Source organism: Anabrus simplex, chromosome 2 (genome assembly GCF_040414725.1).
Source record: "Anabrus simplex isolate iqAnaSimp1 chromosome 2, ASM4041472v1, whole genome shotgun sequence".
Classification (NCBI taxonomy): domain Eukaryota; kingdom Metazoa; phylum Arthropoda; class Insecta; order Orthoptera; family Tettigoniidae; genus Anabrus; species Anabrus simplex.
The window spans coordinates 821,389,652-821,533,830 of NC_090266.1; positions in this window are offsets into that span (position 1 = coordinate 821,389,652).

Sequence of the window (144,179 nt, forward strand, 5' to 3'; positions counted from 1 at the left end):
TATGTAGACGTAGTCCTTGCTTGAATATTTAAAGTCATTTCTAATAGTCTTTGTAGTTAGGTTTTTCACTCTTCTTTCACTGGTGTTGGTAGATTTGATGTGTGTGAGAGTGTATTTGGGACCTATAATTTGTTCTATGTGAGTGAATGCTTCGTGACATATTCTCACTGTCCCATGTTAAGTCTAGGGAAGTGTTAAAAATATTTGACCCACGCGATAATAAATTTCAATTTATAAATTAATGATGGAATAATTTTTGAATTATTTGGGACAGAATATCGACGTGTTCTCTGAATTTAGGATTTTTCCTTGATGTTTTGTGGTTTACCATAGATCCGAAATAGAATAGAGTCATCTATGATTTCCTTAAACCATAGCCTGCGATGACGCGACCGCGCGCGTATAATAATAATAATAATAATAATAATAATAATTGACATTATTACGGTCTAATAGAATATTTAAAGGTCATGAGTATAATTATTGCTGTGCTTATAAGTGATTAATGTGTGCTATTTTGAAGTAGATGTGACCTGGAATATTGGTCGTGGCTTGAATGTCCACAGATTTTGCATTTACTGTTATTGGTAATTTTTGAGACTTGTAAATGGATCTTAAGATAGGATTTTATTTGTGTGTCCATTACATGAGTCAATTAAGGAAGAGAGTGTGTTTTTAAACATAATTTCTTCTTGTGCAGCACATGTTGGTCAATAATTTGTGATAATGAGGGATTAAAAATAACGTAATCGTGACTCATAGACCGTATGCGCGAATGTTTATTTATCTGTGACTGTAGGCAGTTCTATGGAATTTTTAGTGACGATTTCTACTACAAAATTATTCTGGAACATCGTTGTGGAATTTATTTCATTGGAAAAGTGGTAATCCTGTCACAATCACACGTCAGACGTTTGTAATGGTAACCTTTGTCTGATATGGTCATCGAGAGAAGTTCTCATGTTTCAGATAAAATTTAAAAATAAAATTCAAAAGATAGGATTCGATAAATTTATTTAATAATATTAACGTGGACCAAAGCTTGAATGTGAGATGGATGAATGATTGATTTTATTTATAATTGTGATTTCCATGGTTATATTTCGTCATGTTGTGTGTACGCTGAGCGTGTAAAGTTTCGTTTATTTTGTTGTTTTGTGGCGAGCATATTTGGCTCAATTATGAATCTTTAAGTGATTTTATGACGAAATAAGATAGATTAGGATCTTTGCTTTGAGAAAAAATACTTAAGCAAGGATCGCGTCAATGAAATAAGCTCACAGAATGTAAAATGTTTAACGCTATAATGCGAGAATTTTAAGCCTTTATTGTGAGTTGTGCACAACACTAGGACAATTGACGTAAGAATAAGAATCAAATGAGTTAGATACTTGATTTCAAAATAATTTTGTTATATAATTTGAAGCTTAAATAATTAATTGAAATAATATTCAATTAATAGAAGGGAGTTATTGGATTTTTCGTGTGACGTAGAAATTTGACTCACAATTTAAATGAACCGCTAAGTATTGTCAATTTAAATTATAATTCAAGAAAAGGAGAAATAATTCATATTTTGAGATTTTGAGATAGGTTTTTCTCAAATAATAATTTGTTTAATTTCTTAGGACGATTTATTAAGGCTAAATTTCGTCTGTTTACAGAATTCAAATTAATGGAGAATTGCGGAAGAATTCCGGCAGGGAAGAATTATTTAATTTTACTTCAAGATTTTGAAAATATTTCTAGAACTTGGAAAGTGCTAATATTTTATTTAATAAATGTTAAAACCCATTTCTTTCTAGTGTTTTCATTTGTCGTCAGTCCTTAGATTGTCCCTGACCCCTATAATTTAGCGTCGCCTGTAAGCGAACGTTCCGCCTCTGGGAACTTTTGCTTACCGGCTGAGCTGCCCGGCAAAACGGGGGCAGTATGTATGTATGTATGTATCAGGGGCGTATTCTCCTTGAATGCAAGGCATTCATTGCATGCGTTATGATAACACAAGGAACTGTCTGATTTACGATTTTAGGTTGTTTCAGGTCAAATATTAACGATTTCATCTCTCAGAAGTTCAAAAGGTCCGCGCAACTGTACTAGTTCCGTTGCTTGATTACGTGTGGTGCTGGTGTAGTCTCGCCGTCTACTCCACTCTCGGAAGAAAGAGACAGCAAATGGAGGAGTTAACGACGTAAGGCATTCAATCTTAAAATTGCATTCAGTGGCAGACGTAGTTCTGAAACCCTCCGAACGATGTCGCTGCAATTGAAACTTGGTCAGAATTTGTCACCCCATACCCGTGCTACCCTCTGCCATCTGTTAGCAACTTGGAGAAAGTCGACATGTTTACAGCGAACGGGACACACAGATTACCCCCTAGCGAGAACCCAACGTGAGGAAACTGACCAATGCCACTGGGGTGACTTATCTCCAGTGCTTGAGTTGTGGCTAATTAGTGAGTTAATTCATTGTGTGTTTTGCTGATTAGTGAGTGTGCTGTTCCTGTGCTATTCGTCGTTTTCGGAGTTTTATTATATTTTGCGCAATGTGGTATTAACGATGGATGAGTCTAAAACGGATATAATTGTAAATCAGTTTGAAAAGCCATTTACTGGCCGTTCGTTTGATGAAAAGATGCAAATAGGTAAAGCCGCGAGACCTCTACCTTCCCTCGTAAATTTCTTCTTCTTCTTCTTCTTAATCTGCTTACCCTCCAGGGTTGGCTTTTCCCTCGGACTCAGCGAGGGATCCCTCCTCTACCGCCTCAAGGGCAGTGTCCTGGAGCTTCAGACTCTGGGTCGGGGGATACAACTGGGGAGGATGACCAGTACCTCGCCCAGGCTGCCTCACCTGCTATGCTGAACAGGGGCCTTGCGGGGGATGGGAAGATTGGAAGGGATAGACAAGGAAGAGGGAAGGAAGCGGCCGTGGCCTGAAGTTAGGTACCATCCCGGCATTTGCCTGGAGGAGAAGTGGGAAACCACGGAAAACCACTTCGAGGATGGCTGAGGTGGGAATCGAACCCACCTCTACTCAGTTGACCTCCTGAGGCTGAGTGGACCCCGTTCCAGCCCTCGTACCACTTTTCAAATTTCGTGGCAGAGCCGGGAAGCGAACCCGGGCCTCCGGGGGTGGCAGCTAATTACATTAACTACTACACCACAGAGGCGGACCCTCGTAAATTTAAAAAGAGAAAACAAGAATTGTGTACGCACGTTCAATCCAGAAACTTACAGTAAAACTGTTTGGCTCGAGTTCACCTACATGTAATTAGGGTGAGTAGAATTGAAATTTACTTAATACATTGTGTTAACTGCATGGTTACTAGTTGCATGCCTCAGTGGAGATTCCAGGATACGCCACTGGTATGTATGTATGTATGTATGTATGTATGTATGTATGTATGTATGTATGTATGTATGTATGTATGTATGTATAAGCCGTAACTAAAGCGGACTGTCTGATGGCCGTGGTCGTTACAGCAACAAGGTATTTTCTCAGACCGTGCTTCGACGCTTCGTGCCTCATTCGTCGAGAATAGTTTTACCATCAGACTGTTGGCTGGCAGGGTAGGGAAGGTAATGTTATACAATTACTAATCAATGTAATGCGTACCAAAAGCCTGAATTAAATTGCAAATCTGCACGCAGTGCTTATTTGTAGAGAGGGCATATGACGCTGTTGAGGGTGATTCGTCCAATGGATGGAGGCATAGGCCTAACTCCCTCATAAGACCCCTTGGTGCTGCGGACTTCGTGCCAGCACTGGGATTCACCCTCTCCATTCCTATTATCGTATATCACGTCATTCATTTCAATTTTCGATCGTGAAATGCTGTATGAATTTCGTATGTGAAATCACTTATTTTTAAAGTGCAACGCTCTAAAAATCCACGAGGGGACAAAGAGATTAAACAAAGGCGAAAGTGGCAAAGATAAAATATCCAGTTAGAGAGACAAACAATTGAAGCTAAAACGATGTGTTTGGAGAAAGATGAATTGTGTAAATTTAAGTTACTGGAAATGGCTAAATGGTTAGCGTTCTGGCCTTTGGACACAGGGGTCCCGGGTTCGATTCCCGGTATGGTCGGGAATTTTAACCATCATTGGTTCATTTCTCTGGCACGAGGGCTGGGTGTAAGTGTCGTTTTCATCATCATTTCATCTTCATCACGGCGCGCAGGTCGCCTGAATTAAATTGCAAACCTGGCACTTGCACCTGGCGAGCCGAACATGTCCTCGGACATTCCCAGCACTAAAAGCGATACGCCATTTCATTTCACTTGAAAGATGAAGAAATGACTCTAAATTCAACAGGCTCTACGTCTAACAGAAGAATGCCAGAAGATGCGAAGTAAAGAAGACAGGCTGAATTAATCCTCTGGGACGAGGGAAGTATGGCTCCCCTTCATGTTCTTTCAACATTAGGGCAGCTACTATCAATGAACAATAAATCACTTTTCGCTAAAAATGTGATATTGCTCGGTGCGGACTTCTGAACTCCCTGGTAGTTATTCCTCACTTTTACAGAACACGTGTTATCCAGTCAAGTTTTAAATATTCTACTTCATTGACTAAAATGGAGAATTAACTTCACTGAATGGCTTCTAAAACTCAAAAATGTAGAACTCGGCAAAATGGCACTATTGATATTCTTCAAAACTACTTCAAAAATATTTTAACGAGATCCACTTGGTTTTTCTTTTCGTCCAAGTCAGAGTACAATTTTTCCAAAGTGGCACCTTTTTTCCCAAGAAACGAACAAGCATCATCAACCGGTAGGTTCTGATTAGTTTGATAGTTGACCAAATAACGTACATAAATATTAACTCCATAACGTTAATAAAGCTGGTTTGTGCAATGGGATGAGCTCGAATTTACGGAAGCTAGACAAAATTATCATTCATGTAGATATTGAGACGTACTCAGAATTGATTTAGCACCTGTGTATACAATTCGTTCTTAAATGGACGCTATCTCCTCTAAATTTAGCCTTCTCTGTCACATTGAATAAGTCACCAACATAAACATTAAAGTTGGGATAAAACTCCCTACTCCAGTGTTTTGGGCAGTGCCGTATTCTGAGGGTTGCCGAGGCTATCGGTGAACCTCAAACGTCAAATGAGAACGATGGACATCTAAAGCACATTATAATGTAAGCAACTGGCACATTTTTCCATTTACTGGTACTAAACTTAAAAGCAATGAGAAAAACCTCGCACGTATTTCTGAGTGCAAGGCATCGGAGACTGATATTGCAGTCCAAGCGCTGCATCCTTCTCCCCACGCCGCACCTCGCGCGACATGCTGCTGAATGTCAGTTTGGTGCGGTGACCGGGAGGATAGGTGTGCTAGGCTTCGCTCCGTCAGATCGCCACTGCTAATGAACAACCATGCGTTAATCATCGTATATACTTCCTCACCTCATACTTCCTACTTAATTATATAGATAATGGAGGGCTGGTATTTCACTCTAGTTTACTTCTACATTCTTGTAGGAAGACACCACAGGGCTGCTCTTATAGGAGTAATGTAGTTTCCTTTTTATAGGCAGATCTGCTAAAATGAAATGCAGTCTTTCAGGTTTAGTGTTCTCTTTTGTTGGTTGAAATGGAACCCGTGATCATGGGTAGGACATCACCACTGATCTCTCGAGGAGGATAATGAACCAGTGAACGATGAGTACGACCGCTGGTAATGTTGAAAAATTCAAAATTTTGTTTGAATAATAATAATAATAATAATAATAGTGTATGGCACCTGTATAGGGTTGGTGGTGGTCCCATGAGGATGAAATGATGGTGAAGAAGTCATAAACACCCATCCCCAAGCCAGGGAAATTACGAGTACGAGGGCGTTGATTCTCAGAATTAATCTCGAGCCATAGGACCAAAGGCAAGCATTCTATCCATTTAGTTTAAAAGCTGGACTTTAATTTGCTAAATCTTAGACTAACATCTCAACTGATCATGTATTTATTATTGACAGTAGGGCAATAGCTTGTGAAACAGCTTTGACAACACAGCAGACACCTCCGTTGGCTATTGGCTGCAGCTCAAGTAGCTTATGCCTTGACGTTCACTAAACCAACTACCGGGTATCGAAAAGGGATAAACTAATTCTAGTGGTAGCCCACGTCTTGATCCCAGCATACGTCACTGGGTTTGGACAGTTGTATGTAGCTTCTGAAGAGTACGCATTTCCATAGATATCAAAGTACAACTCCGAGTTACAACTGCATTCAATATGGTTTGTACGGAAATACTACAATACGTGTTTTGATTCCATTCGAATGCGGCATACAACCTCGAAAGTGTAACTTTTATTCATATGAAGATATATTAATAGTACATTTAGTATTTCCAATGACTTTATATATAGTAATATCGACTGTCGAAGACATACTGATGTACTTGTCTTTAATAATATATGTAAGGACAATGCTTCCTGATTTGGGCTAACATACAAATCTATTTATTGATACTGCTGAGTTGCAAAATGTTTCTGTTCAAGGTATTTTCAATGTCTTATTAAAGTTTTGAATGAATTGGGATTCTATCACGAATTTTTGGAAGGAAACCTTATTGCAGTAGCACGTGACGGAGCCGCTGTGATGTTACGGAAAAAGAAAGGCGTAATGACTTTGATTAAGGAAAAATATCCACATGACTGGTTTTGGCACTGCACAAACCATAAACTTGAACCCTCTGTTGGAGATGTAGTTACAAAGGACTTACCATCACAGAGTAGTCATTTTCAGTCATTACTTGACAAACTTTATACATTATATCACCAGTCACCTAAAAATGCCAGAGAACTGAGAAATATTTCTGACGATCTGGACCAGCATCTGTATCTCATAGGAAGGATTCTAATTTACTCTTTGGGTAGCTTCAAATTACAGAAGAGTTTCTGCAGTTTGGAAAATAATTGATTACCCTTGGCACATTTAGAAAGTGAAAAACAGAATGAGAATAGGGATAAGAGTGAAAGAGTTACGTATGACGGTCTCTTAAAAAAATAACGAATGTTCATTTTATTCTTGATCTTGACCTTATCGGTGATGCTCTTCAAGATCTGTCACAATTCAGCGTTGAAATACAAGCACGCGATATGAATCTTCACAAGGCTCTTAAAGAATTTCCAGGGTGATTCTTCAGTTTGAAGAAAGGAAATGTAATAGAGGTTTTTACTATCGTGAAAATCAAAGTGCAGCTGAGAATTTGAAATCCAAGGGAGTATAGTCGGGCTGCCTATTCAAAAAGCTTTCTTGATCCTGAAATTGTGTATGACAGTTTAGGACGACGGATGGAAATTCGTCTGTTAACAAAAGGAGGAACACAATTACCAGAATCGACAAAGGTACTGTATCCTGAATGTTGGCTAGATACTTTTCAAAAGAATGCCACTTTTGGTGAAGTTGAAGTACGAAATTTGCGTAGGCGATTAAGGATTCATGACAGACACATTCTACGAGGTTATCACGAATTCCTTGTTGAGAAGAAAATGCCAGCATCACTACTACCCTTTGTAAACACCATTAACTGCATTCCCATTCTACCTCCGAGTTTGGACGTAGTTTCTCGCAAATGAACTTAATATTGACACCAACATGGGCTTCTCTACACCTGGCATCTCTAAGTTCATTGATGTTCATCAAGCTGATAGGTCCTCCTCTACGAGATTTTCGACCTCTACCGTATGTCAACTCCTGGTACCTGAAAGGAAGATATCCTGGGTTCACGTGAATATATCAGCACCAACATCATGGGTCCAATTTGGAAGTTACTGTATTGGCAATGCCACATCTTCACTTTTCCTAACATTTTGGTTACCTGTGTAAAGTCTGAAAGTTGATATAAAGATTAGGTTAAGATTTGTTTTGCCCCAATAGACGAGTTAGACATTATGATGCACTATGTATTTTAAATAAATGTTTAAATGATTTGCTGTAATCAGCTACCTGGTAGCATAATATGATTAAATGACACCGCAGAAAGTGAAGCCTGCGACTCCAGTATGCTATGTTTGGGATGGTCAAGTGATTATCGGTTACCTTTCTTCCAGAAAAACTACACTGTATGTATGTATGTATGTATGTATGTATGTATGTATGTATGTATGTATGTATGTATGTATGTATGTATAAAATGTTTACCTCTGTTTTATAAGCTATGTGATATAGTTAACACAAAATGTATGTCTCTTCCTAGAAATCATTTAAGGTGTCTGAAGCATCAGATACATACTCCGCAGTATGTTGGGGTACCGCATCTGGCAGGCACATTCGTATGGATAGGAAATCACGAAGTGTATAAATAAAAAAAATACAAGAAACAACGTCATTGTTCAATACCTGTGCAGTGCCTTCATACAAAGAACGCTTGATATTCACATTTCCGATCTAGTATATACACTGGCGGAAAATGAAATCCCAACTGCAAGGAGTTTTGCTAGATAAACGAAATTCGGGAGGCTTGCTTGCGCATCTGAAAGATGACGCCTATTCAGATTTGCTCGCTAGTCGACAAAGAGTGGTGTTAGTAGCGCCGCTATTAGTTTGAAAAACAAGTTTGCCTCAAATACGTGCTGTACAATTCGTGTACGTTAGTCATCGCCCGGTGTTGACGATGTGAGGCAAACATGCCTTTAAGGAGACGAAGGAGGCAGTATCAGCAGCCTACTGATATTTTTGGGCGAGCCAGTTTAATGTTTAATATAGCTACGAGAATGTTCTTTCCGCGATATTGCAGGAAAACTTGGCGCGGATGTATTCACAGTGCCCCGGTATTGGCAGCAATGGCCGCGGGAAGGCACTGTCTCAAGAAAATCGGGTTCCGGGCGCTCACGGGCGACCACGGACCGAGAAGACCGCCGTGTTCTTTGCAGCCATTAGAGATTCAGTTATGAGAGTGGCATAGCGAATCGATCAACGGTGTTAGAATACTGTTCCACTGAACTGCAATATTTATAAAAATGTATTTGAAAACTTGAGATTACATTTAAGTCAACACACAAATAACTAACAGGTTATGCTAGTTTATAATAGACGAATTAAAATATTTAATGAGGGACAAATTACAAATTACCCTAAACGGGTATCAAAAGATAGCTGGTCATGCGGGCCTGGTCAGCTTTACAAACGGATGCCTTTTCTAACGCCAACCCCACGAGGAGGATGATATTCAATATTGAGTGTTTCTGTGACTGGATGAGATATGCGTAAAGGACGGGGTGCGTATTAAGGCAATCACGAAAACCAGTCCCGGAGCCAGAGAAACTTACCAGACGTGATTAGAACACCAGACCCAGCCATAAATCCTGCCCGGGACCGTCCAAACTAGACGCTACTATAATGACCATTGAGCCATGGAGCCGGATAAGAGATACCTCAATTGCTCAAGGACTAACACCATTCTAGCGTTACATCATGATAAACAATTAAACAAAAACAAACATATCAGTAGTAGAAAATACTGTCAAACGTCAATACCAGCAGACACGCGCTACATTTAGCATGTGAATGATGTCGATGTCATAATAGAATTATAGTATATAAACTGTTTAATCATGAAGGTATAATGTGTATTATATACGAGGGTTTATTATTTTAAAAAACCGTGAACACACAATATTTGCTACACTTGCTACCAGGGGCATACCGCCAGCAATATTCAGAAAAATATAAATTATGTACCGGTATATTCCTTATTGTCTACCTTTGTGGTATAGCGCTTGGTGTGATTAGCTGCCACCCTACCCCCCCCCAAACAACCACCACCACCACCACCACTCCGAGGCCCAGGTTCAATTTACGGCTCTGCCACGGAATTTGGAACATGGTACGAGGACCAGAATGGAGTCCACTCTGCCTTGGGAGGTCGACTGAGTAGAGGGGGTTCGATACCCATGTCAGATTTTCCGTTGTTTCCCACTTCTTCTCCTTCCTTCTTACTTGTCTATCGCTTCCAATCTTCCCTAAGTCCCTGTTCAGCAAAGCAGGTACTGGGTGAGGTACTGGTCCTCCTTTCCAGTTTATCCCCGACGAAATGTCTCACGCTTCAGGACACTGCCCTTGGGGCGATATGTGGAATCCCTCATTGATTCCGAGGGTATGGACGGTAAGTGGATTAAATAATAATAATAATAATAATAATAATAATAATAATAATAATAATAATAATAATAATAATAATAATAATAATAATAATAATTGTACCGGGAGGTACACCTCTAAGCCGCACATTTAAATCTTGCGCCCAAAAGAACTCCTCTTCTGGAGGAACAGTGAACTTGAAACTATATCTACTTAAACCGTTACTCAGAAGATGTCACTACAGAAATCTAATGAAATTTTGTTATTTTGAAGTTTCATGTACTGTATAAAATTCTACGTGTTTTGTTTACCATTTATCAAGAAGTTTGGACCTTCTGCAACAGATGTCACTACAAACACTATGATCATGCACCCTGGTGCGAAGTGGATGAACTTTGATTTAAAGAAGTTTTGTATTCTTAAGTTTTTCTAACTAAATTATGTTCATTCATTTTTGGGTTGGCAATATTGATCTTTTCCTTCCGCCAGATTTGAATTTGGCCAATCCCTAATTTCTGTAATTAATTTTCGGGCTATCACAAGCTTCTTCTTCGATTTTGTATGCAACTATAAGGTAATCAAATAAAGCGAGAGGATGTGGCTTGATGGCTTGATTATTCATGAAAGGTCTCGAACATTCCCTAAGAGTTTATAAACTGCGGATTTTCACGTCTCTTGGCCATTTGATCAACATCTAACTAAGTGTGTGTAAATCAGGAGGCGGGAGGCGCCTCTTTCATCAGGCAGCAGTTCTTCAGCAAGGTAATGGCCGTTTAACATCTTTATTTCTTGCTAGCTCCGCAGTTTAACCCGAGGGAGAGGTCCGAAACTTCAACGATGTAACCTACTTTTCTGTAAATGTAACTTCTGCCGGCGTATGTAATAACTTCATAAATCTTTAACTGTGAATCGGGGATAGAGAGTGATATACCCTCTCGAGATCCCCTTCATATTGGCTTGAGGTGACTACGTTTTGTAACTGGTTTTCGTCCTTTTCGTAATGTCTTTAATTTCTTCTTATACGAGTCACCTCCATAGTTTGGGAATAGCCCCTGTTTCATCGGCCTAGTGCCCTTTAGGTTTTAAGTGTTCATATCTAGGAGCGAAAGCATTCGCCTCCTTTCATTTGTGTTTCGGTCCATTTACTTAACCTGTTCTTTTCCGCTACGGCCCAATAGCTTGGGTACGAGATACCCCTGTTTCAAATTGTAAGTTGTGCCTTGATGGCAAGTGATTGTATTTTCTGATATCGCCTTGGAGAGGCTTGGAAAACGGAGAGCACGTTAGCTCTTTTTCAAGTGTTGTAAAAGTGCCTCTAGGAGGCTTGATTTTGAAAGTTACGGAGCTAGTGCTCCATTGTATTGAGGGATTTCTGCCCTTGTATAATTTTGTGTCTTTGTAAATCTTGAGCTGAGTGCTCAACAATTGTGAAGCGAGGGGCTGGAAGCCCTGATTACTAAATAATCAGTAAATTTTGGATTTTCTTACTTTGTCTAAACTTTGTCATGGAACCTGATATGTCATTGTTATCTCACTAAGTGAAAAGTTATTAAAGTTCTGTTGCTGATTTCTGAAATCCTAAAGAAACATAACCTTTGTTAAAGTTTTAACCAATTCATGAATTTGTAGTTAGTGCCATTCACCCCGGCACCTTCTTTCACCTCTGCTGGTCCACGGGTAACCCCGTAACAATAATAATAATAATAATAATAATAATAATAATAATAATAATAATAATAATAATAATAATAATAATAATAATAATAATAATATTGTTATTTCCTATCGACAATCTAAATCCGCCAGATTCTCGTAACAGATGTCAGAAAAGATATGATTGCCATCCAGTGCCGAATAATTGAACTGATACTTAGTTCTTCTTCTTCTTTTCCTACCGCTTTTCCACTCGTGCGAGGTCGCTGACCATTCAACCAACGAGTCGGACTGAACTGTACACACAGGACACAAAACGTTGTCAATGTTTCCCATTTATGCCACATGTTTCATGCAGTGCTTCAATGGCAAACTCGCCCTGGCTAAGTATCGCTGACCTTCAGTGCCATAGTGAGAGTGTGTCGTGCGTGGTGTCGTGCATTATTTGAAGACTAAATCACATGGAGGTTTCGAAAATCTATATATTAAAAAAATTATGAATACTAAAGCCAGTCAGTCAGGCCATTCTATCCCTTCGATTTCCTTCATTTTTAACTGAAAGGTATTCATGCACAGATTTGTCATCAGGTACTATAAATCACTTAACTTCCGCCTTCCTCAAATTATTAGATTTTCAATTATTTTGTGTCTTTGAAGCAATCATATCTTTGGTTCTGATTGAGTCACGGAGTTCGTTTTGACCTAAGAACACTCAGTGCATCATGCTTTTTCATTTCATCTCTTAACTATTCAAATTGGTTGAATCTGAGGAAAGTTACGAGTGCACATTCAATTTGACGTCATATCTTTCGTTCTAATTGAGGTACGCAGTTCGTTTGGTCTAAAACACTCAATGGATCAAGCGCTTTCTTTTGAGTTAACAATTACTTAAATTGGTAGATTCTGAGAAAAGTTATGAGTGCATTTGTCTCCATGACGAAGATCTTTGAAGGACTTTTTAACGGTTCGGCGCGTAGTGTTGTTCCATGGAACGTATAATTCAATTTCTTTGTGTGATGTATTTTCACGCGTTTTGTTGACATAATATTACATTCTATTACCACAGGAGATCATGTGCTTTATTTCATTAACTCGAAATTTTTCAAATACATCCGTGAGGATAGTAACGAACAACACCATACTTTGTACAGTGCGGGCGGAGCCAGCTGGAAACTGCTGGTACATTTTAATGTATCATGGTATGCAGAAACACCGTGGCTGCGCGGTAATGAAAAATTATCAAGACTCTTCAAATACAGTACTTTCGCGTAATTTTTTCCTCATTTATTATTACTATTATGATAATTATATTATTCTTAGCGTAATTATATACATTGGATATTGTATTTTTTTTAAATGATTTCCCATAAAACATTACTAGAACACTCGAAAGTACTTAATCCCCTCCTCGAATGTATCAGTTTGGAACCGGCAACACAAGAAATTCCCAGGCTACGCCACTGCTTGCTACACAGGCCCACATACTGTTTTCATTTATTTATGGAAAAGTCCTTGCAATGTCTTGTACTGTTTTAATTTTAGCATTATTTTCGTCATTTTTGCTAGTTGTATTACATTTTGTCAGGTCATTTAAAATTCATTCATCCATTCATTCATTCATTCATTCATTCATTCATTCATTCATTCATTCATTCATTCTTTTTTGTGCGTGACAGATTTATCACTTTCAAGCTGTTAATTTGAGCACAGTAATAAAGTATATTTAATCTAATCAAATCATCTTAAGACTTTGATTCGTATATGGCTCGGTTATGCAAAGGGATAATCTCCTTGGGAGGCATTTGACTTCTTCGTACTCTTGAACACAAATGGTGAGCTAAAGAATTAAGTAGACTGAAACTGATCGATAAAAGTGCTTCTTCCCTCAGCTCGTTAAATTCCGTTTCATAAAACCTGATGTTTTGCAAAAACCGTATTGTCTTTTTCACTTTCTCAAGACAGTATTTCTTGAATAAAGTGTCTAAATCCGACCTTCGGCTAAACCAAACCCACACACAGCACAACAAGCAAGACTGGAGTACAATTTACTTTACGTCGCACCGACATAGTATACCTGTCCAAGGCTTCAGTACATAAACAAAATGCCGTGGCTCCCAACATGATGTTAGATTGGAGCACCTCCTATGAGCTTCGAACTCAGCCCGGTATCGAAGTCCCATCTCCCCTACTAGAATAGTACGCTAGCTAAGTCGGTAGGACATAACGGGTCTGAATGGACCGTCCGATGGGGCGATAATCTTCTAATAATCTCTATAGTAGGGGAATATTAATTATGAGAGGAGTACTAATTCATTACTAATGAGAAGATGAACTCTGTCTTATACAACAACTTTACTATACTAGTGAAACACATCTTATTCACATGGATATGCCATACAATACACTTCACAAATAATATTTAGAGTGGTCTTGACGTTTTAAATGTTTGGTAGTCTCTTTCTACACCTCATTCTACGTTCAATCACTTCAATCTTAAAGAGGCGTTTCCTCTTGAATTATTTACACTTTGTACTTGCACTTATCACATTGCGCATTGCCTATCACGATTACACATATTCAATTAGTATGGCCATACACTACTATAATTCAGTTTATCTGTCGATAATCAATATATTCAAATTATACCAAGGTACGATACCCTAACATCGGATGAAACTGAAGTAAATTGTATATTTCTATGACTTCATTTTCAGATATTTGAAGGTCGTATCACGTCATTTCCCTAAATTAATCTTTGCTGAATATGCAATATAATACACACGCTTGTTTCATTAGGATTCCAGTAAATAAACCAACAGGATATTGTATATAACGTTGCAATTCTGTGTACGAACAATAGAGCGACTTCAAACATACAATATCTCATGAATATACAATTTGCACTTCCTGAAATAAATAGACAAAATATATTCACTTTAAATACACTAGATGTAGTTGCAGTAGGTTCAATCCATCTGTCGGTAGTAACAGTGAGCACCAACTTTCAATGTATCCAAGGAGTGAACCTGGGTCTCCTGAGACATGGAATATGTTAACCCGTAACCCTATACGTTTTAAATGGTTAAAGAAGAAACTGGTGGGATCGCTCATCTCAGAACACTGGAGCTTAATCAACGGGGTTAATAATAAATGGCAGCTTGGAACCATTGTTTCGAGGGAAATACGACAGATAATACTCCTCTACCCTTCACAAACAGAGCGAGCGCACGGCCCGTCTTCGTCCTTTTGACGGCTATCATAAATCACGCCAGCTGTGACCTGGTTCACTTCCAAAACACAACGGGTCGCCCTTCCGAGTCCCTTTAAATCTGTCTCTTCACAGCGAAATACATCATTCCTTTCCTGGCGGCTTATCCTGACTCACTACACCTTGTATCTACCTCCGGCCTTAAATATTTTATCTATGGCGCGGCATGCACTTCGCAGTAATCAATTTAACTCGAAAGGAACTTCATCCACATTTCACAATACCACGTCCGAGCTACAGCCTGGAAAATAAGCTGTCTCCTTCCCTCGATACGTCGAAAACAAGCCACCTTGAAGATGACTCTACTGCACGGGTCAAGTTATTCCAAGCACTCCCGAGCTAAATAGGCATGCAATGTATATTCTAATATCATATCTCGTTCGTTGTCTCCGACGTCTTAAATTCTAAATGGGGGTTTCCTATCTCATTATATAGAGTGTCCAATCAACAAATTGAAAAACTTGTGATGACTCCTGTTAGCTTGTGAATCGGTTATGATGTGAGTCATTTATACAGAATATTTACGCCCCATTATTCTACGACACTTCGCACTTAGTTAATCTAAGGTTCCTAAATCTACGTCATGCACTATAAACCCTTATACATAAGCAGAAAAGAAATATGGTTGCCTCAACCATGAAGAAATATCTCCTATAAAAACCCATCAAATAAAATGCTGTCATCCCGCTGAAATAGCATACTAGCGACCTATGTTATTTCTACATGCAAATTTACCCTTTTGTATTTTACATTATGATACGATATTCAATAAATAATAATAATAATAATAATAATAATAATAATAATAATAATAATAATAATAATAATAATAATAATAATAGAGAAGATGACGGACACAATGCCTAAAGACAGAGTTCGCTTCTACGTTCATATACGACGGATGATCGACTCTCGATGGACGAAACGTATCTTCAGTATATTTGACGCAAAACCCAAAACGGCAATGCCATGGTACGTTAATGTCAAGAAAGATCTTAAAGAACTGGGCCTACAAGCAGAAGATGCACAAGACCGAAATCTTTTCAGAGCAACCATCAAGACTTTTGGGACTTTCCGGGACGAAAAACGGGCAACTGGTGCTAAATGGACAGAAGAACGTCGTGCTAAACACAGTGAGCTAATGAAGACGATGTGGATCAAGCGAAAGATGAACAAATGCCAGAATGTAAAGTGAGGCTTATCGTGGTCCCTAGTTGGCCGATTAGCGAAGTTGAATGAATGAATAATAATAATAATAATAATAATAATAATAATAATAATAATAATAATAATTGAAATGAACTCATACTTCAGCGACCACGAACACAGCAGTACAGGAGGGCACACCCATATATTTACTCGGTCTTCATGATGCCTTCAGCGATGTGAAGTCCTTTGATGACCAACTGGTGAGTCACGAACATGACGGCTTTATCTCGTGCGAAGTTCCGGACGATCTCTGCAATACAAGACGAAATTCCGGCAGACAGCTAGATATCTCTTGTAGACTCCTTATGTAAATGAGGGGAATTTGTTTCATGTGAATGCGTTAGTTTATATCACACATCACAGATTAAATATATGGTTGGATCTGCTCAATGACACGAGCACCCCAGCTTAATGAAGGTTATGTCCCTGAAGCCCGACATTATTTCCTCCTCACCTACCTATCCTTCTTATTGATAGTTACTCTAGGCCCTGAAGTTTCACTGGTTCACTTAGAAATGTCACTGGATACGCTACTAATGTGTTAACACTCTCGTACTACATAACAATAATTCAGGCATACTCCACTGCACTTAGTCATACGTAGGTCGAGCTCTTTACTTCGTTAGGGATTTATCTGACGAGACAATGTCCTTATACATTGCCGACAATGGGCCGTTCATTCACTTTCCTAAATCTTTCACGTCCGTTTCTGATGGACAACGATCATCACAGTTTCGTACCTTTCTACTAAATATGTTAGCGGCGCACTGTACCTTACACTGTACACCTAAATAGCTTAATAACATCGTGGTTATTTCCACATAAAATCACAGGCTTTAATACATCACTGTACGGTACTGTTCACACTTCAGAATGATTCCTTCACAAAGAACTCACACACAAGTCACGACGAACTGGTAACGAGCTGATGACGAACTGAAAATGAACTGAGGATGTCTGTTTCGCAGCTCCGTAATATATAGGCAAGATACCCTGAATCTGGCAGATGCGGGGGGGGGGGGACACGTCCCTTTCTCAAAATGAGCTCTGGTAATACTTGACGTACAGTAACGAATAGGGTATCAAAATGTAGCAGCGGTACTCCCGTTTTCACTGAGTGAATCTTATTAAAATAGCTTCCTGGACTCTCGAGCAATCTTAAAAGTGTCTTTGGTCTCTGTCGATGAGTGGTGACCCGTGCTAGGGGAATCCTTGAGCTCGTTGCCGTGGTTAAGGCCCAACATCTGGTAACCATTAAGGCGCACCCTTGTTACGGCGTAATTACCGTTCTTTCAATTATGTAGAGCACTTCTCGGCTTCATAATTATGTGTAAAATTCTCTGATTCAAACGGATGTTTGCACGTGACTATCCGTTGAGTACTGTGCGACTTGTATTAATTGTCTGGTGAAAAACAATTGAATTCGGCGAGTTGGCAGTGGTGAATGGAGGGGGGAAATACGGTGTAATGTTAGTTCTTACGTTGGATGTTCTCCATGAGCTCTGCAAGTGACCTAGATTCTCAGTCACGTGATAACGCGTCTCTTTTCATCTCGCTCGTGGTTGGAGTGAGAAAACTTCAAGTACCAGCGCTCCTGCAATGCCTCGCTACTAATTACCGGCAACTAGAGTTGGTTCGCGCGAGTCAACGTACTGTCATTCGTGTCTCGGAACGGGTGGAAAAAACCTAACTTGGACAATTTTTATCGTAGAATGACGCGGTAAATGGCATATTTCATCTCCTGGGTATCATGACATACTATAGGTTACGTTGTGAACGGTCACAATAGATAGGTCTTATGGCGACGATGGGATTGGAAAGGGCTAGGAGTGGGAAAGAAACTGCCTTGGCTTTAATGAAGGTACAGTCCCAGCATGTGCCTGGTGTGAAAATGGGAAATCAAGGAAAATCCTCTTCAGGGTTGACGACAGTGGGGTACGAACCCACTATCTCCCGAAAGCAAGCCCACGGTAAACTCGTTCGGTAAAGTTCATGAACGAATATATAACTGAAGCTGAAATTATTTGTAATAAGGAAGAAATGTCATTCAAATTGGGCATTACTACAAACGTTTCCTTATTTCGAGGGAACCACGCTGCCATTGATGTTGCTTGCAAAAATACACCGATCACACTTTTCCAGCTTTACAGCCCATCATAACAAATTAAAAGTATCTGTTAGTAATCACATGACAACTATCGTTCTTCTGAGTGCCTGTTTCAGCGCTGACTGTCCAGTATGCGGTATTGGCGTTGTACAGTATTTGGTAATAAACAGAAAGTCTGCAAAGTGTCGAACAATACCGAAAGCCCTCTACAACTCATGCCGCGTTATTACATTTGCGAACATTACCCAGCCGTCAAACGGTAGGCTTACTGAATTTTGATGATTATCTCACACCCGATCCTTGTAGACGTTATTTTCCCCGCAAATAAACGAAGTATTACAAATGAACCAGTTAATGTAAAACAGACGTGTAGTCCGCCTGTTGCCTTTCCTTGATGGATGCAGTACTTTTGAATCTCTCTCTTGCCACAGACCAGAGCAAAATGCAGTTTCCCATTGTTGGATGCGCTTGTGAACGGTCGGCTGTTGAGAGAGCTCTTGCATTATTTTAGTGATAAAGTAGTTAAAACCTATTGAAATTGTTTAATTTTGTGTGTATGTGATCCATTAAGTGCTATTTATATATTGGGGTTTAGTGCTTGTCGGTAGAAATTGGGAGTAGTGATATTTATTCGAATTTTATAACAATTCAGTTGGTGTTCAGTAGATTACGCTTTCTAGGTTAAGTAGGCTGGCTAGGTGTACCTTGTTTCGCATTTAGGTTTAGGAAATACTTCGTGTAATACTATTCACTTTAATTTTTCTAAATACTTGTAGGTTCGTTGGTATAATACTTACAAAGGCAGAATACCATAAGGAGTTGTAACTCATTGTAACTTCCGCCACAACCTTTCCGGTATTTCGTATAGATATCCGTTCAAACTATCACGAAGGTAATAATTTATTAAATTAAATAACACAATACGCCTGTAAACTTCGATTTAAAAAGAACTTAAAGAGAATACACGGCAATTTCACTGGATAATAACGGTACATTACAGTTTTGGATTGTTGACGATTGTTGCTACATGCACATGGTCGTTGTGTAAACAAATACAAAATCAGCTTATTGCTTTATTCTGATAATTTTTAGTCTAAGTTCCCTGCATACTTCGTACTTTCCACTTTCGTTTATCCATGGAGTAAAAGTTAAAGTTAAGTAAAAGTGAATAATCAAATTCCCATATTCCAATAATACTGCAGTTCAAACCCCGGCTTAGTTTTGACAGAAATTATTGTAGACAACCTCTCGTTTTTCAGCATTTAAGGACACTTTTATTCTCGGTCCCGAGTGGTCGGAAAAATAATAGTCATCCACCAGCGGTAAAAATTCATATAACCACATTTCAGCTGAGAATTGTAGTGTAGATACGGTATATTAAGATAGTACCGTACCTAGCCTGCTATATTCGTGTGTAGAATTGTATGTGTATCTTTCGTGTGTATCCATTTGAGCATAGTACTAATAATAATCTGTCTAAGCATTTAGCTTTGTTGGTATTCTTTGAGTACAGTAGTCCTTGCAACTTTCAAATTTACAATTTTCATTTCTGTTTGTGCTTAATAGTGACATACGGTACCGGTATTGTAATTAGGATACGTCCAAACGTAGTTTAAAATTATTGTGGTGTACTGTACAGTAGTATGCGAGAAATATCTTATTAGAATTTAGCGTGCTTCTTTTATCAATCAATCAATCAATCACTAGTGATCTGCATTTAGGGCAGTCTCCCAGGTGGCAGATTCCCTATTTGTTGTTTTCCTAGACTTTTCTTAAATGATTGCAAAGAAATTGGAAATTTATTGAACATCTCCCTTGGTAAGTTATTCCAATCCCTAACTCCCCTTCCTATAAATGAATATTTGCCCCAATTTTTCCTCTTGTATTCCAACTTCATCTTCATATTGTGATCTTACTTACTTTTAAAGACACCACTCAAACTTATTCGTCTACTGATGTCCTCCCATTCCATCTCACCACCGACAGCTCGGAACATACCACGTAGTCGATCAGCTCGTCTCCTTTCTCCCAAGTCTTCCCAGCCCAAACTTTGCAACATTTTTGTAACGCTACTCTTTTGTCGGAAATCGCCCAGAACAAATCGAGCCGCTTTTCTACGGATTTTTTCCAGTTCCTGAATTAAATAATCCTGGTGAGGCTCCCATACACTGGAACCATACTCTAATTGGGGTCTCACCAGAGACAAATATGCTCTCTCCTTTACATCCTTACCACAACCCCTAAATATCCTCATAATCATGTGTAGAGATCTGTACCCTTTATTTACAATCATATTTATATGATTACCCCAATGAAGATCTTTCCCTATATTAATACCTAGGTATTTACAATGATCCCCAAAGGGAACTTTCACCCCATCAACGCAGTAATTAAAACTGAGAGGACTTTTCCTATTTGTGAAACTCCCAACCTGACTTTTAACCCCGTTTATCATCATACCATTGCCTACTGTCCATGTCATAACATTATCGAGGTCATTTTGCAGTTGCTCACAATCTTGTAACTTATTTATTACTCTGTACAGAATGACATCATCTGCAAAAAGCCTTATCCCTGATTCCACTTCTTTACACATATCATTGATATATATAAGAAAACATAAAGGTCCAATAATAGTGCCTTGAGTAATTCCCCTCTTAATTATTACAGGGACAGATAAAGCTTCACCTACTCTAATTCTCTGAGTTCTATTTTCTAGAAACAAAGCCACCCATTCAGTCATTCTTTTATCAAGTCCAATTGCACTCATTTTTCCCAGTAGTCTCCCATGATCTACCCTATCAAATGCCTTAGACACGTCAATCGCGATAGAGTCCAACTGACCTCCTGAATCCAGAATATCTGCTATACCTTGCTGGAATCCTACAAGTTGGGCTTCAGTGGAATAACCTATCCTAAACCCAAACTGCCTTCTATCAAATACAGTAGAGATAATACGCGACACTGAGCGAGATATCGAGGGACAGCTATTGGAGCTCACTCTAGCGGATAGACCTGAACAGTACTGATTCCCTCATAAGAGCACGTGTACTTTTGGGTGAAGTTTTTGGTGTTATTTATGCGTTTTCAGTGAGTTGACGTAATTAAATAGTAGCGTGTGTCATTCCTTGATATCTCCTCTCAACATGAGGGGAAAGGTATGTGCTGTGTTTGGCTGCAATAATTACGAAGTAGAGAAAAATGCGTGGTCGTCCTTCAGGTTCCCTCGTGACAAGAACATGTAAGTAATATTGTGTTTGCATATATATTCTTCCAGTGACAGAGATTTTTATAGTACTTCATAATCTTCTGATCTCCTCGACCAATATATATTTTTTCTTTTTTTGCTACGGGCTTTACGTCGCACCGACACAGATAGGTCTTATGGCGACGATGGGATAGGAAAGGCCTAGGAGTTGGAAGGAAGCGGCCGTGGCCTTAATTAAAGTACAGCCCCAGCATTTGCCTGGTGTGAAAATGGGAAACCACGGAAAACCATCTTCAGGGCTGCCGATAGTGGGATTCGAACCTACTATCTCCCGGATGCAAGCTCACAGAAGCGCGCCTCTACGCGCACGGCCAACTCGCCCGGTACCAATATTTTAACTGGCATAAAATGTAATACGCATATTTTATTCTATAGTGCATCAGTTAACCTTCAATACCGATGTGGTGTTGTAGGTGTTATCTGTGGGTTTTGAAATGTCACAGAAGCAATTTGGATAAGGTGTACAAGAAAGAAAGGGCGTTACGCTTATATAAGAATTATAAGATCTGTTCAGATCATTTCCAGGCCAGCGACTTTAGAAATCCTCGACAATACAGCCAAGGGTATGTTACAGTTTTGCTCTAATTGTACGTAAATATTCCTTAAAGCATCACTATCGCAACATTTTCATACTTTTCATTCTTTTATCCCTCTTCTCAGATTAAAGCCGGGATTTTATAGATTTTCTTTCTGTTAGTAGGCTTCATATTAAGAGGAAAATTGTCCAGATTTTAATTGTTAATTCATTGCATCATGTGTGTAAGGAATGTGCTGATATTTTTATTGATAAGTGTCTTAATGTGATGATAAAATGTTTTTAAAGAGAAAAAAGACAAGTCCAACAGTAAAATTTCAGGCAGGAATGCTAAAGCTAAAAAAGTAATGCATAAATGAAAGATCAAGCCATTTCACAGCAGCCCATTTCATATCTTGTTTATGTGTCTAATTTCAGTCTTTGAATGATAACCTTTTAAATAATTCTTCATTCATTTATCCAGAATTGCTTTAGCAACTTCGAAGTTAATATCTCAATAACACTTTCTTCCTAGACTAATTTATTTATCCATTTCCGTATATACATTTCCATTGATATTTGAATTTAGCGCGAATTTTTCAGGTCAAGTCACTAGGAGCGCCACCGTCGAATTGTCTCCCATTTTAGCAAGGCGAAATCCGTAAGTGTCGCGTATTATCTCTACTGTAGTTGCTTCTATCAAACCAGATATTAATTTCGCAAACATGTCTTATATAATCAGAAAGAATGATACTATGCTATTATTATTTTTTTTTTTGCTAGGTGCTTTACGTCGCACCGACACAGATAGGTCTTATGGCGACGATGGGATAGGAAAGGGCTAGGACTGGGAAGGAAGCGGCCGTGGCCTTAATTAAGGTACAGCCCCAACATTTGCCTGGTGTGTAAATGGGAAACCACGGAAAACCATCTTCAGGACTGCCGATAGTGGGATTCGAACCTACTATCTCCTGGATGCAAGCTCACTGCCGCGCGCCTCTACGCGCACGGCCAACTCGCCCGGTACTATGCTATTATTGTAAAATATTTGTGTAGTATAGTAGAGGTATCCGTAGAAAATCTCTTACTAACATTCTGCTGTTGTAATTAGGATAGGCTTCATTGGAGTTTAGAATTGTATAATTCTTGTGTATTCCTTTCGGCATTCAGTAATTAACAGCAGTTTTTATCCTGTTAGGGTGTTGTAGGATAAAAATAGACTACGACTAAGTAGTATTGTTGTGTAGTCGTATATTAATTACCTTATTGTGTTGTGATGTTTGGGTACTATCCCAGATAATATTTCCCTCCGTTCATTTTTGCACATAAGTTATTTTATTTTTCCTTTTCTTCTAATTTTTTCCGTAAAGAATAGCTAAGGAGTGCAAGTAAAGGAACTGTGGGTGTGGCGAGGCATTGAGGGGTATGAGGGAGGAGTTGGAGAGTTTGAGGGAGATAATTAGGATTCTCACAGAAGACAGGAAGGAATATAGGCCTCCCTCAAACAATGTACAGGTTACAGTAGGTGTAAAAGAGGGAGGGGAAGGAAAGGGGGTAATTGTAGAAGACAGGCGGTCTAATGTTCTAAGGGGAAGGAGATTGCAGGTTAAGGGCTCTACTCAGGATCAGAATTCAGGACAGGTGTCTGTGAAAAATCGGTACGAGTCACTCCAGGTAGAAAAACATAGGAGAGACGTAAAACATGGGATTGCTGCTGAGATATGTGGAAATAGGAGGAAGGGAAAAGGTAGGAAAGGGAAATGTAGAGTAGAGGATAGGAAAGGACAGGTGGAACAGGGGCATGGGAAAGAGAAAAGGGAGGAGGAAGTAGCTCCTGCAGCTATCAGGAAGGATAGGGCTGACCAAGAGGGGAGGGGATCAAATGAGGTGGGTACGGTTAAGGCTCTGCTCATGCAGGATTCCATCGTTAGATATGTGGGGAAAGTGTGTGGAGGAAAGGGAACCAGTGTTATCCAGGAATCAGGTTGAGGCAGATGTTGAGGAAAGTAGAAGAGAACGAAGAGGGGAAGGAGGTGGTAGTGTTTCACGTTGGTACCAACAACGTAAAGCAAGCTGGTATAAGTATCAACATATTTGGATATGTGTGAGATCTGGTCAGTGAAGCACGGGTGAAGTTTAAGGAATCGGAGATTGTTATCAGTGGAATAATGTGTAGGAGGGATACTTACTGGAGGGTGATTGGGGATTTAAATGAGTTTATGGAGTGGGTATTTGGGAAACTGGGAGTGAAATTTCTAGATCCTAATGGGTGGGTAGGAGATAGGGATCTGCTCTCCGATGACTTTCACTTAAACCGCTGTGGTACGTGTAAGTTAGGAAATGTGTTTGGAAGGGTAATAAGGAGGTACATTCAGGGAAACGAGGTGGTCTAGGGAGCGGTGATAACGGTACAGAGATCTAGAAGTCAAGTAGGGATGACATAAAAATGTTAGTGTTGAACTGTAGAAGTATTGTAAAGAAAGTAATTTATAAGATATTGTAATAGGAGTGGAATCATGGCTGAGAAATGATATAATGGATACAGAAATTTTCTCATGGAACTGGAGTGTATGCCGTAGAGATAGGATAGTAATGGTGGGAGGAGGAGTATTCATTCTGGTGAAAGAACAATTTGTAAGCTACAAAAAGTCGAAGATGACAAACGTGAAATTATAGGTGTAAGGCTCATTTCTAAAGACAATAGGCAACTTGATATCTTTGGAGTGTACAGACCGGGAAAGGGTAGCTCTGACATGGATTCAGAATTATTTGATAAGATAATGAGCTATGTGGGAAACGCAGGCTCTGGAATGGGTTTAAGGCAATTGTTGAAGAATATGAAAACAGGTAGGTACCTGTAAAATGTGGTAAGGAATGGTAAAGACCCATCTTATTAAAATAAAGAAATAAAGAGACTAAGAAGAAGGTGCAGACTGGAAAGAAATAGAGTTAGAAATGTCTGTGGAAGTAAGGAGAAATTGAAGGAACTTACTAGGAAATTGAATCTAGCAAAGAAAGCAGCTAGGAATAACATAATGGCAAGCATAATTGGCAGTCATACAAATTTTCGTGAAAAATTGAAGTGTATGTATAGGTACCTTAAGGCAGAAACAGGTTTCAAGGAGGACATTCCAGGAATAATTAATGAACAAGGGGAGTGTGTATGCGAGGATTTTCAAAAGTCAGAAGTATTCAATCAGCAGTATGTGAAGATTTTTGATTACAAGGATAATGTCCAGATAGAGGAGGAGACTAATGCCAAAGATGTATTCAAATTTACATATAATAACAATGACATTTACAATAAGATACAAAATTTGAAAACTAGAAAATCGCCTGGAATTGATAAGATTTCTGGGGATATAGTACCATATCTGAAGTACTTATTTGATTATTGTTTGTTTGAAGGAGCTATACCAAATGAACGGAGAGTTAGTAGCCACTGTGTATAAAGAAAAGTGTGATGGACATAAAGCTGAAAATTACAGGCACTAAGTTTGACATGCCTTGCATGTAAGCTTTGGGAAGGCATTCTTTCTGATTATATTAGACATGTTTGCGAAATTAATAACTGTTTCGATAGAAGTTAGTTCGATTTTGGGAAAGGATATTCCACTGAAGCTCAACTTGTAGGATTCCAGCAAGATGTAGTAGATATCTTGAATTCAGGAGGTCAAATGGACTGTATCGCGATTGACCTATCTAAAGCACTTGATAGGGTGGATCGTGGGAGACTACTGGCTAAAATGAGTGCAATTGGACTAGACAAAAGGGTGACTGAATTGGTTGCTATATTTCTAGATAATAGATCTCATAGAATTAAAGTAGGCGGAGCTTTATCTGACTCTGTAATAATTAAGAGGGGAATTCCTCAAGGCACTATTATTGGACCTTTATGTTTTCTTATATATATAAACGATATGAGTAAAGAAGTGGAAATGTTGTGAGATGGACAGCAGGCAATGATATGTTGATAAACGGGGTTAAAAGTTAGGGGTGAAAGTTCCTTTTGGGGGTCATTGTAAGTATCTAGGTGTTAATATAAGGAAAGATCTTCATTGGGGTAATCACATCAATGGGAGTGTAAATAAAGGGTACAGATCTCTGCACATGGTTATGAGGGTGTTTAGGGGTTGTAGTAAGGGCGTAAAAGAGAGGGCATATGAGAGTCTTGTAAGACCCCAACTAGAGTATTGTTCCAGGTTCCAGTGTTTGGGACCCTCACCAGGATTACTTGTTTCAAGAACTGGAAAAAATGCAAAGAAAAGCAGCTCGATTTGTTCTGGGTGATATCCAACAAGAGAATAGCGTTAAAAAATATTGCAAAGTATGGGCTGGAAAAAATTGAAAGAAAGAAGACGAGCTGCTCGACTAAGCGGTATGTTCCGAGCTGTCAGCGGAAAGATGGCGTGGACTGACATTAGTAGACTAATAAGTTTGAGTTGCGTCTTTAAAAGTAGGAAAGATCATAGTATAAAGATAAAGTTGGAATCCAAGAGGAAAAATTGGGCCAAATATTTATTTATAGGAAGGGGAGTTAGGGACTGGAATAGCTTACCAAGGGAAATGCTCAGTAAATTTCCAAATTCTTTGAATTCATTTAAGAAAATGCTAGGAAAACAACAGGTAGGGAATCTGCCGCCTGGGCGACTGTCCCGTAACCAGATCAGTATTGACTGACTGATTTCCACCTACCGAAAGTCTCAGTCTAATCTATGGCTGTGACAATGTGGAAACTACTGAGATAAATAGATGTGGTACTGAGCAGTGGCGTGCGGTGAACACATTCGTTACCCCAGCTGCAAAAGTGTTTTTAAACATCAGCAATCGTAGCCCCACTACACTCTCTAAAGTCAACATTACCGTTTTATAAGGCTGCATTTTAGTGAAAATGGCTACCTGAGAAAGGTCTTTCCAAAAAAATTTCAACCACACATTCGCATATATTCCCAAATTGATATTCACGGCAGTGACGACACCATCATAACTTAATCTAGAGCAGATTTTAAATAATGTGATTACAGTTTCACCCAATGACGCTTCATGATAGTACAGTCATGGTTTTCACAAATATACACCAGGACTAAATATATGTTTTTAACTTAAAAAGCCTAACTTAATCAGCAAAATTTAACTGGTATTTTAGCGTCGCCGACGTTCTATAGTTTCACTCGCTTACTGAGTACCGTATACATGTATCAACGACAAACGAGGGAAAATATTCGTCACGATTATAACACACGTTATATTCATGAAGAATGGCACAGAACTTAGGAAAACTTCACCTATAATCCAAGAGGAACACTACAAAACTTCACTGTACACCATTATGCAAAATTCTTTTACATCGCGCTTAACACTGTGTTCATGCTGGGCAACCTAAATATTTTTCTGCGGCTATCGGAAAACATACTCTACACGTGCCATCAATGAATTGCTAAAGAAATGTTATAAATGCCGAAATTCAATAATAAAATATATTCTTCTATATTACAATTGATCACATAAACTAGCTCTATTGTTATTAGCGAGACGATGTTCTAGTGGCTAAAGTACTGTTAACATTTTGATATTTTTCTTGTAGTCTCTAGTGTGTGGCGCTGAACACTTCCGAGTGTCAAGTATTAAAACTAGGGATGAGCGCGACTGAAGCCTGGAATCGAGAGTGTCGGCTCCATCGACTCCGAACACCGGACTCGGTTCGCATGTAGCCTCACGACTCCAAGTTACATGATGCGCATTGCGGGGCCGCACGGTCGCTTCGCATGACGCCTCGCGACTCCAAACTAACTTGACTCTCGTTGCGGAGCCGCTAGCTTGTCGAAACGCGGAAAATAACATGAAATATCATGCATGTTTCTGCTCATTTCCCATTGGGTTTTTTAAGAGTATTGTAGAATGAAGTTAACGAAGACGACGAGCGTAATGGTGTAGTTGAAATAAAATAAAACTTGTCAAGTCAGAAAGTATCGGCATAGTAGACCACGGGCATTTAATTTCACGTCTGTTTTTGCCGTAATCAGGACACTGATAAACAGATATCGATGGTAAATCATTATGAATTGCACATAAAAGATGAAAATAAATCTAATATGGAGAAAGCCACCAACATAATTCGAACATAGATGAAACCATTAAAAATAAACACTCTATGCACTCTCCGGTTTTTCTTTCTTGTGTATATTTTTATAGGGTATTAATTTTCACCGTGAGTAATGTTACCTGGAAAGATTTTCCAGTGAACTGGTTTTAGGTTCGTCATAGATATGTCATTTAAATCCAAATTGAAGACTATTTCAGAGTATTCTGTCAGACTCCAAGTTACCTTATTACTATTACCAATTAATTTGTTGCAATCTTATACTCTATGCCACATTTTTGTTTTATGACATTTAAGTCCAAAATATCGAATATTTATGAGTTTTGTCTTCATATTGTTAACAATAATGGGTACAAAATTGTTGTAATATTGCCCATTAGGCAGGATATATTATTATTATTATTATTATTATTATTATTATTATTATTATTATTATTATTATTATTATTATTATTATTATTATTATTATTATTATTATTATTCACAAAATACCCTTTTCGCGACAGCCGGGGTCGGTCTTGGCCTACCAAGTAACCTCTGCCCAGCTCGTAGGCCAGTATATGACAGGTGACGCGTGGTCAGCACGACGAATCCTCTCGACCGTTATTCTTGGCTTTCTAGACTAGGGCCCCTACCTCACCGCCATCACGAAAGCAGAGATACAGGTAAATATCCCTGACCTCGCCGAAATCGATCGCGGGGCATCCCTAGACTGCGGAGACGGCTATTATGAATCACAGTAATTGGCAAAATATTTGATGTAAAATAATACTCTAAGCACTCGCCTTCTTTTTTTCCTGTCTTACGTAATTGAAGTTAATATTGCCGATTATTTAAAAGTATACTGTCAGATTATTATTACCATTACTATTATCCTCGTCATCATCGTCGCCAAAATAGTACAACATTAACAATAATGATGGTAATAACCCGAAACAATATTTAATGTTTGCTAGCTAATAATCATCTTGTATTCATCGGATCACAAGGGAGGAACGTGGAACTATAATTCCACGCATTTCCGAAAACAGCTGTTAGATGGCGTTAGTGCATTAGTGGAGTCGACACTGGAATCGAGAGTGTCGGTTCCAGAGGCAGCTGTCTCGACTCTTCGCGACTCCGTTCGCAAACCATCCCTAATTAAAACTAACCTCCCTTACCTAAACTAGCTGGCTGTCACCGTTAATTGCTGTCGGGGAAGGGCCCACAGCCCCGCCCCGCTCCCAGGACAAGGACGCTTCAAGTGCATGCGTCAACCAACCGACTTAAATTTCGCAGGGATAGCTCCCTTTTGCGCCGGCAAGGCAATCTAGCTTGTTATAGAAGCTGAACTGCGGTAGTGCGAGCAGATTGTCGAGCTGTACTTGGCTTGGCTTAGATGTTCGCAGTTTTTTTAAACTTTGTAAAAAGCGTTCTAGGGAATAGCAAAATGCAAATACAAAATTATTTATCCCAGCAGTGCTGGGGTAGATGGGGTTCAGTGCACGCCACTGGTACTGAGTAATGACATTCAGAGTACGGTGAGTCCATCTGCGTGTTATGAACGGTGTTGATCATAGGGCAAGCCGTGCTGCAATAGCACTCTCTGGCCCAGTGAGGAAAATAATGGCAAACTACTTCGCGCCTCTTCTTGCCTAGCATGTCTCATTTTGGCACCGCCATCGTTTTTTGCGTTTTTTTTTTATAACCACATAACCTCTGGTGGTGCTATTTGAAGTTCCAACCAGCATTTGGGCTGATGACCTAACGGATAGATAGACGCATAGTAATATAAGGTAATTATATACCAGGCTGTCCGTCTCCTTGGCTGAATGGTCAACGTAATAGCCTTCGGTTTAGAGGGCCCTGGGCTCGATAAATGACCGGGCTGAAGATTTTAACTGCGTGTGATTAATTCCTAATAATGATGGTATTTCCTTTACGTCCCACTGATGACATTTGAGGTTTTCGGAGACGCCGAGGTGCTGGAATTTAGTCCCACAGGAGTTCATTTACGTACCAGTAAATATATCGACACGAAGCTGGTGTATTTGAGCACCTTCAAATACCATCGGAATGAGCCAGGATCGAACCTGCCAAGTTGGAGCCAGCGCCTGAGCTGTCTGGGCTACTCAGCCCGGCTGATTAATTCATCTGGCTCGGGACTGGGTATTTGTGTTCTCCTTAATATACTCCTTTCATACGACACGACACACTACTAACCACCACGGAAACACGCAATATTGAATACATCCCTCATCGTACGATTGCCCGCCTCCGTAGCGTACCGGTTAGTACTATTAGCTGCCCTTCTTGGAGCCCTGGGTTCGGTTCCCAGTTCTGCCAGAAATTGAAGGACAGGAGGGCTGGTATGTGGTTAAATGGTACGTGCCGGTTATCTCCATTGAGGATGTGCCTGGAAAGACTTGCAGCTCAGGATGAGGACACGAGTCTACTTACTTGTATGTTGGGTATTCAGCCCGAAGGCTGGGTTGATCCTCCACACAGTAGCGGCGATAAGGACCCCGCTGAGCCCGCGGGGCGGGAAGGGGGCATTGCTTGTGAGGGCCCCATGACTGTTTCTTAATTCAGTAGCTGAATAGTGATTTTATATATTCATACATCTACAGAACACAACACAGAATTATTTGTATTACACAGGGTTATTCCAAACTTAGGCCGTCATAGTGCAGAGCTTCTTTCGTCAATACGAGGACAGTTGTTATTTCTGAAATAACGTGGGTTTCCCAACCTGTACCAATTATAACCATCCCTTGCTGCCACTCACAACAATCAACAATTCTTTGGAATCAGCCAGTACTGATAACCGTCAGCGAAGATGCGATAACAAAGATATTCTCCTTTTCTAAACTCTAAATACTGAAGGTTCGAGCATGTTTATAACTCTCGGCAGTCAGTGTAGCTAAGTAGGCCTACAATGGACGGTTGAGTTGTAAATAATAGTAAATTACACTGACAGACAGAGCAAATGCAACACCAAGAAGGAGTGGTTCGAAAGGGATGAAAGTTGGGGAAAAAACAGAGACGGCACGGACGAATAATTGATGTTTATTTCAAACCGATATGCAGGTTACACAATGCACACGGCATCGACTCAGTAGGATGTAGGACCACCGCGAGCGGCGATGCACGCAGAAACACGTCGAGGTACAGAGTCAATAAGAGTGCGGATGGTGTCCTGAGGGATGGTTCTCCATTCTCTGTCAACCATTTGCCACAGTTGGTCGTCCGTACGAGGCTGGGGCAGAGTTTGCAAACGGCATCCAATGAGATCCCACACGTGTTCGATTGGTGAGAGATCCGGAGAGTACGCTGGCCACGGAAGCACCTGTACACCTCGTAGAGCCTGTTGGGAGATGCGAGCAGTGTGTGGGCGGGCATTATCCTGCTGAAACAGAGCATTGGGCAGCCCCTGAAAGTACGGGAGTGCCACCGGCCGCAGCACATGCTGCACGTAGCGGTGGGCATTTAACGTGCCTTGAATACGCACTAGAGGTGACGTGGAATCATACGCAATAGCGCCCCAAACCATGATGCCGCGTTGTCTAGCGGTAGGGCGCTCCACAGTTACTGCCGGATTTGACCTTTCTCCACGCCGACGCCACACTCGTCTGCGGTGACTATAACTGACAGAACAGAAGCGTGACTCATCGGAGAACACGACGTTCCGCCATTCCCTCATCCAAGTCGCTCTAGCCCGGCACCATGCCAGGCGTGCACGTCTATGCTGTGGAGTCAATGGTAGTCTTCTGAGCGGACGCCGGGAGTGCAGGCCTCCTTCAACCAATCGACGGGAAATTGTTCTGGTCGATATTGGAACAGCCAGGGTGTCTTGCACATGCTGAAGAATGGCGGTTGACGTGGCGTGCGGGGCTGCCACCGCTTGGCGGCGGATGCGCCGATCCTCGCGTGCTGACGTCACTCGGGCTGCGCCTGGACCCCTCGCACGTGCCACATGTCCCTGCGCCAACCATCTTCGCCACAGGCGCTGCACCGTGGACACATCCCTATGGGTATCGGCTGCGATTTGACGAAGCGACCAACCTGCCCTTCTCAGCCCGATCACCATACCCCTCGTAAAGTCGTCTGTCTGCTGGAAATGCCTCCGTTGACGGCGGCCTGGCATTCTTAGCTATACACGTGTCCTGTGGCACACGACAACACGTTCTACAATGACTGTCGGCTGAGAAATCACGGTACGAAGTGGGCCATTCGCCAACGCCTTGTCCCATTTATCGTTCGCTACGTGCGCAGCACAGCGGCGCATTTCACATCATGAGCATACCTCAGTGACGTCAGTCTACCCTGCAATTGGCATAAAGTTCTGACCACTCCTTCTTGGTGTTGCATTTGCTCTGTCAGTCAGTGTATTTGGTCCTAAGAACGAGATTATTTCTAATATTGTGACGGTTAGCGTGTTTTGGTTACTATAATTGGAATATGCAATCCTTGTGTGTGTGTGTGTGTGTTCGTACCATATACGTGTATTATTTTAATTCCTTCGGATTTTAAAACTAAAGTTATAACTTCTTCTTTTTATTATTATCATCGTCATTGCTGTTCATTGTAATAATAAACAACCTTGTAATACGAAATGAACTTGTAACTTTCCTTATCAATGTATTGCTGGGGAGGGGGGGCGAGTTTCTTAGCGCCGCTACGGCCTCCATAGCTCCACCAGCAGCTGTCATAGATAGCCTAGTTGCCACTGAAGAGGCACACTAGGGAAATGAGGAATGAGGTAGTTTCCCGTTGCTTTCCTCACTGAGCCAGAAGTTGCTATTACATATCAGTCTGCCAAGCCCACTGATATGCATGCACCAACCGACACTATGAGCGATATTTTCACACCATTCATAACAGGGACTGGCTGCATAAGGAATGATATTATTAGCATCGCTCATACCTCGGTCACTTTCATATTGTCAAAGCCAAGGATGAGACTGAGACAGGTCAATGAAAATAACAAATTTATTCTAGTCCATATCAGAAGATAGAGGGCACTGTAAACATTACATCTCGCGAACAAAGGTATTCTACTTACTTATCATAGTGTTACATAAATTTCGTATATCAGAGGAGGAAAAATACGTGGGGGTCAAATAGCTGGACAAAGTATGGAACATGTTTTTTTTCTTGGATAGATAACCTGTTTTGAAAACAACAACAACAACAATAGAATATTTTTCAACAAGAAATAATTAACAGACAAGCTTAGAATCTTAGTTAATTCACAACCTGGGAGAAAAGATCCCCATTTTCATACAAGACTTTTTAAGTCTTTTAAGTCTTACAAGTGTTTCAAAACTTAGGTTTGAAGAGGTCAGCTGGGCGCAAGCCTTTACAATTGAAGTTCCCCAGCACAAGGGACATTGAACGTTACTTTGTTCAAAAAAGAAAGAATCAGTCGCTCTCACAACAAAGTTACGAAGAGGGGAATCGAACCCGAAATTACAAAGTTACATTTCAGAAGGGTCTCAAACCCTGAACTACAATTTCAGTTGTCAACAGCCTAATGAACCAATTATACATATCAGATTTACATTTCAGATTTTACATCAGAACCCCTCTAATCATACCTAGAAGCATTTTTTACTCGCTACACCTTATTCCATAGGGGAACCACACACAAATAACGGATCGAAGGTCCCAGAAACACAGGAGCCGAAGCTTAAACTAAACAGCCAAGAAATGGAAAAGAAAGGTTAAATAGAAAGGACGAGAACAAAATGAAAAGAATGCTGCACACCTCAAGCAATCCCGAGACATGACTTATCAACAAAACCTAGTGGGGCAGAAGGCTCGATACCACAGAGAATAAGCCATACTACGCGGTGACAAAGACAGGAAAATTAAAGTTCAAAACAGGACAAAGAATTTAGAATGAGGAAACTTAAAATAGCAAGGTCAATAAGGGGTTAACACCGTGTCCGCAGACAGCCTGAAAAACCTGCATAATAGTAACATATAGCCCTGCATTAAAATTAAGATAGTCACAGCACGCCGTATCTGTTACATGCTAGATGGAAACGCTGTTTTAATTCCTACGCCACACGTAGAAAAGTTTACATTTATGTCAGATAGCTGCCTATCTCATTGCCGTTAGACCCAGCCTCGTCCACCGCCTCCCAGGATGTGACCTCACTCTATATTGCACTCCCGATTTTCAGATCAAGGCCGTTATATTAAGCTGAAACTCGCTATATAAAAAGGGACGGGCTAGATGAGGATTTATAAAATGATGTGATGAAGGGCATTCGGCCATAAAACGGGTCAAATCTACAACATTTCTGACCCCAATAAATTAGGAAATAGGCTAGGGAGATTATAGTACCCGATAAATGTAGTGCCGAGTAAATAAATCAGAAAGTTATCGCTTTCTGTTGAAAACTACTATGTAGTAGTTTTTGTAAGGAAAATACTTGTACCGAGTGAGTTAGCCGTGCGGTTAGGGCGCGTAGCTGTGAGCTTGCATTCGGGAGATACAGTAGTGGGTTCGAACCCCACTGTTGGCAGCTCTGAAGATGGCTCTCTGTGGTTTCCCATTTTTACATCAGGCAAATGCTGGGGCTGTAATTTAATAAAGGCCGCGCCGCTTCCTTCCAACTCCTAGCCCTTTCCTATTCCATCGTCGCCGTAAGGCGTGTGTCGGTGCGGCGTAAAGCAACACGTAAAAAAAAGCGAATGCTGTTTTAAAGATGTTATTCCCTTGTGATGTGCCACTGATCAGCTCGGCCAACGAAAGAGTGGGAGCACTTCATTGGTTTTTTTTGCTACCTGCTTTACGTCGCACCGACACAGAGAGGTCTTATGGCGACGATGGGACAGGAAAGGCCTAGGAGTTGGAAGTAAGCGGCCGTGGCCTTAATTAAGGGACAGCCCCAGTATTTGCCAGGTGTGAAAATGGAAAACCACGGTAAAACCATGTTCAGGGCTGCCGACAGTGGGAGTCGAACCCACTATCTCCCGTATGCAAGCTCACAGCCGCGCGTCCCTAACCGCACGGCCAACTCATCCAGTCACTTTAATTCTATTGGTGTTCATTGTCGTATTTAGTGATAATGTGTTCACTGTAAAGAAATATTCCGCATCACGCTGCTGTTACGTAAATACTTCATGGTATTGATAATATCCTGAAGTCTCTCTTACAATCTAGAGTTCCCTCTCTGTTGCAACAGCATGTGCCATGTCATACGTCCTTATCACTACTATTATTTTTATATCTGAACTGTGCTGATAACATAGCGTGATTCATTTCGCTGTGGCATTTCTCGGCAAGAATAGTTCCACGTCATTTTTATTCTCTGCCTTGTTCCTGCCACGAATAGAAATAGCAAACTCCTGTCCTCGTCCTGAAATGGTGCAGCTCTTTACAGACACACCCCCAAATGGAGCTGAGCTGCATGTGTCATTTTAACAGTATACCAACCCTCCTGCCATTCTTAAATTCCTGGCAGTACCGGGAATCGAACCTGCGCCCCAGAGGACGGCAGCTAATTGTACTAACCCTTACGCTTCGGAGGCGAGCACGATTCGTAAAATCTTGCATGATCGGCCTACCTGACTCCGCGTTGTCGACAATCAGGTAGAACGGTTCCTCAAAACAACAATATTGATAATAATAGTAATAATGTGTTTTTGCCGGGTCATTGGCCGAATGGTCATCATAATGGCCTTCGGTTCAGAGGGCCACGGGTTCGATTACCGGCCGGGCCGGAATTTTTACTTTGTCTGGCTAATTCATCTAGCTCAGAGGCTTGCTGTTCGTTTTTGTCTTAATACTGAACCCTTTGGTCCAAAGGTCATGGGTTCAATACAGATCTTAATTTACGCCCAGAACGCCGCACTACAAACCGCTGTAGAAACCTGCAATAGTGAATACATCTCTCCACGTAATTTGGGGAATAGATCATAATTTTTTTTTTTGCTAGGGGCTTTACGTCGCACCGACACAGATAGGTCTTATGGCGACGATGGGATGGGAAAGGCCTAGGAGTTGGAAGGAAGCGGCCGTGGCCTTAATTAAGGTACAGCCCCAGCATTTGCCTGGTGTGAAAATGGGAAACCACGGAAAACCATCTTCAGGGATGCCGATAGTGGGATTCGAACCTACTATCTCCCGGATGCAAGCTCACAGCCGCGCGCCTCTACGCGCACGGCCAACTCTCCCGGTCATAGAATTGTGGCCTTAGAGGTAATCGTTAGCAAATTTTCCAACATATTTATGGGATTACCAAACTGTACTGCAAAAAGTGGAGTAAGAATGATGTGTGATGAGCTGATGTTGCAAAATGGAAGCCAAGTATTGGTTGAGAGATTAAAAAAAAAACGGCGGGAGGTGGTGAAATTTTAGGCATAGCATATCAGCACCAAATGAAACATCTAAAAGGAGGCTACTGGGTGGATGGGGTGAAGAAGTTTCTAGAAAGCATAGGAATGGGATCGTACTGGGAAAACAATGCATCAAGGGATTGCAGGAGATTGTGTATGAAGGTAGTCCAAAGAGTGAAATATATAGGAAGACAAATAATGACAGAATGCAACAGCAAGAGAACACTAACAGAATTTTGTAAAATATGTGAAAATACGACAATAAGGACGCAAATGTTAACAAAAAGGGAAATGAGAGGAATAATTTGGTGGCTGGAAAAAGTTAGGAAAAATTTTATATGAATAGGAACTTTACATACTTGCTAGGCTATTAAACAGAGAATGGAGGAAATCTGGAAAATCAACTATGAGACCCGCCGGCGGGTCACGCCAACTCTTTACTTCTGGATGGTGAGATCCGCCGGCGGTCTCGTGACACAATATATGTACTGGACCCGTATCGCGCGCCGTTCGCAGATTATGCTTTCGTCCTTTCTGGTTCGTCTCTACATAAGGCAAACTAACTTCGTATACAGTGGGACATGCAGGGAGTACATAGGAGCTAGGAAAATTAAGAAATGATTCAATATGCTTGTTCCATTACTTAAATCATTTTCTAGGAAGAAAATATCTACAAATATAAGAATAGAGACATTCAGGTTAACTCTGTTCAGAAAATCATAACTATCGGTTGTATTGGAGTTGAATATTTAACAGCATCGTTATTAATAATAATAATAATAATAATAATAATAATAATAATAATAATAATACAAGTATAAAGAAAATTATATCGTACACGTGGTTTATTAAAACAGTTAATATTTCGTTAAACTAATGCACTGATGGTAAAAAAAAAAAGGGATTGAGTGTAACAATGTGAGATACCACTTCAGTGTTGCTTATGGAAACAAAGCAAGCACAACGATGGCTTCTTGGGACAGTCCTCACAGTACGTGGACACTTTCTTGCAGTGCTTCTGAGCATAAGTTCTGTCATGGATATTCACTAGTTCTGCGTAACAACTGACGCAACGTTTACGTACTTTTCTATTTCAGCCATCCCTTTCTTCTGTTTCCTTCAAACCGGGCGAGTTGGCCGTGCGCGTAGAGGCGCGCGGCTGTGAGCTTGCATCCGGGAGATAGTAGGTTCGAATCCCACTATCGACAGCCCTGAAAATGGTTTTCCGTGGTTTCCCATTTTCACACCAGGCAAATGCTGGGGCTGTACCTTAATTAAGGCCACGGCCGCTTCCTTCCAACTCCTAGGCCTTTCCTATCCCACTGTCGCCATAAGACCTATCTGTGTCGGTGCGACGTAAAGCCCCTAGCAAAAAAAAAAATGTTTCCTTCAAAACATGACGGCGTTTGGGAGAAGTGGAGAGAGTAGCTGCTGTTCTTATACTGTTCCCCTAAAATTCCAACGACCAACTCCTCTCTAAATTTTCCAATTTGCAATTTCTTCCCCATTACTTCATTATGTAAAATGAGCGCATTCACAATAGCCGTTCCAAGTAGAAGTTCCAGCGCAACTTTATGATATCACCTAATTGTTCTGCATAAAGACCGCCAATTTCAGTGAGGTCGCAGGCGGGTCACAGAGTGCGCGCGAACCCCGTGCGTTACTTGTGGACGATGAGACCCGCCGGACGGTCTCGGCACACAGTGTACACAGTGCTCCCTAATGCCTATAGGGCGTACTTAAGATATAGTAATAGTATGTAATATATCAATTAGAGTTCACGTATCTCTGATTTTTCACTTCGTTCCTAATGAATAAACTCGGAAAACAATACGCCGTCGTCAACGTGTTAATATGATTAGAAGAATTTGGGAAAAGAAATGCAAAGAAGGTGAAATCAGAGAAAATTACATGTAGTTAACCCGCCAGTGCACGGGTCACAAAAAGTTACATGAGTGAACGGGTTGGGTCTCACAGACCCATCATCATATTTCTTTTTTATAATATGCTAATATATGTTTATTTTCAGTATTCATTTCCTCCTATTCCGATAACATTATAAACACATTGCTGTCACAAAACCGTTGATGATTAACACTTACTTAAAATTTTACAAAGCAATTCTCTAACCACTGCAAATTTACACACAATATTTTACTTGATCACAAAATTCAGAACTTATCACGTCAAAATTTATGAAATCGTCATAACCTAATCTTCACGATCCAGAATGTTCACTGGAACATTCACATTTCAGCTTTACATTCACTGCACACAAATACGGAGAGTTCAGGAGACATTAACTTTCTGTACAAACAGCACGAGTAGTGGGTCTTTTCTGACTCTACAGTATGCACGACGTCCTCTTTTATTTTCTGTATTTTCACGTCCTGCTTCTGCCGTCAACCCAGATATCCTTCTTGCAGTATCGCGAATGCTCTCAGGAAGATATCTTGAGACAGCTCTTTCTCTTATTTGTTCTTCAGTAAGAAGAAACAAGAGTTTCTTCAAAAAAATTATTCTGTTCCTTGCGTCTGGAGAGTTAGGGTTGTTGGCTCTGAACATTAAATATGCGTTAAAGCCTGTAATATTGAGCAACGCATAGAAGAACACCATTGTCCAACGTCTGCTGTTTCGAGCCGTCCTTTCGTCTACACAGCCTACGCCACCCTTAGCTGAATTATAGAATGTGACTATTACAGGCTTCCTCTTTCCTCCTATACTTTCCTCAGTTTTATCATCGCTGTGCATCGATGAGAGGAAAACCACAGTAAATTTCATCATCTGATAATGGTTCCTCCAATAATGCGGCAACTCGTTCCATATCACGTGGATTGCTGGCATCATAACACTCCCTTTTCTCAGACCTACGAAGAAACGAACTCATCAGCCCAGTTCAGCCCATTTTCAGTCTCACCTGTGTTCTTAAAACCCAAGGAACTAAGGTGAAAGACAGCCAGGCTAGCTAAACCACGGATTTGGACAAGACGCTAAGATATAATCACCCCATAATCTTCTTTATGTACACGGTGAAAATTGAAAGACAAAAATGCTTATGATAAAAAAAATTACACAACTGCACGGGTTGGGTCTCACAGGCCCACAGAGCAGTTTAACTTACCACTGCTCACGTACTAATGCAATCACTTCCATGTTCGTCTGCAGGAATACTACACCGGTGGTAAAAGGAAGGTAGCAGAAGCCGGAAGTATGCAGCTATCACCGTCTATCAGAAAATGTTGGAAATACCAGCGCATGGGTCTCACAGACCCAACCCGTGCATTGGCGGGTTAAGGAAGAGGTATGCTAGACTAGATAACTTAGTTAATATCCAGGAAATACCTCATAAGGATAAGGTTTGTATACTTTCAAAGACATACCTAAATAACTATTAATGAATGTGTACTGTAGTAGTAAATTATAGTTTAATTATGTACTTGAGTGCAATAGTTGCGGCGGGCGGTTGGTCTCCTCTACCGGTTGGTAGTTATCCGTGACTGGGCGGGGGTCTGTTCACAGTTTTTGTTCGCTCATATGTGGTAAGAATAATTTTGGTATGTTCGAAAAATAACAATGCTGTTTCATATGATTACAAACATTGTGATGGACGGATGCTCTTTTCCCCGGTCGGTGGTCATTCGTGACTGGGGAATTTCGGGGGGTCCTGTTCGTTGTCTTCGTGCATTCATGTGTAGCTTGATGTTTGATTCCCTAAATCTAACAACATTAGTGGCATATGATTGTGATGTCTGCAGTAGACGGGTGCTCTCTCCCATGGTTAATGGTCATCCGTGACTAGGATGTGGAGGGAGGGTGGATTCTGTTCATTGTCTTCGTCAGTTCATATGTAGTATAAATAAGGTTGCATAATATGCATTGGGTATGTAACATATACTAATATTATTGTAACATTTAAGGAATTGGAATGTCTTTGGGTATGTTTTGTAGTACGTTCAAATCTAACTCCATGTAATGATTTAGATTACAATAAACGAATACGTTCTCCCCAGTTGGTGGTCATCCGTAGGGTTGGCGTCAGGAAAGGCATCCGGTCGTAAAACTTGGCTAATTCCACACCAAGTGTTGACCTCAAGTGATTGTGAAAAGGCCAGGAATAATAATAATAATAATAATAATAATAATAATAATAATAATAATAATAATCTTATTCTACTTTCTTAGAGTCATCATGGCTCATTTTGGATTTCGGTAGGAGATTTAAAGCCAGATGATCATCCTGATGCCATGTCAATTTTCAGGTGAAAATTCCATCTCGTAGCACACCAGGATTTTTACATCAATTGTCCAGGGGGAAAGCCAGTAGTTAAATCACTGTTTTAATAAGAATAATTGTTGTCATCATAATTGCTTCTCCATTGTATACTGAGTCGTAGAGAAAAAAAGATACGCACCCTGTAAGAAATAATTTGAAACTGCAAAAAAGTTAGAACGTCGGTGGCAATCATGCAAACAATGAAAGTTTAGTTCAGCAGCACACGTACATATGCCGTATGAGGGTGCTTCGTCCGATCTTTGTGTGTTTAATATTAACATCCCTAAGAAAAGAACATGACATGCAGGTTTCTTCTCAAGCGTGACCCCTAGTGGATGTGCAAGACATCAGTAAGAACAAATATGACGAATTTGGAGGAAGGTCGAACAATACAGCTGCGAGAGGCGGGGTGGATGATGTGCTGACTTTTTTGTTATTTGGACCATCCGAACTTAACAGTCAGATTTCTTTGGGTGCAATTAACACTTGAAATAGTCCACACTCGACGGATTGAACCTGGACGATCTGTGCAGACCATCGTCAGAGAAGACTGATTATTATCAGACAAGCATGTACAGGTCCAACGGCTTCCTTGCTGGTTGCCGGACAATTGCAGTCACGGACATTTGCGGTCGCCGGACATTTGCGGTCACTGCAGCAGGGGATGGGCGTCATTAGCTTAATCTCGGGGTGTTCCCGCTAACCTGCTCCCTCCTTGCAGATCAATATTTTTCTCTCGCGGGCATTATTTAGAGATTGATACCTTCAGCCACAAACACCATTCTATACCGAAACTCCCTGGTGTGAGTACTGTATTTATTATTGTATGCTGTAATGGAGTTGACAGTTACTAATCAGGGAAATCGTTTTGCACTTTACAAAGGTCATATGTACAGAAAGTATAGTGAGAGTCAACCTGCTATCCTAACGTGGGTTTGTCTGAAGGAGAAGAACAAGTGTAAAGGACGGCTGAGGACAAGAGGCGAAGAAATATTTCATACCGTCGTTCATCAGTGTGGACCTACTGAAGAAGTGGCCTTAACAGTGGAAAAGCAGGTTCAAGAGGCAAAGAAGAGAGCAAGAGAAGAAGCGACTCCACTATCACAGATTTAGGTGCAGGAGTTGGGTGGTCTGCATAACAGGGGCTACGACTTTGTCACTAAAGTAAACTCGTGTCCTCATCCCGAGGTGGTGCAGCTCTTTTCAGGTACGCCCCTATTGGAGGTGAGCTGCATGCACCATTTCGACCACATACCAGCCCTCTTGCCATTCTTAAATTTCTGGCAGTACCGGGAATCGAACCCGGGCCTTCGAGGACGGCAGCTAATAACACTAACCGTTACGCTACGGAGGCGGGCACTTTGAGACTGATGTGCCAACTCAAGAAACAATGCATCGGCAACGAAATCATGCACGCGGACTTCGAGTAGAGCCAAAAACAAGTGCTCAGATAATTCTTAATCGTTAAAGATGAATAATGGTAGCCCGTTTCTTTTAGCTGATGACGCCATGGGAGAAAGAATTATAATATTTAGTGCCGATAAAGGTAGAGAAAGTCTTAGGTATTGTGCGCAATTTTTTATGGATGGCACGTTACCGAGCTCGATAGCTGTAGTCGCTTAAGTGCGGCCAGTATCCAGTAATCGGGAGATAGTGGGTTCGAGCCCCACTGTCGGCAGCCCTGAAGATGGTTTTCCGTGGTTTCCCATTTTCACACCAGGAAAATGCCGGGGTTGTACCTTACTTAAGGCCACGGCCGCTTCCTTCCAATTCCTAGGCCTTTCCTATCCTATCGTCGCCATAAGACATATCTGCGTCGGTGCGACGTAAAGCAAATAGCAAAAATAGCACGTTCAAGAGTTTCAGCAAACAGTTCGCCCAGATATAAACCATTCACGCAAACCTTGGAGGCCGGAGTGCTGAAAGCAACGTTTATCCAGTTGTCTTTGCGTTCCTGCCTAACAAAAAGAAAGAAAATGATGTTCGTTTCTTTCATCTTATCTTGAAAGTGGTTCCCCAATGTAATCCTAAGAAAATCACTATTGACTCCGAGGCAGCTACGATATCAGCCCCATGAGAAGTATTTCCGCGAGCAGAGTTAAGTGGCTGTTCTTTTCACATGAAACAATGTCTGTGGAGAAACGTACAGGAACTTGGCCTGACGAGATATACGTTTCCACATCCGAATATGCGCTGCTCTGGCACTTTTGAAGCCAGATGAGGTCCGTGAGGGATGACTGGTGATATATTCTCAGGCTCCTTCTACAGGAAAACTTACTGGCTTCTTTGACTATTTTGTGGGCGTGTGGCTTGAAAACAGCGAGATACCAATCACTATGTGGAGCTGTTACGGAAAGCGACATCGAACAACGAATGCTATTGAGAGATGGCATCACAAGGTCAACTCTTTGGTAGGAAATCCACATACTCGATTCGACGATTTGGTGGTGTGCTTAAAGAAGGAAGCGGAAGTAACGAATTGCATGTACCTAAAACTGGAGTTCAATGTTGAAGGTAAGAGGAGGAAGACGATATATGTGAAGAAAGATGACAGGATTGAAAGAACCCTTAAGAAATATGAAGAAACCAGCGACATCAGGTCCTTCTTAAAGGCAATTTCTTACATAGAAAAACTAGCGTAACCTTCTTGCTGCTTCACGTATTCCTAATGTAAATAGGTATGCAGAAAGGAACAAAATGACGTATAACGATGTTTACCCAAAACCGCCAAAAATAATTGACGAAGCTTAGTTACAGCTGATTTTAAACACGCCAACATGATTTTAATGCAGTCATTATGCCAGTCCAAAGCCTGGAAAAAGCGTGATGGGAATCCGCATTTTGAAACATATAATTTACTGTCGACCAAATTATTGTATGTATTAGAGTTTGGAGGTTGTGAACCCTGTGGGTGGGGGACGCAGACGAAGACTAATCCATGGTATCCCCTGCCTGTCGTAAGAGGCGACTGAATGGGACCCCGGGAGCGTGGGTTGGCAGGATCGATCCTGCCAAGTTGGGGCCAGAAGGCCAGTGCCTCAACCGTGTGAGCCACTGAGTCCGGCATTTCTAATTCTTTCCCATCGCATTTTTTCCGAAAAATATGTTAGCGTGACGTTAGACTACCAGAAATAAATAAATAAATAAATAAATAAATAAATAAATAAATAAAAGATTGATTGACTATTGTGTTTCTAAAAATGAAGGATTGGTGCGGAATAAAACAGTGTCTTTTGCCTTGGCCTATCTTTAATGATTCCACGAGAAATAAATAGGAAACTTAATTTTTGAATTGGCTTCTGATGTTTGTATATATAATTCACTTTGTGGTGTATTAAGAGTTTAAATATCAAATATACGAGCTTGTGTGTCTGCGTGACTGTTTATATCGTGGTAGCCACGGGACCTTTTCGTGGTGGTGGTGATTACTGCTTTTGTGAGAAAGTAGAACGGTGCCACCATCCTCCCTTAAGACTAACTAGAAAAAAAGTCGAATAGGTTCGACTCTCTTTTAAGGAAAAAGAAGGGAAAGGCCACGAAGGACGCACAAATGTAAGACTTGGGCTTGGCAAACATCGTACCGTGGGGGTCGAAGAGAACAAGAGTTGACCAATAGAGGCCGGATAAGAAATAGAATAGAAGATATTTATCATCTACAGAATTGTATGTTACCAAAAACATGACATGACCTTGGAGGCTCCTTCAGACACACCCAGGTGATGATTTCATGTTGACTTTCCCTATACTTTCTGTACATATAATTATTTGCCTTATTAGTAACTGTCAAATCCATTACAGCACACAACAGTAAATACTTACACCAGGAAGTTTCGATATAGAATTGTGTTTGTATCTGAAGGTATCAGTCTCTAAATAATGCCCGCGAGAGAAAAATGTTGATCTGCAAAGGAGCGAGCAGGAGCGCAGGCAGGTTAGCGGGTTTACCCCGAGATTAAGCTAATGAGGCCCACCCCCTGCCGCAGTGACCACAAATGTCCTGTGACAACTAGGGAATTTATTTGAGTGGGCACAAGTTTATCTCATTGACCGCAAATGTCCGGACACAACGAGTTTTAACGAATGTACTTTTATTAAGCATTTTATATATAAAGAATATTAATATTAGCTTCCGGAGCCCGACTCATTGGCTGAATGACCAGTGTTGAGGCCTTCGGTTCGATTCACGGCCGGGTCGGGGATTTTAATCGATTCAGATTAATTTTCTTCTGGCTCGGGGAGTGAGCTTTTGTCCCAAAACTTTCCTCTTCATATTCAGTCAACATTCTACACTACCAACCACCAAAGAAACACACAACAGTGATTATATCCCTCCATATAGGGTTGGCGTCGGGAAGGACATCCAGCCGTATAACAGGGCCAAATCCACATGTGCGACACAGTTCGCACCCGCGGCCTCACAGATGTGGGAAAAGCGGGGGTAGAAGAAGAAAATTAGTACTGTATTAGCTTCTGGAATCTGCACGAATCCACCACTCTTACTTGGATCCAAGGACACTTATTTCCTTTTCAGGTATTCTATTCCACCTAAATTCTGGAAGTTTGGACGCCCATCAAAATAAAATTCTGGATGAATGCACCCCCCCCCCCAAACTGAAATCCTTTACTACGCTACTGAGTGGGACTGCCAGACTGACGAAAGCGCGGCAAACAGGTGAATCATGACCTTGGCAAAAGTATATCTCTGCTGCCCGTCTTCACATCACATGCTACCCATTGCTATGCGAGTCTCACTATATACTTGCTGTGGTTCTGTGCAAATCGGTTAGCTCGCGTCGAACGGCATTTGCGTTGGTATTTCCGCCAAGTATTTTTCTTGATAATTAAAGAAATTAAAAGAAAGAATAAGCTGGAGAGTTAGCAGAGTTTGTATTTTTTTTTATAATTCCTAGTTTTACGAGGCTAAAATGGAATTTAAAGTTTTTTCCACAGAGTGTGTGGGGTGGTGGGGGGAGCAGTCCCCGTCGTCCCCCAAGCCCCCAATCGCCACCACTGTTGATAGAACATATATTGAGTTAACCTGGGCTTTCTTAGTTGGTTCAGGAGGGAAGTAAATGGTATAAGAATGGTAGAGGGAGGCCAAGGTATGAATAGTAGATGTAGGATACAAAAGCAATGTAGATATGAAGAGGTTAGCTCAGATTAGGGTGGCTCGGAGAGCTGCTTCAAATTTATCCGTGGACTGATGGCACCAAGACCATTAGCTTTCTATTCCTCTCGGTGTCATAGTTTCAGTAATGCTAGTAACAGCCGTTTATTCCTTCATTACGTTACGTTCCTCGCTAGATACAGCTTTCTGTTCATACAATGGTAGGCCTACATGTCTCGATAGGCACTAAGAAGGAGGCAGAAAAAGTCGTGAATATGCAATATTTCATAGATGGCCGTACAGAGACATAGAAGCAACATTTCCTTTCCCATTATCAGCAAATTTCATTTGCTTATCTTATTATTTAATTCTGTGGTATCTAATCTTTACCAGTCCATGCCGACTAGTGAGGAATGAGCGTTGACCCAAAACTTTTATCTCCAGATAACATCATATTCCTGGAATTACTAACACGAACAGAGGGCTGTTTGAAATTAGAGTTTTTCTCCGCAAGTCGCACCAACTGTGGATGTTTAAGATTATAATACTAGGTTAAAGCTTAAGTTCATAGCGTTTTAGTACAATTTTTTACAAGTTTCTTTACGTCGCACCGACACAGATAGGTCTTATGGCGACGATGGAACAGGAAAGGGCTAGGAGTGAAAAGGAAGCAGCCGGTGGCCTTAATTAAGGTACAGCCCCAGCTAGCGTTTTAGTTGTGACAAGACGTGTTATTATCATTACACATTTTAACTGTTGCACATTTGGGATATTAGGATACTTCTTAATTTATTTTTTGCTTTACGTCGCATTGGCATAGGTAGATAGGTCTTACGGTGACGATGGGATGTATGTATGTATGTATGTATGTATGTATGTATGTATGTATGTATGTATGTATGTTGGGTATTCATCCCGAAGGCTGGTTGGATCCTCAACAGGTTCACCATTAGCTGTCATAGATGGCCTAGGTGTCACTGAAGAGGTGTACTAGGGAAATGAGGAGCGATGTAGTTTCCCGTTGCTTTCCTCACTGAGCCAGAAGTTGCTATTGCACATCAGTCTGCCAAGCCCACTGAAATGCGTGCACCAACCGACCCTATGAGCGACATTTTCACACCATTCATAGCAGGGACTGGCTGCGTAAAGAATGGCATTACTAGCGTCACTCATACCTCAGCCACTTTCATATTGTCAAAGCCAAGTATAAGACTATAATAATAATTTCGTGTGGCTATTTCTAGCCGAGTGCAGCCCTTGTAAGGCAGACCCTCCGATGAGGGTGGGCGGCATCTGCCATGTGTAGGCAACTGCGTGTTATTGTGGTGGAGGATGGTGTTGTGTGTGGTGTGTGAGTTGCAGGGATGTTGGGGACAGCACAAACACCCAGCCCCCGGGCCATTGGAATTAACCAATGAAGGTTAAAATCCCCGACCCGGCCGGGAATCGAACCCGGGACCCTCTGAACCGAAGGCCAGTACGCAGACCATTCAGCCAACGAGTTGGACAGTATAAGACTGACACAGGTCAATGAAAGTAACAATTTTATTCTAGCCCATAGCAGAAGACATAGTGCACTGTAAACACTACATCTTGCCAGCAAAGGCCTGACGATGGGATAGCAGTGGAAAAGAAGCGTCCGGTGCCTTAATGAAGGTAGAGAAAGTCCTAGCATTTGCCTGGCTTGAAATGAGAAACCACGGAGCAGCATCTTCAGGGCTGCCGATAGTGGGGTTCGAACCCGCTAAGTCCCGAATGCCACACGCTCGGTGTATAATGGGATACAATCATGATACAAACTTTATACTGGTGTCACTAATCTTCATCATCGTCAGTAATATGATGTCCTGCATTTATCAATTACTTTCTGTCTACACTAGGGCATAGTTTCTGTTCCATTCCATGCCTAAAGAAATCTACTGGTTTGACATTAAAGAAGTCGACAAGCCAAGTTCGAAGACCATTTCCATAATGAAAAGTGTGTCCTTGCATACTGTTTGAAAAGAACGGAAGAGGTGAAAATCGAAGAGGGCTAGATCGGTGGAATAAGTGAGGTGTGGGAAAACCTCCCAGCCTATCACCCGGATAAGTGCTTTTATCATGTTAGCGGCATGCAGGCTTGCAGCAACAACACATGATTTCGTCCCGGTCGGTTTTCTAGCATTATGGGTGCAACAAGTCTCAGAAGTTGGCAATAAACATCAGCAGTGACGGTTATATTTCTGGGAAGCAAGTTCCAGAATGCGATACCCAATACCAACATGATGGTGAACAGTTTTTCATGTCTAAAGCGATTAAACCATGTTCGTGCTGTACACTTCCCGAAAGCAGCGTCTTCCTTTTTTAAAACATATTTTTAGACTTTTTTACTGATATATTTTCTTATTTTTCTAATTCTCTCTTTGTTTTCCTTGTATTTTCTGTTTTAAGGACGACACAAACACCCAGTCCCCGGGCCAATGCAAATAAACAATTAAGGATAAAATTCCCCACCCGGCCGGGAATCGAACCCGGGCCCCCTTGAACCAAAGGACAGCACGCTAACCATTCAGCCATGGAACCGGGCATCCTCGCACACAGTGTAAATGGTTCGAGCTGCTCCGGTTGTTTTTCTCCCTCTGTTAATTTAATAAGAATGGTTTGGGCTTTACGTCCCTCTAACTACTTTTACGGTTTTCGGAGACGCCGAGATGCCGGAATTTAGTCTCGCGGGAGTTCTTTTACGTGCCAGTAAATCTACCGACACGAGGCTGACGTATTTGAGTACCTTCATATATCACCGGACTGAGCCAGGATCGAACCTGCCAAGTTGGGGTCAGAAGGCCAGCCCCTCAACCGTCTGAGCCACTCAGCCGGGCCTTCTGTTAAATGAATTCGAACAGATAAATATGTCGGAAATGTTCGTTTTTTGTCACTTGGCACTCCATCTTCGACCCTTCTTCTAAAATGTCACCTTCTTCAGAGCATCACAATTCAAAGTGTATCCACAAGCACAGCAATGACCAGGGCTCGGATTTTGATGACTTAATAAATGTCGAAAGTTACCTTTAAAATAACCTTAAAATCTACAAAAATGACTTAAAGTATACACCAGAAACTGAAAAAAAGAGTATAAAGAAAAATGTATATTTACCCAAAATAGTCAATATTTGCGTTTTTCACATAAACTCGTAATGGAGTGAGTACAATTAATGTCATCAATAATAATAATAATAATAATAATAATAATAATAATAATAATAATAATAATAATAATAATAATAATAAATAATAATAATAATGATAATATACATCATACATCACCATTATAGACCGTTATGCCCTTCAGAGTTCAGTCTGCAAATCCCTGTGAATTTACTAAACGTCGCCAGAATCCCCTATTTGCAACTAGTGCTGTGGCCTCATTTAGTTCTATACCTCTTGTCTTTAAATCGTTAGAAAACTGAATCTAAACATCGTCGTGTTGGTCTCCCTCTTCTTCTATTACACTTCATAACAGGGTCCATTATTCTCCTAGGTAATCTATCCCCCTCCATTCGCCTCATACGGCCCCACCATCGAAGTCGGTTAATGCGTACAGCTTCATTCATCGAGTTCATTCCTAACTTAGCCTTTACCTACTCATTCCGAGTACCCTCCTTCCATTGTTCCCACCGGTTTGTACCAGCAATCATTCTCGCTACTTTCATGTTTGTTACTTCTAACTTATATATAAGATATACTGAGTCCACCCAGCTTTCGCTCCCGTAAAGTAATGTTGGTTTGAAAACAGACCGACATAAAGATAGTTTCGTCCGGGAGCTGAATTCCTTCTTACAGAATAATGTTAATCGCAACTACGAGCTAACTGCATTCGCTTTTCTGCACCTTGATTCAATCTCACTTACTATATTACCATCCTAGGGGAACACACATCCTAAATACTTGAAATTACTTTCCTGTTCCAGCTTTGTATCACCAATCTGGCATTCAATTGTCTTGGACTCCTTACCTACGGACATCAATTTAGTCTTCGAAAGGCTAATTTTCATACTATACTCATTGCACCTGTTTTCAAGTGCCAAGATATTAGACTGCAAGCTTTTAGCACAATCTGCCATTTAGACCAAATCGTCAGCATAGGCCAGACTGCTTACTACATTTCCACCTAACTAAATCCTTCCCTGCCACGTTATACCTTTCAGCAGATGATCCATGTAAATTACGAACAACAAAGGTGAAAGATTACAGCCTTGCCTAACCCCTGTAAGTACTCTGAACCAAGAACTCATTCTACCATAAATTCTCACTGTAACACAATTGTCAACATAAATGCCTTTGATTGATTTCAATAATATACCCCTAATCCCATAGTCTCCTAGTATGGCGAACATAGTTTTCCTCGGTACGCTGGCATATGCTTTCTCTAGATCTACGAAACATAAAAAAAATAACTGTCTATTCCTCTCGTAGCATTTTTCAAATACCCGGCGCATACTGTGGTCTGAAACCACACTGGTTTTCACCCAACTTCCTCTCAACCACTCATCGCACCCTCCCTTCCAAGATGCCAGTGAATACTTTGCCTGGTATACTAATCAATGAGATACCTCGATAGTTGTTGCAATCCTGCCTGTTCCCTTGCTTATAGATAGCTGCAATTACTGCTCTTGTTCAATCTGAAGGTACCTTACCAACACTCCATGCTAATTTTTTAACTCTATGAAGCAATTTCAGCCCTGCCTTCCCACTATACTTCACGATTTCAGGTCTAATTTCATCTATTACTGCTGCTTTATGACAATGGAGTTTATTTACCATCCTTTCCACTTCCTCAAGCGTAATTTCACCAACATCATTTTCCTCCTCCCCATGAGGTCGGTTGTTCGCGACACCACAAGGAAGATTTCCTTTTACGTTGAGAACATTTTCAAAATATTCCCTCCACCTGTCCGGTGATTGCCTGGGAGCTATTATGAGTTCACCTGAATAACCCAAAACACTGTTCATTTCCTTTCTCCCTCGCTTCCTGAGATTCTTTATTACTGTCCAGAAAGGTTTCCCTGCTGCTTGACCTAGCCTTTCTAGGTTATTACCAAAATCTTTCCACGAATTCTTTTTGGATTCAACAACTGTGTTTTCCGCTCTGTTTCCTTCATGTACGTACAATGCCCAGTCTGCATCAACCATCGTTTGGAGCCATTTCTGATAAGCCTTCTTTTTAAGTTTACAAGCTGCTCTCACTTCATCATTCCACCAAGATGTTCGCTTTTTCCCATCTTTACACTCAGTTGTTCCTCGGCATTCCCTTGCTCTTTCTACCCATACTACAGCATCCCTGTATGCCACACATTATTTTTCTATAGCCTGAGAGTGCTTACTGTCCACTGTTCGGAACTTCTCACTAATCATATCCAAGTACTTCTGTCTAATTTCCTCGTCATGGATATTTTCTAACCTTATTGGTTTGCAGACAAATTTCACTTTCTCTATTCTTTTTTCTTTCTTTGCTAGTTGCTTTACGTCGCACCGACACAGATAGGTCTTATGGCGACGATGGGACAGGAAAGGGCTAGGAGTGGGAAGGAAGCGGCCTTGGCCTTATTTAAGGTACAGCCCCAGCATTTGCCTGGTGTGAAAATGAGAAACCACGGAAAACCATTTTTGGGCTGCCGACAGTGGGGTTCGAACCTACTATCTCCCGAATACTGGATACTGGCCGCACTTAAGCGACTGCAGCTATCGAGCTCGGTTTTCTCTATTCTAGGCCTAGAGACACTTAGTTCACCACAGATCAGATAGTGGTCTGTATCATCGAAAAAAAAAATCCCCTAAAATACGTACATTCCTGACATATTTCCTGAATTCGAAGTCTGTTAAGATATAGTCTTTTATGGATCTGGTACCCCTACCCTCCCATGTGTGCTGACGCAGCCTTACGCCTGAAGAATGTATTCCTAGCTGCTAAACCCATACTAGCACAGAAGACCGGCAAACGCTTCCCATTCCTATCAGCTTCCATATCTTCCCCACATTTAACAATCATCTTTCGTATCCTTCAGTTCTATTTCCAACTGTCATAGAAATCGCCCATTAGCACTATCCTACCCTTTCTGTTGACCCTGACTACGATGTCACTCAATGATTCATAAAACTTGTCAACTTCATCCTCATTTGCACCCTTAGATGGTGAATACACTGAGACAATATCTCGTCCTAATTCCTCCAACTGACAAATCTACCCACATCATTCGCTAATATACGTGTCTAACAGAAACAATGTTGCGTGCAATAGTATTCCTGATGAACAGCCCTATCCCACACTCTGCCCTTCCCTTTTTAATACCCGTCAAGTACACTTTATTATCTCTTCCTCGTTATCTCACCTTACCCGAATAGCATTTACTCCTAACACATCCAGATGCATCCTCTTTGCTGACTCAGCTAGTTCTACTTTCTTTCTTCCATAAGCCCCATTAATATTGATAGCTCCCCATCGAATTCCATTTCGTTCGCCAAGCTGTTTTTAAGGAGTCCCTTGCCTGTCAAATGGGAGTGAGACTCCATTACTCCCAGAGGTCCGAACTTTTTAAAATGTTCTGAGCTCCGTAAATTCATGAGGCAGTATACTACCCTACTTGTACATAGTCCAAGTGAGGATCTCTCCTCTAACCGCCTGGGCACAACGAGGGCCATGACTCAGAATATGTCCGAGATGCCCACTCCAATTCCATAGCAACTGGTATCCCAACTCTCAGGACCACTTACTAGGCCACTCAGCCGATGCCTACGGTTCACGAACTAGGACGTGACTACAGTAACCCACACCATGAACCATTACTACTACTACTACTACTACTACTACTACTACTACTACCATTACTACTACTACTACTACTACTACTACTACTACTACTACTAATAATAATAATAATAATAATAATAATTTGCGTAGCTATTGCTATTCTAATGCAGCCCTTGTAATTTAGACCCTCAGGCTATGTTAGGCGGCGCCTGCCGTGTATGGGAAACTGGGTGTTGGTGTGGTGGAGTATAGTGTTTTGTGTGGTGTGTGAGTTGTAGGATTCTTGGGGACAGCACAGATACCTAATCCCCGAGGTTTCATATCCTTCGACCCGTCCGGGAATCGAATCCGGGACCCAGAGGACTGGAGGACATAAAGCCATGAAGCCGGTCGTCTCATTTAGATTTATGCAGGGCCGGAAAAACTTCTCCTTGGTGCCCTGGCAGGAATTGAAATGAAAGACCCCAAACACATTTTCATGTTCAGTAATAATAATAATAATAATAATAATAAATAATAATAATAATAATAATAATATATAATTTATTATTTATTAGTGTAATTTATTATTATTATTTATTATTATTATTATTATTATTATTATTATTATTATTATTATTATTTCCTTCCACTGCTTCCGGTCATTAATGTCCTCCTGTTAGTCGCAATGTAGTATGGCTTATTCTCTGTGTCATTGGGCCTCCTGCCCCATTAGATTTCATTGCTGTCATATCACGGGATTGCTTGAGTGTGTTCATCATTCCATCCTAGTTTATATTTGGCGTTTTATATTTAAAATTATAGTTTAATGATCCTTGGCACTGTAGTATGAGCTACTGCTCTTGTTCTTGCAGGATCTTTCTTATCTATTTGTTGGGTTGTTGCTTCTCTCTGAATTAAGGGCAGTGGGTGTCAAATGGTGTAATAGCTGATAAGCTCTTAAGTGTACTAAAAGTACATTGAGGTGCATACTAGGCCAATACGGTCTTGAATGCTGGGAGTCCGATCTCCCTTTGGAGTGTAAAAATTAAGTATCGGAAGCTCACGCATCTTAAGCTACAAACCAAAGATTGTCTTACACCGTGTCGTCCCAAAACTCACGAGTTTCAAAACTCACGAGTCTCAAAACTCACGAATTCCAGGAAAAGGATTTATAAGAGCAAGTTTCTCTACCTTGGCCAGTCTCAAAACTCACGAATTCCTGGAAGAGGATTAGTAAGAACAGGTTTCTCTACCTGGGCCAGTCTCAAAACTCACGAGCAGGGCCAGTTCTTCTTTGAGTGGATAAATGTCCACCCTATTAGTGATGGGATAATGGGATACTTTCAATAATCCAATAACTTATATCCGATTATTTAAATAATCGAATGAATAATCAAATCAAATAATGGAATGAGTTTCAAATATCATTCAGTTATATACGCCATGAATAAATTTTTCTGTGTCGGGTAGATAATCGACTGAAATAAGCGAATAGATGAACTCTTACGAAAAATAGAAACACGCCTTTTTTCCAAATGAATCTCCAAATGTTGAAACTAAATGAGTGAATTAACTGTCTTGATGTATATCTCTAAATAAAATTCCTTATTGAAGTAAATGCCGCCTTGGCCGCATAATGGATCTCAGCCCCAGTACTACCAACTGACAGTTTCTTTTTACTGACAGCGGGCAATATACCTACTTTAATTTGATGTTGTCCGGCTTTATTCATGAATAGTTAGCATGCTGGCCTTGGGTCCAAGGGGTCCAGGGGGTCCCGGGTTCGGTTTCTGGTCGGGTAGAAGATTTTAACTTTCATTAGTTAATTCCTATGGCTCGGGGACTGGGTGTTCGTGCCGTTTTCAGCATTAGACTTCACCTTAGGTAGGGCCTCATCCTCACAGACGTGCAGATCGCCTGTACGGCGTCAACTCTAAAGACCTGCAGCAGACCTCCCCGGAGGCCACACGCCATTATTATAAATTTATGTGAAAGGTAAAAATGTATTATATTAGCTTTAAGACAACAGCAAAATATCTTTTAAAAAAAATAATAATTATACACCTCTGTCTCATTCACCACCCATTATTTTACCCCTGTGGGTTGGGGAGGCAGAATAACATCCACAGTACCCCCTGTTTGTCGTAAAAGGCGACTAAAAAGGGGCCCCAGGAGCTCTTAAATTATTTAAGAGAAGACTAGATAAACAACTGATAGGCAATCTGCTACCTGGGTGACTGCTCTAAATGCATATCAGTAGTGATTGGTTGATTGATTGACTGATTGAGCAAGAGAACGTGGGTTGGCGACCTCGGGGCCCTTTGCTGAATCCGGGCATTGCTTCCACCCACTTGTGGTAGTCTACTTGCTTTCATCTATCCTTAGTCAACTTTTGTTCTTTTCCGAACCCCGACGGTATTAGGTTTCCCGTTAAAACAGTAATAACCACCACCAAGTCCGGCTCCATGGCTAAATGGTTACCGTACTGGCCTTTGGTCACAGAGGTCACGGGTTCGATTCCCGGAAGGGTCAAGAATTTTAACCATCATTGGTTAATTCCGCTGGCACGGGGACTGGGTGTATGTGTTGTATTCATCATTAGTTCATCCTCATTACGACGCGCAGGTCGCCTACGGCAGTTGAATCAAAAGACCTGCTCCTGGCGAGCCGAACACTCGCGGCACTAAAAGCCATACACCATTTCATTTTACAGTACCACCACCAACATTCATTGTTTTCAACCCGTACTGATTTGTATTGACCATTTACACTTTTTCTTGGCGTGGGAAAGAACCAAAATCACTAAATATCACCATCATCATCGATCTGGAGTCTCTTTGAAGTCATTTAGCGAAATCATTTCAAAGATAGCGACCAACGACTTCGCCATATTTTATAGAAAATTCTGACGCATTTTAATTTACGACTTGAGAAATTTGGTGAGCCAAGTAGCCAATACTATAGCATTGCACTTCGCGTAACCGCGTGGGCGCGTGATGCAATATATTAATCTTTGCATTTTATGTAATGGCATCTGAGTGCACGACTCATTCATACGTGAGCAGCATGAGTTCGCTTTATTCTCGGTAAGGTTATCAGAGACCGTTCGTCCTACCCGTGCACTTCCTGTAAGGGGGTGGAGATAGGTGATTTTAATTTCCCTGTGATGAGATTGATGAGTTGATGACGTTAGGATTACTTTTCGTGCCATTATTTAGAAAGCGTTCACTATCTATTTGCCCCAGTCATTCGAATGGAATTTCAAATGAATAATCGAATCGAAGAAATACTGTAATTGAATAAACGAAAAATTAAGCAAATGGATTAATAGAATAAAATAAATAATCGAATAAGCGAATAATTTGTATTCGATTTTTCAATCACTACAACCTACCCACATAACGACTGTAGATATTTGAAAATTTAATCGGAATTGTATGACAAGGTATATTGTTAGCGCCAGCCGGAACTGCGTGCCCTCTTGTAATTGGCACCTCTCTCATCAAGAGGTGGGCCTGTCGTGTAGCCTCATACAAAGTATACGCGACAGGGGGTTGAGAAACCCACGGACGCCATGGACCCGCGCGGATAACCGCACTCGGCCTTTCAAATGAAGGCCTAGTTCCATAAGCCGCTGTAAAGCTTTGTCTTTTCAATGCATTTTATTTTTATGTATTTTTATATATTTTTTTACTATTTATATATTTCTGTCAATTGGTTTAGTATGCTTAATTTGGTTCAGTTGGTCTTTTTTCACTATTTCCATTACTTTTACCTACATATTTACATGATTAATTTAACAAGAAAAGATTTACTTTCTGTCTAACCCATCTTAAGGATGAAGGAAGTGACTCTCAGAAATGCACCTACATCTCTTGTCTCCTCATATTTTTTTGTGTTTCGTTCGATCCTCTTATCAAGTTGGTAGTATTTCTTTCTTCTTTTTAAACCCTCTAGGTTCAACTCAATCCTCATAATCTTCTTATCTGATTTCTCAGCTTCTTGCTTAAGCCCTTTTATTAAGTCTTTTATTCGAGGGTGAGGTCTTCCCAGAATATTCTTTATTTGGTGATTCCACCCCTCTACAGAATTGTTTGTTCTGTGTCTTCTGTTATAGTAGTTCCACGTTTCCACTGGAACTAGTGGATTTTGTAGCCAATGATCGACAAAATAGTCAAAAAATATCGTCAACATTTGGTCTTCGGGGGCGTTACTATGAATGTAGATCCACCCCTCGTCTACATCCTCAGGCGGCAGGAAGGCAAGTGCCGCACACATTGTAATTGTTTGTCGGACTTCCTGATTCGTTTTCTAGGCTTCAGTGAGGCCGACTTCCTGAACCTTTCGCCAGAGACTTTGACATAAATGGAAGAAGCATCCTTGCACTTTGATAGAAGGAAATACTTCTTTTATTGCTTTGATAGCGGCTGCCTCAAAGTCGACGTTTATTTCATTTGGGTTCCATTCTGGGATCTCATGTTTTATGATATTAAATAATCTAGCGTATGTTCCCGTGGTCTTATTAGGGAGAAGAACAAATATGACAGGTGTTATGTTTGTTTCCTCGCTGGTGCTTCCAAGATCAGCATATATTGTATATAGCTGTGAAAATTGGCTGCTGCAACTTTTGAAAGTTCCATCCATTAGAAATGTCCTATGCGCTTTGAGACATTCTCTTCTCTTTGCGCTTGAAAATACTAATATTCTTTCTCCATCCCTGTTGTCTGCAAGAAGAAATGTACTGCCATCGGTCATGCGTAGAGTGTCTTCATCTAAATTAATGTCGTTTCGATATTTTGGCTCTTTTTGGACTCCCAGGGCTTTATTTCGGTGCCTGTAGAGTGATGATTTTACACTGGAAAATTGAGGTACCCTGGTGATAAATTCATATCCTCTTTGCTGCAAGGATTCAAATTCTTCTGTGTAGACCTGTAACAAAAAATATTATCCTTACCTTCTTGTACCTAACTTATAGTAATAACCAGTAGTACCAATATGTCTTAAGTACTCACTTACTCGGAACAAATATAATTTATAAACCATTTCTAATAATGCTTGTTGTTTGAAAGGGCCTAACACCTAGGTCATCGGCTCAATTTCTATTGAAACGACACAGATAACAGGCTGTTAGCTACAATGCACGAGCAGACACGCGCGCGATTTTTAACGGTCTTTAATTTCGTCTGCGGACTTTTCAAAAATAAAAACGAGTGAGTTGGCCGCGAGTTCAAGGGCAAGCAACTGGGTTCGAACCCCTCTGTCGGCAGCCCTGAAGATGGTTTTCCGTGGTTTCCCATTTTCAGACCAGGCAAATGCTGGGGCTTTACCCTAATTAAGGCCACAGCCGCTTCCTTCCCACTCCTAGTCCTTCCCTATTCTATCGTCGCCATAAGACCTATCTGTGTCGGTGCGACGTAACCAACTTGTAAAAAAAAATGTTTAACTTACCTGTGTAACTGATGTTCCGTGTTCTTCGTGAACTCGTTTCTTGGCCTGGCTGACTGCTTTGTACCCATCGAGGCTTGCTTCATCAGGTACACACTGGTGGACTGTTTCACTAAAAACACTATTGTCACTGGCAGTTATCACTTTACCGGGACACGCGGATGACAGTCTTTTATAGCAAAACCATACTGTTTCGTCCGACTTGTTCTCTAGTTGCTTGTAAAACCTATAACCATTGTACACTAAATTTATTTTATCCTTTTGTGAAGAAATGAATTGCATGTTGTGCACTGTTCGATGGCACCAAGCAAAATAACTGAATAAAGATCAGTGTTACACTTGGGGAATTTGATCTTTGGTAGGATGATAATTCCTCATAATAGTACATGGGAAATACCATTCTAAAAGTCGGTGGAAAAACATGGGTTGAAGGGAAGCGGGCATCGCAAGCACGTGCTGTCCGGAGTCGTGAATTTTGAGACTCATTAGAATGTTTACTTTAGTGACCAGTTTGTATTCGTGAGTTTTGGGACTCATTAGAATGTTTACTTTAGCGACCAGTTTGTGTTCGTGAGTTTTGAGACTATTTGTTACTAATTTTAGCCCGTGAGTTTTGGGACTCGTGAGTTTTGAGACATAACCAGGCCAACCGTCTTACACTAGTTAAGACTACTAAGTTTTTTCTTTTTTTACAATTTGCTTTACGTCACACTGACGATGGTGTAGGAAATGCCTAGGAGTGCGAAGGAAGCGGCCGTGGCCTTAATTAAGGTACAATCCCAGGCATAGTCTTGTGGATTGGGAGTTTGTTCTCCCAGATCATTACGAAACCCTAAAGCTTGAATGGTTTAAGCTTTGTTAAAACCTTTTCATATGTTTATTCACACTGTTAATCATTATTGTTGTTGTTGTTGTTTTTTGGGGTGAAAAGACCGAAAAGTAAAGAACAAAAGATATTTAGGAAATACATTCAAAATTTAAAGTTTTTGGTGGTCATTTGTTCACTATCCTAGGCTCTGCCGATTCTTCCCCTCTACTGTCAATGTACCCTTAATAATAATAATAATAATAATAATAATAATAATAATAATAATAATAATAATAATAATAATAATAATAATAATACCGGGTGAGCTAGCAACCGGGAGATATTGGGTTCGAACCCCACTGTCGGCAGCCCGGAAGATGCTCTTCCGTGGTTTCCCATTTTCACACCAGGCAAATGCTGGGGCTGTACCTTAATTAAGGCCACGGCCGCTTCCTTCCTACTCCTAGGCCTTTCTTATCCCATCGTCACCATAAAACCTATCTGTGTCGGTGCGTCGTAAAGCCAATTGTAAAAGAAGGTTCTATTAAAACAAACGTAGCACAGCAATTTACTGTTTCTCCCCCATAGCAAAACTGACATTATAACGTGACTCCTTCATTTTGATGTGACAAAATCGTGGAATATTAAACTATCATCCGCAGCCCACATCAAAAGATTAAATTCATTTTTTTCGCACTATTCTATCTAAGGAGGTCGTTCGAAATTAAAAAAAAAAAAAAAAAAAAAACTTCTGCTCATTTATGTTTAATATTTGGCAGGGCTCGAAATTGAAATTTAGAAGTGCTAGTATACTTCTCAACGATCTGTTTGCATTATATCGGCTTTGGCACACAAAAAACGTTTGCACAGAATCATGATCAACCACCTGTTGTCAGAAACTCGTGACTGTGGACGTGGCATGCACGAAATCACGTTAATGTTAATTCCATAAAAGTGGATAACTCTATCAATCATCAATGAAGCTGTGAGTTTGCGTTTAGGAAACGGTGGGTTCGAATCCAATCGTACCGGACGAGTTGGCTGTGCGGTTAGAGGCGCGCAGCTGTGAGCTTGCATCCGGGAGATAGTGGGTTCGAGTCCCACTGTCGGCAGCCCTGAAGATTGTTTTTCGTGGTCTCCCATTTTCACGCCAGGCAAATGCTGGGGCTGTAACTTAATTAAGGCCACGGCCGCTTCCTTCCCACTCCTAGTCCTTTCCTATCCCATCGTCGCCATAAGACCTATCTGTGACTGTAGGACGTTAAGCCAATAGCAAAAAAGAAAATAATCCAATCGTCGACAGCCCTGAAAATTGTTTTCCGTGGTTTCCCATTGCTTTTATTTAGGCCACTGCCGCTACCTCCCCAGTCCCAGCCCTTTTCCATACTTGCGTCGCCTGAAACCTTTGATGTGTTGGTGCGACGTTAAACTACTAGCAAAAAAAATCAATCATCATTGATATGCATTCTGTCACCTCACTGGTCCACTTAGTACCAAGTACCAATAGGAGTAGATTAGTTCAAACACTTCAGCAATTACTACGAAGTTGTACACAGAATTTTAACATATTTTTTACACTTGTTCCGTCAATTTTCAAAATAATAATAATGATGAGTTATGAATGACTCGAAAGCGAAGTCAGACTAGGCCACAAGAACAAGAACCTTTCAATTGACTGTCTAGCATTTGCAGACGATCTTTCGGTTTTGGCTGATTGCTTGGATGTGGCCACGAAGCAGATCAACCAGCTTTGAACACAAGCTGCAAAGGCGGGCCTCCACATCTCCTTTGAGGAAACGAAATTCATTACAAACATCAAACTGGCGCTAAGTCAACTAGAAGGGACTCACGGAAAAGTCAAGCAGGTTGAAAAATTTAAGTGTCTTGGTGAATGGATAGAACCTTAGAACCTAGCAAAGCAAAGTCACCTCCGTACAGGCCACGAAGGCCCTTGGAGGAGTGGAAGGTAAAGGCTTCCACCATTGTTAACCTCGGCACGTGATGGAATAGAGTGGTTAGCTCTACGCCCGGCCGCCTTTGCCCCCATAAATTAACCTGGTATTCATTTTTGGTGTAGGCTGAGTGAACCTCAGGGCCATATGCACCTCCGGAAGTGGAAATCTCGTTTCTTAAATTTTACGACTTCCTGACGGGGATTCGAACCCACGTCCGTTCCGGGCGAACCGAGCACGCCTTTACCGAATCGGCCAGGCAGCCCCTACCTCAGAACCTAACATGTTCGAAAAAGAAGCCTTTTCTTCACGCATGAATGAAATTGAAATGGCGTGCCATCTGACTAAAAATGTTTATAACAAAAGATCTATATCTTGAATACAAAAATCAAACACTATTGCACGGTCATCAGGCCAGAGGCTCTATATGCAGCGGAATGTCTCTTTTTTATTATTTTTATTTTGCTAGTTGCTTTACGTAGATCTTATGGCGACGATGGGACAGGGAAGGGCTAGGAGTGGGAAGAAAGCGGCTGTGGCCTTAATTAAGGTACAGCCCCAGCATTTGCCTGGTGTGAAAATGGGAAACCACGGAAAACCATCTTCAGGGCTGCCGACAGTGGGGTTCGAACCTACTATCTCCCGAATACTGGATACTGGCCGCACTTAGCGACTGCAGCTATCGAGCTCGGTGCGGAATGTCTCGCCATGAACAGACAAAAGGCATGATGGAGAAATTGGAGGACACGGAAAGGAAGATTTTGAGGAAAATCTTAGGTCCAGTCAAAGACACCGGGGAGTTTAGGGGACGGCACAACCAGAAGTTGTACTCGCATGTGGAGAAAATAACCGACGTGATGCGAAAAAGGAGGATTACTTTTTATGGACACATGGCCCGAATGAAGTCGACACGGTTAACCAACCGTATTTTCACTTTCCTCAAGAGAAAAAGGACCGAGCTCGATAGCTGCAGTCGCTTAAGTGCGGCCAGTATCCAGTATTCGGGAGATAGTAGGTTCGAATCCCACTGTCGGCAGCCCTGAAAATGGTTTTCCGTGGTTTCCCATTTTCACACCAGGCAAGTGCTGGGGCTGTACCTTAATTAAGGCCACGGCCGCTTCCTTCCCACTCCTAGCCCTTTCCTGTCCCATCGTCGCCATATAGACCTATCTGTGTCGGTGCGACGTAAAGCAACTAGCAAAAAAAAAAAAAAAAGGCAAAGGGGCATGGTTCAGTGAGGTACAGAAAGATGTGCAGGAGATTGGGATCTCAGTTGAAGATATCCAGGAGCGTGACCCACTGAAGAAAAACTCCAAGAACATGAGAGTTTCCAACCAAAGCCGAAGCTGAAAACTGGAAAGGCATGGACGAAAGAGCGAAAGGAGCAACACCGTATACGAATGAAGGAATACTGGACCAACATTAAAGCTCAAAGGAAACAGTTGAAATGACGTGGTCCTTAGTTGGCCGAAACGGAATAATAATAATAATAATAATAATAATAATAATAATAATAATAATAATAATACAACATGGGCCGATTACCTAGATGTTGGGCCCCTTTAAACACCAAGCAAACAAGCAACATTAATGAAACGTGTGATTTGATAGGATCTGATAATGTTCTTTCAAGAGCGGAACATGTCATTCTGTTTATAATTCAATTACATTCTTTTCAGGTATAATTTGTTAACAAATACTTTCTCGTTCAGCTATTTTGTAATTGTATTAATCATGCATTAGTTTCTACAGACTGAAAATCTTCACGGTTATAGATTAGCTCAGTCAAAGTGAGCGATATTTGAACAGTGAGTTGTGTGTGTGAGCCTAAACCCAAAATTCGTTAACAGACTCGGCATATCAGTGAACTCAGCTGTTCATTCATTCAGTAGGTGATCAAACTACGAGTTATTGCCTTGTTTCCGCTTCACGAGTATGCGTTACGAGTGGTGTAAGCAGTGATGACTCAAAGAAGTAGGCTGAACAATAAAGATATGCCGAGAACCAATGAATGTGGCAACAGTGCACCAATGAGTGTGGCACTTGAACTTCCGAGTTTCTGAGCTGCTCGATTCTGCCCCGCCTCTTCCTGCTAAATATTGTGATCAGACAGCCAGGTTTTTGAAATGCCAACAAGGGACAGGTCATTTCGACACCACATAACGACATTTTTCAAGGGAACAGACACTAAGATACATTTACTGTGCTATGTATAATTACATTGTAGGCACAAACTTTATTACAGTATTCCGCTGTTTCATATTCTACATCAAAAGTTCAAAACACATATTTTTCTTCAATTTTAGCCTTTTTCAATAATATGTAATATCTGAAGCCATCTCTTTTCAGTTTCGACTCAGTTAGTTTATTTTTTTTTTCAAAAGGTACAGTCAAAGGTTCCACATTTACAATACTAAAATATTTTTCATTTAATTGACAAATATTGGTACATGTTTCGTCCATCCTGTGGACATCATCAGCCGAATAATTGTGAGAATAAGTACAAAACATTAAAATTATTCGGATTACCGAATACGTCAGTTAAAATGCATGTTAATTTTTTTGGAGAATGTTCTGGAGCACAAATGTTTGGTTCTGTTAAAATGAAGATAACAATATTATATACATGTGATAGTTCCAATCATATTGGAAGAAGAAGAAGAGCTCGATTACATAACTCATTAAACTATCACATGTGATTAATATATTTATCTTCATTTTAATAGAACCAGATATTTGTGCTCCAGAACAATCTCAAAAAAACAATAAAAAATAATTATCATGCATTTTAACTGGAGTATTCGGTAACCCGTATCATTTTAACGTTTTTGTCCTTGTCTATTGTACTTATTCTTACAATTATTCCGCTGATGATGTCCACATGATGGACGAAACATTTACCGATATTTGTTGATTGTTAATTGTATGTTCTAAAACACCGTGTCAGCATTTTTTGTGCTGAGTCAGCACCCGAGGTCATTGACCCCTGGAAAGGTCATTGACCCCTAGTATGTATACTGTACATATTGTCCCCTCCGGATTTTGCATAAAAGAGCAACCCTAACCTCACAGACGCCATCTTGGAGGGGCCTAACCTCACTTTTACGGCCAGATGCCCTTCCTACGCGGATTTTGCGTAATAGAGCAAGCCTAACCTCACAGTCGCCATCTTGCAGCGGCCTAACCTCACTTTTACGGCCAGATGCCCTTCCCGACGTCATATTTTGCATTAGAAAGCAAGTCTAACCTCACAGTCGCCATCTTGGAGGGGTCTAACCTCGCTTTTACGTCCAGATGCACTTCCTGACGTAACAGTCACCACCTTGGAGGGGCCTAACCTCACTTTTATTGCCAGATACCCTTGCCGACGCCAAGAGCGTAGTTCTACGGCCAGACACCCTACCCGACGCCATATTGCCAGGTCCCCCTCCCGACGCCATCTTGGAGGGGCCGAATCTTACAGGGCTTAGTTTTACAGCCAGATGACCTTCACGACGTCATCTTGCCAGATGACCTTCTCGACACCATCTTGCCAGATGCCCTTTCTCGACACCATCTTGGAGGAGCCTAACCTTACAGGGCCTAGTTTTACAGGCAGATGCTCTTCCCGACGCCATATTGGAGGGGCCTAACCTAACATGGCCTAGTTTTAGGGCTAGATGCCCTTCCCGACGCCAACTTGCTTGAGGCCCTTCCAGACACTATCTTGGAGGAGCCTAACCTCACAGCGCATAGTTTTACGGCCAGATGCCCTTCCCGACGCCATGTTATTTGTCTGGTGTGAAAATGGGAAACCATGGAACGCCATCTTGCTAGATGCATTCTCGACGCCATCTTCGAGGGACCTAACCTCTTTACGGCCAGACGCCCTTCCGGACGCCATCTGGGAGGGGCACCGCCCCCGTGTCGATTTTGGCGGGGCTTAACTACAGCGTCGGCATCTTGGGCGCAGCCTCCTCATACACAACACTGTGAATATAAAATGAATGACATGATACATGTTAGTAGGACAAAACTGTTGCAGGTTTATCTCACCTCATACACAACACTGCGATCGAAATGAACGGACCCCCCCCCCCTTTGTTAAATCATAATTTTATTAATTAACAATACAATTGAAGAGCTATCTGGTGTCGATCCCGGTCTAGATAGCAAAGAATAACGGCTGAGAGGATCTGTCATGCTGACCACACGTCACCATGTAATTTGCAAGCCTTTAGGCTGAACAATTTAATAATTAATATTGCATGATATCCATACTCCTATGACACCTATCACCCCGTTTTGCAGTAGAATTAGGTGATGAGTATGAGAAATAACGATTAAAACAAAAGTAAAAAAAGGCAATTACCAATTTTTTTTCTTTTCATAACTGATATACTTATGTAATTGTTATGTCATCAAACTGATGAGCACGGTGTAGAGATGTCCTCTTGTCCTTTATAAGATGTGAGCCGTAAGTTCAACAATTTTTTACTCACCTTTTTTTTCATTTTTTTATCCTTTTGTCAGATGAAAGAAGGGGACGCCGCAGTTAGTCATCTTGTTAATCATATAATATTAAACATAATTATAGAAGGAAAAGGAAGAGGAATAGAAGTGTGATGATAAACTCTTATATTAAAAATCAAACACTATCCCCCAACCATTTTATCACTTCTAAAAAAAAATGTGACGGGAATTGAGACACATTTGAAAGGGGAGAGTAAACGACACCTTTAAGAAACCTTACATGTTCAACACCTTCAAGGAGAGACAATAAAGAACTACAGTCCTAGAATTTGCCTGGTGTGAAAATGCGAATCCAGATAGACTTCTCCTGTTGAATACTATCGAGAGGTCTGCTCGAGGCTTTACGTCTCCATCCGACAGACAAACAACTATAGGGGCCTTGTAAAGAGATGGGAAAATTAGAAGTGATAGGCAAGGAAGAAAGAAGGAAGCGCTCTATGGCCTTAAGTTAGGTCCTGGAGGAGAAGTAAGAAAGTATGGGAAACTACTTCGCGGATGGCTGAGGTGGGAATCGAACCTACCTCTACTCAGTTGACCTCCCGAGGCTGAGTGGACTGTGTTTCAGCCCTCGTACGACCTTTTCAAATTTCGTGGCAGAGCCGGAAATCGAACTCGGACAATTAGAGGTAACAGACCATGCCGTTAAGTTAGGTACTATCCCCGACATTCGGCTGGAGGACAAGTGTGAAACCACAGAAAACTACTTCGTGGATGGCTGAGGTAGGAATCGAACCCACCTCTACTCAGTTGACCACACGTAACTGAGTAGACTCCGTTCTAGCACTCGTTCTACTTTTACATTTTGTTGTACAGCCGGGAATCGAACCCAAGCCTCTAGTAGTAGCAGGCCGTGACGTTAAGTTAGGTACTACCCCCCGGCATTATTGGATGTGATTTAAATACATCGTAAGAATAGACACGCACACCACCCACCCAAATAGCTGAGACAATACGATTATTATTATTTCTGTGACTGTTGTGTAGTAGATAATGCGATTAGCTAGGACTCAGGTAGGTACACTGTGGTCGTCAACCAGCGCACTCAAGTTGTAAGCCCCAGCACACCGCCCAACCAAGTAGCTGAGACAATACGCTTATTATTATTATTATTATTATTATTATTATTATTATTATTATTATTATTATTATTATTATTATTATTATTATTATTATTATTATTATTATTATTATTATTATTATAATATATAATTCGCTGGGGCCATCAAGGACCACGTTAAGTCTTGTTGCATTTGACACTGAACTTGGCCTTCTTTAGAGCCCAAATTTCCCTCATTCTTTATGAGTGGGCCTGCTTACGCTCCTCTGTCCAAGGGGCACCGTGTCTTCTCTTCGGTAGCTCGTCTCGGTTTAGCCCGTTCGTCAATATTTTCTTGCGGAAGAGATCTCTGTTAAGGGCGTCTTCAGCTGAGATATGTAGCATTTGCAGGTCTTCTTTGGTATTTCTAAACCAGGGAATTGTGGTTTTGGGGTTTGAATCAAAAATGTGAAAGATTTCTTTAGTTAACTTTCTTCCGTCCATTCTTTTCAGATGACCGTAAAATCGTGCCCGTCTTTTTCTGATTGTGTCGGTAATTTTCTCTATTTTGCTGTAGACTTCCTTGTTGGATCTCTTTTGGTGGATTCCATTTCTGTACTTTGATCCCAAGATTCCTCTCACAATTTTGCGTTCTCTTTTCTCCAGTTCTTCAAGGAGTCCTTTGTTGGCATTTAGAGACAGGGTTTCGGCTGCATATAGAACTACTGGCTTCAGAACTGTTTCATAGTGACGTATCTTGGTGTTTTGGGAAAGGCATTTTTTGTTGTAGATTGTGCGGGATGTTTGGTAGGCTATTTCCAGTTTGCGTGCTCGCTCCTGAAGTGCTTCTTTGTCCAGTCCATTTTTCATGATGATCTCACCCAGGTATTTGAATTTGTCTACTCGGGTGATGTCCCCGTATTTTGTATGGAGTTTTGGTGGAGCCTCTTTGATGTTAGTCATTACTTCTGTTTTCTCAAACGATATCTGCAAACCAGTTTGTTCGGCAATTTCCTTTAAAATTTCAACTTCAGCTCTAGCGGTTTCTATGTCGTTTGAGAGAACAGCAATATCATCGGCAAATGCTAAGCAGTCTGTTGCGATCCCCTTGGATTTGGTTCCTATTCTCAATGGACTGTAGTTGGTTTCCTGTAATCTCACCCGCCAGGTTCTGATGATCTTTTCAAGAACACAGTTGAAGAGTATCGGGGATAGCCCATCACCTTGTCGGACTCCTGTTTTAATGTCAAAGGAATGCGAGAGACATCCGTGGAACTTCACCTTGGATTTTGTATCGGTCAGGGTGGCTCTAATTAATGCCAGCAGTTTCAAATCAATTCCAAATTCATTTAAGATGTTTAGCAGGACTTCCCGGTCAATGGAGTCGTACGCTTTCTTAAAGTCCACAAAAACAGACACATACTGCTTGGACCTTAGTGTACAATATCTGATGATCGTTTTGAGATTTTGGATCTGTTCAGCTGTTGAGCGACCTTTTCTGAACCCTCCTTGGTATTCACCTATTTGATGTTCGACTTGTGCTTTCAAACGCTCCAGGATGGCAAGTGATAGAATTTTGTAAGTCACGGGTAGCAAAGATATTCCTCTGTAGTTGTTGATGTTCTTCATGCTGCCTTTTTTGTGTAATGGATGGATCAAAGCTATTTTCCAATCTTTGGGTAGGGTATCCTTGTTCCAAATTTCTTCTATTTGCTTTTGCAAGATATCAAGTGATTCCTCTGGGGCATATTTCCATAGTTCTGCTACTACTGAGTCTTCTCCCGGTGCTTTGTTATTTTTGAGACGGGAAATGTGGCGCTTGATTTCATCTCTGTCGGGTGGTCTGGAATCTGGGTACCTGAGGAAGGGTTCCTTGGTCTCGATGGGGCTTTGCGGTTTAGAGCAATTAAGTAAATTCTTAAAGTAATCTGCCAGAATGCTGCAATTTTCTTCATTATTATTATTATTATTATTATTATTATTATTATTATTATTATTATTATTATTATTATTATTATTATTATTATTATTATTATTATTGTAACTGGAGGTACACCTCAACGCCGCGCATTCAAAATAAGCGCCTTAATAAACTCATCTATCGGTCAAAAGGTGAAACTGATAACGCAACAAGCTGGAACTTTAATCAGAAGATGTCACCACTGAAAAATTAAGTAATTTTGTTATTGTGAAGTTTCCTAAACTGACTGAATTTCTCCTTGTTTTGTTTGCTATACATCAAGAAGTTTGGACATTTTTCCACAGATGACACTACCAAATAATCCTGATCCTGCACTCTGGTGCAAGGTGAAAGAACTTATAACTTAAAGAAGATTGGTATTTCTAGGTTGTCCATAACTGAATCTGTGTTCATTTATTTTTGGGTTGACAACACTCCTTTTTCTTTCCGCCAGTTTTGAATCTGGCCAATCAAAAATTTCTGTAATTAATTTTCAACCTATCACAGGCTTCTTGTTCGATTTTGAGTGTAACTTATGAACATAACCAATACAATTGAGAGGGTGTGTACGGATTAGCCCAGAATCCTCTCGAACATTCCCTGAGGGTACATAAGTTGCGGCTTTTGGGTTTCCTTATCAATTGATCATCGTCTCCCTGTGTGTGTGTTAAGGCAGGAGGTGGGGCCGCCTCTTTTTTCGGTCAACAGAACATCTATAAGGTAATAGCCACGTAAAATCTATCTTTCTTGCTACCTCCGCAACTTTATTCGAGGGGAAGTTCCGAATCCTTAATTATGTAACAATACTTTTCTAAAATGTAACTTTTCTTTCGGCTAATGTAAAAACTTCATAAAATCTTTACTGTAAATCGGGGAAAGAGAGTGAGTTACCCTCTCGAGCTCCCCTTCATCTTGGTTTGAGGTGACTACGTTTTCGTAACTGTTTTCTTCCTGTAATGTGTTGAAGTGATTTCCATGCGAGCCACCTCCGTAGTTTGGGACTAGCCCCAGTTTCATCGGCCAAGAGCCCTTTAGGATTTTATATTTCATTATCTGGAGCGCAGTGTACGACTCCATTCAGTTTGTGTTCGGGCCGTTTATTTAACATGTTCTTTTTCGCAAAGGCCCTGTAGTTTGGGTACTAGATACCCCTGTATAAACTTATTTTCTATTTGTAATTCGTGCCTTGAAAGGCCAGAGATTGTAAATTTTGATGTAATGGTGCCTTGAGTAGATTGGGAAAACTGAGAGCCTGTTAGCTCATTTTCAAAGTTTTGTAACAGTGAAGTGTGCCTTTGGGAGGCTAGATAATGTAATTTAGGGAGCAAGTGATCTTGAATTAGGGGATTTCTGCCCTTAACTAAATTATACCACTTTCAATTGTAAATTTGTAACCTAGGGGCTTGTAGCCCAAAATTGTCAACGTCTGAAACTTGAATTTTCCAATTTACCATTGTACCTGATGTTCATTGTTGTGAAAAATTGTTAAGTTTGAAGTTCTAAAAGAAATATAACCTTCAGTTCAAGTTTTAAATTAATTTTGATATTGTAGATAGACCCATTCACCCCGGCACTTCTTTAACCTCTTTCTGCTCCAAGGGTATCCCCGTAACAAGTAGTAGCAGAGCGTGGTTGAATGGGTCTAAAGTAAGTCCTTTTGTCGGCTAGAATCGAAACCAGTCCGAACTCTAAGAATTTTTCTTGGTCGCTGGAAATTTTCTAAATTTGTAGTTTTCTATCATCATGTCTGGCCCTCGCGAAGTCCTCCATCCCGCGTACTTGCGCAAGGAGGAATTGATTTATGAGTTACTCATTAGAAATGTTATATTTGGAGGCACGGCTGCGGCAGATACTGCCAAACTTAAAGAATCCCTAGAATTGCCTATTTGTATCCCAATATTGCGAGAAAAGGAAATTGATGACGCTCTCTCCACTATCACTGACAAAACCACCGAACTAGCGTCTATAGTAAGTTTTTTGAAGTAAGCGATCCATCTGCTAACCAACTTAAAAGAGTACAGGCTAGATTGTTCTTTTTTATAATAGGGCTAGGGACCTATTTTCTCTAAAGTTAAAAGAAGATCATGCTAAGGAGGCTAGTAATTTAATTGACCATTTATCAGGAATATCAAATAGAGTTAGTCAATTGTTGACCGGGGCACCTGCTCCCAAAACCGATCAAGCCCCTTTAATCAACTTGCCTGCTGAGGAGGATTCTTCCAAAGGTGTAGAAAGAAGGAAATCTGGGGCAACTCATCAAACTTCTGCCGAATTAGAAAATGAGTCTGATTGTCGTACACAGATTCCACATTTCTTTTTAAATAATGCGTTGTTAGAGACTTCTCAACCTTCTAGGCCGTTACCTATTATGTCACCTGGGTTTAGTAGTTTGCCTCATCCATTGACTATGTTACTTAGGGGAATTTCAAAATTTTCCTTAAATTCCACTAATGATGTCATTTCATTTCTAAGATTCTTAGTTGAATTTCAGGATCACGCACTAGTGTTTTCCCTCTCTCACTCTCAAATTCTTCAAATTATTTACCCTTACTCTATGGGTGTCCTCTCGGACAAAATAGTTAAAGCAATAGCTGAGTGATCTTCCATAGAAGACTTCCACGCCCATCTGCCGGCTAAGTCCATACCGGCTCGAGGCATGTCATCATTAATCCAAAAGTACTATTTCAGAGTACAGCGACTGGATGAAAATCTTGCAGACTTCATCCAAAATATTAAGTTTTTCACCAGGGTATTCGCTCTTCATTTCCCTGGAGATCAAATTGTGCAGACGACTTTAGAAGGTATTTCCCCGCCCTATAGGTCGTATCTGTGTTTCGTGTCGCGTCCACAAAACTTTTCAGAATTAGAGGCTATGGCGGTCTCAGCCGAAGGAGTTGCGAAGGAACCCCCTCCGTCTTCGAATAGTTTTCGGCCTTCACCTCGCCGAACTTTCACCACTCGTAAATGCTACGCTTGTGGGTCGACGGAACATCTACGTAACAAGTGCCCAGCGATAAAATCGATTGGGAAAAAGAATGGAGCAGGTTCATCTCAAGGATGTTTCAAATGTGGCTCGTTTACCCCCTCGCTAAGAATTGCCCTAATGCCAATAGCACCCCCTCCTGCTTAACTTCTGGTGCAACCTCCGCGAACTCCAATAATATAAAGTGACTAGTATCACGGCTGAGTCGGCAGGTCCAACTTCCTAAGGCTCAGCCCCTGTTAAACCCAGCAAAAGCTCTGGTAAGGATAAAAGTTCTTCGAATTCATCATTTGAATGCCTTAAAGAATGCCTCAGAATTGCGGCGGAGACCCCCGCACTTTAACCATTTCTTAAAATTCAACTGAATAGCGAACGTGTCACTGCTCTATTAGACTCTGGGAGTGTTTGTTCTATAATTTAGGTTGAATGGCATTCTAAATTAAAGACTGTTTGGAAGTTTTCCGATTATTGTTCGTCTTCTGTCCGATGAGTTTCGGCTAATTCCTCTCCATTAGAAATTTTAGGTTTCTTCTTTGCCAAAATTCGTATTTCTAAATTCACTTGGAAAATAAAATTGTTTGTGGCTAAGAATTTGTCTTGCCCAGTAATATTGGGAGCGGATTTCATGTCTTCTGGTCTGGTGCTCGACATCAGAGCAAGTCGTGCACCTTCAAATTTGCTAATAATTGTAAAATTCCTTTGCTCAAATGTAACTCTATGTCATGTTCATCGGTTGCGCCTACCCAGGATGAGATGTTCTTAGACCTTAGACATCTACCTGAGGAGCAGGCTGAAAGTATTCGTAAATCGTGTCAGTCGTTTCCTGATGTATTTTCCAATTCTCTTGGTGTTACTGATCTTATCGAATACAGATGGAGGTTACGGATTCGATCCCAGTTAGGTTTCCGCCTTATAGGCTGTCTCCACCTAAAATGAAGGCTCTTGAAGAGATCATCGATCAGTTGTTAAAAGATGGTATCATTCGACCTTCTAAGTCGGCGTATTCATCGCCCATATTTTCTGGTGCCGAAACCCCAAGGTGGCTTCAGGCCTGTGATTGACTATAGGCCTTTAAATCGTAAGATGGTGTTACAATCTGTGCCCTTCCTAATCTTCACTCTTGTTTTTCATGCTTTCGGAAAGCCAAGTTCTTTACCATCGTAGATCTTAATCTCGGGAGATAGTGGGTTCGAACCCCACTGTCGGCAGCCCTGAAGACGGTTTTCCGTGGTTTCCCATTTTCACACCAGGCCAATGCTGGGGTTGTACCTTAATTAAGGCCACGGCCGCTTCCTTCCCGTTCCTAGGCCTTTCCTGTCCCATCGTTACCATAAGACATATCTGTGTCGGTGCAACGTAAAACAAATAGCAAAGAAAAAATCTCAATCAGGCGTAGAACCAGATCCCTCTAGCTGAAGAATCGAAACATCTAACTGCTTTTGCCACGGATTGGAACTTGTATGAGTACAACCGCGTGCCTTTCGGGCTCCCCACGGGGGCAGCTGTGCTCACTAGACTGCTAGATAGGGTCTTCTCCGACATTAAATTTGAATACTTGTATCACTATCTTGATGATGTCGACGTATTTTCTAAGATCTTTGAGGAACACCTAGATCATCTAAAGGAGGTACTCAATCGCCTTCGCAAGGCCGGATTGACTGTCAAGTTATCTGAGATACCACTTGCTAAACCTTCTATGTCTTTACGCCTTTACCGCCTCGGCCAGGCAGCCCCTTTACTACATTTCCACCTAACTGAATCCCACCCTGCCATTTTATACCTTTCAGCAGATGATCCATGTAAACTACGAACACCAAAGGTGAAAGATTACAGCCTTGTCTAACCCCGGTAAACGCCCTGAACCAAGAACACATTCTACCATCAATTCTCAATGAAGCCCAATTGTCAACGTAAATGCCGTTGATTGATTTTAATAATCTACCTCTACTTCCATAGTCCTCCAGAATGGGAACACCTTTTCCCTCGGTACCCTGTCATCTCCAGATCTACGAAACATAAACACAACTGTCTATTCCTCTCGTAACATTCTTCAATTATCTGGCGCATACTGAAAATCTGAACCTGACAGGCTTTCTGTGATCTGAAACCACACTGGTTTTCATTCAACTTCCTCTCAACGACTGATCGCTCCCACACTTTCAATATGCCAGTGAATACTTTGACTGGTATACTAATCAATGAGATACCTCGATAGTTGTTGCAATCCTTCCTGTTCCCTTGCTTATAGAAAGGTGCAATGACTACTCTGTAATTTCACCTACATCATTTTCCTCCTCCTCATGAGCTTGGCTATTCGCAGCACCACCAGGAAGATTTCCTTTTCGGTTGAGAAGATATTCAAAATATTCCCTCCACCTCTCCAGTGATTCCCTGGGATCTATTATGTATTCACCTGAATTACTCAAAACACTGTTCATTTCCCTTTTCCCTCCTTTCCTTCTTTATTACTGTCCAGAAAGGTCTCCCTGCTGCTTGACCTAGCCTTTCCAGGTCATTACCAATATCTTCCCACGACTTCTTTTTGGATTCAACAACTATTTGTTTCGCTCTGTTTCTTTCATCTACGTAGAAATCCCTGTCTGCCCCAGCCCTTGTTTGGAGCCATTTCTGATAAGAACTCTTTTTACGTTTACAAGCTTCTCTCACATCATCATTCCACCAAGATGTTCGCCTTTTTCCATCTTCACACACAGTTGTTCCTAGGCATTCCCTTGCTGTTTCTACTACAGCATCCCTGTGAGCCACCCATTCTCTTTCTGTATCCTGAACCTGCTTACTATTCACTGTTCGAAACTTCTCACTAATCATATCCATGGACTTCTGTCTAATTTCCTCGTCCTGGAGATTGTCTACCCTTATTGGTTTGCAGACAGATTTCACTTTCTCTACCCTAGGCCTGGGGACACTTAGTTCACTACAAATCAGATAGTGGTCTGTATCATCGAAAAATCCCAGGAAAACTTGTACATTCCTAACAGATTTCCTGAATCCGAAGTCGGTTAAGATATAGTCTATTATGGATCTGGTACCCCTAGCCTCCCATGTGTAGCGGTGAATAGCCTTATGCTTGAAGAATGTGTTCCTAACTGCTAAACCCATACTAGCACAGAAGTCCAGCGAACGCTTTCCATTTCCATTAGCTTCCATATCTTCCACACATTTACCAATCACCCTTTCGTTTACTTCAGTTCTATTTCCAAATCTCGCATTGAAGTCGCCCCCCCATGGCACTACAGCCCTTGAAGGGCCTTGGCCTACCAAGCGACCGCTGCTCAGCCTGAAGGCCTGCAGATTACGAGGTGTCGTGTGGTCAACACGACGAAATTGAAATCGCCCATTAGCCCTATTCTATCCTTGCTGTTGGCCCTGACTACCATGTCACTCAACGCTTCATAAAACTTGTCAACTTCATCCTCATCTGTGCCCACACATGGCGTATACACTGAGACAATTCTCGTCCTAATTCCTCCAGCTACCAAATCTACCTACATCATTCGCTCATTTAAGTGCCTAACAGAAACCATGTTGCGTGCATTGGTATTCCTGATAAACATCCCTACCCCATACCCTGCCCTCCCCTATCTAACAACCGTCAAGTACACTTTATAATCTCCTATATCTTCCTCGTTATCTTACATTAAACAGAAACGATTTTAAAAAACTTGCACCGGCCGCGTGGTTAAGGGGGTTGAGTACTTGGCACTTATCTAGAGGCCTCAGGGTCGATTCCCGGCCAGATTAGGGATATTCTACATATATCTGAGGGGTAGTTCATGGCTGGGTTCGATTCCCGGTTAGGTCAGGGATTTTTACCTGCATCTAAGGCTAGTTCGTAATCTACGCAGCCTACATTTGGTTCGTCGTGACCGAGTTCGATTCCCAGGCAGGTTAGGGATTTTTACCTGCATCTAAGGGCTAGTTCGTGGACTACACAGACTACATTGGATAGTTCGTGGCCGGGTTCAATTACCGGCCAGGTTAGGGACTTTACCTGCATGTAAGGGCTGGTTCGTGGTCTACGCAAACTACATTGAATAGTTGGAGTCCGGGATCGATTGCCGGTTATGTCAGGAAATTTTTACCTGAATCTGAGGGCTAGTTCGTGGTCTATATAGCGTACATGGTTGTGACCCTCGACCCCGGCTTGGATTTGAACCCGGGGGCCCTCTGAACCAAAGATCACAACACTGTCAATTTTACGAAGGGGTCGGTCAATAATAATAATAATTGCGGGGTGAGTGTTGCAGCCCAGCATTTGCATAATAACTACACAGCCTACTTTGGATAGTTCGTGGGCCGGGATGGTCTGTTATAGGATAGAAGCTTGGCGGCCCGTGTTAAAAATGATTACTTACATCTGGTAATTCACTCATTCACTCTAGTTCTGTGTAGTATTCCCAGTTACCTGTTCACAGAGTGCGTAGTGGCAGTGGCACTGGCAATGGCGTTTCATCACGTCAGCTACAGTTCGAATCTTGTTCCACGCATCTGGAATTTTTGAAATGAAATGTGCCACGCCTGTGGTTCGCATTCCTATTTAGTCATCCTCTGCTACAGTATTCAGTTGTGCAACCACAACGCTGTAATAATGTCCGTGGCTATGTGTTACATCCTAGCGTTTGCATAATATTAATAATTGACAGACTGAGTGTGGGTTCGACCCTCCACTACATTCGAACCCGGACCTCTAGGAGTAGGAGGCCGTGGCCTCAAGTTAGGTACCATCCCGGCATTTGCATGGAGGAGAAGCGGGGAATCCACTTTGCAGATAGTTGGGGTGTGAATCGAACCTTCCTCTACTCAGATAAATCCGTGACCTTACCGGGAATCGAACCCAGCTCTAAACTACCCAATGTTGGGTGCGTAGACTACAAACTAGCCTTAGATGCAGGTAACCTGGCTAGGAATCGAACCCGGGCCGCGAACTGGCCTTCAGCACTGCTCAGCTCGAAGGCGTGTGCGGGAATCGAACCCGGGCCTCTAGAAGTTGCAGACACAAGTTCAGTCTCCGATCCAGAAAAATTACGATTTTAATTTTAGTTCCCTTTATTGTACTGTAAGTGTAATTCAGTCGTGGAGCGCGAGAGCTGCGCTGAAGATATGACACAGTGCGAAATTTTATATTTTCCTTCCTGCACTAAGAGTATACTGTGCTGTGTTCGGGACACGTTCATTTCTTATCAACAGAATGCAGATTAAATTCATCACTTCAAAACATGAATAATCCACCTATTAGTATTTTTAAAATTTAAGTATATATTATGCTACTATGAGGTAAGTTATTAAAATGTGATCGAAGTGTATGTGCAGAATGAAGACACATACATAAAAGCTGCGTAAATGTGTTTTTTCCCCTTGATATCTTCACTACGTTAGAAGATGGTGTTACGTAGTTCAATGCGTGTGCTATGTGATGTGTTTGATATACCCGTGTTTATTATTCATACTGTGTTTATTAATCGTAAAATAGGAGCAAATCCATCTCCTTATCTCCGTAGAATTATTTTAATTATTTTTATTATTACAAACCTCTGTGGTTGTTGTGATTAACTGCTACAACTGGAGGCTCGGGTTCGATTCCTCGCTCTGTTACGAAATTTGAAAAAAGTCTGTTGGATGGAGACGTAAAGCCTGTTGTTGCTGATGTACTAGTCCTCTTCCTCAGCTGTATACCCCTGTCCCCTTGAAGTCTTACGTTCCTTGAGGTGGTAGAGGTATAACCCCTCGCTAATACTGAAGCCCCATCTAGCGGCGGGAATAGTAAACGTGTTAACTATCGAAGCCAGTTACACACCCCTAGGGCAATAAAATGTTGATTGCAGGGAAAACCTGCAGAAAGACCAGTCCCCCGCCTCCGCTTTTTCTTACATAGTGTGTCCTGGATTTGAACCACGGTATTCAGTAGTAAGCGGCCGGCGCGCTGCCGCCTGAGCTATGGAAGCACATGACAATGCGAATTGAACCAGACCCTTCCGGACGTGACATAATTCAAACCCCATGTTGGTAGCCCTGAAGATGGTTTTACGTGGTTTCCCATTTTCACACCATGCAAATTTATTCTTACAATACAGTTAAATCGCAGTCAATTACGATAAAAAATACTGTATTAATTGTTAACTCTCCAATTGATCACAGTGGCAGAAGATGCTATTCACGGGTTTGTTTCCCAGTTAGGTCAGGAATTTTTTACAACCATCTGAGGGTTAGTTTGCGACCAGGTTAGAGATTTTTTCACGGCATCCCCTGTCTGTCGTTCATTCCCATTGCTTCATTCTTCCTAAAATATAGTTAAATCACATTTAATTACGTTTCAAGGTAAGTACTGCGTCGCTGTATGTGTGCTCACGTTGTTTTCTCTTCACATCAGAGTGTTCAGGGGTTCGATTCTGACATACTGCACCTTTCTTCTCACGATACAGTTAAATCGCAATCAATTACGATAAAAAATGCAATAGTTAAATCTCCAATTCATTACCGTGGCAGAAGATGCTATTTACGGGTTCGATTCCTACTCAGGTCAGGGAATTTTTATTTTATCTATGACATACATTCTGTAGTGTTTTTCCACCAACGAAAGACTATACAGACTTAACGCCTTAACGATTATAGCGCTGAGATTTTTCGGTTCTGAACACATAATGTTTAATCTCTAAGTGTTGTGAACATTACAGTAGACAATTAAAAGTCTCTAGAGTTCAAATCTATAAGTTCGAAATGTTACAATAAAAAATTCAGTGTTCTAATCACCAAAAACCTCTCGTAAGAGGCGACTAAAAGGTGCCCAGGATGCTCTGAACTGTAGTGATAATCACGTTAACTACTACATTGCAGTGGCGAAAATAATAATCGTATTGTCTCATGTACACTTATTTGTCTCAATCTGGATTGCGTGCATGCCAACAACATACTATCAGTTAGCGCATCAATTGTAATTACTAAATTTATGTTATCCGTTTATTCAATAATTTTATGACTATGTTCGTTTTATAGCCAGGTTAGAGATTTTTCACGGTATCCCATGCGTGTCGTAAGTAGTGACTAAAAGGGCAAAAAAATTTATTTTTATGAACAAGGTAAGATAACAACAGACAATTTATGTTTTAAACACCAAATATATATATAGGTTGTAAGCATTTAAAATATGTCAGGTGTGTAGCCATCTTGCTCTTACCGCACAAATATGTTTGCGGTCCCTCACACCTCCCTCTACCCACACAGCTGAAAACAGGATTGAATGTGCACAGTTTTTGCGACGAGAGGACCAGTGGCAGTGCCGTCCGAGCCATTCAGCGTAAAATAGTACGTATACGATTAAATTTGAAAATCCTCTCCGCAGCGAGGGGGCATATAGCGCTGTTCATAGTTATTTGTATGTCGGATGGGGACGTAAAGCCTTATGCAAACCTCCGGATGCTATTCGACAGGACAAGGGGTATGTGTTACTACCGAGTTTTTACCCTCTCACTTCCTACTATCATATATCTTGTCATTCATTTCATCATCTTACCTTCCCTGCGTCAGGAAGGGCATCCGATGGCTGCCCGTAAAACTGGGGTTCCAAAATGGCGTGGGGGCATCTGTCCGTACAACTGGGCCATGTGTAGTTAGACCCGTAAAACTGGGCAAGACGATGAGGAGGGGGAGGAAGGAAGGAATCTATGCATAAAAATTGGGACAAACGATGAGGAGGAGGTGGAGGAGGGAAGGGATTATATCCGTAAAACTGGGACCAGGCGATGCGGAGGGCATCTATCTGTCGGATGGAGACGAAAAGCCTTAAGCAGACCTCACTATGACACAGGTGTAATGGCGCCGGGAAGGGCAACTGGCCGTATATCTAAGCCCTGTATGGTTAGTCCCCTCCAGGATGGCGTCGGGAAGGGCATCTGTCCGTAAAACTAGGCCCTGTATGGTTAGGCCCCACTAACATGGCGTCGGGAGGGGCATCTGGCCGTAAAGAGGTTAGGCCCATCCAAGATGGCGTTGGGAAGGCAGTAAGGTTAGGCCCTTCAAGATGGCGTCGGAAAGGGCATCTGGCAAGATGGCGCTCTATGGTTTCCTATTTTCACACCAGGCAAATAAGATGGCGTCGGTAAGGGCATCTGGCCGTAAACCTATGTGATGTGAGGTTAGGCCCCTGCAAGATGGTGTCGGAAAGGGCAGCTAGCAAGATGGCGTCGGGAAGGGCAGCTGGAAAGATGGCGCCGGGAAGGGCAACTACCGTAAAACTAGGCCCTGTAAGGTTAGACCCCTCCAAGATAGCGTCGGGAATGGCATCTAGACGAAAAACTAGGACCTGTGAGGTTAGGGCCTTCCAAGATGGCGTCGGGACGAACATCTTGAAAGATGGCGTCGGGAAGGGCATCTGCCTGTAAAACTAGGACCTGTAAGGGTACGCCCCTCCAAGATGGTGTCGGGAAGGGAATCTGGCAAAATGACGTCGGGAAGATCATCTGGCTGTAAAACTAAGCCCTGTATGGTTAGGCCCATGCAAGATGGCATCGGGAAGGGGATCTGTCAAGATGGCGTCGGGAAGGGTATCTGGCCGTAAATCTACGCCCTTGGCGACGGGAAGGGCATCTGGCCATAAAAGTGAGGTTAGGCCCCTCCAAGTTCGCTACTATTACGTTGGGAAGGGCATCTGGCGTAAAAGTGAGGTTAGACCCCTCGAAGATGGCGACTGTGAGGTTAGGCTTGTTCTCTTGCGCAAAATAGAACACCGGGAAGGGTATCTCACCGTAAAAGTGAGGTTAGGCATCTGCAAGATGGCGACTGCTAGGTTAGGCTTGCTCTCTTATCCAAAATATGACATCGAGAAGGGCATCTGGCTGTAAAAGTGAGGTTAGGACCCTCCAAGGCGGCGACTCTGATGTTAAGCTTGCTCTTACGCAAAATCCGCGTCGGGAAGGACGTCTGGCCGTAAAAGAGGAAAGGCCCCTCAAAGATGGCATCTGTGAGTTTGCGCTTGCTCTCTTATGCAAAATCCGGCGGAGACAGTATGTATGTATGCTAGGGGTCAATGACCTCGGGCGCTGACTCGGCACAAAAAATTCTGACACGGTGTTTTAGAACATACATTGCCCTGCTACTAGTGCTGTTAAGGTGGAACCTTTGACTGTACCTTTTTTTGAAAAGTATACGAACGACAATACGGGCTTTGCAATGAAATTTATTCATGCAATAATTTATAACTTCAAGATTCTTCAGTCTGCAAAAACTAATTTTGATTCATAAACTGTCTGAAAAAGAAAACATATCGTAAGAGTATTGTACTTGAAAAAGAAACAATTTAATTAAAATAGAATGACATGTTTCGTTCGTAAAAACATCATGAGATTCTATCAAATCACACTCAAATGTTTATGTTTATTTCTGTTTAATTACTTATGAACTTTTAATCTTGAACTTATGTTATTAATTATGTCCTGGAGAAAAAGCAGACTTTATTAAGATAAGTTCCAGATAAGTGAGTTGTTTAAATATGAGAATAAAGGGCGTCGCGTACGCTGTTAAAACGGGACAGTACTTCAGATCTTCAAAAGCGGGAAATCCCAAATAAACGGGACACCTGGCAATCGTAGACAGCATAGACAGTTCGGTAAACTCAACTGTTCCGCAAAGTTGAGCGTCTTTTTTGAGCTCGGTTCTTTCTTAAAAGTTCATTGAGCAGATTGCTCGAGCAGAAAGCCAAACGAGTCTAGCCTTCAATATATTGAGCGTAATCCATCTCTTATACATGAGTTTGAGCGAATCTACACGCCGTTTTTCACAGCTTAAGCGTGTAGTGCGTATAATCATGTACGAACGTGACGGTTAGTAACTGGTGCCGTATTATAGAACAATTGTTCGTCACAAGATGAATACAAGTTTATCTCGACTGAGCTCATATCACACATGGTATAATCTCCGTTGATATCTATTGTAAGTAGATTTTCGCGTACGAGTTTACTAGTACGAGAATCTAAACTAAGAACATAGGCTTCTGAGGAATTTTCGGATTGGCTTGTAAATTAATTTCCCTGTAATATTCGGGGTCTCCATTATGCAGTCAAATACCTGCTTCTCAGCGCGCAGCAAAATGTGGAGTCGTTGCCTAAATTATTTCTAATGACTCGTATATTTATGAGAAGTGACGATGCTCCAATGCTGATTTACGATTACCGGTACGTATTCGCATCACGGCATAGGGTATCCGAGGACAATTAATCGGTTATATTTTTACTTAACCGTACAGGTTTCTAAACTCTACTCTTCTATACCCTAGATCACAGCGATAGTTTTACTTTACATAGGTTTAATAGAACCAAAATTCAAGTATTTAAGAATCACTCTTCAGACAACGCTAAAGTCATGTGGAATAAACATTCAAAAAAACATCAGCCACAGCAATAAAAACAACTACAGCATTTAAAATCTCCAACAACGATCAACAAACCCTGCAAAGTCCTTGCTTAGATTAAGTGTATCTCCAATAGAAACACACGGAATCGATTTAATGTGGCATAAGCTGACTATTTGGAGGCCTAAACAAGATCGACTAGTAAAGGAACTTTTCATGAAAGAACATTAAATGCTTGTGGTTTTACGTCGCACCGACACAGATAGGTCTTATGGCGGCGATGGGATAGGAAAGGCCTAGGAGTTGGAAGGAAGCGGCCGTGGCGTTAATTAAGGTACAGGCCCAGCATTTGCATGGTGTGAAAATGGGAAACCACGGAAAACTATCTTCAGGGCTGCCGACAGTGGGATTCGAACCCACTATCTTCCGGATGCAAGCTCACAGCCGGGCGCCTCTAACCGCACGGCCAACTCGCCCGGTAACATTAAATGTGAGGATAACATTACGATCAAGACTGGCCTACGAGCTAATGAAACTGGTTACTGAAGACACCAGGGCGTAGCTGTATCAGTCGAACACAGACGCCTGTCAAAATACTCTCCAAATTCTACTGCCACCCGGAGCGAGTTTTATTCAACAAATGCCATGGCAACAAATGTGTGGACACAATCGAATTACAGTCTAAGGCAGATAGAGACACGTTTTACAATGTCGTTTTCATGGTAAGATATGTGTCAACAAACGCTTCCATTACCCAAACGAAGATAAAAACAAGTCCGAGTTTTGCAATAAACTCTGTGACCAATTTGGTCGTGTCAAAATCTGTATTAAAAAAAAAAAAGCACGGTATCTTTAGTCTCTGACGATTTTGCAACTTGTGAATAATAAGACTTCTTTTTTCGTTTTTTAACCCATGTTTCCATGCATGGCTGCAATAAAGTTAAAAAATCACGAATCAAAATGTCAAAATCCATATCGATTTCCTTCATACTTTTTTAACTGAAAGGTATTCATGCACAGATTTGTCATCAGGTACTATAAATTACTTAACTTCCGCCTTCCTCAAATTATTTGATTTTTTTCAATTTTTTTGTCTCTTTGAAGCAATCATATCTTTGGTTCTAATTGAGGTACGGAGCTCGTTTTGGCCTAAGAACACTCAGTGGATCAAGGTCTTTCATTTCAGCTCTTAACTATTCAAATTGGTTGATCCTGAGGAACGTTATGAGTGCACATTCAATGTGGCGTCACATTTCTTCAACATTTTTGTTTCTCACTGATGCAATCATATCTTTCGTTCTAATTGAGGTACGCCGTTCGTTTTGGTCTAAAAACACTCAGTGGATCAAGCGCTATCTTTTGAGGTAATAACTACTTAAATTGGCAGATTTTGAGAAAAGTTATGAGTACATTTGTTTCCATGACGAAGATCTTTGAAGGATGTTTTAACAGTCCGGCGCGTAGTGTTGTTCCAAGGAACGTTTAATTCAATTTCTTTGTGTGATGTATTTTCAAGTGTTTTGTTGACATAATATTACATTCTATTACCACAGCAGATCATGTGCTTTATTTCATTAACTCGAAACTTTGCAAATACATCCGTGAGGGTAGTAACGAACAAACCAGGCGAGTTCGCCGTGCGGTTAGAGGCGCGCGGCTGTGAGCTTGCATCCGGGAGATAGTGGGTTCGAATCCCACTGTCGGCAGCCCTGAAGATGGTTTTCCGTGGTTTCCCATTTTCACACCAGGCAAATGCTGGCTGGGGCTGTACCTTAATTAAGGCTACGGCCGCTTCCTTCTAACTCCTAGACCTTTCCTTTCCCATCGTCGCCATAAGGCCTATCTGTGTCGGTGCGACGTAAAGCCACTAGCAAAAAAAGAAAAAAAGAAAAAGTAACGAACAACACCATACTTTGTACACTGCGGGCGGAGCCAGCGGGAAACTGCTAGTTTGTAATGATTACCTATCTGATTTATTTACTCTAATATCTCTAAATGTACACCTGCATTTGAACTGACACAGTACTAATCATTACATAACTCTGTACTCTTAAATATTCACTTATTTTAATAAATATTCGGTCATATACAGTGCATATTGTATGCAGATATTTCGAGGATAAAAGCTAGACGTACACATTACAGTTGATAAAGGAAAATACACAAAATACACTCGTGTATGGAAATTTTAAAGTGCAGACCAGCTAGTTGTTTCATTATGTACTATATACACTACCTCTGCTCCAGAAAAACTTTCGGTGCTATTTACTCCAGAAAATTTCACAACAAATACTTAACCGATACTCCTCTACCTCCATTAGCCACTAACAACTGCAGACTCTGATGTGTACATAAGAATTGCACAGACTATGATTTTGTACTAACCGTCGCCATAAGACCTATCTGTGTCGGAGCGACGTAAATCAACTTGCAAAAAATGTACTCCATTCTCTTTGAACACCTAACACAGTTCCGTTCTAAGACATTTGTATCTAAAATATAATTAATGACTATGAGTATTGTCTGGTAAGTTCAATTTCTTGGTAACCGTGGTCGACAAGTATTCATCGCGACTCTCTGTCTTAGCTCTCATGTAGTTATGTATGTCTTCGTATTTTCTTTAAGTGTCAACCATTGCTGAGTGACATTTTAAAATAAATAATTATGTTATTGGCTTTAAATACCACTAACTAGCTTTACGGCTTTTAGAGACAACGAGGTACTAGAATGTTGTTCTGCAGGATGTCTTTTGCGTGCCAGTAGATCAACCGACACCAGCTGGCGTATTTGAGCAGCTTTAAGTACCATTGGACTAAGGCGGGATTGAACCCACCTAATTGGACTGTCTGAGTCATCAGCCTAGTCACCTTAAACAAAATTTAAAAGCAGTGAATAGATTTAAAATTCCTTTCATGACGTCACACGTTTGTGTCGGACAAACAGATTAATGCTAACCCTCCATTCTTCGAAGAATTCCACTAAGAAAATTCTGCAAGGGCCTGAAGTTGATGGAGCATGGAGGGGAGTAATGTGAGCGGGATAACGCTCTTTAGTCGAGAACATAAACTTTCGAATCGTTTGTGCAAAAGTATGTTATTTGGATTTGCTGTGATGGTAGAAGCCAACGGCCGTAGTCGTGTTGAAACACGGGATCCTATGAGATCTCCGTTAAGCAACGTTGGGCGTGATCAAGATTTGGATGGGTTGCCACGCGCTGTTGGTGGTGGGTAAGGGAATGGGGGAGCGAGAGGAACTGGCCATCCTACCGTAGGTAAACTCCGGCTCAGGCACATCTCTGCGGAGGTTCGCGCCTGCGTTCGGGCAGAATACACCCTTGCTTGACCTGATGGTGGAAAATTCCTCCAGTACCTTGCTGTTCAATAGCCACCTTCTGGCAATCAAACTGAAAACGGTGTGTCACAATATTATCAATTTTTCTATCACCATAGATCAAACAGCATCTTTCAGGCAGAAAGTTGCTTGCAGACCGAAATTGGGTAAACCGAACAGGTGGCTGCACGTATCGTAGCTATCAGCTTTCATTCGGGAGATAGTGGGTTCTAAGCCCATTGTCGACAGCCCTGAAGATGGTTTTTCGTGGTTTCACTTGACATGAGGCAAATGCTGGGACTGTACCTTCATTAAGGCCACGGTCGCTCCCTTCCATTCCTATCCCTTTCCTATCCCATCGTCGCCGAATGACCTATCTGTGTCAGTGCGACATAAAGCAACTTGTAAAAAATACGTAAGTTGGGTAATCACTTTCAACTAGCTCCCACAATTTTCACATTCTCCAGAAATCGCAGAAATTTATCTTCATTCTTGTGAAGCTATCGCCTATTTGCGATTACAAGACATCTTAAATTATCTGAAATTATTTGTACTTATTCCCTGTATGTTCAGTAAAGAATGAAACTAGGAATCCTACTAGTAGACAGGACACAGCGAGACAAAAATGTCACGGCATGGAGCAAGAAAAAAAGAAAGAATATGAGGGGGGGCTTATAGAATATTCATGCACGAAATTTAGGTCAAGCTGGGTATATCGTACTTGTTTATAAAACACTTCAGTTATAAATCTGAAAATATAACAAAATGCACAATAAGGTGCAAGCCAAACTATATGAGATCATAATCGACGTATGCAATTACATGCAGAATTGAACTTCATAGTTATCGAATGAGTTGGCTAGGTGGTACGAGCATATAACTGGAAACTTGCATCACGATATGGTGGATTTACGCCCCACTGTCGGCAGCCCTGAAGATGGTTTTTCCGTGGTTTCCCATTTTCACACAGGCAAATGCTGGGACTGTACCTTAATTGAGACCCATTTTCACACAGGCAAATGCTGGGACTGTACCTTAATTGAGACCAAGTCCGCTTCTTTCCCTTCCTAGCACTTTCCCATCCCGTTATCTGTGTCGGTACGACTTTAAGCCAATTGTAAATGTATATTTCAGGGAGCACACCCTTAGACTATGCATGTTACACCTACTACAAGGCAGTGAATTTCGGTTCTTCCGCCTCTTCAACCATTTTCCATTCATGGACTTGTAAAAAATACGTAAGTTGGGTAATCACTTTCAACTAACCCCCACAATTTTCACATTTTCTGAAATCGCAGAAATCTCCCTTCATTCTTGTTAAGCTATCTCCTATTTGCGATTACAAGACATCTTAAATTATCTGAAATTATTTGTACTTATTCTCTATATGTTCAATAAAGAATGAAACTAGGAAGCGTACTAGTAGACAGGTCACAGCGAGACAAAACGTTCACGGCAGAGCCTTCAAAGCCGTTGATCAATTGTTCTTTCACCAGAGTTCAGTTGGTTTTCTATTTTCACTTCAAGCAAAAGCCGGGACTGCACCTTAATTAAGGCCACAACAGATACCGTCCCAGCCTAGTAGCGCTGTAAACCTGAAGGTGTTAGTGCGACGTTGAACCTCTAGTAAGGAGTCGATGACCTCTATGTCAGACCCCTTAAAACAACAATCAGCATTGTCATCAAACCTCTAGCACAAAGGCGGGCACAATTCGGCTCAATGAGCAGAGCTCCAGTTCAGACAACAGTCTTATTGTGCCTGGTGTCCCATTCTATTCAGTGCATTAGATCACGGCGAGGAAGCAAAATACCGAGCGAGTTGGTCGTGTGGTTAGTGTCGCGCAGCTGTGAGCTTGGATTCGGAAGATAATGGGTTTGAACCCCACTGTCAGCAGCCTTGAAGATGGTTTACCATGGTTTCTCACTTTCACACCAGGCAAATGCTGGGGCTGTACCTTTATTAAAGCCACGGTTGCCTCCTTCCAACCCTAGCCCTTTCCTGTCCCATCGTTGCCATAAAATCTATCTGTGACGGTGGGACGTAAAGCAAATTCTAGTAACAAAATAATAAACATGTGAAATTATATTCATTTTATTAGGTTATGTGTAGGAAACAAAATTAACTGGCCGGCCTGAGTGGCTCAGTGAGCCCAAGTTGGCAGGTTCGATCCTGGCTCAGTCCGGTGGTATTTGAAGGTGCTGAAATTCGTCATCCCCGTGTCAATGTACTCGTACGAAGGGCGTACTATATTGTTTTACCCTTCATTTCTTTCTGCCCAAATGAAGTACATGACACATCAGTTGTTACATCCACCTTCTCAACATAATCTCCTTGTAACTGTATGCACTTTTGCTATCGATGTGTCAGTCTCTCCAGACCTTTCTGAAACCATTCCTTCGGAGTGCTGCGTACCCATGCCTTGACAGCTGTGTCCAGTTCTGCAAAATCCGCAAAACGGCGACCGCGCAGAGGTTTCTTCATTTTCCGGAACAGGTGATAATCACTTGGTGCCAAGTCGGGAGAGTATGGCCGGTGTGGCAGCACCGTTAATCCCATTTGGTCAATGGCAGCAGTGGTCTCTCGGCTAGTGTGGGGCCAGGGCATTGTCATGTTGTGGAAGCACACCTTTAGCCCATTTCGCTGGTCGCTTAGTTTGAATGGCACGACATAAGTGCTTAAGGTATGCCACATATGCTGCTCTGTTAATCGTGGCCCCAAATTCCAACGAGCCAATGAGGCTGATGCCCTTTGTGTCCCAGAACACTGTCGCCATTCGCTTGCAAACTGGTGGCGCTGTTCGACATTTCTTCGGCGGTGGACTGCCCCTAAGCTTCCATTGCATCGATTGTTGTCTCGTTTGTGGCTCATGGTAATGGAGCCACGTCTTATCACTAGTCACAAGCCTAGCCATGAAGTCGGCTGGATCTTGATTATGGCGTTGCAAAAGTTCTCTGCGCATGTCCACATGCCTCTGCTTTTCGTTTGCAGACAAGAGACTAGTCACCCAAGTGGAAGACACCTTCTCCAAAAGTAAGTGGCCGTGCACGATCCGCTGCAGGGTGTTTCGGCTAATTCCCGTGTCTGCCTCCATTTCCGTAAATGTGATGCATTTATTTCCTTGGATGGCCTGTACGACCCGGGCAATGTTCGCTGGTGTAGACGCTGTCACATTCCTTCTAGAATTGGTTCCCTTGTCCACCGATGTGTGCCCTATTTTCCAACCTTCCACCCAGATGTAAACTGTTTTCCATGACGGCGCATGTTCTCCAAGCGCCGATGAATTTCTGCAGTGGTCACGCCTTCCTTTCATAGGAACCAAGTCTTATAGCGCTGTCCCTGACGGTTGCTTTCCACGTTGTCTGCTCCTACGGTGACAGTGTTGTGAAATGGCTATGACGAGTGGATTCATTGGCCCCTCTACGTGTGCTGCTACCAAATGGTGGAACAAGACACTAGTTACACGTCACCACCTTCAAAAGTGAAATGTGAACCATACCCGGACGTACAAAAAATAAAGTGTAAAACAATATAGTACGCCCCTCGTATTTACCGACACATTAAAGAACTTCCGGCACCTCGGAGTCTCCGGAAACCGAAAAAGTAGTTAGTGGGATGTAAAACAAGTAGCATTATTGTTATTGTACCGGGGGTACACGTTATCCGTCCCGTTGAACTCCGCGCCTTCTAGAAGGCCATCTGTGCTGTGAATCCTGAATTAATGTAATTCAAGGTACTTGGACCTTTAACCTTTAGATGTCTCTACTATCGGCCTATGTGTCCCCTCTGGTGGGATTAAGAACAATTAATTTTTAAGGGAATTTATTAATTTTCAATGTTTGTAAACCTTAAGTTTTGTAGATGGTATTTTGTATGCGCTGAGGTTGTCAGCATCCCTACGGCTTCTTCCTTAGTTATTAACCAATCAGGAATTTTGTGCATATTTGTCTAGCCAATTAAAATTGGAGGTGTGTACAGGCATTCTGCCTAGCTCAAGAGAGCTCTGGAACTTTCCCCTCTCAGATGCTATAAAAGCTGGGCGCTTTACGGCCGTATTGCCATCATCATCGCTCCGGTCTAGTGTGTGTGCGGCGTAGTAGGAGGCAGGGGCTGTAGGCCCGTTTTCTGAAGGCCCAACAACTCAAGATAATGGCAGAAATCTCTTAATATGTGATAGCTCCGGGCAGATAACTTGATGGTAAGGTTTCAAACTTATTTTCTTAATGGAAAGTGCTAAATTGATTGTTTGGACGTAGATTTTCGGCAAGACTGAGAACTCTGTTCTAATCCCTCCTGGGAAATATGTGATTTAGGGATAAAGAGTTTTCACCCTTGTTTATTCCCATTCAACTTGGTATGGGGGTGACTAAGATTTTTCTAAACCTCTAAATTCGTCACACTTAAGATTTCACATCTAGTCACCCATCTGTAGTATAGGCTTAGCCTCTGCAACTTCGGGCCATAAGCCCATTTACGGTTTGAAGTGTCTTTCAAAAGGAAGTGCTAGAGTTTCGCCTCCTAGCCTTTTGTTCATGGCCGATAGTCAGAAACCTTTTATTTTTGCAATAAGGCCATTTATTATGGGCACATATTGCCCCCGTTTAAAGTGGGTTCTTTTTTTTTTTTTTTTTTTTTTTTTTTTTTTGCAATTTGCTTTACGTCGCACCGACACAGATAGGTCTTATGGCGACGATGGGACAGAAACGGCCTGGGAATGGGAAGGAAGAGGCCGTGGCCTTGATTAAGGTGTGCCTGGTGTGAAAATGGGAAACCACGGAAAACCATCTTCAGGGCTGCCGACAGTGGGGTTCGAACCCACTATCTCCCGGATGCGAGCTCACAGCAGCGCGCTCCTAACTGCACGGCCAACTCGCCCGGTCCCGTTTAAAGTGTAATTAGCGATAGACAAATGTGTAAATGACGACTGAACAAAAGTGACTGTAAAAACAGGTTTTTGAAGTTTATTTAGCGTATTTTTGTAAGAAGTTTGTGCCTCTGAGAGGCTGGACTGTAGTCAATTTTGGAGTTCAGTCTCCTAGGATGTAAGTAAGTGTACCTTTGGAGCTATAATGCTCATTCCTTGTAAATTATTGTGTCGATAATCTTCTCTATTGTTCCTGATTTTTGACTGTAAGTCATTCTTACTGTGGGAACTGACGAGCTCATCTTTATGTTACTGTTGTTCATCCAGATTTTCCAAGTACCAAATTTTAAATTAAAAAGGGAAGAAAAAATGTCAACATTTAGTGCTTTAACGTATGCTCTGGTCATTTCACTGTCCACTCATTAACCCCAGCACCTTCTTACACCCCTGCGAACCACGGAATCTTCATAGCAATTATTATTATTAAAAATTAATTATTTTGACATGTGATAAATAAATACTCATGTGCTCATAGAAATACTGTAGGCCAACATGAAAGCTTGTTTAGGAATATAGCATAAATAATGGACAACAAACGAACTGTACGATTGTATTGAGTGAACATAATATACTCCTCCAAATACACTGACTGACAGAGCAAATGCAACACCAAGAAGGAGTGGTCAGAACTTTATGCCAATTGCAGGGTAGACTGACGTCACTGAGGTATGCTCATGATGTGAAATGCGCCGCTGTGCTGCGCACGTAGCGAACGATAAATGGGACACGGCGTTGGCGAATGGCCCACTTCGTACCGTGATTTCTCAGCCGACAGTCATTGTAGAACGTGTTGTCGTGTGCCACAGGACACGTGTATAGCTAAGAATGCCAGGCCGCCGTCAACGGAGGCATTTCCAGCAGACAGACGACTTTACGAGGGGTATGGTGATCGGGCTGAGAAGGGCAGGTTGGTCGCTTCGTCAAATCGCAGCCGATACCCATAGGGATGTGTCCACGGTGCAGCGCCTGTGGCGAAGATGGTTGGCGCAGGGACATGTGGCACGTGCGAGGGGTCCAGGCGCAGCCCGAGTGACGTCAGCACGCGAGGATCGGCGCATCCGCCGCCAAGCGGTGGCAGCCCCGCACGCCACGTCAACCGCCATTCTTCAGCATGTGCAAGACACCCTGGCTGTTCCAATATCGATCAGAACAATTTCCCGTCGATTGGTTGAAGGAGGCCTGCACTCCCGGCGTCCGCTCAGAAGACTACCATTGACTCCACAGCATAGACGTGCACGCCTGGCATGGTGCCGGGCTAGAGCGACTTGGATGAGGGAATGGCAGAACGTCGTGTTCTCCGATGAGTCACGCTTCTGTTCTGTCAGTGATAGTCACCGCAGACGAGTGTGGCGTCGGCGTGGAGAAAGGTCAAATCCGGCAGTAACTGTGGAGCGCCCTACCGCTAGACAACGCGGCATCATGGTTTGGGGCGCTATTGCGTATGATTCCACGTCACCTCTAGTGCGTATTCAAGGCACGTTAAATGCCCACCGCTACGTGCAGCATGTGCTGCGGCCGGTGGCACTCCCGTACCTTCAGGGGCTGCCCAATGCTCTGTTTCAGCAGGATAATGCCCGCCCACACACTGCTCGCATCTCCCAACAGGCTCTACGAGGTGTACAGATGCTTCCGTGGCCAGCGTACTCTCCGGATCTCTCACCAATCGAACACGTGTGGGATCTCATTGGACGCCGTTTGCAAACTCTGCCCCAGCCTCGTACGGACGACCAACTGTGGCAAATGGTTGACAGAGAATGGAGAACCATCCCTCAAGACACCATCCGCACTCTTATTGACTCTGTACCTCGACGTGTTTCTGCGTGCATCGCCGCTCGCGGTGGTCCTACATCCTACTGAGTCGATGCCGTGCGCATTGTGTAACCTGCATATCGGTTTGAAATAAACATCAATTATTCGTCCGTGCCGTCTCTGTTTTTTCCCCAACTTTCATCCCTTTCGAACCACTCCTTCTTGGTGTTGCATTTGCTCTGTCAGTCAGTGTACATTGCTGTGGCTGTTCTTGTGCCTTGAGTCCGCATATCCCCGTTTATACTGCACAAACTGTTAGAAGTCACCTGCTCATGGCTCATGACGTTAGCTCAAGGAGCGGGGGCTCTCATAGCCCACCTATGCTCCAACACTAACAAAAATCGTATTTCATTCCATTACAACCGAAAACGCACTTTCCATAGCATACGGTGCTCTGCAAGATGTCAATCAAAATCACATTTGCATATACAGATAAAAAGGGGCTGCCTGGCCGAGGCGGTAAAGGCGTGCTCGGTTCGCCCGGAAGGACGTTCGTTCGTATCCCCGTCAGGAAGTCGTAAAATTTAAGAAATGAGATTTCCACTTCCGGAGGTGCACATGGCCCTGTTGTTCAATCAGCCTACACCAAAAATGAGTACCATCTTAATTCCTGGGGGCAAAGGCGGCCGGGCGTAGAGCTAACCACGAGGTTACGGATAGTGGAAGCTTTTACCTTCCACCCCTCCAAGGGCCTTCATGGCCTTTACGGAGTTGACTTTGCTATATAAATCCAAATGTACTGTATATTCGTACTAAGGCAAAGGAATTTCGTCATTCTTTGCTTGAGAGGCCAATCCAGAAATGTGGAGCGGTGGAGTGGTACTCGTATCACACAGGGCTTACCAATGAACTAGAGAGGTTGCAGAGAGAAAACCTTCAAATAGCCCAACAAGAGAAGGTTCTGAAGATTTGAAGGACAAATATGATACTGTATAGTGTCTATACGCACGAGCCAATCTGACGGGAGTTGAAAAAACATCAGGTGAAATTTCAAAAAGGCAGAGAAAAATTTCAAATGATTAATGAATAAAATAACCTTATTTCTGGGTTCTGGTTGTGAAACAACATTGTGCGGTCATGTGAGATATTAGGGACTGCAAACATTGAATTTTGGAGCACTATGCCTTGCCACGGAGCAAGTTAACTTGTCAAGTAAATGCTTTTTTGTATATAATTAATCGGTTCAAATATAACCGGGGGTTGTTTCGGTTCGATCAAGGGTCCATTCGGTGGCTAATGATATCCTACGTGATATTTTGTGACCGGTGGATAATCTTAGTTAAAGAAAATGTCGGAGGCTGGTTACGGACCAAGTGAATCGCCCAACGGCGTTACTTGCAATCCGATAGTAATTTTCAGGTTTTTCTCTTTTCATTTTTTCTTACCGAATTCTATTTTGGAATGGAGTTAAAGTTTAACTTAACTAAATAGCAATAAAACTAATTTTTCTGAGGTCTTCATTTTTATCCACATTTGTGTCAAATTTCTGTCAGCTGTTTCGTCAATAGATTTTGTTGTTCGATACTTCACATCTATTGAACGTAGTATTAATTCTTTTTATAATAAATCCATTTTAGCCCACATTTAACATTTTATTTCAAGTAATAATTAGATTTCCTTATGCCACCCGCCGATTCATATCAACAAGTGACTGAAGAACCCGGAACCCAGTGAGAATAGAAGAATCTACATTTACAAGAGCCAGAGGCAGAGGTTGACAATCGGTAAGCAGGGGTGCAGCAGAACAACCATGAACTCTGGTGGGCGCCTAACCCCACCTCCACATAGGACTACAGACCTGATGGGCTTTGGCCTACCAGCGACCCCGGCTTAGCCCGAAGACGTGCACACTACGAGGTGACACGTTGTCAGCGTGACGAGTTCTTTCGGCCGTTATTGTTTCCGTTCTTGATTGGGACTAGTATCTCACCATCAGAAAGCTCCCTCAAGATGTTATGACGAGTAGACCACAAATCCGCTCTCAAAACCTAGTAAAATCCCATATCTGGCCGGAAATCGAACCTTAGGTCTCCGGTTAAGAGGCAAGCTAGCTACCCCTAGACTGCGGAGCCGACTTGGTTGATACCTATTACTGAGTTTTAATTAGTATTGTCGGGCAATCCGAACGCTCCACCTGTTGCCATTTCGTGACAGAAACAGTATTTTTGGATCTGTGTCTTGGCACAGGTGGGAGGAAAATGTAACTTCCAGAGAATCTCATCATAGCTATGACAGTATGGGCGCTGCTGAGTAATAGCTTGTTTAGCGCAAATCGTATGTCTGAGTGTTATGAAATGTGCTACTCATAGGACTGGTCATGCTGCAATAGCACTTTCTGGTCCAGCAAGGAAAGCAATGGAAAACTACCTTGCTCCTCATCCTGCCTAGTATGCCCCATTTTGGCGCCGCATCGGTTTTTGTGGTTTCCCTATAACCACATAACCTTTGGTGGTGCTATTTGAGGATCCAACCAGCCTTCGTGCCGATGACCAAACAAACAAACAAACAAACAAACAAACAAACAAACAAACAAACAAACAAACAAACAAACAAACAAACAAACAAACAAACAAACAAACAAACAAACAAACAAACAAACAAACAAACAAACAAACAAACAGATAGGTAGACGAACGGATAAAAACCAAATGTACCATATGTGAGACCAGCAGTTAACCGCGATTCGCTCCCGTGGATTTCGTAATTTATAAAAAGTATTCGTTCCTCAATACTGTACTAAGAGATTATCTGAAAATCCATAAAGTATAAAAACTTTTTTTTTTTGCTAGGGGCTTTACGTCGCACCGACACAGATAGGTCTTATGGCGACGATGGGATAGGACAGGCCTAGGAGTTGGAAGGAAGCGGCCGTGGCCTTAATTAAGGTACAGCCCCAGCATTTGCCTGGTGTGAAAATGGGAAACCACGGAAAACCATTTTCAGGGCTGCCGATAGTGGGATTCGAACCTACTATCTCCCGGATGCAAGCTCACAGCCGCGCGCCTCTACGCGCACGGCCAACTCGCCCGGTAGTATAAAAACTCATCGAAAAATTGAGATTTATTTACCCCCAGAAACTCTTTGTAAATCACGTTTATGGTATTGCCTTTTGGGGCTAAGATGACCATGCGAAATAGAACTGCACAGTCCGACTCGTTGGCTGAACGGTCAGCGTACTGGCCTTCGGTTCAGAGGGTCCCGGGTTCGATTCCCGGCCGGGTCGGGGATTTTAACCTTAATTGGTTAATTCCAATGGCACGGGGGCTGGGTGTATGTGCTGTCTTCATCATCATTTCATCCTCATCACGACGCGCAGGTCACCTACGGGTGTCGAATAGAAAGACCTGCACCTGGCGAGCCGAACTTGTCTTCGGACACTCCCGGCACTAAAAGCCATACGCCATTTCATTTCATTTCAGAACTGCACATGTGAGAAACAGTTTTCTCTCGAGTCAAAAACAAAAACACACATTTCTTTATTATTAAAAGAGATTACAAATACCTATTTCCACTCCAGTAACATCGTCTGTTTTGGGGATATAAGTATCCCCACAAAAATAATTCAACCCTTTTATCGGGCCTTTCCCTACCCCCACCCCCATCTAAGTGGATTTTCCGAAAACAAAAAGATACATGATTCTTAGTTTCTAAAGAGATTCCAAACACAAAATTTCACGTCTGTAATATGTTACGTTTTTGACGTATACTGTCATTTCACTCACTTTAAAAATTCAGCCACTTTTTCACTTCTCTTCACTCCCTTAAACGGATTTTCCGAAAACAAAAAACGTGTTTCTTTATTTTTAAAAGAGAATCTAAAAAGCAGTTTTCACGTCTGTAACATCTTCAGTTTTTGAGATATAAGTATCGCCACAAAAATAATTCAGTTTCTTTCACCTCTTTCACCCTCCCCCTTAAGCGAATTTCCCGAAAAAATATGTTTCTTTATTTATAAAGGAGTTTCCAAATATCAGTTAACACGACTGTGACATCTTCAGTTTTTGAGATATATGCATCTTCATAAAAATAAATCTTCTCCTTTTCCACCTCCCTCCCTCCCTCCCAAGTTGATTTCTACCAAAAATGCGTGTTTCTTTCTTTTTAAAGTAGATTCTAAGTACCAGTTTTCACGTCTGTAACCTTCAGTTTTTGAGACATAAGTATCATCATAAAAATAATTCAATTTATTTCACTTCCTTTCACCCTCTCGCCATTAAGTGAATTTTCCGAAAACGATTAATACAACTTTCTTTATTTTTAAAGAATATTCCAAATACCAATTTTCACGTCTGCAACATCTTTAGTTTTTGAGATTTAATCATCCTCATACGAAATATTCAAATAATTATTCAATTCCTTCACCCCCCTTGACTGGATTTCCCGAAATCAAAGAAATACGTATGTATTTTAAAGGAGACTCCAAATACAAATATTCACCTCTAACATCGTCAATGTTTGAAATATCACTAACCTAATAAAATGTTTTCAAACCCCTTTTCTGTCCTTTTTACCGCCCTCCCCTTTGTAACGTGCTACTGCCATAACCTCTCCATCGACGTTCTACGAGTTTCTGCAAACTTCGTCGCATGTACATCTCCACATACTCTACAAGTTTATGTTTCTACAAGACTATAATGCTATTATTATTGTCTGCTCTGCTTATCAATACTTCTTCCTATCATCAGAATTACCTTACTTTGCTCACCTGTCGTTACCCTCCGACTTTTCTCGACACACTGACCGCTGTCTTTCTGTCTGCCTCGCACCTACTACGTCATCTGCTACGTCACTTGATCTTTCTCGAATGAACTAGTCTTCGCTTCCGGGCGTGTATATATTGGACTGCTTGGCCCGTCTTCGGGGGATAGATTAACCCTTCAAAACGACCGTGTGGAAGGTTAGGTGTGGAAGGAGGACGCCGAAGAGCTACTTTGGCAGGAACACCTCATCACAATAGCTACTCCCAGAATTTTTTCGGCCGGGCAGCCTTCACCTTTAATCGCAGCTCAGCCGACCGTAACAAAGCATAAACAGGCAGACGCCTCGTTGGCTGTCGCCTCCCCCATCCACCATGCCCTACGTATTCATCCCAGGAATAGACCTTACAATCTCAGAAAGTGACATTTACCAAGAGCTCAATGCAGCAGACCCTCAGGTGGTTAATGTATTCAGACCAGACGATTACCGCACCAGGATGCCTGCAGCGCACATCATAATACAAACCAGCGGAGAAGAAGCAGAGCACCGCCTGTTCACCTCCGGAGCAACATTCCGCGGCAAGAACTATTCTGTGATACCACCTCCCCAATCAATACTGAACCAGCTACAGAACGATCCTGGCCTCGTACCCCTTCTCCATGAGCCCCCACCCCCGATAACAACAACCACTACCACCACCACAATTACTACCTCTCCCTGCAATCTGGCATCAACCGTGATCACTACCAGCGTAACCTGCCACCCCTCCCCAGTCATGTCATCATCTCTCCCGAATCCCACGTCACGCTCACCCCTGCAACCCCCCATCACTACGCAGGAACTACCTCCGCCATCGCCGTCAGTCAACACTTCGAACATTCCAACATCGATCCAACAGTCACCATCGCCCCAGCCCAGGCCCAGCTGCGTGCTACGTGGAATCTCTCCGAATATCGCCGAGCCGGAAATACTCCACGAACTCCGAACTGCAGGCATCCCCGCACAACGGGCCATAAGGATACGCAACAACCACGGACCCACTTACATGGTCCGACTACAGCTGCCATCCGAACTACACGTCCAGCAACTCATCAGCTCAGGAGCTCAAGTATTTGGCCAACATCATAGAGTGGAACCTTCCTATTCCCCGCCCAACCACCGTACCCGACCACCTCCCACTCCAATCCCAGCATATCCAACAGTCTACCTCACCCCTCCCAACATAGCATACATCACCCCGCGACCTCCCACACCTGACCTTCGCATCCTCATCACCTCTCTCCAACAATGCACAACTACTCTCCACCTCCTAACCTCATACCTAATTCCAGGCATATCAACCCATCTATGCTAGAGTCACTGCACCTACCCTTCCCCGCTCCATTTCAGCAACATATAACCCTCCTAATCCATATGAATGTACAATAGCTTTAAGATAACATCAATGTAAACACTCAAACTATGATATAATAAAGCACCTCGCCATCTCTCCTACACATTCACATCCTTTACCCACCTCCTTCTTCCGTCACATCTCCCCAACCTGCCCGCATCTCTTGGCCAGAGAGAGGGCGACACCCTCTAGGTGGCCCGCCCCACCCCTTCAGGGTGGGGAATGAAAGCATTTGAACAACAACCGTCTTCGGCAGACTGGCATCATCCTTTGTAAATAGTGTGTGTGTGTGGAGGGACTACGGACCTCGCACGGCTTGCCGTGTGCTGCGCCATTTTCTTCCCTACGAGCTGATGGAATTATTCTGAAAGGACTTTGGTGAGCTAAACATATCATTTGCTAAAACTTGTTTTTGGAAACTTTAATACTCGGCCTGTTTCGGCATGTTGAGTGATGGCATGCTATGAAAACTTTCAAGGCCTTGGTTTTGAATTTAATTTATTGCCACCTTCAAAACTGATTAAGTTTAAATGATTCTTAGTGCTGAATACTTGGTGATGTGGACTGAGCCTAAACATCGTCAAACAGAAAATTTTCACAACTTTAGACGATTCTAAAAAAATCTATTGGCAGATCAGACATTCTCCAGCATTACGCAGTCGGAGTTTCCTTTCTTTTCATCCTCACTTGTCCTTATTGTACTGATCCTCCTTTTTACCCTACCCTTTTTTCTTTTATTAGGTGTGTATGCTTTTTATATTAGGGCGCCCTGGAGGCGTATTTGGTTTTTTTTTTTGTGGCCAAATATTTTCTTGATCTTCATGGTAAAAACTGTACTTGTTGCCTCGAATTTTGGTCAGATAATAATATTTAGAAATATCTTCTGAGGTGATTGTGTGTGTGACACCTCTCTAATCAAAATATAAATAGTAATATTTGTGAAAACTGGTTTTGGTCGAGATTCACGCTGACACAGTGATTCTATTGTAACGATTTTTTTTAAAAATTTTTTGTCCTAACTTATCTTAGGGTTAGTCCCCTTTCTAAAACGGGGACCCGAGCTGTTTTGTCTTTGCAACCTATGCCTGGGATATTTTTCTCGGACTATATTTTCTTGTTTAACAAGGTGCATATTATATATATTGGTCAATTTTATTCTGTAGGTTTTAGCTTAATTATCCCTTTGATAATTTCCTACAATATCCAGAGTATATTTGAGGATCTGTTTTGTTAATGTGTACTGTATTCTCGTTAAAGCTGCTGTTTCCAATACACTTGGTCATCTAAAAATTTTTAGCAACGTGGTGTTCTTTTTTGATTTTCTTTTTTGGTACCATCCACGGTAAACCTCTCCTACTATCCCTCCCCCAGTACTGCTTCCGCTCACTCTGCTGTTTTCTTGTTTTATGTGATCAACTCCTCGCTGCAGTGTTGCCTATGCACAGACCTCGTTTTGGTGGTTTAAGTGTGTTGCACAATACGTCACACCTTTAAGTGGTCAATTCGAAAACAAAAAGATACACGTTTCTTTATTTTTAAAAGAGATTAAAAATACAAATTTTCACGTCTGTAACATGTTAAGTTTATGAGACGTTCTGTAGATATTCTCATTTTAAAAATTCACACCCTTTTTCAGTTCTCCTTAAGTGGACTTCCCAAAAATAAACTATCTATGTTTCTATATTTAACGGGATATTCCATATACCAATTTTCATATCTATAACAATTTACGTTTCTGAGATATACTGTGTAGTCTTTTTTTTTAAATTTACCCCCTTTTGTCAATCCTATTCACCTCCCCTTAAGTAGATTTTCCAAAAACAAAAAATACCTTTTTTCTTATTTTTAAATGAGATTCCAAATACCAATATATAAGTCTTTACACTGTTAAGTTTTTGAGATATATATATCTATACATTCATCTTAACAATTCACCCCCTTTTCACCCCTCTTAGCGTCGTAATATCCAAAAATCCTCCCTTAGTGAACACCTTTGTAATATAAATGTATTTCCAAAATTTCATTTCATTTATTTATGTTCAGAAGTTTTGGCTCGGCGATGATGAATCAGTCAGTCAGGACATGTTATTTTATATACGGGGGGTTATGGGTATACGTGCAGATATTTTGCTAGTCTGCAAAGGAAAATACATCTCACATTATATGCTAAGCACTTTTTACCTTGTCCTATTAGTTTTACCATAACTGAGCCAAATATTTCAGGACCTAATGTGTTTTGAACGACCTTAGCAGGATACGACGCTTATGTCATTCTGTTCTCGTGTAGTGGAGGTACAGTAGCAGAATATAAGGGTTGTTGAACCAGATTCTCATCGCAGGCCAACACATGTTGTTTTGCACTTCCCCTTAACGCTTGGTAACATGGCTGACTCACGTGCCAGGCCAATTGCTGTACTCGAAAACCGGTCTAGGGTACTCTGTGTGAAAAGTACACATAATCCTTACAGAAGTATCCACTCTTGTTCCTTTTCATATTGCCGCCGAGTGTATTTTGTACTCGTTTACGTACAGTACGTGACGTCGAAGATCCGTACCAGAACATACATGCGAATCAAGTGTTGTGCAGTTGTGTGTGATTTATAAGACGTCAATGGCATTACTCAGTGATCCGAGCTGACAAAAATGAAGGAAAAGAGTTAATGAGTTAATGAAAAAATGGGCGCAACATTTCTGTGCTGTTATTGTGACAGTCTACGATGAATTTCTGACAATAGTCAATGCGAGTTGTCTTTGCTATATCCATAACATTTTCAGATCAATGAAAGGACGGTGGATACTGAAGAAAGGCAGTAAGCATTCAGTGAAATTCGTATTAATGAGACAAATTGCAGAAACCGTAGTTTCATCCATGAGTGAACGTTGCTCGAAGAATAAAGAGCTACTATGGAAGTGCTCTGGATATTTGTAATAGATGGCTTATTACTGGGTAGTACGCGCCGATAGGTAAAATGGTGACTGTAATTGACCCATTTAATTAGAGCTTCCGCAATAATAATGTTACTAACACTACTACTATTACTACGACTACTACTACTAATAATAATAATAATAATAATAATAATAATAATAATAATAATATACCGGGCCAGTTGGCCGTGCGTTTATGAGCTCGCAGCTGCGAGCTTGCCTCCGGCAGATAGTGGGTTCGAACCCCACTGTCGGCAGCCCTGGAGATGGTTAACCGTGGTTTCCCATTTTCGCACCAGGCACATAATGGGGCTGTACCTTAATTGAGGACACGGCCGCTTCCTTCCCATTCCTAGGTGTTTCATCTCCCATCGTCGCCATAAGACCTATCTGTGTCAGTGTGACGTAAAACAAATAACAAAAAAGGATAAAAATGTCTTTACGTTCCACTAACTAATTTTCACTGTTTTCGGAGACGCCGAGGTGCAAGAACTTTGTACCGCAGTATTTTTAATGCAATTCAGTCCACAGACACGAGACTGTCGTATTTGAGCACCTTCAAGTGCCACCGAACTTAGCCGCCATCGAACCTGCCAAGTTGGGATCAGAAGACCAGCGCTCTATCGTCCGGGCTGCTTAGCCCGGCATTAGAGCTTAGAGTAAGTTTGTCTCACGATTAGGGGCGCGTAGCTGTGAGCATGCATTCGGGAGATAGTGGGTTCGAGCTCCACTGTCGGCAGCCCTGAAGATGGTTTTCCGTGGTTTCTTATTTTCACACCAGAAAAATGCTGGGGTTGTACCTTTATTAAGGCCACGACTGCTTCCTTCCCACGTATACCCTTTTCTGTCCCATCGTCGCCATGTGTCGTGTGACGTAAAACAATTTGTAAGTACATGTTTCAGTAATTTCGGAGACGTTTCCGGAATTATAAGAGTAATAATAATTCGGACTTGTATACAATTCGCTATTTTCTTTAGTGTTTTCTGAGGCATTACGAGCTAGCATTACGAGCTACGAAGTTTGAGTGTGGCGATTAATTTTTATTTTCATAATCGTTAGTGGTAATAAACTAACACAGTTATAATAATAATAATAATAATAATAATAATAATAATAATAATATTTTTGTTGCAATGGAGACGCGCGGTGTCGGTATTTTTCTCGCAGGTGTTCCTTAACGTGCCTGTAAATCTACCGATCAGAAGCGGACGTATTTGAGCACCTTCAAATACCACCGGACTGAGCCAGGATTGAGCCTGCTATGTTCGTGAAACCAGTGCTTGAGCTGTCTGAGCCACTCAGCCTGGCAACGTTCCTTTTTTATACGTTTAATAAGCACTGCAAATCAGCAGTAAGTTACATTTCTTTATTTTACCATTGCACATGTTCTTTTCGTTTGGAAGTACGAAATGGAGGTAAGTTTAATTTATTTACTTTTATAACATGTCCCTTATTGGTATGAAGCAAAACGTTAGATGTCCTTTGACAATTTAATTCCGATACTACTCATTTGGACATCCAATCCCATGCATTCTTTCGTTGACGTAAGGAAATTTGTATACGCACAGGTCAACACGATTTTGTCTGGCAGACTAACCGGACATCCTATATGTTTTGTGCTTGAGGAATGTTGTGCATTATAGAGAAGAAGTCCGGGGTATTTCTGCATATGGTGAGTAGTTCTCCAAAAAATCCATGACAGTGATATCACACTCTAGAAGAACTTCAACGTGAGCAGTTTGACAAAAACACTAGACGTGTCACGTGCCGGTTCGGTTGTCTGCTGTTGCTAGAGACGGTGATGTTGTTAGACGGGTTCTCGCCTCCTACATGAAACCGGACTAGAAGTATGAGCTGCCTGCCTGACCTTCGCCTGAATAACAGCAGTCAGAGAGGCGAATTATCGTCGGTAATAGTCGTAAGCGAGTTACGTCGTAGTAGTAATATTTGAATAATGCCAGTGTATGAAAACCCGAATACCATGATGTGCTGCTAGTGTATCGTGAGAGAGAAGAGAATACTGGTCGCACTCCACGAATCTATCGGGAAAGGTTTCCGAACAGACGGTTGCCGCATCCAGCAACGATACTTGCTGTAGTGCAGCGTGTTTGCGATACAGGTTGTGTTACATCACGCTATGAAAAGCGATGGCCTGAACGGCCACGTGTAATCCTAGACGTGGAAGAAGACATCCTGACAATGGCAAGCGATGATCTCGGGCGCCGTGCGAGTGGTATAACACGTGCCGTTGGTGTACCAACTTGGACCATACATGGAACACTGCATGAAGAGGGAATGCATCCTGACCACATTCAAAGCGTGCAGCACGACACAGATAGGTCTTATTGCGACGATGGGACATGAAGGGGTTAGGATGAGGAAAGAAGGAACCGTGGTCTTAATTAGGTACAGCCCTAGCATTCGCCTATGTGGAAATGGGAAACTACGAAAAACCATCTTCAGGGCTGCTGACAGAGGGGTTCGAACCTACTATATTCCAAATACTGGATTCTGGACGAACTTTAGAGACTGCTGCTATCAAGCTTGGTGATGATTTCAGAGTGGATTTCTGCCGCTGGTTAATTGGTCAAGCAAACAATCCAGAATTTCTGTCAAGTGTATTAGTGATACATGAGGCAATTTTTACACGATATAACTCACTCATAGGCTGTGGAACATCCCCTCTCATTATGACAAGGCAACTTTCAGCACCGTATCTCAATATCAGGATGGATGCAGTGGGAGGTCGGTACCTGGACCAATCATTCTTTTATTAGCGTCATTTGGCTTTACGTCCCACTAAGTATTTTTATCGTTTGCTCAGACGCCGAGGTGCCGAAATGTAATACCGCAGGAGTTCTTTTACGTGCCAGTATACCTACGACACAAGGCTGATGCATCTGGGAACCTCCAAATACCACCAGACTGAGGCAAGATAGATCCTGCGAATTGTGGGGCCGGAAGGGTAGCACCTCAAGCGTCTGAGGCACTCAGACCGCTACCAATAATCTTATTTGCATATTTGATCAGTGTAGCTTCCTCTATGGCGACGATGGGACAGGAAAGGACTAGGATCGGGAGGAAGTCCCAGCATTTGCATGGTGTGAAAATGGGAAACCACGGAAAACAATCATTAGGGCTGCCGACAGAGGGGTTCAAACCCACTATATCCCACTCATGGGCTGTGGTTCATCCACACTCAGTAGGCGAAGGCAACTTCCAGCACCGGTTCTGAATTAATATCTGGATGGTTGAAGTAGGAGGTCGGTTACATGGATTTATCATCCTTTTATTAATGTTATCTTGCTCATAGATAGAGTACGTTACTGGTGCTTTCAGAGGACTCGTCGCTTCAACTACGCAGAACCATGTGGATTTTACACGATGGTGCAGACATTTCCTCAACTGGACAGGAAGATGATGTGGAACCATCAATTGGCCAGCCAGATCTCCAGACCTTATTCCAGTGGATTTTTATGTCTGGGGGGACATGAAAAACAAAGTATAGGCTTATCGAACTGAAGTAATCACCTCGGATGACCTCCGTGAACGTATTTTTAAGCAGCAGACGCTATTCTGAATAACGCTGGTGTCTTGGCTCGAATGCGCCGCAACTGGATTCGGAGAAATGAAGCCTGCAGAGAAGCACAAGGTGGTCACTCTGAGCAATTGCTACAAGTTTCACTTTGGTATGTCAGATGTTACGCCATTTCTGTAGCCGATTGCCTTGGGAATACTGTACAGAAGCGATGTAGTATTTTGAGTCTCGATAGTTCGGTATTAAATCCGAGCAGGAAAATTGAAGTACTGAACCCTTAAACTTATCATTCCATCGTTGGTCGGCCACAGCTGCTGCAGTAGAGCAATATCGAACTCTTAAATCTTGGGGTCGTAGCGGGAATATTTCGGTCACGGTTATAACCAAACTATGGGGTTCAGAAGAGAGCCTAACTACTTGAAATGAGGAGCGAATATGTGCTTACTAACTTTTATTGAATCAATTAACTGCACAAAAAAAATTATTATATAAAATCATTGATCAAAAATGTATTTAGTGTTTCAAACGCAGTCACATTGCATGGCGTTAATTTTATCAGTTACAGTATCGAAGAATTTTCTGCGGAGAAAAGTAGAAATATCACAGATTAGTGGACATCAGAAACTAGAAAAATGAAGAGTAACCCGAAAATCGGGCACCTATTGATCCAAAGGATAACTGAGAATTAATCCACACGATCCGTGGAAAATCTGACCTTCAACAAGTAGAATTCCAGATTTACTCTTGTCTAAGGTTATCCACCAGTCAAATACCCTGTGGGATATGGGAACACCCGCCGAATAGACCCTTAATCGAACCAAATTGACTATCAGTTGCTTTGGGTAGGTTGCGAAATACTACTGGAAAGCATGGTGTTCACTACAAGTTAACAGCAGCATTCATAATTGAAAATAAAATTCCACCATGTATTGTCATCTCATGACACCCTTAAGTTATAGAATAATCTCGGTGCTGAAACGTGCATCACCCAAAGAGCTCTTCAGAAGGAAACAGCAACAACACGATCCGAGAGGATCTTACGTTACGTCGTTCTGAAGGTCCAAAACTGCGAAATGCAGGAAACACTCATTCATCACGCATTTAGAAGAAAAGCAATATATTGCAGTTAAATAAAAAGTGGTAAATCACTTGAAAAATATTCTTACAAAACCAACTTTCAGGTTATAAACGGTTACGTTAGGTTTAATAAAATTACAAGTCCACGTGGTAAAATAAAATCAAAAAATTTAGGAATTATTTCCTTTACAACAACGACTACCATCACAGATCCATCTACTTATTGTTTGTCCCAGCAAATATAACTACAAAGTTAATGATCGACCACAATCAACTATTACAGAAATGAAAGAACGAGAAAAATGGAAAAATAAAATATAATCCCGGCTGGCGAATCGAACCCGCAATCGTAACTCAAGTCTCACATAAATAAACTAAGTGTCAACACGCACTCTAGCAAAGCAATCGGCAGTCAGAACGACAAAACTATTAAGTCCGTAACTAAAATAAAATACTGAAGTTCAATGAACTCAAACACGCGTGGCACACTGCCAATAATATTCAATCACCGTTAGCTCAGTACCCGATATTGGACAACACTCAAGTTCATGCCACTAGTGGTTCCATAACCTTAGGTAAACACCTTCCAGCTAGCAAGGGCTGTGTCAAGACATGGCATCGATATTACTTAGCTAACACTCTTCGCATTGCATACACTACTGCCGACACTACCATCGCTGAATTCACTTCGCAAAAACATATAATCTAAGACTTGAGTATTTACAGCCAGCACCCTAAACCTATCGTCGGTCCTACCTAATGTCTGCACACCCTAACACTAACCTCTATGTACATACATACACCTTTCTAAACCTATCGTTGAGCGTGAACTAGGACGTCTCATTATCAGTATACTCCTAGGATAACATGTGACGTCCTAAATCTATTGTCGAGCGGAAACTGGGTTGTCTACGCTTCCTGTAGAATGTCAGGCGAAATCGTAATTTCAAATACACCCTTAGATATTTTAGCTGTAAACCATGTCGAACTAACAGCACACAATGAAACTCATCCTGCCACAGAATGAACACAAGTCGGGAAATGCAACAAAGTCCCTATCTTGTTAATAAACCGTGAAATTGAAAATAAATAACGCGTGGCAAGCAATCCACAACTCAAACACGATCTCGACTTACGCAATGAAGTTTGGAAAAATAATAATGACTTTCAGCACACGTCTAATAATATGTGAATATCGCCAAAACCGTAATCATCACCATCAAAAAATCCACAATATAATTCTAGGGTGAGGCCCACAAATCGCTTACCATCTCAATATTCCAAACAAATCGTATCCATAACTATCCAGTGAAGTGAAATTCAATGAGTCTACACAGCCAAACTATTGCTTTAATAACGCCCAATATCTCATCCCACAATGTTTCCGATTTAATTATAAATTATCGTCTCGTAATTATGAAATTTACTGAGTGGAAATTTGTCATTACAGTCAAATAACATCAACCGTGTATTCAGAATGCTCTTCTACCCTTGAGGTCGTATAATATAATATTCATTATGCTGACTTTACGTAAACTCGTCACTTGGATTTAACTGCCAAGAGCTACAATCTTCAACAGAAATTGTTTTTCACTGGGGATCTTAACTTGAAATCATAATGTGCGTCACACAATACTCATCTCGAACCAACCTTCACTCGGTCAGCTGTCCCGGATTGTTAGCGGAATATCACTACAGCCTGCCTCAGAAATATAACATTTAATATACAGCCTGTCCCAAAAAATCTTCGCCATCAACAAATATAGCCTGTCTCAAAACTTGATCCTCATCGCCTCTCACGGCGGCATTACGCGTGAAATACAGGCTTCCTCTGCCTTCAACATCCATACATCTCTTGTCTCAACATATCATTCCGGCACAATCCATTTCTTCCTGTTTCGAGACTTTTCACCTCAGTTCTCCCACGACAAACAACTTATATAAGAATCCTATTCACCTTTATTTTTTACTACAACTTTCGTACCTCAAGAATACAATAACACACCGTGATTTCCTATATTACCGACAACTCTGTGTCACAAAAATTAACTTCCCATGAAAAAACATAACTTTATCAGACTTCACTGGATTTCGAGATGAACGCAAATTTTACTGAACATATCTGTTAAATACACATTTAACAGAAAATTTTATTCCGTGGTACATATTATTATTATTATTATTATTATTATTCCGACAAAATTTTCTGAACTCATACGATATTCGAAATTAAGACATTCACCACGACTACATTATTGTTATCGCCTTCTAATTTTACTCAGTTTGAACAATATCTCAATGAACATTAACACATTATTTAAACCGCACTTTATAGTTTCTCGACGTGAATTTTTCAGCCCTGAAGAGTTTCACACGACGACCAGAAATGTAATACATTCACCTGATCATTATTAAATATCAATTAGACATAGACACACGCATAGAAACATTTATTGGGACAAACAAATTCTAACTACAACATTGATAAAAATATAGTAACAGGCCTGTAATCATAGCCGTCTTGGAGATTCTGCCCACATTTAGCCAGCTAGCTCGTGCTTAGCCTTCCATGGCTACATTTGATATCATCTTCTTATATATATATAAAACATAGGCTACACGGATTTTTAAATTTGGTGTCGATTAACACCGCAAATACCGCACTTTCTTCGCGATTAACATGCGACGAGCACGCTTCTCAAATGGCGACTGCCACTGTTTCCCCCGGACTGTGCTTTCGTTCACGCTACTGCTGGCCAGGTGTTCCAAACAGATAAGAAAATCAGACCTCACTGCTAACCTCCAGACTTCCCTTTGACAAATATCAAACACACACAATTGTAATACAGAGAGAAACTCAGCTACGTATTTTAACCAAATCTCTAAACCTTCAAAGTTTTCATCGGCGGCAGTTCAGGAAAATTTCTATCACTTTCCACTTTAATATTCTACTTGAACCGTTGACACGAATATGTAACAAGTTACTTTGAGAACAAAACCCCGCACTTTCTTGCAGACGAGCGACGTGGGTTTCACCATCCAGACAATCAGACAGAGTGTGTAATATAATAGGAGGGAGTTTCTTTTATACCCTCTGGGAGGGACGCCACCCTCTCCACGAGGCTAGATTATGCAGTCTGCTAATTCCACATCCACTGGACCAATTTTCTTGAAATTTACTCCATAACTTCGGACACACTTATAATTCATTATGGTGTTAATTTTATATTTTTCCCATACTTTCAACTGGCTAAATGAATTATTTCTGCCCTTGAGTTTCGCGGCTTTTCTTTACGAAAATGACCTCGCCACGTGTCGCCGATCCGCGAGCAGGACGCAAAATTTCCTCCAGGCTTAACTGCATTTATATTTACCCTGGGGATTCTATCTTCACATACGGTTTATAAATAATTTAGATCCTTTATTCTTGGATTTACCATGTCGCCAAAGTCTCTCGTTATGAAGGATTTTTCGAAATCGATATATTATTCATTACTCGAGGTCCACCGAAGTATCCCGGCATTTCACGAGCTTGCGGCTCGCTTGTCGCGGAGAGCTCTGTTCCCACGAGAGAGCCACACTCTTGAAATAAAACATGGCTACTCTCAAAAAAGTTGTTTGTAGCTGAAATAAATATTTGGAATTATTTTTCATCGTAGAATTATGGGTTCAATACTGGTAACAAAAATTGGAAGAAAATAAAATGGCGTATGGCTTTTAGTGCCGGGAGTCTCTGAGGACATGTTCAGCCCCCAGGTGCAGGTCTTTTGATTTGGCGGCCGTAGGCGACCTGCGCATCGTGATGAGGATGAAATGATGATGAAGACGACATATACACTCCCAGCGAAATTAACCAATGATGGTTCAAATTCCCGACCTTGTCGGGAATCGAACGCGGGACCCCTGTGACCAAAGGCCAGCACGCTAAACATTTAGCCACGGAGTCGGACACCGGTGACAAAAATTATAAATCGAGAGTTTCAGTGAGCGAGTGCGTTGTATGTGGCGAAATCTGAACACAACACACGGAAGACGTGCTTAATAAAACGCTAGGCATTGACCTTGAACGCAGTTCGGTAGTTTTTCAGTCCTACCCTGCACGTGGTCTGGGTTCATTACCTGTGTTCGAGCAGTTCATATTTTGTTTTTATTCACTATGAGTTAAAACAGAAGACACTTTACATTTTTAAGGGACGATGACCTTAAAACAGCAATCATCATCATCATCATCATCAACATCATCATCATCATCATCATCACCATCATTATTATCATATTTAAAAAATAAATGAAATGCGTGTTTTATGTTCATCACTACTGATATAGGAACTATACGTTAACGTTTAACGTAAGAAGGTTGCCTAGAGGGTTTTTTAATTTAAAAAAGACAATTTAAAATTCATTTCCTTGTAAGGCAATCTGTATATTTTGTTTTCTTAACTGTTGTGCTGTAATGTTCAACATGGATACATTTTCGTGTTCACAAGTTTTTCGTGTACGTTCGTAAATCCATGTTTTTCTATTCGAGATAATCTTGTTACCATCCACCTTGAATTAAGGAGCCCCTACTGCATATTAGTTCATTGTTTTCTACAACAGAGTGCTGCTATTACGACTGTGGTTCCTACGACCATGGTCCTTTTATGTCTGTGTCACTCATGTGAGCCTTGTTCGGATTGACTATGTGGCTACCGTTACTTTCTTCTTCTTCTCCTTCTTCTTCTTCTGGAGCCTTAAGTCTTAACCTATCCAGGTGTATTCTACCGGCATCGTCTTAACACGCAGTAGCGTAATCTGCTGGGATTTGTTATTAGCACCATCATAGTAAAATGTAGGGTGTAGTTGTGGCGGAATCTTCTTAGATACGTTCGACATCTGTGAATTGTGTATAATTTAACAACTCATCTGGTACTCATGAAAGTTACCGTCGGCCTGGCGTCAGGTTAATAGCTGCACGTCTCTCATGTGTAACTTAGTTTTCGTTCCTCAGATTTGTTGATGTATATGTTTGATGTTGATACACAAAATCTGTTTGTCACACTTCGTCCTCTCGTGCCAAGCACAATACGAGGTTACAGCTGACTCATCACCAAGAGCTTTACCTGGTTCTGGTCTTATGCATAGTAATCTGTAGTTAACTACTGCAACCAATGTTGCCTCTTGTGACGTACATTTCATTTTATTTCCCCCTAAACCACGCATATTTGACTATTTTCTTCCTTGTCTTTCAACTCTTAATTACGTGATAATAATAACATAATAATAAAAATAATAATCGTGATGATATTTACCTTACGTCCCACTAACTACTTGTACGGTTTTGGGAGACGTTGAGGTGCCGGAATTTAGTCCCGCAGCAGTCCTTTTTACGTTCCAGTAAATCTACCGACACGAGGATGACGTATTAGAGTACATTCAAATACCACCGGACTAGGCCAGGTTCCAATCTGTGAAGTTGGATTCAAAAGGCTTTATGTCCCACTAACTACTTTTACGGTTTTCGGAGACACTGAGGTGCAAGAATTTAGTCCCGCAGGAGTGCTTTTTACTTGCCAGTAAATCTACCGACACGAGGATGACGTATTTGAGCTCCTTCAAATACCACCGGACTGGGCCAGGTTCTAATCTGCGAAGTTGGAGTCAAAAAGCCAGTACATCAACCGTCTGAGCCACTCAGCCCGGCGGGAAGCACAAAATGTAGGTAAATTATTTACTGTAATTGTATAACATGTAGGCCTACATTATTCGTTTGAAACAAAACTTTCGATGTGCATCGATAATTCAATTGCGACACTACTCATTTGGGCATACTATTCCATGCTTGCTTTCGTTGACGTAAAGAACTTTGTTTACATACACACCAACACGATTTTGCCTTCTTTCTTCCATCTTTACGCAGTGTACAAAGGGGATCGTACCGTACTTCACGTTCCGGCGCGACTATCCCAAACTCACGCTCCAATAATTATATCACACACTCGTACAGATCCTGCACCGACATAGGTTTTCAGGTCATTTCCATACTCACTCAAACATGGCGCTGATGATCACAGATATCCCAATCCCCTAAAGGACGTAACAGAAAAAGAACCAGTATTAACGCTGACAATTCGATACATCTCCAGAGTCCGAAACCAATGACCAGAGTTTTCTGAAGTCCCTAGGACGGAAACCAAATACAAACAACCAGAAAACCAGTCTGGCGAGAATGTTACGTAACATGGGATACCCTAGTGGGAGCTTTCAGCTGTTACCGCAGTTCAGTTGCTTTTAAACACAAAACAAGTGTGGCAAGTATGGAACGTAACGTCTCGTGGCATTGCATCGGTAGCATTCAGCTGTTACAGTAGTACGTTTGATCTTAATCATAAACAGAAGCCAGTTTGGCAGGGATGGCGCGTAACTTGTCTATTATCGAAGGAAAGCTCTTCATTAGCAAGAACAAGTCATATTACCAATTCTAAAAACATCGTATCCCTTTGCTCTCTCGAAAATAACTTCTGAGGATTACTAAAAGTTTGATATATAGTAGTTCGTCACATCGTTCTCTACTGCTACAAGAAATATCTGCACATATACACCTAACATTCTGTATATAGACCAGAATTTACCCGCAGCTTCCCTCGCGAGGACTTCCGTAATTTATTAAAGGTAATCGTTTCCCGGTGCTGTACTAATCATTATCTGAAAATCCATAAAGTATAAAACCTCACCGAAAAATAGAGTTTCATTTACCCCAGAAACTCTTTGTAAACTACGTTTGAATTTTGGTTCGAAGATGACCATGCGACATAGTACTGTACATGCGAGAATCATGTCGAAATAAAGAGTTTCTTCATTTTTAAAGGAGATTCCAAACACCTATTTCCACCTCTGTAACATCTTCAGTTTTTGAGATATGAGTATCCCCATAAAAATAATTCAACCCATTTATCAGTCCTTCACAGACCCCCACCTAAGTGGATTTTCAAGTATCAAAATGATACATGTTTCTTTATTTTTAAAATAGATTCCAAATACCAATTTTCACGTCTGTAACATGTTCAGTTTCTGAGATATAAGTAAAAAGGCAAAGTCACCTCCGTACAGGCCATGAAGGCCCTTGGAGGGGTGGAAGGTAAGGGCTTCCACTATTGTTAACCTCGGCACGTGATGGGATAGAGTGGTTAGCTCTACGCCCGGCCACCTTTGCCACCAGGAATTAACCTGGTACTCATTTTCGGTGTAGGCTGAGTGAACCTCAGGGCCATATGCACCTCCGGAAATGGAAATCTCGTTTCTTAAATTTTTCGACTTCCTGACGGGGATTCGAACCCACGCCTTTACCGCCTCGGCCAGGCTGCCCCTTTGAGATATAAGTACCCTCACAAAAGATAATTCAGGTTTTTAAATTTCTTTTCGCTTCCGTTAAGTCCCTATTCCGAAAACAAAAAACACATATCCCTGTATTTTTAAAGGACTTTCGAAATACCAAATTCTACGTCTGTAAAATATTTAGTATTTTATATGAAAGTAACCTCATACAAATAAATAAACTCATTTTTCAATTCTTTCACCCCCTTTAAGCAATTTTCCGAAAACCAGTAATACGTCTTTGTTTAGTGGATTTTCCGAAAAAGGAAGAATACGTGTTTCTTTACTTTGAATGATACAAATGTTCATGTCTATAAAACCTTCAGTTTTTGGAATATAGTTATTGTACCGGAAACATCGCTACGTGAAACACAATTTCGAAGTTTGTGTGTTAAACTTCGTGCAAGGTGGAAGATAGGCAAGCCCGCCGAACTGACGTGCACAGCCGTGACGTAAGCCGCTTCGAGCTAGCTTCACGCAGCCAAGCGTGATCATACATGATAATGCTCCGACCCATGTATAAAAGTCTGCTTGGAGTTAAGATGTTGATGATTTTACACTCCCAATTATCCAACATGTCAGATATTCAGTTTAATTGTCTTACTTTCAAGTGATAATTTATGAACCTTTATGATTCGACGAGGTGTTTGAATCAAGATTCGGGTGTCAATTTCATTAACATTTGACATATCCCACTTGCAATGAATGAATGCAATATTTAAAGGTCAGTGTTAATTTATTTAACAGTGCTACAAGTGAGTTGAATGCCACACGGGGGACTTGTGTGCGCGTCACGCCTCACCTCTCAGTGTTATTGTGTGAGATCGAACCCCGCAACGTGTGCACCTAGAAATTCGAGAACTTCCAGATCCTCTAGAAATTCGAGATATTCTAGAACGTCGAGAACTTTACATCCAGGACGGGCGTGGTCCCTGTCCAGACCGTGCCCAGTAACCATCCCGGAGCCCGGAGATTCCAGTATGCTACAACGCTTCAACTCAACTTGTAAGAAAGGTGATATGAATTTGTCTCCAGTGAACAATAAAACCAAATTGTCAAAGGAATATAAATTCAATGAACTAATACCCCTTCCTGCACCAACCCCAATGTTCACGTACCACACCTTTAGAAATATTCCATGCTCTTCAAGCTATTGTCAGCGGCCCCAAAGACAGACATACTTTTTCCCGGTACTGTATCCTCATAAAAAGAATTCAACACCTTTTTCACCCCGCAGCCCTCCCCAGTTATGTTGCTCCCCACCGCAAAAATGGTGTTTCTTTTCTTTTAAAGTAGATACTAAATACCAATTTTCACGTCTGTAACCTTCAGTTTTTGAGATGTAATTATCCCCATAAAAAGAATTCAATTTCCTTTACTTCAATTCACCTTCCCCCTTAAGTGAATTTTCCGGAACAAAAATAGTATGTGTTTCGTTATTTATAAAGGAGATTCCAAATATCAATTATCACGACTGTAACATCTTCAGATTTGAGTTATATGTATCCTCATAAAGAATTCAACTCCCTTCTCACCCCCAGGCTCTAAGTTGATTTTCCCCCCAAAATGTGTGTTTATTTATATTTAAAAGAGATTACAAATACCAGTTATCAGGTCTTGAACATCTTTAATTTTTATATGTTCATACGAGTATCCTCATACAAATAATTCAACTAATTTTTCAATACTTTCATCCGCATAAATCGATTATACGAAAAGAAAAGAATACATGTTTCTTTATTTTTAAAGGAGATTCCATATACCAATTTTCACGTCAGCAATGTATTTAGTTTTTGAGATATAAATATCCTCATACAAAGAATTAAGCTAATTTTTCAAATCTTTCAACATCCCCCCCCCCCCATTTTAATGGCTTTTCCAAAAACAAAGAAATATGTATTTCTTCACTTTAAAGAAGACTTCAAATACCAATCTCCACCTCTGTAACATTTTTAGTTTTTGAGATATCAAACAATTCAACCCCCTTTTAGTCGTTTTACACCCCCCCCCCGGTAAGTGGTTTCCAGGAAACAAAAATACATGTTTCCTTATCTTTAAAGAGATTAAAAATACCAATTTTCACGTCTGCAGTATGTTAACTTTATGACATGTTCTGTAGACATACTCATTTTAAAAATTCACCCCCTTTTTCAGTTCCCCTTAAGTGGATTTTCCGAAAATAATTTATCTATGTCTCTTCACTTTTACTGGAGATTCCAAGTACAAATTTTCACATCTGTAACAATTTACGTTTCTGAGATGTACTGTAAATATTGTCTTTTAAAAAAATTCACCCCCCTTTGTCATTCCTGTTCACGCCCATTAAGTGGATTTTCCAAAAAAATACGTATTTCTTTACTTTTAAGGAAGATTTCAAATAACAATTTTCATATCTGTAACATCTTCAGTTTTTGAGATATAAGTATCCTCATAAAAGGTTTTCAATCCCCTTTTCACCTTTTTTCACTACCCTTAATGGGATTTTCCGATAAAATACGTGTTTCTTTATATTTAAAAGATATTTTAAACACCAAATTTTACGTCTGTAAACTTTTCAGTTTTTGAGATTTAAATATTCTCATTTAAACAAATCACCCCCCTTTTGTCCGACTCGTTGGCTGAGTGGTCAGCGTACTGGCCATCGGTTCAGAGGGTCCCGGGTTCGATTCCCGGTCGGTTCGGGGATTTTAACCTTAATTGATTAATTCCATAGGCTCGGGGGCTGGGTGTTTGTGCTGTCCCCAACATCCCTGCAACTCACAGACCATACATAACACTATCCTCCACCACAATAACACACAGTCACCTACACATGACAGATGCCGCCCACCCTCACCGGAGGGTCTGCCTTACAAGGGATGCACTCGGCTAGTAATAGCCACACGAAATTAATTAACCCCCTTTTCGCCCTCTTAGCGACGGAATATCTGAACATCCTCCATTAGTGAGCACATGTGAGATATTACAGACATGATAATTTGTAACTGGAATCTTCTTTAAAAGTAAAGAAACACATATTCTTTTGTTTTCGAAAAATCCCAATTAAGGGTGGGTAAATGAATTGAAAAGTGAGTTTAATTATTTGTGTGAAGATACTTATATCACAAAAACGAAGAATGTTACGGACGTGAAAACTGGTATTTGGAATCTCCTTTAAGAATAAAGAAACACGCATTTAGGGGGGAAGGGGGAATCGACTTAAGGGGGTGTAAAAGTAGTTGAATCCTTTTTATGAAGATACAAATATGAAGTGGACTAAAAACAATACACCGCTAAGAGGATTTGACTGGGGGATGAGAAATGATGACAAAAATATACGTTTTTATGAAACTGTTTGAATTACGAAGTTAGAATGTCTAATAATATCCTAGGTGTTAAATAACAGAAGGTTTGAAACAAATTTAATCCCTCCGTTCCATCTCTAAAGTGTCAAATGAGGTTAGCTCCTTAAATTAAATTATTCATCCCTCCAAACCCGTTTGGCGTACAAAGTTGTAATATTACGAGAAGGGTCTTCTTTATGTCCACGGTGTAAAACACCGTATACTTCAAAACATTTCTACCCTAAGAGGGTTAGATGATAGTTGACTCTCATGAACACAATATCCATTCTTCCGAAAAAGTTTTAGGCACGAACATAATTTTATTTTTTGTGAAGGGTGGTCTTCTATATCCTAGATATTGATAAATACACTGACTGACAGAGCAAATGCAACACCAAGAAGGAGTGGTTCGAAAGGGATGAACGTTGGGGGAAAAAACAGAGACGGCACGGACGAATAATTGATGTTTATTTCAAACCGATATGCAGGTTACACAATGCGCACGGCATCGACTCAGTAGGATGTAGGACCACAGCGAGCGGCGATGCACGCAGAAACACGTCGAGGTACAGAGTTAATAAGAGTGCGGATGGTGTCTTGAGGGATGGTTCTCCATTCTCTGTCAACCATTTGCCACAGTTGGTCGTCCGTACGAGGCTGGGGCAGAGTTTGCAAACGGCGTCCAATGAGATCCCACACGTGTTCGATTGGTGAGAGATCCGGAGAGTACGCTGGCCACGGAAGCATCTGTACACCTCGTAGAGCCTGTTGGGAGATGCGAGCAGTGTGTGGGCGGGCATTATCCTGCTGAAACAGAGCATTGGGCAGCCCCTGAAGGTACGGGAGTGCCACCGGCCGCAGCACATGCTGCACGTAGCGGTGGGCATTTAACGTGCCTTGAATACGCACTAGAGGTGACGTGGAATCATACGCAATAGCGCCCCAAACCATGATGCCGCGTTGTCTAGCGGTAGGGCGCTCCACAGTTACTGCCGGATTTGACCTTTCTCCACGCCGACGCCACACTCGTCTGCGGTGACTATCACTGACAGAACAGAAGCGTGACTCATCGGAGAACACGACGTTCCGCCATTCCCTCATCCAAGTCGGTCTAGCCCGGCACCATGCCAGGCGTGCACGTCTATGCTGTGGAGTCAATGGTAGTCTTCTGAGCGGACTCCGGGAGTGCAGGCCTCCTTCAACCAATCGACGGGAAATTGTTCTGGTCGATATTGGAACAGCCAGGGTGTCTTGCACATGCTGAAGAATGGCGGTTGACGTGGCGTGCGGGGCTGCCACCGCTTGGCGGCGGATGCGCCGGTCCTCGCGTGCTGACGTCACTCGGGCTGCGCCTGGACCCCTCGCACGTGCCACATGTCCCTGCGCCAACCATCTTCGCCACAGGCGCTGCACCGTGGACACATCCCTATGGGTATCGGCTGAGATTTGACGAAGCGACCAACCTGCCCTTCTCAGCCCGATCACCATACCCCTCGTAAAGTCGTCTGTCTGCTGGAAATGCCTCCGTTGACGGCGGCCTGGCATTCTTAGCTATACACGTGTCCTGTGGCACACGACAACACGTTCTACAATGACTGTCGACTGAGAAATCACGGTACGAGGTGGGCCATTCGCCAACGCCGTGCCCCATTTATCGTTCGCTACGTGCGCAGCACAGCGGCGCATTTCACATCATGAGCATACCTCAGTGACGTCAGTCTACCCTGCAATTGGCATAAAGTTCTGACCACTCCTTCTTGGTGTTGCATTTGCTCTGTCAGTCAGTGTATTTCAAAACTTTCACCCCTTAAAAAGTATTTATTCCTCCATTACTCTTTGACGTAAAAAATAAAAAATCCCAGGTTGGTCGCTTTTACGTCCTAGATGTTAGATCACATATGGTTTAAAACATTCAAATTCTTCCGTACGGGGTTCAAGTGAGTTGTCGACTATAAAATAAATAATCATTCCGCCAATACCGTTTGACGTACGAACTGAGGACGTATTTTAAAGGCTCAGCTGGGAGTGGACTCTCCAAAATGTAAAACTTTGAAAAATAACTTTCATTTTAAAGCCGTAGCGAAGCACAGGTATCTTGTTAGTTATACGATGTATATATATATTTCCTACATCGTACGGCAGGGAATACTGCATGATCTTCTTTTCCGCCCTTCAAAAAAATCAACTACTTGTACTCCCGTGTTTCAACCCAAATATTTGAGATCCAGAGGCCGACACTCCACCTCTGATTCGCTGAAATCTATGCATCTGAACATTGGTCTGTCTGTCTGTCTGTCTGTCTGTCTGTCTGCCTGCGGCGTGGAATAACAGCATCTTATTACCTCATCAAACCGTCTTGTGCCCTGTTAGTGTTTTAATACGATCGGGCAGGCGCCATTCGTTATCCTGAGCTGGATTTACCCACAGTTCTAGCAAATCGTCCTCCAAGTCACAAACTCTTCAACAAGAAGGAAAACACCGTCTATCTGACCCCCAAACGTTGAATCGACAACAAACCAAATGAACAGGCAGGTCAAGGAAATATTGAAACTACCGGGCGAGTTGGCCGTGCGGTTAGAGGCGCGCGGCTGTGAGCTTGCATCCTGGAGATAGTGGGTTCGAATCCCACTGTCAGCAGCCCTGAAGATGGTTTTCCATGGTGTCCCATTTTCACAACAGACAAATGCTGGGGCTGTACCTTAATTAATGCCACGGCTGCTTCCTTCCAACTCGCAGGCCTTTCCTATCCCATCGTCGTCATAAGACCTACCTGTGTCGGTGCGACGTAAAGCCACTAGCAAAAAAAAATATTGAAACATCACGTAGGCACCTCTGGGAAAACCGAACTGCATGCAGGTGAGTTCTGTCTGGTTGGGAAAAGGCTCCTGACCACTCAGCCAGGAAAGTTAATACTGATCGAGGATTTCTTCCATGTACCGCTGCGTAATACATGACCTTGATTTTATTTCTGGTGGAAAACGGTGACCATATGCGACAGCTCACAGATCATCACACCAGTTATAGGATAAGTGTGCCATTGTGAAGCGAAACGTCCACCTGCGGTCCTCCACCAAACTGTGCAGGATGATTATCAGTTTCCAGAGAAAAGTGTGATTTGTAGCTAAGGACAATACGTCACCAGCTCTTACCATTCGACATTATTATGTGCCGACGCCACTGCAAGTGAAGGTTAAAGGCACAATGTTGAAGTGTTAACGGCAGAAAACATTACGTTCGACGATCAAACGGGTTTGCCTTTCTAGTCTTCAGCAGGAAATGGTCCTTGTAGAGATGAGATTCCCCGGAAGGTAAGCAAGGAGGGGTCCGGACATATGCGGTCATCACAAAATCACGGATATTTTGCGGTCAATGAGATAAAATTGTGCGCACTCACATAAATTCCCCAGTTGTTACAGCACATTTGCGGTCACTGCAGCAGGGGGTGGGCCTCAATAGTTTAACCTCGGGTATCCCCGCTAACCTGCCTGCGCTCCTGCTCGCTTCTTGCAGATCAACATTTTTCTCTAATAATATAATAATATTATTTGCTTTACATCCCACTAACTACTTTAACGGTTTACGGAGACGCCGAGGTGCCGGAATTTTGTACCGCAGGAGTTCTTCTACGTGCCAGTAAATCTATCGACATGAGGTTGACGTATTTGAGCACCTTCAAATACCACCGGACTGAGCCAGGATCGAACCTGCCAATTTGGGGTCAGAAGGCCAGCGCCTCAACCGTCTGAGCCACTCAGCCCGGCACATTTTTCTCTCGCGGGCATTATTTAGAGACTGATACCTTCAGATACAAACACAATTCTATATCGAAACTTCCTGGTGTAAGTATTTACTGTTGTGTGCTGTAATGGATTTGACAGTTACTAGTAAGGCAAATAGTTATAGGCTTTTGTACAGAAAGTATAGGGAAAGTCAACATGAAATCATCACCTGGGTGGGTCTGAAGGAGCCTCCAAGGTCATGTCATGTTTTTGGTAACATACAATTCTGTAGATGATAAATATCTTCTATTCTATTTCTTATCCGGCCTCTTTTGGTCAACTCTTGTTTTCTTCCGACACCCACGGTACGATGTTTGCCAAGCCGAAGTCTTACATTTTTGCGTCCTTCGTGGCCTTTCCCTTCTTTTTCCCTAAAAGAGAGTCGAACCAAGTCGACTTTTTTTCTGATTAGTCTTAAGGGAGGATGGTGGCACCGTTCTACTTTCTCACAAAAGCAGTAATCACCACCATGACGAAAAGGTCCCGTGGCTACCACGATATAAACAGTCACGCAGACACACAAGCTCGTATATTTGATATTTAAACTCTTAATACACCACAAAGTCCGCCTCTGTGGTGTAGTGGTTAGTATGATTAGCTGCCAACCCCGGAGGCCCGGGTTCGATTCCCGGCTCTGCCAGAAATTTGAAAAGTGGTCCGAGGGCTGGAACGGGGCCCACTCAGCCTCGGGAGGTCAACTGAGTAGAGGTGGGTTCGATTCCCACCTCAGCTAACCTGGAAGGGGATTTCCGTGGTTTCCCACTTCACCTCCAGGCCAATGCCGGGATGGAACCTAACTTAAAGCCATGGCCGCTTCCTTCCCTCTTCCTTGTCTATCCTTTCCAATCTTCCCATCCCCCCGCAAGGCCCCTGTTCTACATAGCAGGTGAGGCCGCCTGGGCGAGGTACTGGTCATCCTCCTCAGTTGTATCCCCCGACCCAGAGTCTGAAGCTCCAGGACACTGCCCTTGAGGCGGTAGAGGTGGGATCCCTCGCTGAGTCTGAGGGAAAAACCGACCCTGGAGTGTAAGCAGATTAAGAAAGAAAGAAATACACCACAAAGTGAATTATATATACACTAACTGACAGTGACAATGCAACACCAAGGAGGAGTGGTTCGAAAGGGATTAAAGTTGGGGAAAAAACAGAGACGGCACGGATGAATAATTGATGTTTATTTCAAACCGATATGCAGGTTACACAATGCGCACGGCATCGACTCAGTAGGATGTAGGACCACCGCGAGCGGCGATGCACGCAGAAACACGTCGAGGTACAGAGTCAATAAGAGTGCGGATGGTGTCCTGAGGGATGGTTCTCCATACTCTGTCAACCATTTGCCACAGTTGGTCGTCCGTACGAGGCTGGGGCAGAGTTTGCAAACGGCGTCCAATGAGATCCCACACGTGTTCGATTGGTGAGAGATCCGGAGAGTACGCTGGCCACGGAAGCATCTGTACACCTCGTAGAGCCTGTTGGGAGATGCGAGCAGTGTGTGGGCGGGCATTATCCTGCTGAAACAGAGCACTGGGCAGCCCCTGAAGGTACGGGAGTGCCACCGGCCGCAGCACATGCTGCACGTAGCGGTGGGCATTTAACGTGCCTTGAATACGCACTAGAGGTGACGTGGAATCATACGCAATAGCGCCCCAAACCATGATGCCGCGTTGTCTAGCGGTAGGGCGCTCCACAGTTACTGCCGGATTTGACCTTTCTCCACGCCGACGCCACACTCGTCTGCGGTGACTATCACTGACAGAACAGAAGCGTGACTCATCGGAGAACACGACGTTCCGCCATTCCCTCATCCAAGTCGCTCTAGCCCGGCACCATGCCAGGCGTGCACGTCTATGCTGTGGAGTCAATGGTAGTCTTCTGAGCGGACTCCGGGAGTGCAGGCCTCCTTCAACCAATCGACGGGAAATTGTTCTGGTCAATATTGGAACAGCCAGGGTGTCTTGCACATGCTGAAGAATGGCGGTTGACGTGGCGTGCGGGGCTGCCACCGCTTGGCGGCGGATGCGCCGATCCTCGCGTGCTGACGTCACTCGGGCTGCGCCTGGACCCCTCGCACGTGCCACATGTCCCTGCGCCAACCATCTTCGCCACAGGCGCTGCACCGTGGACACATCCCTATGGGTATCGGCTGCGATTTGACGAAGCGACCAACCTGCCCTTCTCAGCCCGATCACCATACCCCTCGCAAAGTCGTCTGTCTGCTGGAAATGCCTCCGTTGACGGCGGCCTGGCATTCTTAGCTATACACGTGTCCTGTGGCACACGACAACACGTTCTACAATGACTGTCGGCTGAGAAATCACGGTACGAGGTGGGCCATTCGCCAACGCCTTGTCCCATTTATCGTTCGCTACGTGCGCAGCACAGAGGCGCATTTCACATCATGAGCATACCTCAGTAACGTCAGTCTACCCTGCAATTGGCATAAAGTTCTGACCACTCCTTCTTGGTGTTGCATTTGCTCTGTCAGTCAGTGTACAAACATCAGAAGCTAAATCAAAAATTAAGTTTGATATTTATTTATCGTGGAATCATTAAAGGTAGGCCAAGGTGAAAGACACTGTTTTATTCCGCACCAACCTTTCATTTTCAGAAACAAAAAAGTCAATCAATATTTTATTTATTTATTTATTTATTTATTTATTTATTTATTTATTTATTTATTTATTTATTTATTTATTTATTTATTTATTTATTTATTTATTTATTTATTTATTTATGCTTGAGGAAGTGGAAAGGATAGTAAATAAACTTTATTGTCATAAGGCAGCAGGAATAGATGAAATTAGACCTGAAATGGTGAAGTACAGTGGGAAGACAGGGATGAAATGGCTTCATAGAGTAGTAAAATTAGCGTGGAGGGTTGGTAAGGTACCTTCAGATTGGACAAAAGCAGTAATTGCACCTATCTATAAGCAAGGGAACAGGAAGGATTGCAACAACTATCGAGGTATCTCATTGATTAGTATACCTGGCAAAGTATTCACTGGCATCCTGGAAGGGAGGGTGCGATCAGTCGTTGAGAGGAAGTTGGATGAAAACCAGTGTGGTTTCAGACCCCAGAGATGCTGTCAGGATCAGATTTTCAGTATGCGCCAGGTAACTGAAAAATGCTACGAAAGGAATAGGCAGTTGTGTTTATGTTTCGTAGATCTAGAGAAAGCATATGACAGGGTACCGAGGGAAAAGATGTTCGCCATTTGGGGGACTATGGAATTAAAGGTAGATTATTAAAATCAATCAAAGGCATTTATGTTGACAATTGGGCTTCAGTGAGAATTGATGGTAGAATGAGTTCCTGGTTCAGGGTACTTACAGGGGTTAGACAAGGCTGTAATCTTTCACCTTTGCTGTTTGTAGTTTACATGGATCATCTGCTGAAAGGTATAACATGGCAGGGAGGGATTCAGTTAGGTAGAAATGTAGTAAGCAGTTTGGCCTATGCTGACGACTTGGTCTTAATGGCAGACTGTGCCGAAAGCCTGCAGTCTAATATCTTGGAACTTGAAAATAGGTGCAATGAGTATGGTATGAAAATTAGCCTCTCGAAGAGTAAATTGATGTCAGTAGGTAAGAAATTCAACAGAATCGAATGTCAGATTGGTGATACAAAGCTGGAACAGGTCGATAATTTCAGGTATTTAGGTTGTGTGTTCTCCCAGGATGGTAATATAGTAAGTGAGATTGAATCAAGGTGTAGTAAAGCAAATGCAGTGAGCTCGCAGTTGCGATCAGCAGTATTCTGTAAGAAGGAAGTCAGACGAAACTATCTTTACATCGGTCTGTTTTCAGACCAACTTTGCTTTACGGGAGCGAAAGCTGGGTGGACTCAGGATATCTTATTCATAAGTTAGAAGTAACAGACATGAAAGTAGCGAGAATGATTGCTGGTACAAACAGGTGGGAACAATGGCAGGAGGGTACGCGGAATGAGGAGATAAAGGCCAATTTAGGAATGAACTCGATGGATGAAGCTGTACGCATAAACCGGCTTCGGTGGTGGGGTCATGTGAGGCGAATGGAGGAGGATAGGTTACCTAGGAGAATAATGGACTCTGTTATGGAGGGTAAGAGAAGTAGAGGGAGGCCAAGACGACGATGGTTAGACTCGGTTTCTAACGATTTAAAGATAAGAGGTATAGAACTAAATGAGGCCACAACACTAGTTGCAAATCGAGGATTGTGGCGACGTTTAGTAAATTCTCAGAGGCTTGCAGACTGAACGCTGAAAGGCATAACAGTCTATAATGATAATGTATGTATGTATTTATTTATTTATTTATTTATTTATTTATTTATTTATTTATTTATTTATTTATTTATTTATTTATTTATTTATTTATTTATTTATTTATTTATTTATTTATTTATTTATTTATAGTAGTCTAACGTCACGCTAACATATATTTCGGAGAACATGCGATGGCAAAGAATTAGAAATGCCGGACTCAGTGGCTCACACGGTTGAAGCACTGGCCTTCTGGCCCCAGTGTGACAGGATCGATCCTGTCAACCACCCATGCTCCCAAGTAGTGAGCCCCTGTGGTCCCATTCAGTCGCATCTTACGTCAGGCAGTGGATACGAAGGATTATTCTTCGTCTGCGTCCTCCATCCACAGGGTTCACAACCTGCAAACTCGAGTACATACAATAATTTGGTCGATAGTAAATTATATGTTTCAAAATGCTGATTTCCATCACACTTTATCCAGGCTTTGGACTGGCATAATGACTGCATTAAAATCATGTTGGCGTGTTTAAAATCAGCTGCAACTAAGCTTCGTCAATTATTTCTGGCGGCTTTGGGTAAACATCGTTATAATTTTGTTCCTTTCTACATACCTATTTACATTAGGAATACGTGAAGCAGCAAGAAGATTACGCTAGTTTTTCTATGTAAGAAATTGCCTTTAAGAAGGACCTGATGTCGCTGGTTTCTCCATATTTCTTAAGGGTTCTTTCAATCCTGTCATCTTTCTTCACGTATATCGTCTTCCTCCTCTTACCTTCAACATTGAGCTCCAGTTTTAGGTACATGCAGTTCGTTACTTCTGCTTCCTTCTTTAAGCACACCACCAAATCGTCGAATCGAGTATGTGGATTTCCAACCAAAGAGTTGACCTTGTAACGCCATCTCTAAATAGCATTTGTTGTTCGTTGTCGCTTTTTGTTACAGCTCCACGTAGTGATTAGTATCTCGCTGTTTTCAAGCCATACGTCCACAAAATTGTCAAAGAAGCCAGTAAGTTTTCCTGTAGAAGGAGCCTGAGAATATATCACCAGCCATCCCTCACTGATCTCATCTGGCTTCAAAAATGCCAGAGTAGCGCACATTCGTATGTGGAAACGTATATCTTGGTTCTCCTTGTAGTCGCTCGTCAGGCCAAGTTCCTGTACGTTTCTCCACAGACATTGTTTCATGTGAAAAGAACAGCCACTTAACTCTGCTGACGGAAATACATCTCATGGGGCTGATATCGTAGCTTCCTCGGAGTCAATAGTGATTTTCTTAGGATTCCATTCGGGAACCGCTTCCAAGATAAGATGAAAGAAACGTATATCATTTTCTTTCTTTTTGTTAGGCCGGAACGCAAAGACAACTAGATAACCGTTGCTTTCATCACTCCGGCCTCCAAGGTCTGCGTGAATGGTGTATATCTGGGCGAACTGTTTGCTGAAACTCTTGAACGTGCCATCCATAAAAAATTGCGCACAATGCCTAAGACTTTCTCTACCTTTATCGGCACTAAATGTTATAATTCTTTCTCCCATGGCGTCATCAGCTAAAAGAAACGGGCTGCCATTATTTATCCTTAACGATTAAGAATTATCTGAGCACTTGTTTTTGACTCTACTTGAAGTCCGCGTGCATGATTTCGTTGCGACGCGTTGTTTCTTGAGTTGGCGTATCAGTGACAAAGTCGTAGCCCCTGTTATGCAGACCACCCAACTCCTGCACCTAAATCTGTGATAGTGCAGTCGCTTCTTCTCTTGGTCTCTTCTTTGCCTCTTGAACCTTCGTTTCCCCTGTGAAGGCCGCTTCTTCAAATGGTCCATACTGATGAACGACGGTATGAAATATTTCTTCCCCTCTTGTCCTCAGCCGTCCTTTACACTTATTCTTCTCCTTCAGACAAACCCACGTTACGATAGCAGGTTGACTCTCACTATACTTCTTTTACATATGAACTTTGTAAAGTGCAAAACGATTTCCCTGATTAGTAACTGTCAACTCCATTACAGCACACAATAATAAATACAGTACTCACACCAGGAAGTTCCGGTATAGAATTAATGGTGTTTGCGGTTGAAGGTATCAATCTCTAAATAATGCCCGCGAGAGAAACTATTGATCTGCAAGGAGGGAGCAGGTGCTCAGGCAGGTTAGCGGAAACACCCCGAGATTAAGCTAATGACGCCCATTCCCTGCTGCAGTGACCGCAAATGTCCTGTGACAACTGGGAAATTTCTGTGAGTGCTCACAAGTTTATCTCAGTGACCTCAAATGTCCGTGACCGCAATTGTCCGACAACCAAACTCGTGGGGTGTCTGGACTCCTTGGCGACACCCCCCCCCCCCGGCTGTCTCTGTTACTCCCATCCCAACATAACTGCAGCATTTCATATATACAGAGTACAAGTGAAATGAATGCAGGAATAAACAGTTTGAGTAAAGATGCAATATTCTGGTTTAGAATAAATACGGTGATGTTATTATAATAATGGTCATGGGATAAGCAATAAAGAAGTGACATTATTTTTATACAAATAACGCGGCAAAGAAATGTACACCCACACACACACACACGCGCACGCGTCGAATACAGGTTTCTCTCCCTTCTTGTCCAAGGCTGGATGATGAAGCCTAGAGAATGCTGGCACACCGTGACTCGTTATTTCGACATTATAAACAAACCCTAGATGACACAGACTTCGAATCTTGCCGCATCTTAAGAATTTGCACAAATTATTTAATCTGAAATAAAAAATATATATTTCTGGAATTCAGCTAACAACTTAAATTCTTATTGCGCATGGGACCAACTTAGAGCTCTGGAATAGGAAAACATCAACAGAGACAGAGAACTCCTGACATTCCACGTGACGAATTGAACGATTACTTCAGTAGAATAAATATTCAACCTACTCCTATTAACTGCACCGACTCGCCGCCCTCCCCTCCAGCCAATCCACCATTCACATTTCACAGTGTCACAGAAAATCAGCTTAAAAGGGCTTTGTACTCGATTAAATCAAAGACTACAGGTGTGGATGATATTCCCATTACTTTTATACATAATATTATGGGTGTTGTCCTGTCTATACTGACGCACATACTGAACTACAGTTTTCTAAACGGAACAATCCCTACTGTCTGGAAAACAGTCGATATCATACCGGTACCTAAGAGTTTAGACCCACAATCACTCTCTGACTATCGTCCTATGTCCATACTCCCTGCGCTTTCTAAAGCATTTAAACGTTTAGTATACGAGGAAGTTCTGGAATACCTAAACAAAAATGCTCTTTTGGACCCTTTGCAATCTGGATTTAAGAAGGGTCACAGTACCTCGACAGCACTTTTGAAGGTTACTGAAGACATTAGAAACGCTATGGACAAACGACTGCTCAATTTACTTATCCTTCTTGACTTCAGTAACGCCACCTCTAGGCTGACGATCGACAATGCAAGACAATATATTAACAATGACCTCCGACGACTCAGTGTATATGCACAACGAAACTCTCTTATAGTAAACTGCACAAAATCTCAGGCAATCATAATTGGATCACGAACATTACTGAGCTGCTCAAACAATGTCGCAATTCCGCCTATCGTACTGAATGGTAACATTATTCCCTGCAGTAAAACCGTCGGCGTAATGATGAACGAAACAGTTCATTGGTCCGATCACACAAAAAGAAATACGTAAAAAGATTTTTATAGTTCTTCACCCACTTAAACAGCAGAGGGATGTATTTCCATTTGAAATACAGACCAAACTAGTACAGAAACTCATTCTCCCTATTCTTGATTATTGTGACGTTGTTTTAGTTGACATGACGAGAGAAGAAACACTTAAACTTCAACGAGCACTGAATTCCTGCCTGCGATTTATTTAAAATATCGGGTACAATGCTCAAATCACCCCATACTCATGGCTGATGTCTAATAAACGTCGGCAGCTACACACTTTAACGATGGTGTTTAGCGTGGTAGCTGAAAGTCAGCCACTGTATATTTGTTCTAAATTCATCCTTTTATCTTCCTTTCACAACTTAGATACACTTTCCAGATTCATTCTTTCTATTCCACTGCACCGCACAAATAAAATTAATAAATCATTTGCGGTGACTGTCATCAAATTATGGAATTCCCTGCCAGCTCAGGTCAGATAAACTAGCTTCTTTAAAAAAAATCACGATTTAAAGTCACCTGCCGAGACTACCTGCTGAGGTCAGCTGACTGAATTGTTGAAGTATGAATGTGTGCGTGCCGGAGGATTAGTCATTTTTAAGAGTTTTTAATATTAATTACTATGAATATTAATTTAGTTAGTAATTTATTTACAATTCCATTAATTTACGTAGTTTTAATTACTTTAAGTATCTCAGTATTTTATTTAATATTCTGATTAGTATGTGGTTAAGTGTACGAAAGGGCCTGGAGCCCTAACTTCGCCACTGTACAGAAGGCACTACTAATAAATAAATAAATAAATAAATAAATAAATAAATAAATAAATTAATTAATTAAATACATATATAAATACATAACTATAAAGTGTAAAGCGTATGGGTATAGATAGTTTGATCGTTGGTAAAGAAAAATACACGTCACAACATATGCTAGGTAGGGTTTACCTTATAATATAGATGTTGATTCCCATAGGGAATTCAAAATATTTGTCCCGAATGAGTAAATTTATAATACCAATATAATGGTCCGTTATTGGACATTATAAATTTTCCAGCTAACTCGTTCTTGGTTGCCTGCGTTTCGCCCTCGTGTGCTAAGTTAGGCTCGTCAGTTGGGACTTGGCACAATGACGCTAATGACGCCCATTCCCTGCTGCAGTGACCGCAAATGTCCTGTGACAACTGGGAAATTTCTGTGAGTGCTCACAAGTTTATCTCAGTGACCTCAAATGTCCGTGACCGCAATTGTCCGACAACCAAACTCGTGGGGTGTCTGGACTCCTTGGCGACAACCCCCCCCCCTCCCGGCTATCTCTGTTACTCCCATCCCAACATAACTGCAGCATTTCATATATACAGAGTACAAGTGAAATGAATGCAGGAATAAACAGTTTGGGAATCAACATCTATACTATCTGATGGCCAGGCACGCATCAATTTTTTGGAAATGAGACATAGCTCTCATAGTGCATTGGCACTGTTGGTGGCTTCAAGTAGCCTATGCAGTGGCCTCCACGGTATGCACTAGCCTTGCGTCTTGGGTGGTGTGCCATGTCCCAACTGACGAGCCTAACTTAGCACACGAGGGCGAAACGCAGGCAACCAAGAATGAGTTAGCTGGAAAATTTATAATGTCCAATAACGGACCATTATATTGGTATTAGGGTTTACCTTGTCCTATTAGTTTCCCTCGCGGTTAGGGCCATGCAGCTGTGAGCTTGCATCCGGGAGATAGTGGATTCGAACCCCACTGTCGGCAGCTGTGAAATGGTTTCCCATTTCCACACCAAGCAAATGCTAGGGCTGTACCTTAATTAAGGCCACGACCGCTTCCTTCACACTCCTAGGCCTTTCCTATCCCACCATCGCCATAAGAACTATAAGTGTCGGTGCGACGTAAAGCAAATTGTAAATTACTTTCCCTCGCAAGCCTGGGATACAGAATATCGTAGTAAAAGTTACAGTTTTGTGACGCTAATATTCGTATGTATAATTTTTATTAACGTGTCAGAAACCAACGACACAGAGCTGTTGCCATTTCAACACCGTTTTAAGGGCCACCGACCCAAGCCGGGATTTGAACCTACGAACTCGGACTCCGAAGAACAGAAACTCAACCAACTGAGCCACATGAAAAGGAGGCGTTTGTGGTTATCGTTATAAACAGATGCAGTTACTATTTTTACAAAGGTTTATTGAGGAGCATTCATTAAGGCGTACTTTTTCCAACTGTCCTAAATGTACAAGGCCGGACAGAAGAAGTAGCTGGAAGCTAAAGAGCCTTTCAGGTGTATCGCTTCCTTCTCTGTTCAGACTCCATGGCGTAAAAGCCCCGAAGGGCCATCACCTACCAAGCGACAGCTGTTCACCCCGGAGGCCAGCAGATTACGAGGTGTCGTGTGGTCAGTAAGACGAATCTCCTCCGCCATTATTCTTCGCTTTCTAGACCGGGGCAGCCATCTCACCGTCAGATAGCTCCTCAATTATAAACACGTGGGCTGAGTGTAACTCGATCCAGCCCTCATATCCAGGTAAAAATCCCTGAACTGGCCGCGAATCGAACCCGGGGCCTCTAGTAAGAGGCAGGCATGCTACCCCTACACCGCTGGACCGGCTGGTTACTTTTAGTTCTCCTTATTTTAGAATTTGACTTAAGGCATCCTGCATTCGATTCCCGGCACTGACAGAGTTAAGAAAAGCATGGGACAGGGAAGATAGGCCTTGATTTTGGGTGCAGTAGAGTTGGCGTTGAGTCTCCCGTAATCGGAATATGTACGACCTGGAAGGTAGTCACCTTCACGGGGCGTAGTACCAAAGTGGTTCCTTTTTTTAAGAAGACAAATTAAATGAAGATTCTACTTCCTCTCAAAGGAAGAACGATATTATCAATTTTACGAACAGTTTCAATAATGCAGCCGGTTTATGTTAAGAGTGCTGAAGCTATCATTTGTACATGGTAACAATCAAAACCATCAATATCTACTAAAAATCCGTCACCAGACCGGCTTTTCTTCATATCAACCGGGTGAACTGGCCGTGCGGTTAGGGGCCCACAGCTGTGTGCTTGCATCCGAGAGATAGTGGGTTCAAACCCCACTGTCAGCAGCCCTAAAGATGGTTTTCCGTGGTTTCCCTTTTTTATACCGGGCAAATGCTGGGGCTGTACCTTAATGAAGGCCACGACCGCTTCCTTCCCATTTTTAGCCCTTTCCTTTCCCATCTCCTCCACCATTATTCTTGGCTTTCTAGACCGGGGCAGCCATCTCACCGTCAGATAGCTCCTCAATTATAAACACGTGGGCTGAGTGTAACTCGATCCAGCCCTCATATCCAGGTAAAAATCCCGCTTCCTTCCAACTCCTAGGCCTTTCCTATCCCATCGTCGCCATAAGACCTATCCGTGTCGGTGCGACGTAAAGCCCCTAGCAAAAAAACCTTTCCCATCGTCGCCGTAGGACCTACGGTGCGACGTAAAGCAAATTCTAAACAAAAAATTAAAAATCTGTTTGCAACCCCTTCCAAGAAAAAGTTGTATCCACGCTACAGGCCTGGACTTACACCCCACCCACTGAAATTATTTTGTGGGTACACCACTGCATCCGAAGAATGTTTGGTTACTCAAAATTCACCACCATAAATGATGTGGTTATGGCTCAAGAGTATAAAGAAAGTTAAGGGACGGAATCTAGTTTTTAAGTGTAAATCCGTATTGTGACTACTCCAACCACTACTCTTATACCTTCATCTCCTTCACACAATATACATAACATTTGTTTGAGCGCCAGTTGCTTTTTAAATAAGAACAACAAAATTTGGTAGAGCATACCTCTTATATCAATTATCTCAAGGCGTGAGGTGATAAACTCACATATCTGGCAATATACAGGGATATGGATCAGGACAATATTAAATTACTGTTGCATTTCCACAATTGAGGATTGTACATGGAACTGGAATCACTTATTATAATTAAAATAATACTGAGTTTATGACTATAATTTACGTCACAATGAACAATCATTGACGTCTTTTAATTTAACAAAAAAATATATATAGTGAGATTCGCGGTAATATTAAAAAGAAAATTTAATCTAAACAAAAGAAGCTAATGCATGAACTTGAAGTGAGATGTGATATCGCCGCTGATTACATTCTTCTTCATGTTATGAATGCATAACATGTCTGATGCTTTAATTACCTGATGTCTGCATACACCGCTGTTGAACTTGAAATTCTTGGGAAAACCTATGAGCTGAAGTTGGGAGCCGTCTGCTGTTATCTTCTTATATAACAAGGAGTTAGCCTACATACCATGTACGCGTGTAGGGAGCTCCAATGTAATTACGTCCACTCAATATATTATAAGAAATAGGAAAATATTATTGAAACATCTTGCGAAGTCCATCCTCACAAGAAGATGATGTTTTTTATCAGCATAGTACCCGTCTCTGCTCGGATACAACCACCACTTGTAGACCTCGATTATTACAAGACTTCTTCAAACACAACTCTTAGCTCTGACCATCACTCTAAGACCACTTCTTCCATTTGATACATCTGACTGATACATATGATCTGATACCTCTCACCACCGTTGCATCGACTTTTATAACCTCGCGATGACGACTCATCTCTGTTCATCCCTTCGACTTCAACATACAGTAGCTGGCGAATACTGACACTTGGTCGCAATCACGTGCCCACGCACTGATGTCATCAGTCATGTGTCGTATAAGCGTACCCAAGCGGATTAGAGTTGACTATGCTGCATGAGTCACCGGAAAACCTACTTGCACATAACATTCTCAGTTAAACATAGCCTCGATTGCAAAATACTCTGCTAACACATCTGGCTAGAGTTACAAGCCACAGAATGACTATATCAAACCAACAACTCTCACTTACTAATATACAGCATCATTACAAACATATTCACTTAACCTATGATTAAATACAATAATATGTGTGATACCTAATTATTACAGTCTAAATGATGAGAAACAGAATATAAAACCTAATGAATTGGGTTAATAATGATAATGATAATGATAATAATAATAATAATAATAATAATAATAATAATAATAATAATAAATACTGAATGTAATCTGTAACCCTGTTGTACGGTTACATTATCAGTAGAACGTGACTTCCCATTTTAAAAATGTTTCATGCGTCGACTGCGATCAAGCCTGGGCCGTCCTGATGAGCCGACAGAACCATTGGAACTGAGTTATCACGCCCGCCAGTTAGGAAATAGTTGCCCGCACTTTTGATGGTATCATTTGAGGTTCCAATCAGTCCCCGGGCATTTGACAAAATATATAGTGAACCCTTGAACTTGTAGAATTATGGGTTCATAGGCCTACCTATTGAACTTAGGCACGCATCCGCGATTGTCTTGCTACTGTTACAATTAAAAAACTTTTTCATAACTTACCGAAGATGCACATGTAGTAGTTCAACTTATGCACTTACAATCAATCACTACTGATGTGCATTTAGGGCAGTCGCCCAGGGGGCAGATTTCCTATCTGTTGTTTTCCTAGCCTTTTCTTAAATGATTGCAAAGAAATTGGAAATTTATTGAACATCTCCCTTGGTAAGTTTTTCCAGTCCCTAACTCCCCTTCCTATAAACGAATATTTGCCCCAATTTGTCCTCTTGAATCCCAACTTTATCTTCATATTGTGATCTGTCTTCCCAGCCCAAACTTTGCAACATTTTTGTAACGCTACTCTTTTGTCGGAAATCGCCCAGAACAAATCGAGCTGTTTTTCTTTGGATTTTTTCCAGTTCCTGAATCAAGTAATCCTGGTAAGGGTCCCATACACTGGAACCATACTCTAGTTGGGGTCTCACCAGAGACAAATATGCTCTCTCCTTTACATCCTTACTACAACCCCTAAATACTCTCATAATCATGTGCAGAGATCTGTACCCTTTATTTACAATCATATTTATGTGATTACCCCAATGAAGATCTTTCCTTATATTAATACCTAGGTATTTACAATGATCCCCAAAGGGAACTTTCACCCCATCAACGCAGTAATTGAAACTGAGAGGATTTTTCCTATTTGTGAAACAACCTGACTTTTATCCCCGTTTATCATCATAACATTGCCTACTGTCCATCTCACAACATTATCGAGCATTCTTTGTCGCTACGTTAATTTAACATTTCAGCGTAAGTTTTTACGTTGTTCATACCGGGCCGATATTTCCGGAATGCATGATTTCCGAGGAATATGTCTTTATTGTAATTTGCTTCTGCCTGTGAGCAGGAAGTCGAGGTTATTTGGCAGCCATGAAAGTTGGTTTGTACGGGAATAAAGTGCAAGGTGCGGCCAGATGAACCCAGGCAGGTCCCGTTAACTTATCCCAAGGTTCACTCTTGTCATTCATTCACACTCTCCAGCTGAGACCTTGTTTTGGTCAATACAGAGACACGCCGAGGGGGCGTACCTGCATACAGTCAGACATCCTGGAGGATGACTGAGGAATGCGCCCATTTTTATTTATGTGTATATTTACATGTATTTCCCTTTCAGACATTGGTGATATTGAAGTGTATGTTTTGTTTTGTGATGTTGTCATAGTGTGCGTTCAGCGTTGTGTTAACTTATGGGAAACAGTACGGGCTGTTTTGCCGGGGTGGAAGTTCTGACTTCTCATTTGCATACGGACCGTCCGTATTTAGCTTCTGTGTTATTGTGGGGTTAGTGCTGTCAGTCCCAAGACTGCATTGTGTGTTTATGTTCACCGATGTATTCGGCTTTTATTCTTGTAAATATTGGGGCGTTCAATGCGAATGGTATCTTGTTTACTTGCATTTCTTTATATAACTTCCTTAAAGATTTACGCCACTTGCGGATCGAATTCAACTAGCATAAATCTGAACAGGCATATTGAGTCAGCTGATTCACCACTTATAAAGACTGTCACTTTGAGTTATACTCATATCGAAGGGTCACGCTTTGTGATACCGGATTATATTTGTGCATATTCTTGTAAAGTTTGTACGTTGACGTAATTTTCTCATGCATTTTTCATAATTAAAGTTTTTGTGTGATCCTTAAACCCAAGTTTCTCATTTAAATACTATGTATTTCTTAGACCTGTCCTTTTTGGTGCGTATATTTACTTTGGATAGAATTTTGAACCCATTTTTCTTTTTTTCGGACAAACCACGCGTCTCTCCGTTGAGCTAGGCCTTAGGCACATGGACAGGATCGGGTACAATACCGTACGTAAAACAAAGATTGATCCTCGCTCTAGTTTCAGGAAACATAGTTTTGGCTTCTCTTTTTGGCTTTTCTTCAAAGATAAGTTACTTATATGGCACAAAATGAGGAACTAACGTGCACCACGCAATCCTGTCACAGTCTTTTCCCAACGCTGCAACTTAAACACTGCACATCTCTCAACCACGGTACAACCCGAGGATCCTAGGACATTATTGTTTCCGGGAACCGATGTGCAAAAGCTGAGACGATGTTGTAAACTTGCAAGTGTTTCTGGCCGTGGCCCCCGTTATCTCATATCTTGACATTTGTCAACACACGGTTCCATTCCCAATACTGAGGCCTCTACAGGGAAATACCCCCACGCAACACAATCCTAAGTGTTTTCCTTTCATTCAAGCAGTACAAATATGGAGAATTATATGGCCCTAGTGAGCTTTACTAGTAGATTCTTTGTCGCTACGTTAATTTAACATTTCGGCGTAAGGTTTTACGTTGTTCGTACCGTGCGTAAAACAAAGGTTGATCCTCACTCTAGTTTCAGGAAACATTTTTGGGCGCCCCACTGCCTCCCTCCTTGGCTACGCCAGTGCACACAGTCCACGTGTCTGTGCAGTTATATCTAGTGCCTGTTACTTCGTTAATGTGTAGTCAAATACTAAGTGCAGTTAATAGCATTATCACGTCGTACTTCTATTTGATTGTATAACATGTGTAGTTGTTCCTCCGTGGCTCAGACGGAGCGCGCCGGCCTCTCACCGCTGGGTTCCGTGGTTCAAAGCGGAGGCGGGACAGGTATTTCTCCGGGTACTCCGGTTTTCACTGTCATCATTCATTCCAGCAACACTCTCCAATATCATTAATTTCATCTGCCATTCATTAATCATTACCCCCGAGGAGTGCGACAGGTTTCGTCAGCCGGCACAATTCCTATCCTCGCCGCTAGATGGGGCTTCATTCATTCCATTCCTGACCCGGTCGAATGACTGGAAACAGGCTGTGGGTTTTCATTTTCACATGTGTAATTATTGTTCCTTTGATGAAAGTTTTGTTGTATAATATTGAGTCAAGATGTCAACAAAAGTTAAGCTGGTATACTGTCGACCTTCAGTTTCCGTATGTATCGAAATTTGCTCCGGGAGCTTCCAAATGACTTTTCAATTTTGACGTCTATCCGCCCCCTCCCGGCCCAGGCTATATCCCTCAGCCCCGGGTACTTTTTGTTATACCGGGCGAGTTGGCCATACGGTTAGGGGCGCGCAGCCATGAGCTTGCATCCAGGAGAGAGTGGGTTCGAACCCCACTGTCGGCAGTCCTTAAGATGCTTTTCCGTGGTTTCGAATTTTCGCACCAGGTAAATGCTGAGGCTGTACATTAATTAAGACCACGGCCGCTCCCTTCCCACTCCTAAGCCTTTCCTATCCCGTCGTTGCCATCTGTGTCAGTGTGACGTAAAGCAAAATTGTACAAAAATGTTGTCTACAAATGTTTGCTTCCCCCTCCCCACACACACTTTTAATTCCCAATCGCCCCGCTACTGTCTATCAATATCTCTCTTTCTCTGTTCACGTTTCGTCAAATCCTTCCCCTCTCACTCTTCACGTGTGACCCATCTCACCTTCGACATTCCCGGTAACAACCCAGGGGGCGTCACAGCCGAGGGGTACAGATACTGGCTCCTCACCAAGATGGCTGCGATTCTAACCCCGGCCAATGCATGTGGAATTTTTGAAACGAAAATTCACGTTTCCATGGTTTGGATTCCACGTAAATGTTAAGGTCCCATATTTATAATCGTAATATCAACAGTCACGTAAAACCAGAGACATAGCCAGGGGAGGGTTACTGGGCGGTTTCCATGGAAATTTTACAAAAAGGAAAATAAAAACCCTGTCCATAAACTACACTAAATAAACTTTCAGAGACATAATTGTAGAACCAACAGATATCTTCAATCTATTTTCTAAGAAACCTTTAAATTTGGATTTTAAGTCGTAAACTGAACATAGCATTCGCTGTGAAACGTTTTCCTAGTGTTTCCCTTGACACAGTTTCTGAATGTGTTATATCTACCTTGTCTTATTTCCCTAGAAGTGGTGATCCATCTAAGTTCCTTTATTCATGAACATACTTCTACCTTCTCAAAAGTTTTCTTTTATCCTCCCTTATACAGTTTCTACCTATCTTGCGACCATACACTCTTCGACATATTTACACTTCTGTTTCAGACATACATCCTTAGCTTACCTGTACTTTCTGTCAACTTCATTCTTTAGTCGCGTGAACTTTTGTTATACCCTCTTCAGTTTTCGCATTGTTGTACTTCCACCATTAATTGTCAAACAGATCTGGTGTCTCACGAGTTATCCATTGATTCCTTCTCGATACATACTTCCTTTTTATTATTTCATCAGCAATTCCATTAATGTCATTCCTCAGGATTGACCAATACAAATCTATTGCATTTCTTTCACCTTCTCCGAATAGATCTTGTACAAATACATTAATTGTAATTTTCTCGCACTTTGTTTGTTAATTTCATTCTTCATACTATCTCTTTACTTTATTTTTTACTGTTTTACTTTCCTCACTTGCTTCAAGTCCATTTGAAATTTGATGGTCACTAAGTTGTGAAGGAGTCGATGTCTGGACTGGGAGGGTCTTACTGACTAGTAACTGGTTTCTGAATCTCTGGCCAATAATAATGATATCTATTTCGTATCTTGCATTATCTCCAGGCCTTGTCCATGTATACAGCCGATCTCTTGTGACTTTTGAATCAACTATTAGCATGAACGAATTCATGATCAGTGCAGGATTCCACAAACCGGCTTTCGAAAGTATTCCTTTGTACCTGCCCACATTATCCTACTGCATTAACTTCTCTTCCTTGGCCTCCCACAGCATTTCAGTCCATTTTCATGATTATACTTTCAAATCCTTTCATAACCTGTATTAAATCAGCTAATCGCTTTGCGTATAATTTATCGGTTTCTGCATTTTCAATTCTTGGAGAAATTTGTTTTGATGTCTATATTGTAACGAAAAATTCATCCACGGCACTTGTCATAGTAATTAACTCATTATATTCTCTGATTCATTATTAAAACACAGTGGCGAATATAGAATATATTTGTGGAGGGAGGGGCAAGATTAATGTAAGTTTAGGTTAAGTAATTTTAAGAGGTCAGACGATTTCAAATACTTTATTAAGGAAAAAAGAAACCTTGATTTGGGCGGATTCATACATACATACATACATACATACTTGCAGTACACCAATGGTTACAAAACAAAGTCCAGGTTTCTTGGTACACTTGCAAGCTTATCAAGAACTTCTTCGTCACTAACTATAATGTCTCTGTGGATAGAGAGTAAAGCAAGCCCGTTAAGCCTACTTTCAAATGTGTTGTTCCTTAAGTAAATCTTCAGTCTTCTTAGGCTAGAGAAAGTTCTTTCAACGGTTGCGATAGAAACAGGAAGAACTGCGAGTAATTTGTGAAGGGTATAAATGTTAGGAAATAAAGTCTTGTCTCATATTTCTAGAGAACTTAAAGCCGTTTTTGGAAGATTTGAAGGATTTTTGTGACTCCACTTTTCTTTCTACAACATAAACTCACTTTGCACAATGTCTTTATGTGATAGATCTTCTTCGTAGAAACTAAAAGCAGCCTCCAGTAAACCAAAATCTGTTATGATACACAATCGTGGAAGCGTTCTTTTAGTGAGTTAAAAAATCGTCCAGGTATGGCACATAAACCGCTACTCGAGAGTATTCTTATTCTGTGGTGTAACGAACGTTGCTACGTGCTGTTTGAAGGCGGCAAATTCTTGGAATCTCTTCTTTAATGTCAAGTTTGGCAGCGAATGACTTTACTTGATTATATAAGGCTTTAAATGAGTCATCAGCATTTTCCCTCTCCTTCGACAGAAGGTGTAAGACACTCGTGACGTTAGTCAAAGCCAGTGGAAGATCTATATTTTTGTTTTGAAACTGCTCAGATAAGTTATGCGTGGTTGATAGCATCCGGCTCAAAAAGATTAATTGACTAATAGCACTACTTAGAGTGCGAGCCTTAGATGCTGAATTACTTAATTCCTCTTCTATTTTGCAAAGGGAGAGAAAGATAGGCTCCAAAAAGTCTTTAAAGGAAATTACTGAGTCGCGCCTTTCTACCCATCGGGTTTCGCACAATGAAATAAGTTTCTTTTTCTTTTGTTCTGTACAACATTCAGAAATAATTGATTTCAATATTTCGGTTCTTTTGACTGACATATGAAAGAACCCACAGACTTATTTTATGACACCCATACAGTTTCTTATAGAAAGTATTTTACTCGCATCTGACAAACATAAATTTAGAGTGTGTGAAGAGCAATGTGTATACAGGGCCAACGGTAGCTTTTTTCTGATGGAAGCTTGTACTCCTCCGAATTGCCCGCTCATCGTGGCAGCACCATCGTACCCTGACCTCCCATTTTGTTTAGGTCAAGCCCTAATGTTGACAAGGTCTCCAATACTGTGTTGGGCAAACCTGCTCCAGTGACGTCATAAACGGGAACGAATGTCAGAAAATCTTCTCTGATTTTGAAAGTTTGGTCCTCTAAGTAAAGAACATAGAGAGAAAACTGTTCATTTTGGCTGATGTCTGTGGTTTCATCTGCTAAAACGGAATAAAAATCATACTTTCTGACATTTTCTATAATTTTGATTGCATTGAGTGACCGAGAGTTCCAAGTGGACGTACACAACACGCTGTCAAGCACTCGTAGGATCCGAGCGGGCGTAGCCCAAGGGACCCTTATTGGACCAATCCTCTTCATCCTATATACAAATGACATTCCAACTGCGGAACTTACTACCGCACACTTCTACGCAGATGACACTGCTATCACAGTCCAGCACTCACAAGTAGCGTGCACTCGGAAGAGGCTACAAGTAGCACTACGGACTCTCGTGCCAAGGCTAACAAAATGGCGCATTAAGGTCAATGTCGACAAGTGCCAAGCCGTGCTGTTCACTACAAAGAACAGACGCACGCACAGACCAGTCCGCATTAAACCACTAAAGCTGTTTAACCAAGAAACAGCATGACATGACAAAGCCAAATACTTAGGAGTTGTCCTAGATAGAAAGCTTACCATGCTCCACCACATCTAAGACATCCCGAGAAAAGCATACATAAGACTCAGCCAGCTGTACCCAATACTGAATAAGAAGTCCAGTATAAACACGAACGTAGCTATAAACATGCACAAGGCCTTAATTAGGCCAATAATCATGTATGCAGCCCCTGCGTGGGGGGTTGACTGCAATGACGAACTTCGATAAGCTGGAACGAATACAAAATAAATGCATTCGAGCAGCGGCCAGACTCCCTTTCGACACACCAATACGCCACCTACGCGCTATTGCGAAAGTCAGCTCGATAAAGCACAACATACGCAAACACTTAGAATGTACACCACGTCATGGGGTAACAAGATTAACCCACTAGTAAGTGGGATAGGACGCTACGACGGTTATATCTACACCAAGTACCCCACACCGAAACACATTCTGTTCAGCTACAGCGTCAGGAGGCGGGAGGCCGATAGTCGCCCCCACCTAAGCTGACACCTACACATCACACAAATATACACTACACTGCATACACCATATATCTATGTAAATATGTTCCTTTGCTTACAGCTGTCTTTACCCCCAGGGACCCAGGCGAGGAAGGATTGATAAGAAACACAACACAAGAAGACGACGGCAACGAAGCCAGACGGCCAAGGACGAATCAATCCACCTCCACCCCCCGACAAAGACATGGGTGCGGAAAAACCAGCCCGCGCCCTGTAACGAAGATAGCAGCAGCAGCAGTACTAATATAGAAAGTTATTTGTGTTACTGCAATCTTTCTTTTTTTTGCTATTACGTAGATAAGTCTTATGGCGACGATGGGATAGGAAAGGCCTCGGAATGGGCTTTAATTAAGGTACAGCCCCAGCATTTGCCTGGTGTGAATATGGGAAACTACGGAAAACAATCTTCAGGGCTGCCGACAGTGGGGTTCGAACCCACTATCTCCCGGATGCGAGCTCACAGCTGAGCGCTCCTAACCAAACGGCCAACTCGCCCGGTACTTCACTCTTTATATAGGTAGAACCCTGGACATGAGAGCAGGCAAGGAAGCCGGCACTCCAACGAACATATGTATATATATTGTGTAAATAACCTTAGCTTAGTTACAGATCTGCAGTGACAAGTGTGCTTCAACAGCAACGCATAAGAGGGACATCACCAGGCGGAAGAAGATAGCCCATTGCACCATGCAAGGCTTGGCTCTTAATCACCTTCTCCAAACGGAGACTTGGCACCAGGGACTACTGGCTGCGGACAATGGGACGGACCTGTGCCCCAAGCCCAGACGCTAGTGGACCCGAGCCGATTCGGCAGTGACAAGAAGGACTGATCCCCATAATAATAGACAATGGCAAGTAAATGGTTATGATTACATGACACATATTCCTAACTAACACAACATCTGGACGTTTCCAGCCCACATCCTTGCATGTGCTATCAAAAGAAGTCAGGGTTTTCATGTAGGTTCTTTCTCCTTTCTGCCTATGTGGTTTTTCCCTGACCCCTTAATACCACACCTTAACACCACTTCACCATCACAAACTCTAGCCGTGGTAGCGAGTCAAACTCGGAAACCGGCAGATACTCCTTGTATCACTTCCCACTCTTCCCTGCTGTCTCCTTTCTTCTTAGAAATTAAAAGCATGTCGGTGGCCATGTAGATTGAGTCGATGGTCACGCGGGGGGAGCGAGCTTCGCCCCCACCCGAAAAAAGCCATGTTGTCTTAACGATCGCTCCAGTCTAGAGTTTGTTTGTAACGGAGGCGGGACCGCCTCATCCATCTTCGGGAGGTACACCAGCTCAAGGTAATGGCAAATCCTGTTTAACATGTGATAGTCTTTCAAAGCTAGCTCGATGGGACGATTTCAAGTATTTAATAATGTGACTTTCTTTCCTCAAGTGTAAATTTCAAACTTTAAATGTAGATTTCAAACTAGTCGTAAGAACTTGACCAAAATTAGGGAATAGAAAATGAGGTACCTTCTTGGATTTCCTCTCAACTTGGTTTTGAGGTGACTGTGACTTTGTAACCTTTAAAACCTATCTTGTAATTTCTGTAACTTAAATATTTTTCTCAATTCTAGTCACTTTCGTAGCATAGGCTTAGCCTCTGTAACGTCGGGCCATAAGGTCAAATAGGATTTTAAGTATTTCATGTAAATTTCTAGGAGTGCAAGCGTTCGCCTCCTTACCATTTTGGTTTTTAGCCAGTAACCTTAACCTTTTGTTTTTATCAAAGACCATTTAGAATTGGTACTTGTTACCTCTGTTAAACACCATTTCATTCATTCCATTAAAGATATCAGACTGTTGAGCGTATAAGACAGGGAAGAATGTTTAATTTTGTTAAATGTAGGTTGTGCCTGGATACACCTGGAACGTGTAAATTTCAAGTATAGTCTACTGAAATATAAAACTCTAGAGCGAAGAAGCTCTTCCACTGATGTAAGAATTTGGGAGATTCCTCTTCTTGATTGTTCATTGAAAGAAGCCGCAGCGCTCAAGTAAAATTTGTAATTAGGCAGCTACAAACTCAAGGTTGGTAACTGGTTATTAGTTGATTGTTCTGATTTTCTAACATTGTTCTCCAAGCTTATGAGCTAAAATGTTGTGCCTGAATTGTAAAAGTTTAACTTTTGAAAAGAAACTAAAAAGATACACGGAAGAAATATAGCTCCAATTTTAAAGTTTTAAATTAATCTTCTGACTCTCCTATATCCACCCATTCATACCCGCACCTTCTTTCAACTCTGCGTTCCACAGAATCCCCGGAAAAATAATAACAGTATCTCGTAGTTATGAATACAGTGCGAGGGTCACTAAAGAATTGGTGATCGGAATGTTTGTAAATCTAAAGACTGACGTGTTTCACGTTGTTGTCATGTCTTCTGTTTTTCCGTCTAGATAGTATTATACGTTACTTTTGTAACAATATTAAATAAACGTACTGTAAAATGCCATTCTTGACCTCTCAGTTTAGTTTGAAGAATATAAATAATATGATAATGGCATTTATACTAAAATAAGAAGTGTAGACATCAAAAGTCTGTGTCTTATTATCAGCAAGAGCAATCTCCGTGCATCTTGATATCAAAAAGAGCAATATCCACGAAAATCGTATGGTTTGTATTAGAAGGGACAATTTCCAAAATAAAATGTAAAGTATCTAATCAACCATTAATCAGATGCTTGGTTTTCTTTGATTATTCCCATACAACCCGTTTGCTGTACAAATAAAATGAAAATCATTCAGGTATAGTGAATATAAATAATATTATAATGACATTTATACTAAAATAAGAAGGGTAGATATCACAGTGCTCTATGTTATAATTAGCAAGAGCAATTTCCATGCACGTTGATATCAAAAAGTGCAATATCCACGAAAGTCGGTTAGTTTGCATCAAAAGGGACGATCTCCAAAATAAAATTTAAAATATTTAATCAACTATTAATCATGTGCTTGGTTTTATTTCATTATTCGCGTACAACCCGATGACTATATATATAATGAAAACCATTCAGGTAGAATGAATAGAAATACATTAAATAACACATTACTGCCACCGTAAAATGCAGGAAGGTGGATATTGTTCCTTTTGATACTAATAATCTTAAATATACTCTTAGAGAAGATCACTGACACAATATGCAAACGCAGTGCTCGCTTCTATAGTCATTTACCATAGATGGACGACTATCGATGGACAAAACGGATTTTATCAGTTTTGACACAAAACCAACAACAAAAATTCCCTGGTAGATGAACGTCAAGAAAGACCTCGAAGGAATGGGCCTGCAACCAGATGACGCGCACAATAAAGTACTTTCCAGAACAAGTTCTGAGATGAGGAATGGATAACTGCTGCAAACTTGTCGGTTGAAAGCCGTGCTCTACACAGCAAGCTAATGAAAACCTACTGGATCAATCTATGGCGATTTTACTAATTTAAGAGATGTCATGC